At 40.4% G+C, this 104,603-nt stretch overlaps 5 protein-coding genes and 1 long non-coding RNA gene across 11 annotated transcripts; 3 read left to right on the top strand and 3 right to left on the bottom strand.

Moving 5' to 3' along the window:
• Window positions 1-2,015: 2,015 nt before the first annotated feature.
• On the top strand, window positions 2,016-29,277 carry tasora (transcription activation suppressor a). Of its 3 annotated transcripts, none has more exons than XM_085407031.1 (28): window positions 2,016-2,630; window positions 4,713-4,858; window positions 6,497-6,589; window positions 6,912-6,984; window positions 7,506-7,597; window positions 8,574-8,705; window positions 10,030-10,160; window positions 10,439-10,470; window positions 10,633-10,738; window positions 11,863-11,966; window positions 12,185-12,288; window positions 12,940-13,012; window positions 13,747-13,821; window positions 14,125-14,321; window positions 14,405-14,683; window positions 16,152-16,335; window positions 16,657-16,785; window positions 16,944-17,098; window positions 18,481-18,661; window positions 19,016-19,504; window positions 20,534-21,924; window positions 22,295-22,417; window positions 23,923-24,082; window positions 24,273-24,381; window positions 25,449-25,627; window positions 26,031-26,189; window positions 26,389-27,172; window positions 27,478-29,277. In XM_085407031.1, exons 1-28 carry the CDS (start codon window positions 2,363-2,365, stop codon window positions 27,977-27,979), a joined length of 6,450 nt encoding a protein of 2,149 aa, XP_085263157.1. In that variant the 5' UTR covers window positions 2,016-2,362; the 3' UTR covers window positions 27,980-29,277. The 3 variants fall into 3 exon arrangements, with proteins under 3 accessions (XP_085263157.1, XP_085263159.1, XP_085263156.1); XM_085407033.1 differs by having other exon boundaries at window positions 2,018-2,630; window positions 20,531-21,924; window positions 26,031-26,180; XM_085407030.1 differs by having other exon boundaries at window positions 2,018-2,630; window positions 20,531-21,924.
• Window positions 29,278-29,853: 576 nt separating this feature from the next.
• ccdc66 (coiled-coil domain containing 66) lies at window positions 29,854-44,736 on the bottom strand. Of its 2 annotated transcripts, none has more exons than XM_085407035.1 (21): window positions 44,564-44,736; window positions 43,295-43,353; window positions 43,034-43,056; window positions 42,625-42,864; window positions 40,673-40,931; window positions 40,437-40,590; window positions 40,126-40,220; window positions 39,367-39,419; window positions 38,848-38,940; window positions 37,490-37,627; window positions 37,175-37,407; window positions 36,961-37,045; window positions 36,725-36,883; window positions 36,502-36,580; window positions 35,803-35,877; window positions 34,749-34,971; window positions 34,442-34,652; window positions 34,243-34,295; window positions 33,526-33,692; window positions 32,626-32,735; window positions 29,854-32,078 (listed from the first exon to the last, which is right to left on the bottom strand). In XM_085407035.1, the coding sequence occupies exons 1-21, from the start codon at window positions 44,572-44,574 to the stop codon at window positions 31,980-31,982; spliced, it is 2,619 nt and encodes an 872-aa protein (XP_085263161.1). In that variant the 5' UTR covers window positions 44,575-44,736; the 3' UTR covers window positions 29,854-31,979. The 2 variants fall into 2 exon arrangements, with proteins under 2 accessions (XP_085263161.1, XP_085263160.1); XM_085407034.1 differs by having other exon boundaries at window positions 35,803-35,880; window positions 44,564-44,735.
• Window positions 44,737-46,076: 1,340 nt separating this feature from the next.
• On the top strand, window positions 46,077-82,284 carry ip6k1 (inositol hexakisphosphate kinase 1). Its single transcript, XM_085407039.1, has 9 exons — window positions 46,077-46,446; window positions 64,583-64,830; window positions 69,959-70,104; window positions 70,381-70,507; window positions 74,742-74,982; window positions 75,272-75,453; window positions 77,005-77,180; window positions 77,606-77,839; window positions 77,962-82,284. The coding sequence occupies exons 3-9, from the start codon at window positions 69,988-69,990 to the stop codon at window positions 78,433-78,435; spliced, it is 1,551 nt and encodes a 516-aa protein (XP_085263165.1). The 5' UTR covers window positions 46,077-46,446; window positions 64,583-64,830; window positions 69,959-69,987; the 3' UTR covers window positions 78,436-82,284.
• Window positions 82,285-82,695: 411 nt separating this feature from the next.
• Window positions 82,696-94,442, bottom strand: asb14a (ankyrin repeat and SOCS box containing 14a). 3 transcript variants are annotated; one of them, XM_085407037.1, is made up of 14 exons: window positions 94,238-94,441; window positions 94,032-94,092; window positions 92,036-92,214; window positions 91,673-91,719; window positions 90,655-90,789; window positions 90,410-90,568; window positions 90,052-90,297; window positions 89,736-89,907; window positions 88,751-88,856; window positions 88,307-88,486; window positions 87,757-87,885; window positions 87,541-87,669; window positions 85,833-85,986; window positions 82,696-85,746 (listed from the first exon to the last, which is right to left on the bottom strand). In XM_085407037.1, the coding sequence occupies exons 3-14, from the start codon at window positions 92,173-92,175 to the stop codon at window positions 85,568-85,570; spliced, it is 1,776 nt and encodes a 591-aa protein (XP_085263163.1). In that variant the 5' UTR covers window positions 92,176-92,214; window positions 94,032-94,092; window positions 94,238-94,441; the 3' UTR covers window positions 82,696-85,567. The 3 variants fall into 3 exon arrangements, with proteins under 3 accessions (XP_085263163.1, XP_085263162.1, XP_085263164.1); XM_085407036.1 differs by having other exon boundaries at window positions 91,673-91,722; window positions 94,238-94,440; XM_085407038.1 differs by lacking the exon at window positions 82,696-85,746 and having other exon boundaries at window positions 85,905-85,991; window positions 91,673-91,722; window positions 94,238-94,442.
• Window positions 94,443-96,273: 1,831 nt separating this feature from the next.
• Window positions 96,274-98,262, bottom strand: rps23 (ribosomal protein S23). The gene is made up of 4 exons (XM_085407029.1): window positions 98,172-98,262; window positions 96,990-97,149; window positions 96,727-96,847; window positions 96,274-96,462 (listed from the first exon to the last, which is right to left on the bottom strand). Exons 1-4 carry the CDS (start codon window positions 98,173-98,175, stop codon window positions 96,316-96,318), a joined length of 432 nt encoding a protein of 143 aa, XP_085263155.1. The 5' UTR covers window positions 98,176-98,262; the 3' UTR covers window positions 96,274-96,315.
• Window positions 98,263-100,601: 2,339 nt separating this feature from the next.
• On the top strand, window positions 100,602-103,158 carry LOC146670207 (uncharacterized). Its single transcript, XR_014911871.1, has 2 exons — window positions 100,602-100,713; window positions 101,997-103,158. It is a non-coding gene; the product is annotated as an uncharacterized LOC146670207 (long non-coding RNA).
• The last annotated feature ends 1,445 nt before the right edge of the window (window positions 103,159-104,603 follow it).

Raw genomic sequence — 104,603 nt, 5'->3', positions numbered from 1 at the left:
AGTCATGTAAATTTGCATATTAACGATCATGAAACTGAGCTCACAGCCTATTGTTAGTCAATGGCCATTATGCAAAAGTACTTTTCAAAGGTATAGGAAAGCTACAGTCAGCTGAGACTGAAAAAGTCACTTAGACGGGAAATATTTCTCTCACAGATGTTAGAACATTGTGTGATTTCCTTACAGAGCACGCATTAAGACACTCCAGCTTAGTCCACTACTGCGAATTAATGTTAACCGTGCAGTGCTCATTACAACCTCAGAATAGCATGACATCATTTTCGTTCACTTGCTGTAAAGAAATATTCTCAGTATGAAATAATCAGATCATGTACAGATAAACTGACTGCTCAAATAACAATGACGCATTGGAAATATTTCAAAACGAATCTCACGTTTTTCCTCTCAGTTCTTTTTCACTATAAAATACGCATTTTTTGCAGTCCGGAGCTGTAGGAGAAACACAAATTAACTCAGAGACACAGACTTACTATATTTCTTCCATACAGACTGATGCGACAAAACCAGTAAGTAGGTGTACAGCGTACACTATAGTCTATAGCACACAGGAGTATTGGCTTATTACGTACACGTTGGTAAGTTGTCTTGTGGCAACTGACAAACTGAAACAAATGAGCGTGCTGTGTGTGCAACAGCGCGACAAACATTACCTGTCCTTTTATTAACTGCACATGTAGTGCTGGTCATAGCTGCTAGCTCACTGGTTAAGGCTGTCATGGGTCTGTAGCTCTGTCCACCGTTTTAGGGAACATATTTAGTTTTAAAGTAAGTTTCCGGGCTTTTCCTGCCTTTCTGGAGGGCTTATATTTCACTAAAAAACGATCTAATATGCATGTCCACATAATTATGCATTATTATAATATTTAAAAAAAACACACGCTGTATTTTAAAGAACATACATTAAGAAGCAGATTATATTAGATTTATATTTTAAATAAGACAAAATTTGGATTTTACAGCAGTAAAATGATTGTATCTCTACAGTTTAAAAATGTAATAAGCTTTGCCCCTGCACAGAGTGGATAGTGAAACAAATGGAAGCATCATAATGACATTATTTCATATTTATTACTTCCCCCTCCTCATTGCTTTATTATTGTAGCTCTAGTAATAAATAATAATGTAAGGATTCTGGATCAGCACAGTGATGCCCATAGTACAGTATTCTGAAGAAGGTCTAAAATGTCACTGTGTGTGCGTGCATGTGTTTGTTTTATGTATATGGATTTTTTTTTAAATTATTACTCTCATGATATAACATTGTCCAGACATGCCTGGTAAGGACATGAGGAGGAAACAGTAGGAGCTGTGTGAGGCTACTAAAGGCAGTGCTATAACATTTTTCTGTCATTTTATTATAGATTAAGTGCAAGAGTTGTTAGGTGTGGATAATTAGATTATAGTTTATTGCAATAGCAAGTTGTGCCTTGTTCTCAGATAGACAGCAAGTGGAGAGTGATATATGAAATGATGGGATGGAAGGAAGAAGAGAAGCAAAGAGTGATTCACAGGCAGAGCCTAATTTATTTCTCACAGTTTTTTGTTGCCTTATGGTTCCAAGCGCTGTCACCAATCTTTGCATTTTGTTATTATGTCATGATACTTGTTTAATCAGCTACCATCTCTCCTATGGACTTTTTAATGTCTACAGTCTCAGATCAACACAGCCCTGCCCTCCAGCACTATCAGCAGCAGGAGCAGCAGAAACCCCTCAACAGCAACATTGTACCCATCAGGTAAAACATAGGCTACGTTTGCTTTGCATTGTCGCCACCTCACAACAGTGATATAGTATGATGCGATCCCATATTAGATTCTTGATGAATGAATGTGTGTTGTTGTTATTCAGTCTGGTTCAATGTGCCCCTTTTTAACTTTGAGCACCCGCCCCTTTAAACGTCTCTGCACGGCCCTGCTGCTCGGCTTCTTATTTTCCCTTTCAGTGGCCCTTTATACCACCATTTTGTGCTACACCGTGGAAAAACATCGTGGGAACTGTCGCAGTTTTAGGCTCGGGGCTTTGTCCTCCCTGAACCCTGACATGCTTTATTTTACAGTTTATTTACCCATCGCTGTTCTGCGTCCACTGAAACCGTAATGAAACTGTGGGGATGGGGTTCGTTTTCCAGAAGATGGCAGCATTGAGATAACCAGGTGCAGCTAAATCTCAGTGAAGAAGATCTGCGCCCACAGGAAGCATGGTGCGGGTTGAGTGCTGCTCCGACTCCCTCCGCTGCGGGATTAGGAGGTAACAGCGGTGTCATCGCGGGACTGTAGCAGAGACGAGGTGCCGGAGTGACGGTTGAGGAGAGACTATTCCGTTACGTCCAAAATATATACAATGGACGACAGCAGCCTGCCCCGGAGGGAAGCAGGTCGTTCGAGGAGGGTGTCTGCTGCTGCGGAGCTTGGAGCTAATGTTAGCCTGCAAGATGGCGAGGTGATCGACCTAACCCCTTCCAGAGAAAGTCAGCCTGGAGCGGACAGACCGGGCGCTGCTGGCGGGAGGATGGAGAGGAGGAACTCGGCACCTCACATAGTCCATAAGAGGCATATGCCCAAGGAGCCCTACAAGTTCCACATACCGAAGAAAACTGAGGAAAAGAAAGGTGGGCCATTGTGTCTGTATATTAGTAAAATTACACCATAGCATTCAGGACTTCTCTGTGCTAATTTGTTTAGATTTGTTTTTTACACCTGAAACACTGCCCTGAACCTGAGTTAGCAACGGGGAAGTTCCATTATCGGACGTGCGAGTATCAATTCGAAAACGTTGTTTTCTCTTCTTACATCGCACAACATGACGGTTGTGTCCACAAATGTGTATTTCATATGTCCAGCCCTACTGTCACCATCAGTTTTACGTGTATCAAACTCCGTACAAGCTCCAGTGTGTTTGAGTACACGGTTAGGCTTAGTGAGGGATGCTAGGAGTTAGCGTCACCAGCCAGTTAACATTAATTACATGCTTGTAAGTGCAACAGGTGTTTATTTTTCACTTTATAGATGATTTTAGGCTGTTTGTGAGTGAAAGTAAATATCCACGCATTCATGTACGAAATTATAAGCTGCATTTTCCCCTTTATGTTGACATTAGCTTCTGCTAACGAGGGTTAGCTAAAGCGAGGTAACCGCCTCCTTGTTTACATTCCAGTTATAAGTGTCCAAGTGCTCACATGTACTTTGCGCTTTCTGCTCTTGTGTTTATGGCTACTGTCATCGTGTCGACCCTAAAATGGGATCTTGAGGACATTTTTTGGCGCTTTTTACAGAGTCTACTATAAGATTAAGGCTAAAAGTTAAATGAGCTTTGAGATAAGGTTTGGTGTTGTGCTTTTTAGGGATTGTTGGTAGGTCAGAAAGATGTAAGCCTGAGACCATGGTAATTTATTTTTGCCTTGATTAGCACCAAACCAACACAATAATTTTGGCCCGGGAGCCAGTTTTAAAGGATGTCATTGCATATATATCCCCCATGTACTCCATGCAACTCCCTATCCTATCCTATCCTGTCCTACTCAAACTGTTATGTTCCTTGGTACCTTCCAAGCAGTCTTTCCAAGCCTAATAGACCACTCCTACTGAAAAAGCCTCCTTTAGTTCAAGAGAAATCTTAGTTATTTTCTTTTTCCTCCTTTGAATGCATCATTTAACAAACATAGTTAATAACCACCATGCTGATGATTATAGGGTTTTTTGAAGCAGTAAATTCAAAGATAGTCAGGCTATGCTGACATCTTCTTTATGTATTATAGCTGTCTGAGACCACAATTTGAAACTACCACCACATCTTTTTGGCTTGTGTTTGAATATTTTGTCTCAACCCCGGTGTTGTAGCTGTGGAACGGACAAATATGTTGTGGGTTACTGGGGGCATTAGCTCTTTTTGTTAAATCACACATTAGTGTTTGATGCTCCAGCTGAGCCCTCTCCACTCCGAGGGAGGCAGCTGCTACAGGTTTTTCCTGTTCTCCTGAGAATCTGGCTAAAAAAAGAAAAAAAACAGCACCTGTCCTGTTGTAATTAAGCCAGTCTGTCAAATATTTCTGTGGGCCTCCTTATGAGGAGCCTTTGTGCTCAAAGCGACATAAAGGGTGGGGCATATTGGTGGCTTTATTTCAAATTTTACAATTTTGTCTGATATACGTGAACAGCAGGGTTACTGACAAGAGCAGTAATATTCTGTACAAGCTCAAGTTAAAGTCCTGTTATTTGACTTGAGTTTATGGTCCTTCTAGAGGCAAGTGTGTTAAAGTCAGTGATGACCAGGACTGACCAGGGAAACTGAAGATACGGTTGAAAGAGCTCCCCCTCAGCTCGTTATATGCCTGTTACACATACACAAAGCAAGGCATCAAGTTCAGTTACCTGCAAACTAGGGGTGTCATGATATCAGCTTTTCATGGAATTAATATTGTGGCCCATTGCTTACTAAATCTGGCCCCTTATCTCTTCCTCTGTGGACACCCCAAAAGAAGTTACATCATCAATTACTTGTCCAGTGGAAGAAAATGTTATGTTGAACAGAGAACACTGCAAACAGCCAAACACACCTGTTTCTTGCTATGAAATAATGAAGACAGTGTAAAGGTATATATGTAAATTATAAAGGTAAAATGGATTCATCATTCTGAGGGATTATTTGTGAAAGTGGTTTTTATTGGCTCTAATCTCTCCGGTCTTTCTTGCAGCTCTGTTCCAGTATGTCTCCACTGAGTCCAGAGAGTATGAAGACATGATGACTATCCTGACCTCCAGCTACATCGACACTAACTCTGCTGGATGCTTTACGTACTCCATACCTCGGCTTGTCTACAGTGAGCTGCTGGAGAAAGAGGTGAGAGATAAACAAGTCAGAGTCGTGAATTCATTAAACAACTAAATGGGAGGGAGGGGGAAATCAAGATCACCGTGGGTTACGTGCAGGGACTACTTTACTTGCAGGTTGTGACCACACGTCTTTGCTTGGATGGTCTGGTCAAGTGGTTTTGTAACAGTTTACTTTGTGGGCAACACAGATGATAGTACTAAAAACAAAGAAAAAAATTGTCTCACCTTTCTTTCCATATAAAGAAGTTTAACTACGCGTTTAATGCTTGATATATCTTAAGACAAATAACCGCAATGTAAATCTTACTTTTATAATGCAGAAAAACTGCCTGGAATATAAAATAAAAACCAGAAATCTTTTTAGTCAAAGAAAATGTCTTTTTTAATGCAAACCGCCTCTTAAAAAAATCAAATTCTGTAGTAAATATAAAAAAAAAAAAAAAGGGAATTTGTATGTTATTTTAAGGAATGCTGACAGTAGACAGCAGCTCATTTTATGCCCCTTAATGGTTCATCATTTACTTACAGGCTGTAGTTGATGTCTTTGTCAGTAAGAACATTATAAAACAAACACAAGATTTAACATTCTCCAAAGCTGTGCTGTGGGTTGGATTGGACGATTTGGTGTGTTGATTTTGGTTTCAGGGCCTTATGTTGAAACCGCTGGTGTACTCTGACTATTCATTTTCTAGATCAAAGTATCACAAAACCACTCTGCTGTCTTTTTTTTTTTTTAACACCTTGCTTGGGTAGATAACTTCCTTTCCATGAGAGAGTAAAGAGCAGTCATAAGCAAGCTTCAGCTGGTAGTTGGTGACGTAACTTCTTATGGGGCGTCCACACAGGAAGAGAACAGGGGCCAGATTTAGTAAGCAATGCAAATTAATGTGATGCCACAAAAATTATGCCAGTATTACTTAGCTGTAGATCCTGTTAACACATCTGTCAGTTAGGGAGGTGAATGAACAGACATTGTCACAGTACAGTAAGCAGTATAACTGATTCGATTTTAGGAAGAAAAAAAAAGTAATTTTAATCCTGAATTCTGAAATCATATATTTCAATATTAAAGGAAGTAAAAGGAGATGTTAAAGGAGATTTAACCTCGACAAGCTAATATAGTTAGCTTAGTTAAAACAGAATCAGTTCTTATTTAGTGTATTCTGCTCTGTGTATTTGTCTTGCACGATCACGCAAAATAGATTGTTCATCTTTAAAAAAAAAAAAAAAAAATTCCTGGTTAAATAAATAAAAGAAATTAAATAGAAATATCGGGATTGGGGTACCATGGACATGTGCAAGTGTCAGTGCAGTGCTCAGGAAATGAACAAATCAATATTTCACTCAATAAAAACTACTGTTTATTTACACTGAAATGAGCTGAACACATGTGAATGTATTGCCTGTATTTGCATGGTAGAGCAGCTATTTCAGAGGCCATGTTTGTGTTGTGAGAAAATTTAGGTCTTGGAGTAAGAATTATGAATTGGATAGGTTTGTCATTAGGAAAAGCTGTTTAGAGAGATGATATTGTTTGTTTAGTGATCATTGTACTGATCGTTTTTGTGTGTGTTTGTGTTTATGATTGATCACATTATTTGTGTGTGTGTGTGTGTGTGTGTGTGTGTGTGTGTGTGTGTTTAAGTTTGTGGAAAAAAGGAAGGAGATGAAGGCAGAGGGGAGGACCGATAAGGAGCTGGAGGAGTGCTACTGTTTCCTGTTGACAGACACTCAAAAGGTAGGAGTGACACCGAGCTATTGGTTCAGTTAACAGTGGTTTTGTTTGTTTTGGCCTTTATCCAGAGACATAGTCAATTTACATAGTTGATTTACTTAAGGGAAGTATGTATTTCTTAGAAGATTTCTTTTTAAGAAATTAAGTTTACAGGGAAAAGACACTGCTTGTAGTTGTTCCTAGAAAACTGAATGACTGTGTTGTCTCTGTAGAATGACTGTGTTTTCTCTGTAAAATAACTGGGATCACGCCAATAAACCATGTCCTTTAAGACTGAGCTTTCATTATATCTGTGATCTAACTTGTGTTTTGTTTATTGTTTTAGCTTCCCCTGCTCTGTGAGAAGGGACTGTTTGTGGGTCAAAGCTGGATCACAGTGTTGGGAAACCCCAGTAAAGGTAATAGTGCACAAATGATCTACATATTGAGTTATTGTATGCTAAAAGGAGAAGTCACAACAAGCTGATATTGAATTTATTTTTTTGAATCAGCTTTCCAGTAAATATACAGTTGTGCCTTGACTTATGAGTTTAATTCGTTCTGTGACGGAGCTTAAAACTCAAACTACTCGTATGCCAAATCAATTTTCTCCATTGAGATAAATGAAATGCCATTAATCCGTTCCAGGCCCTCAAAAACGCCGCCTCCGGATGGTTGGAAAAGCAAAGTTTTGCAAAATAAATGTAAGAACAACACTGATAACCGCATAAGGTGAACGAGTGAAACACGACATGCTCGGCAGATGTTGCTCTAAATTTCAGCTCTAAACTCAAAATTGTACAAGAGACTGGGCGTATCTCGAAAAACTTGTTAGTTGGGGCACTCTTAAGTCAAGGTACCACTTTAAAAAAAATTCTATAAGTAGTAATTTTATCACTTTGTGTGTGTGTGTGACATATGTGTCTGCATATGTTCTTAGGAGTGTATCTGTCAAGGTACTCAGACCTGCTGCAGATGAGTTCCTTAACACCAGGAACTACGGGGGAGATTGTCATCTTCAAAGTGATGAAGGTAAGTTACAGGGTTCATATGTGCGTGGAAAAGCTGAGAATGGTCAAGGAATTTTACAAACCTCTAAAAATGTTGGAAAGTTCAATAAATCCACAAAGTCTAGGAAAAGTCATGGACTTATGTTTCACAAGTACTTCTGTAATAGAGTATTTGGGATTCAGGTAAAAAAAAATCTGTATTGGTCAAATAATTGTATTTTATGAAAAATCTATCACTTTACTCAGCTCCATGTTATTCTCTGTTTAGACCCCAGCACGAGCTGAAGCCTGCACTTTGAGGACAATTGCACAAATACTAAAATAATGCTTCATTAATGTCTTGCTGCATTTATAAAAGCACAAAGTAAGAGCAGAGAAAAGCAAGGACATGAGACATGCAAATTGTTGATTTTGTAGAAGGGATAGTCATCGTCATTAGTCATCATTTGAATATTCAAAATATTAAAAAAAAAACCCTCAAGCAATTCTAGCTGCTATTTTTAAAGTACATAGTTTTTCTTTCATTGACCAACACTTAGTAGGATATAATAGAAAAGTGCAGTATTGAGTCACTGATGTAAGTCAAGAACAGAGTTTGTGAGGCAAGCTTTCTTGTAATTATCGATTTGATTGCTTATTTTATGTTTCTTTGTGTTTTATTTATTGCTGAGTTGTTGTGACTGTGGATATGTCATTTGTTAGATGGCTCACTCTGTAGATATTTAAATTATATATAGGTTAAACATCACAAAACTATTTTGACAACCACCAAACAGCTAAAACAGCAAATGAAAGCAGGTAAACGGAATCCGCAAAAAGACGTAAATACAAAGCGCAGATCCGACGCATTAGAATCTGTGAGCCCTGACGGCGTGTACGTGTCGTCGGGTGAGAAAGCCGGCAGCACACTGATTCTGATAAATCTTTGTTGTTAAACTCAATACGTAGTGGTAGAAATGATTGTAATCTGCAGTGGAATTCTTTGTTTGGCGTTTTAGGGAAAAGTCAAGAGCATCTATGAAAACATGAAAAACCTTCTAGATCCAACGCCTCGCTTTGACAGCCATATCTCCAAGAACGCCAGCAAAGTCACCTCGCTGAACTCATACCGCGCATTTGAACTCACACAGGTAAATACACTCAAACACAGAGGGGAAAAAAAAAACTGAGAAATGGACAACTTACTCTGGGACAAACATAATGTCCCACACATTTTACACACATTTTATCTGTTCAACACAGAAAATTGTTTCAGTGCTTTGAGATGTTTTATAGTCAACAGGAGTCTTTCAGTTGGTTCTGGCGGTGTTATTGGGGTCCGGTTTGTGTTTGGCAGGAATTGAATGTCTGAATTTAACTTTAAAAACAATATCCAGAGAGGATTGTGTGGAAATGACTCAGCTGTTGAAAAAGCAGACCTAAAATTACACGTCTGTCAATATGTATTTTTTGTTTTAAATTGAACAAAATGACATGAAAAATATCTTTCAGCTTCAGATGGTTTATTCGCTAAAACAGGTTTTCTAGTTAAAATGTTTTTGTTTGATGATCAAATTTTTAGTTTCCATATTTGTACTAGGACTGACCTGAAAAATAAATTTTCCATGGTTGGGTTAGGGCTCATATTTAATGTGTGTGTGAATTTCATTTCATGGGTCAGTGTTGTCTGAAATGGAACAGGCTGGCTGTACACTCACACAAATAACAGTTGCAGCATTTGACTCTGATTGTTGTGATTGCCACCTCATTTTGTCAAAAACTTGTCCCATCCATGCACCCATCCATCTGTTTTGGGTGGATCATTGCCAACATGTCTGCACTACCTCTGGATACCTAAGCCCTTTGCACACTGATATAAATGTGCTACCAAAATCTCACTCAAGACGCTGAAGCCACCTCAACTTGCTCCTTTCATCATGGAGAAGCAGCCACAGTATGCTGAGCAGCTACCGAAGGAGCATAGAGAGGTGCTCCGTTTGGAGAAGGAGGCTCATCTGGTGTGTCTGTGATCCCATTTTGGCCCTCTTTCGAATTTTGTCTTTCTTTGTCTTTGCCTGGAAAATAAAAATCAGTTCTATCTGCTGATGAGGATATGTTGTCAGCGCTAATGGTGACATCGTGATCAGTGCATATGACTTATCCTACTTTTACTAGCTGGAATTAATTTGACAGCACCTCTTTTTCTACTCTGAGCCAAGATGGTGACCACTAATCATTATCATTCAAATTATTTTTCAGGTGTTTGTAGTGAGATTCATTTAGTTTGTTCATACTTGTTGTGAATCTACTTGTAGGCAGTGCAAGTATAGACACAGCATGTGTAAATGTGAAAAAGTACTGACATATGCAATCACGTCTGGTTATTGAAGAGGAAAATAAGCGTTTGGGAACCTTGTGAGTCTTTTAAAGAAGCAATGACTGCTTTAAACAAAACCGTTTTCTTGATTATTCCAGCAATACTTCTACGAGTATTCATTCGACGAGCTGCGACAGCGACCTCGCCAGGTGTGCCCGTACGCTGTGGTCTCCTTCCAGCTTAAAGGAAAAGACTCTCCTCTTCCCAGTGCACCTGTAGCACCCATCAGGTATGTGAAACATGTAAATTGATGCTATTCTAGCGAGATGACACCTAAAGAGAGTGTTCGCAGGTTTCCAGGAAAAAGCAGCCAGAGCAGCTTCAGTAATTAACTTTAGAAATGGAGTCTTTTAATGAATGTGCTCTTGTTTTGTTTTTTTTATATTTTATTCCATAAAAGTCTGATGGACATTTTAGACATGGAGGAATCAACAATGGTTCTGAGTTTTAACCTCTATCTCTGTGCCAAAACTGACATGAAGTTTGTAATTTGTGTTTGGTGGGCAGGTCGAACAGTCAGTCAGCAGAGGGGAGTAAAGGTGAGCACTGGTCCCTGTTTTTTGTCGATGTAATCACACCTGAATGTGAAAGGTCACCTACACTGCTTGGATATAAAATAAAATAGGAAGCTCTGTGTTTTTTGTTTTTTTTTCTTTTCAGTCTTGCTCTGGTGCTGATGAGGTTTTATTTTTCTCCCACAGAGCATGCTCAGTTCACAGTGTGGACTGGAGACCTGGTGAAAGGCGACCGAGTGCTCTTTCAGATCTCGCTCTGTTCCCTGTCTCCTCCCTTCCTACCCCACAAACTGTGAGTACTGAGCTGACCTTTAGGCTGTTTAAAGCAGTGGTTCTCAAACTGTGGGTTATGGAGTTCCTGTAGGTGGGGTGTGGATGACCAGAAAAGACATTAGTTTGCTGACTTACTGACCAACATTTGTGACTCCTCTTTATCTTTAAAGATGGATTGAAATCTAAAGTGGGTTTTAGATAGACTTGAATGATATAATCAGCTACTTGTGATGTGAGTCTTCCATCCTGCACGTGAACTCCACCATCTTGGACCACAGCTAGCGAGAGTTGAGTTTGGTCTAGTGAAACATAAAATGTTAGCGTGGCTATGTCAGTGCGCCCCAGGGTGGCTGAGGCTACATTGTAGCTTGCCATCACCAGTGTGTGAATGTGTGTGTGAATGGGTGGATGACAGGTTGTGTAAAGCGCTTTGGGGTCCTTAGGGACTAGAAAAGCGCTATACAAATACAGGCCATTTATGTTGCAGATAGGCACGCTAACATTTAGGAGTATATTCGATTCCATAGATCCTCTATCTAAGCTGAATGAGAACCACCACATCAGCACCCTGGCTTACAAGCCCGGAGGTAGGGCAAAACAAAAAAGGAAGGGCTGGGAATAGCCGGTTAGTTGTTACTGAATTTAAAAATACGACTGAGGATATTGGCCACTGCTAAAGTGCTTATGACGTTTTTCTCTCAGACAGATGGAAAAAATAAAAAGCGAGTCACTGAAAAATAATTAGTATATCTCAGCATTCTGACTGGGTAAAGTGTAAGCATGGGAAACACTGGATGGGGGTGTTTCTTAGAGTGGGGGAAAAATAAAAAAAATTTGAGAAAAGGTTTCAACTAAAATGAAAACACACACAGACATATTCCATCAACACCTCGAAAGCTTACCTGGCTTAGCTGACTAAATTCCATTGTTGGTGTCCATGTTTTCTGTGATGCATTGCGCTCAACTCTTTAGCTTAGCCTTATAAAATAGCTTACCAGCCTGCCTTTAATGATCTGTAATCCCTCGCAGTATAATTTTTACTTTTACTTACTTCGAAAAAACTGCATGCACATTTAAACAAATGCATCCTTACCATTTTAAAATAATTCGCTCTGTGTCCGTCTCACCATGATCCTCCCTCAGACCAGAGAAGCTGGAAATTGGTCATTTGATGAGGCTCGACCAGGTGACCAACCTCCTCCCTGCCAGCCTGTTCTCCTATAACCTCTACAACAGCAGACAGGAGGGTAAGATCACATTAATCCTCTTAGTGATGCCACGTTACACACCAGAACTACAGTCACTTTAATGTTACATAAGATTCTAGTAATCACCCTTTCTGTAACAGCATTTTCACCCTCAGATATTGCCAAAAATCCTTTCTTAGTTATATTTTCAAAATGCATGTGCATTGAGCTTGAAAGAGGAAGTGGATGGGACTTATTTTATATTTTCTTTTTGGTAGTTGTGAAGAACGGCTATTACTGCAGTCTTCTGGAAGTGATGGACAGAAATCGGTCTAAAACCAGCGTGACGAGACTGCTGCATGAGCTGGAGATAAAGCGAGTGGTGGGTTCTGCTTGCTTTAATATCACAGAGGACTAGCAGATTCTCATGTACAGTGCATGGAAGCTATATATGGAAACTATATATCTGCCAGAGTCTTTATTTACCTACAGAGAAAAGCAGGTTGCCTTTATTTGAAACGGCCTCACATCAAAGGCAGCTATTTCACTTTGATATTGCAGGTGAATAGATTGTGAAGTTCTGAGCCATTATCAGCTGAAACTCTGTGATACAGTGATTTTTACTCTATTTTTGAACCTTTACTTGGTGTAAAATGTATGTTAGACAGCAGTTGAATATTCTTGAGTTATCTTGTTATGCTGGTAGGACAATGGTTTGTAATTAAGTGTCCCAGTAACTCATTTTTGACTTTCATTGTGATAAAACTACAAAAAGATTATAAGCAATGCAAAATGATAAGTGGATTTGTGGAAACATTATTTTATCTTAAGAAGTTGTTTGTTGTTGTGTTTTTTAGTTGTTTGGAGAATTATTTTCATGCTTTGCATCACTATTGGAGTCTCAGAGATACTAAAAATTGTAAATATGTCCCACAGACAGCAGCAGTTTGAACTAAGTGTAGCAAGGAAGACAAAAATAAAATGTGAAGAATGACAGGAAGTGTTGAGTACAAGTTGTCTGCTCTCTTTACAGGTTATAGTGACTCCGCTTATAGATAAAGGCTTTCTGTTCCTGTTGTCCAGTGTTCAGATGGCCACGCCCACAGGTAAGGCATGGGACTATGAGTTATACTGGTAAATTGTATGCAGGATAATATTTGGATAAAAATCAAGAGTAAAAATAAATAAATACGCATTTCTCACTATTCAGCGTTATCTTCTCATTCAAATCCAGGCAGTATCTAGCGCTAGAGAAGTCAGATCACTTCTCTGTCAGTCCCGTATTGACCCATTTCATGTTTGCTTCTGTAAATTGTTTTCTTTGCTAATTTCAAACTTGGGCAGATATCAGTTTTTATGTAAGACCGTTCCAGTCTTCATGTTTAGAGTTATTGCCAGCATGGGGTTTGAAGCACAAGCAGAAACATGCTCATTAATGTGTTTGATCCATCCCTCAGGCTGAGCATTCAACTTACTGTAACATCCTCTGATGGAGAGTGTGAATGAAATGTGTCTTGAGGCCATCTCACCTCTTCTAAATTGATAGTAAAATACTGGAGAATAACTTTGAAGGGGAGGGTGACCAAATATAAATCCTCTTTATTGGTGCTTTCAGCCCATTTCAGTGCCTTAAAGGCAGATTTGGCACAATCCAACCCATAGTAATTTTATTCTTGTTTGAAGTAGTTAACCTTAATTTTATCACTGCTGTGAGTTTTCTCTGCAAAGAAAATATTGGTAGATGTCAGTGAAATGTTCATGTACTATGTTTTTGCTGGTTGTATAATTAATTATGAATTTTCTATAATGAAAGTAATAGAGTGAGCTAATGTGTTTTCAGAGAGAGGAGAGAACTGGAAGAGGTGTCTTCAGGCATTGTTTGTTTTCCCAGAGACCAGAGATGTGTCCAAAACTGGTGAGTATCGCCGTAAATGAGGGGCATTCATTTATTGTAGTTGCCTTTTGGTACAAAGTAAAGTTTTATATTGAAAAGAAAATAACAGGAGCATTAATGGTGTCCCTGAAAACCAATTTTTGATGAGCTAAATTAAATTGAGTCATCATACAAGCATTTTTAGTGTAACCACAGTTCACAGGACACTGAGCCTAAGTGTTAATACTGATCATTGACTCTGCTGACAGGGTTAAACAGCTGAATCAACATTATTTTCAACCTAATGATGTTTTCCTTGTTTGTTTGTTTTTTTTTCCCATGTAGCACCGCACTCTGGCTTCTCTTCCCATGATGCCTCTGAGTCTCAGACATCTGGTGCTGCAGTAATGTCACGGCTAAGTCAGTTTATCCCAGCAATGCATCATGCCCTGCTCAAAGTTCGTGCCAACCCCCCTCCTGAGCTGTCTGCTGGTGTGGAGCGCCAGGCACGGGAATACCTCATTGGCCTGAAAGACGGCAAGGTACGACCCAAATCTCTTGAAACTGGCTCCTTCAAATATCCACTTCCCCTGGGGACTGTAACGTTTCTGTGTTTGCTCCCAAGGTTCGACAGTACCCAATGGGTGAGTACGATTCCCAGATGGATGACAAGGAAAAGTCAGTTGCTGCTCCCATACACCATCGGGTGAACTTGGAGGGTTACCTGCGCTCCTACCTGTACAGCCCCGCCTTCTACCTTCTATCAGCAGCTCGGGCCAGGCTGTTATTAGAGGCGCACTGTGGAATTGAGCAGCCGCATCAGGAAGCAAGAGCCAGGAAAAGAGACGCAACAGAGAAGGAAGCGACAGGAAATACTAGGCACGGGCAGACCAACACACAAAAGGTGAACAGTCACACAAAAAAACATAACGCAGCTTAGTAAGTCCACTTGTACTGGTCATGTCCATAAGTATTTGGACAGTGATACAGCTCTGTGCACCAATATTATTTATCTGAAAATTAAAGACTCAAGATGTTATTTTAATGGTATTGAAATTATTATATTGTAATTCAAGATGTTATTGAATTACGGTCTTTCAGCCTTAATTCAAGGGGTTTAATAGAAATATTATTCAGTTTGCTTAAAAGTAATTCAGTTGTTTTTTGGGTTAAATGGCTACATTTGGTAGCAGTTTATGGGTGCTCTCAATATCCCCCTCCGGGCCAGAAAGCTCTGGGGAGAACTCTGGGTTAGATCAGTGTTGGAGACCTTCAGCAAGAACAACTTAAATGATCACAGTCTTTTATTTTAATGAAATCCTGTTTCAGCCTCTTCATTTTCCCTCTTCATTCTCTCTCTGCTTCCCTTTGTGGTGGATGCCCGGTAACAAGTTGATGGAAAATTATGGCAAATATATTTTTTTAAATATATATTTTTATATACTCATTGGTTTATTTCTCCTTGTTTCGTTCAGTTTCTTGAAGCAAACAAATAGGCATGTTGATTACATTGCGAATATTTACAAATATTACACTTTTCAAAATTCTACATGAAATCTTTAACTGTTTACCCCTTGAAATCCTGGAGTAACCCTTGAAGCTCTTTTCTGAGCTGAGTGGTTTCTGTTTATATTTCAGCCTGCTTATGGAACCAACTGACTGTGTTTGCATCAGAAGTTAGTGAGGGTGGTCTCTGCCTATGCTGCTACCCCTGGAAAAACCCAGAAACTATTCTAATGGTAGTCAAACCAAATCTTTATTGATCTATACTAAGAATACAGGCGAGGCATTGTTGTTAGAATGTATATTCCTAATATGCTCTGGCTATGAGTAGAGGCTCTAATTCACCTGCTGTTCAAATATCATATCAGGTAGCTTCAGATAGCAGCAGGCTCAGAGGGATAGGGAAGAATCAGAAATATGAATGAGGATTATTTAGATTTGTGAGTCATGTAAAGCTACTTCAGTAGAGTCCGGAAATAAAAATGCGGAGATTGAAATGTGCAAAATAATCCTGCGAAGCAAAATAGATTTCCTTGAGTCATTCACCTAAACTTAGACAAACAGAGCATACTTTTCACTTACTAGTGGTGAAACTGAGGGCTGAAAGACCCACAAACAAGCAGCAACTTATAGTAGTAAAGACCTGACAGGAAATCTCAAGGGAGGAAACTCAACTTGGTGGATTCAGATTTAAGGCAGTTAAGTTGAAAGTCTGGTCAACACATTATGATGTCACATTTTCAGTTTCACAGTTGCATCTGAAATGAGAGCGAGAGACCCACAGTGGGTGGTTTACTGAGGTAAAGTGACAGAAATTGTTTTTGTCCTATGGGGTTGATGAACTCATACCAGTGATGCTTGTTGCTCAGATGCAGCAGCTGATCGACCTTGTTTTGACCTGCAAGAGGAATGCAGAAAATGAGGTGAAGAGGGAGGAAGGAGGGGGGCTCCAGGCTCCAGGGAGGAAGAGGAAGATGGAGCAGCAGGCGGCAGAGAGGGCTCTTAAATACCTGAAAGCATCCCAGGAACCCATAAGGCACAGCAAGATCCCAGGTGAGGAGATGGGAAAAGCATGTCTGCGTTTTTTGATATGACCTGATCCCAGGCTTCATGAAAATCAGCTTTCAGGTCCTCAAATGTAACCTCTAAAGTCATGAATGAACTTAGGTTTGACAGCAAATCCTCATGAGTGAGTCATATTTGTATATTCATGCAACATCAGGGGAAGCTCTTTTTCTTTCGATGATTCTTTTTTGTCAAATTTCCCTCTAAATTTTCTTAAGAACACCAAAGATTGTTTGCTTTTTTCATTTTGTTAACAAGCTCACAATCATTGACTGATGACATGTTTTCTCTTTGGATTTGCCTTCTAAGTTGAAGGAAACCAAGTGTCCTTGTCTCCTGTCTCCTTCACGTCTGTGATTGGCTCATTGGGTTTGAAGGATACTGATTTGAGAGAAGACGGATCTGAACTTGCCACCAAACTTCTGAGCCTGCTAACAAGTGAGCGGATACTCGGACAACATGCTGAAACTTTTCATTCTTCCTGCTCTTCTTTTGGCTCCTTTGTTTAACCAGAATCTTTTAACTCTGTTTCCTTCTGTTATGGAGCAGCTTGCTGCTTACATCTTATTTCAGTTGATTTTTCTGCTCATTTCCAGGCCTCGACCAGGCTGCCAGAGGAACGGCTAATCAGAGCCTTTATGAGGCACAAGAAGATGGGCTGAGGGGGTCGTATCCGTTTGATAAGCTGGCTACAAAACTAGGCCTGCCCACCAACTGTGACATTGATCTGAGAAAGCAGGATGAGCTGGAGGTATTTGATGTTTATGGTGTCTGTTCACAAAATTACTGTCTAGATCAGCGATGTCAAACATGCAGTCAGGCAGCCAGAACCTGTCTGCTGAAGGGTTCAATTCAGCCTACTGGACTACTTTGCAAAGTGCAATTCTCATTAAAGTGCACTTGTTAGTTTGTGGGTACCAGTGTTACACACATTTTTTACCTTCTGTTTCCTGGTAAATTTTTAGAGATGCATTGCAAGGGTTTTCTTTTACTTGTTTTGTTGTTGTTTTTTAGTTTACAGTGAATAAAGCGAATACTGGACTGCAGAACAAAAAGCCTATTAAAACCTGAAGCATATCACAGCTGTGATACTGTTGTGGTTTCCTGTCAAGAGCTTTTAAGGGTCGTTTATAAAATGATCTCAGTGGTTTTTAGAGTGTTCTTAGCATCTTAAGACCAACAAGAGATAAGGAAGATGATACCAGTGCAATCACATAGGTTGTTATGTATTATTTCAATGTATTAGTCATCTTCTTGCCTGCTTTCTACCGGGTGTCCTTCAGAACAGCTTAATTCTTCATGGAATCGATTCAACAAGGTGCTGGAAACATTCCTCAGCGATTTTGTCCACATTGACATCCACAAAGTGAATTTCCTATTCCAACACTTTACAAAAATGGTCCATTGAATTTGGTGACTATGGAGGCCATTTGAATAGAGATGTCATGTTCAGGAAAGGAGTTTTAGATGATTTGAGCTTTATGACATGGTGTGTTATCCTGCTGGAACCAGCCATCAGCAGATTGGTTGTCTGAGGTCATACAGGGATGGACATGGTCAGCAGCAATACTCAGGAAGGCGGTTACCAACGTTTAAACAATGCTCAGTCACTCCTGAGAGTCACAAAGTGTGCCAAGAGCTATCCTCCATGCAGTTACACCAGTGATCCTTTCATGTTGTTTACACCAAATGTTGCAGCAGAAATCAAGAATTACTGGTTGGAAAATTGTTGTTATAAGGCTTCTCATCAGCAGCTCCCAACACTGATCTGTTGTTTTAGGCACCCAGGTGGAAAAAGTCTGACTCACCGAACCTAACAGACGGCTTTATCAAAGTTATTTAATGTTTACACTTAAATAATGAAAGTAAGCAGCTGGAAATTAGCATTACCTATCCCTCTTATGAATATTAGTATAATTATCTTTTAATATTTTATCCCCAAACCAATGTTGTATTATTGTCTTATAAATATATAAGTACTTGCATATTTACCTGCTACAAAGCTGCTTCTATTTGTATTACTTCTAAATAAAGCTCCCACTCTGGATAAGCTTCTTCCGGAAAGTGTCATAAAACAAAACCATTTGAAATCGAGCAGGTGAGATTACAAAGTGTGTTTTCCTGTGTTTGTAGGAGCAGACGGCAGGTAGCGTCAGTAGTTTGGAGGGATTCAGTCCCAGCTCGCACAGCGGGGAGATGAATCACCACGGAGCAGCAGCTCGAGGAGGAAGAAGAGAGTTGGGGAAAAAAATGGAGTTTGATGAAGATGACGATGAGGAATATGAGATCCCGTGGGTCCTCATCCCCATAACAGGTGTGTCTGTCTGCTCAGTCAGACATCTGTACTCTAAAACAGACCGTGTGCATTTTACAATAATTTAAAAAAAACAATCAGCAGTCATACCACACATTTAAATACTGTAGATTTTAATATGAAGAGTAAATTAAAGTCAGAATAAAACTCAAAAAACGAAAAAATGTATGAACAATAAAAAGATAAGGGGCCACGTTGTTTACTAACATCCATCATAGGAATAAAGGTTTTTGTGCTAAAACCGTGTCCAGGTACAGTTAGGATGAATACAGCAGCCTGTAGTTTAGATTGCAGATCACAGAGTTGGAGAACTAATCAGACTGAAAACTAAATGTTGGTGTTTTCCGTCTGCAGGTCTGAATTCAGAGAGGTACGCCCTGGGAGACAGGAACATCCCTCACGATCCTCGTTTCCTGCACCTCACCATGGCTACAAGCATCACCACAACAACCAACCCTCCCAGGCAGAGCCCCACCTTGTCTCCTGAGCCCAGATCTCCTCCCTCCCCCTCCCTGTGCCCATCCCCTGAGGCCAGCCTGCCTCCATCCCCCTCCCAGTGCCCCTCACCTGACCCCAGTCCTCCTCCTTCACCCTCGCAATGTCCTTCTCCAGATCCCAGTCCCCCACCTTCCCCGTCTCAGTGCCCATCTCCAGAGCCCAGCCCTCCCCAATCTCCCACACAGTGCCCATCTCCTCAGCCCAGTTCCCCACCTTCTCCTTCCCTGGAGGCCAGCCCTCCGCCCCACACATTCTCCCAGCCTAATGAGCTCAGCCTACTTAATAAGAACCACAAAAGTGCTAACGAGGAGTTGTTAACCTCCATGGCCTCCAGGGAGTTTGCAGGTAACATCACGCAACCTGAGAGCATCTTGCTTAATGTATCAGTGAATTCTGGACTTTAATGCCACCTGCAGTTTTGATCGCCAACTGCAAATTTAAAAATTAATCCAAGTTTATTTTTCCATTTTATGTTGCACCTTTAAATTCTGGGTTATCGGTTGTGTAAATCATTGTGACTGATTTATTTATTTATTTAACAGCTTTAATATATTTGAGGAAGCTATGAAAAATTTACTATTTTTGCAGTATGAAGTACGATTTTATTTTTACCCGTGTTTCTGAGCACTTCTGACATTTAAAATTCCAGATCTGAACAGGAACCTGAGCATTTCAGATGTGTTAAAGGCTTCAGATACCTACTGCAAACTAAAGACAAAGTCCCTCTCACAGTCTGCGATCCATACCGTTCATTTAAAATATGACTATTATAGGCTACTGATGCGCCTGCTCTCAAAAGGTATTAAGACAGAAAAAAGGATATTGTATCTAGAATAGTGTGTAATTACATCCTCCATCAAACTGATGCATTCTTAACTCTAAACTTATATTTAATATATCAGAAATACATAGGAGCGGGCGCCAGTTTGTGGAAGCTGCCATGTTCCCCTGCCCCTGAACTTATGGCTAACTGCGTTTTACATATGTGGCTAAGTGTGCAGGAGATGAGCCTTGTTAGTAGAGACCTATTCCCTGAGTATTTCCATGTATTTATTTATTTATTTTCATTTATTAATTCAAACATTGATATTTAGTGTTCCTGTATTGATTTTAACGACTTGTAACGCAGAAAAATTTCATAGTATGAAGATCACAGTTTGTAAGTGTAAGGTGAGACTTTTTTTTTTTAAACTTTATTATATTTTACATCAGCAGTCGACTGATGTATAGTGCCAGTGCAATCACACGATCCTCATTGGTTCTACTCCTGTAATCCTTCCCTCTTGTAATATATGCTTGTTTTTAAATGGGCTGACCTTCGTGTACAGTTAATAGAATTTGTCTCCAGTCTAACACTGTCTTCTCCTGCAGCAGCATCCAGTGACAAAGGGGAGAAACCTCAGGGTAAAGAAAAGAAGACGGAAGAGCCATGTGTTTCTGCAGCCATCCGTCCATCTATTCCTCCATCTCCAGAGAGAAGGATCTCGTCACCATCCACTGAGCGAGTGAAGGAAGCAACAGAAAGAGGAATGGTTAAAGTGAAAGAAGAAGCGGTAGAAGCTTTGGTGAAGGAAAAAGAAAGTCAGGCAGGTGAAAAGGTGCAGAAACGAGAGATAAAAGCGACTGATGATCATGAACAAGATTTGGAGATCCAAGAGATGGATTGTAAAAAGGGAAATGTGAAGGAGCTGGTAGGTGGTTCTCCCTCCTCAGCCTCTGCTTGCACAGATATTAACAGCATTGTGGACAGACATCTTGGTGACTTCTCCTCTGAGATTCAGCTGCTCCTGCAGGAGGAGAGCACCCACTATAACTTACCTCAGTATCCTCACTCGACTTTAATCACAGCAACACCTACACCTCAACACACAATGTCCTACGCCTCCGTGTCTCAGTTTTCACAGTATGTGTCCTTCTACAACCCCTGCCCTTCCGTGCAGGACTACGTGGACTCACTAAAGGACGGCATTAACAGCATGATAACAGAGTTTGATGATGGCTGGCGAGAGCGCAAGCCCGAACTCAGTGGGACTAACCCTGACTCCACTTTAGCGAATACAGTCAGTGCTTTTGTGGCCAGCGTTCGAGCAGCTAATACTACAGGCAGAGATGACGAGGGGTCTGCTTCCTGTGATGAGTGGACAGCTGCTGACTCTGGCACCACAGTCAGTCAAAGCCTAGCGCTCTCCAGAGGAAATGAAGCGTGGCTGCCAGACAGCACAACCTACAGGAATCCCACAAGTTCTCATGTTTCTTTATCAATTCCTACCCCCTCATCTGGTTTGATCTATGAGCCTGCAAACACTTCTGTCCTCTGCCCTCCACCTAGCACATCACCACATTCCCAGTGGACACCGCAGCAGAATGAAACTGTAGAAATCAGCAGGACAATCACTCAAGATGTCAGCCAAACACAGGAAAACAGCACCACGAGGACTGTGCTATGTACTGCTGCTGCTGACAGTGGGGGTGTTCTTCCAGCTAAAAACATTGTTGTGACTCTGCCGGGGCTAGGCGGCACTTCTGACCCTTTGGGAGAAGCTTCCAATCCCTCTAAACCGGCATCCAGCCCGAGCTCTGTACCTGTCGCCAAGCCCAGTGTGGGGACCGCACCCCCTGCCACAGACCTGAGCTCCCTGATCAGCCAGTTGCAGCCAGATGTGTTCAACAGCCTGGTGGAGATCATCAAAGAAGTCAAGAAAAACTCCCTGCAGTTCTACATCCACTGCACTGAACCAGGAGACAAGGTCACCAAAGATATAAAGGTAGCCTCATGGGCAGCTCAGTTCACACTACACGAAGAGCCAAAGGAAAGTCCCCAGAATGTTTTTTTATTTTTATTTTTTAACTGTTTTTAAATTTGGATTTCCTTTACTTATTTATAAATAAACAGCTTGACTACTTTGACAAGATGATCTCAAGAAAATCGCAAATAGAGACTGTTTAACATGTCAAATATGAAAGAGGTAGTGCCAGTTATATTAATGCTAAAGGAGCTAAACACAAAGCTGTTGCTGCTGCTGCGTACGATGAGTTGACCAATTTTCTTTGTTGGTATAAATGTGTATAATCTCTGGTTAAAGTGAAGAGTTATTTTATTTGTGTTTATGTTTTGTGTGTGACGTTATGTTGTAGGAACTCCTGCTGAAGCAGGGTAACGTGGAGCAGAATCCGATCACCTTTCTGAGCCAAGAAGACCCTGACAACAGGCTCCTGGTCATCATTAAGAACAAGGACATAGCTGGACATGTACACAAGGTAGTTAACAGCTGTAAAGTCTTGACGGACTCTGCTTTAATCCACACGTTTTTTCTGATGATGACTGCGCCAGTTGTGGTTAAGTGGAGCTTACTGTGGTGTACTGTAGACATCAGCTGTTTTCACTCAAGCTCTCCAGGCCTCGTTTTTTTTAAGACACCAGGCACTGCTGCATGTGAGTGAACCTGCAGCTTCTTAGTACAGTGCAAATAAAGGGTCTAGTAGTCCCGTGCAGTAAGAAGTCTCATGTGTCCTACCTCCTACGCAGAATATTTCCAGCAGTGTCAACATGTTTGAAGCGCAAGTGGTTTGGGCTGTGAGTTTACCTTTAAGGGAATGGGATTATATTTTATGTACTGATTTTGTCATCTTTGTTCTTTCTAAATGTACTTTAAGAAGTTTGTAGTGCAGTAAGGGTAACATGACACGACACAAACATTAAAAAAGGGTATTGATTTGTAAATAATTGGACATGAGTAACTTAAGCTTATTATATAATATTATACTACTGTATATTTCAAATGACCTCAGCAGCTCTTTCTCTTTCTCTAAAGATGTAATGCATTCTGGGGTCAGCTTAAAAGAAAGGCATATGTGAAATGTAAACCTGAGGTCAGAGTTCAAATGTGATCTTTGGATGCAAACTATAATCCCAGAGTTTTAAAAATAAGTTTAACGTTATTTGACCTTGCAGAGGTCAAATGTAATGTTGTTGCTCACTAGCTGTATAAAGTTTCTGTGAGATTTGTCCATTTGTGTAGCTCTTCATTATTAACCTTTATTTAACCAGGAGTTAACAGACCTGTACAAGCACCCCTTTGATCACACAGAACCAGAATCAGTTTTTATTGAGCAGGTTGTGTACACATAGAAGGTAGTAGGGCTCCGATTATTTCTTTGCTGTTTGCACAATACTGACAACGTGACATCAACATGACACAATAACGACATGTATACCAGATTTATGTGCAAAAGTGCCGAGTCCAACCCTGTTGGAATAAATTTTGGAATATATATATGTATGTGTACTTTTATACTGCAAAGTAGAAGGAGTAAAACCAATGCAGAGGCTCGTGTGATCACGCTGGCATTATGCATCAATTATGTGCTGACTTGATGGCCTGGACAGGAAAGACCAGCGCACTTAGAGCTTAAATGCTCTAACACAACACTTGTGTGCACTTTTAAATGTAACACTGCAAACAAACAATGTCTGTTGTGATTTCTGCCTTCTCTGTGGCAGGCGCTAACTATAGGACAAAGATTAGTACAAATACCAATGACAGGTTTTCCACATATTTTTGATTTTAATATGTATGTGCAGTATGCTGCAGAGGTTCCTGCAGTACTTAGCTGTCAGCGGCTGCACTTTTTATGTGCCACTGCTGTGAGGAATTGAGTTTTTCATGCTTGACCGATGTTTTGCTGTAGATATTGAGTCATGAGAAGCCCACATTGAAAACACACATACAGCAGCTTTGTTTATGTGTTTGTGTTGCTGTCAGATCCCAGGGCTGGTGTCTCTGAAGCGACACTCCGCTGTGGTGTTTGTGGGAATCGATACGCTGGATGACATCAGGAACAACAGCTACAATGAGCTGTTTGTAGCCGGAGGCTGCATCGTATCAGACGAGCTGGTCCTCAGTCCAGACTGCATCACTCACGGTAGGTCAGAGAATCAGAAAGCAGCCATGTAAATGTATGTATGTAAATGTAGTGGGAAAAAATCACATCTACACATGGAGAAAATTTTGTTTTTCACAAAGATAAAAACAGATTTTATCTTTTCTGTCAATCAAAACAAATGCATTACTTATATAACTGGAGTGTTAATTAATGAAATGCTTTTCTACAGAACGACTGGCGGCACTGCTGATGTTCCTGGAACAGCACAGTTCTCTAGAGAATGTTTGGAGGTGGAAGATTCACTGCAAAACGCACAAAAAATTAAAAGAACAAGCCAGGTAGTAGATCTGCTTCTCACTGTGTAATGAACAGCCTTTAGCCATTTTAGAAACTATAGGTGTCACATTTCAAAACAAGTTTCTTTTAAATTAGTTTAGGCTTTACAGATTAACTGCTATATAATTCTAGCAGGATATATAAACTTTTACTTTAAAAACTTTAAAGGAATTAAAAGAATACATGTGAAACTAACCTTAACTGTAAACAGGTCATTGGTGACCTTGTGGATAAAATGTCACACTATTCAGTATTCCAAGCTGGAATACATTCTGACTGGAGAGGTGTGGTTGAATGGTAACAAAATACATAGTATAACGAGATTAAAACAGCTTTATAAAAGTGCACATGTGCTTTAACACATTATAAGAACTATACAATAATTTAACTATACACTTAATTTAAATATATAAATATAAATACACAGTACAGTACTGGTACAGTATAGTACAGAGACAGACAGGCAGAGAATTGATGAGTTGAGTATGGTGATAGCTTTGGGGAAGAAGCTATTCCTGAGTCTGTTTGTTCTGGCCCGTATGGATCTGAAGCGCCTGCCAGAGGGCAGTAGGTTGAAAAGATGGTAGCCGGGGTGGGTAGTGTCCTTCAAGATGTTTCTGGCCCTGCTGAGACAACGGGAGTGTTAGATGGCAGACGAGGGCAGGGGACAGCCGATGATTTTTTTGTGCTGTATCTACCACCCTCTGCAGTCCCTTCTTGTCTTCCTCCGTGCAGCTGGTGTGCCACACTGTCACTGCATAGGTCAGCAGGCTGTCGATGGTGGATCTGTAGAAGGTCACCAGCAGCAGGGCGTTTAGTTGTTTCTTCCTGAGCACCCTTAGGAAGTGTAGCTACTGTTGGGTCTTCTTGATTAGGGGCGTGGTGTTAGCTGACCAGGAGAGGTCTGCAGAGTTTTGGACGTCAAGGAATTTGAAGGACTCCACTCGCTCTACACGTTCTCCGTTTATGTGCAGGGGGGCAGCTCTGTTCCAACAGTAAGATGTTTGAAGAAGCATCTACATCCTCCTGCTGGCTGAACGTGGATGATTTGTGTATGTTTGATCATCAGATTCAGGAGAGAAGCAGCCAGCCTGCTGGATTTGCTGTCAGCTTATCAGAAGCGGCAGATCGTGGAGTTCCTCCCTTATCATCACTGCGACATGATGAACCGTCAGTCGCCTGACCTGGACTGTCTAATCGAACTGCAGGGACGATACACGCAGTACCGACACACGATCTTCCTCACAGGTACGTATATGTGAGCAGGCGTGACTCTCAGGGCACCTGATTAATACTGGTGACTGGTTACCTGATTGCAAACTAAACCCAACTGAACTGCATAAGCTTTTACTTTTTGCCTTTCCTATTTCACTTGACTTAAAACCATAGGAGCGGTGTGCCTGAAGTGCATTTATAGGATGATAAATTCCACCAATAAACATTTGATCATTTGATTGGTCGGGTGGTTAATCAAATTTTCATGTTGTTCATGATTTTGGCTTCAATTAGTTATGAATGACAAATCTTCATGTTCTGTGCACAGTATGACTGCATGTGCAGCGGCTCAGCTGACTGTTAAGTTAATATGTCATGTGATTAACATGAGAAAATAATCTCATCATTCTTTTTTTTTATTTTTTATTTTATTCAGAGCATCATAATGAGAAGTTCACGGCCTACTCCAGCGGGGGCATCATTGTTGCCAATATCGATGAAATTCTGCACAACTTCTCCCAAATAGTTGGTTGTCATGACATCAAGGCAAAGCAGCCAATCATAGATGACATGTTGTCTCCCAAAGGTGCCAAAGGTTTGAAATGTCTGCTCTACCATCTCTCCATCTTTTCTGTTTCTCCTACTTTACTCCTATACTGACACTCCTTCTCTCCTTCCGTCTCCTTCTCTTCAGAGTCATGTTTTAAAGTCATGTTTTAGAGATAACATGCATTCATTTAACTTTAAATGCAGCCCTGTCATCCATTCTGATGGGAGTACTCCTCTCTCCTCAGGTGTCGGGGGTCAGCTGAGTCATAGTGACTGTGTCTCGGGTCCTGAATGCTCCCTGTCCATCTTTCCAGAGCACAACCACTCGCTCTCCTCTATCACCCAACCACAGCAGCTTCCACAGCCCAGCTCCGGCTTCCCAACCTCTGTCCCTCACCCCTCTGACCAGCTCGTCCCTGACGCCTCCTGTAAGGACGGGGTCCCTCGCCACTCAGACGCTGACTGTGAGGTTCTTCGACAGGCCATCTTACAACTGCGGGCAGAGCGTCAGGCGCAGCTGCAACAGCTTCAGCAGCAGCAGCAGCAGTTGGAGTCCCAGGCAGAGTTGAGCATTAACCCTGTGAAAGGCTTCCTACACAGTCCCTCCTCTCCTTTGGGTCAGGGAGGTCCTCCTGACGCAGTACAGCTTACTCCAGGCAGGAAAGCCGTGGCAGCCACACTGGACTCAATTCACTCGGTACTGCAGCCAGAGCTGAGCAGCAGGAGAGAGGACAAGGTGGAGCCTGGTACAGAGGGATGGAGGAGAGGAGGAAGTGCAGGGAGAGAGGCTGAAGATCAGAGAGGCAGCACTCCAGTGCGAGTGGTGGGCTCACAGGCAGGAAACCAGGCTACTGGCAATAATGGCACGCCAGCCTTTCCGAGCAATCAGAACGCAGCTGTAGTGACAGCGTTGAGCAATCAGACACACAGCGAAGCAGATCAACATGGAGAGCCTGCGTTTTCCAAAGCAGACGAAAGTAGTGCACCGCCCTGCACCACCTGTCCAGCAGAGGGCGAGGACAGAACAAGGTAACATAACACGCTGGTTTGAGTCCTGCTCTTTTTTTACAGGCCAGTTTGTAATATGACTGCAATATTAACACTGTTCGAGTATTCATATAAAATACAAACAGAATTTTTTGACTTACCTTTAGAGCCGCAAGTGGCCCTTAGTGCAACTGCACTTTCTGGCACTTCTGTGTACACTTCATTTTGTGGCCCAGAGGTTTCCATGTGATGCTGACATGCATCCATAAAAGCTGTGCTGATTTCAGTTTTCAACCTCTGACAGTCCGGTTCCTGCTCAGTCTCTTCTTCTGCTTCTCTTTCTGTAGTGAAACAAAAGCCAGCTATGAACAGCCAATAACAGAAGAGGCAGCACCACCGGGCAACAGTGAGGTACCTGGAAACATCACCTCGGTCACAAACCACGAGAGTGTCTCACATCCTGCTCTGCCCCAACTACAAATCCAGCACCCTCAGCAACATGTGAGCGAGCAGCAGCAGGGTGCTACACACCTGCAGTACCAACCGCCCAGCCAGCGGGGCATTGGTCTCCTTCACCCCCACCTACCTCGAGTCCACGGACAGCCTTTTCACCGGGCCCCCATGCTGGGGCCCCTGAATGCCCTGGGAGGAATCAGGGGCCTCCTGGGGCAGCCACCCCTGTGGCCTGGAGGTTTAGGCCCTGTAGGTGCTGTCCCGCTGGTCTGGGGTTTCCAGCAGGCAGCTATGGACTTCACGGGTCCTTCACTGCTGGGAGGGTACCACAGCCCTGCAGGTCCGGGCGGCTTCAGGTACAGAGGGGGGCAGCGAGGAGGCTTTAATGGGACGTAGACAACCAGCAGATTAAACTATGACCCCAGAAAACTAACAGCCTGGAGTCTGAACAGGCCAAACTCTGACAGGTGTCCACGCTCTGTTTCCAACAACAAAACAAAAAAGATCGTTTTAGCCAGGTTATTGCACCACAAAAAAAATTCATGTTGTTTGTGGTTCAAAAGTGGAGTAGAGTAGAGTCTTAAAGTATGCAAGCTTCAGATGGTTTGTATAGTCTGCTTCTGATCCTGAATCATCCCAGGAGGTCAAAGAATCTGCATGTTTCTGTCAGTCAGGGCTCATCACCTCTTTTTATGTGCAAGACCGTGTCTTGAAAATGCCGCACACTAATTTTATATCAGTGCTGCAGGTCTTTGTACAGTATTCAAACTTATAAACACAAACTTTTTCAACCTGTACTCCTGCAGGGCTGTTCTTAAACCCCAGGAGATATGTGAATGTGTGAATCAGCAATAAGTTGTTTTCTTTTAAATCAAGTTTCTGATGTTTTTCATTTAAAACATCAAAAATGTGAAAATGTTATTTCTCACATAAAAATATTGACTGTCAAGCCCTCCTGTAGTTGTTTTATGCACCTAAGAGTGACTGAAATGTCTGAAGACATTTGTCTCTGATGGCTGGCAGTCTGAGATCAGATCAAAAAATGTTGTCCTCAACTATTTTCTGTCTCTTACTGAAGTTCTGCAGCCTCCAAAAACCTCAAAGCACCAAATATGTCTGTCTGTTTGAAAAACACTGAAAGATGAAGCCCTTTCTCAGTTTTTGGACATGATCGAGAGATAAAAACAAGCACAGCAATTGGTGTACCTCAGTCACAGAAGAATTCAGTACTGATGTGGATACAGGGCAGGTTCTGCCTGAATGAAGGGTCTCATTTAAATCAGTATCATCTGGACCTTAAGTGTGACTCTTATTACTCTGAGTGGTAGTCCCATTTTCCCAGATTCCCTGAACGCACCAGTTTCACACTCTGGGAACGTTTAATAAGTAAAGTTTTTGTTTTGTTGTGAAGATGTTTTGTTTTTGTGGAAAATGGCACTGCAGAGTAACCTGTACCGGAGGCTGACAGACTGCCTCATACCTGTGGACGATGTTTATATCCTGTAAAAAAGTTTAGTTTGTACAGAGTGTTTTGGTTGTTACACTCTGAGCTGTTTGTGTTAAATTTTATGTAGGGAGAGACTCTGGAATGGACCGGTTTTAACTTAAAGCATTTTTTATGTTTTCTTTTTTATATCAGATTTTTTTGTATTAAAATAATAAACGTTATATAAAACTTTGTGCTCTGAATGCAGTTCTAACAGTCGGCATTAATGTTGAGGCTTTCCAAAGTTTCTGACTGATATCTTTTTCCCTTTCCTCTTGCACGGTGCTGCTGTGGCGCTCTTTCTGCCTGCGAAAATCACGCAGTAGCTGCTCCGAGTCACTGGTGTCAGTAATTCCAAACATAGTGTAACAGGTGGATGAAGCCACAGTGATGTTGATATTATTTATCATGAAGACATCAAGCTGCCAAAGTCCTGAATGCTTCATGTGTTTACACACTGTTTAAATACGTTAACCAAGACTCACAGACAACTCTTCTGGCGCAGTGTCAGTCAGTTTGGATTCAACTAGAAGAAGGGCTGTGTGTTGGAGATGACCCATATTATTAGAGATATCCCCTCACTGTTACTCCCTGAAACTCTTCACAGTGCTCTCCCTCCTGAGCTTCTGGCTCACAGGGATTACTGTACATACACTTACCTCATGTAAAACTGTCTCAGAACCAGGGAACCAAACCAGAACAAAAATGAATCTGACCAGAATGAACTGGTGTCAGCATGTTTTAACTAACTATGCATAAAAGAAATGAAAGTCAGTATAAACCACAGGTTTCCAAACATTTAATTACATTTAAAATAAATTAAAAAATACATCAGCACAATGAAAATCACACAGAAACACAGCTTCTTAGGCAGCAGAAAATAAAGAAACATTTGTTCCTCACCTCTCTGCAGGAAAAAATGGAAAAACTCAACAGTTGTCAGATACCATGTCATTCTTATAAAAAAAAAAGTGCATTTAAAAATAAAATACGTTCCTCATGTAACGCAATTCACCAAGAAACTCAGCCAGTGAGCAGCAGGAGAAAGACTTCCCGTTTGGAGGAGGCGTTTCAGTGCTGTCTGTTTGAATTAACTTTTGCCTCTCTTAGAGAAAACCTCATATTTGAAGTTTTAGCCACTAAAATTTGATAAATTTTCCCATCAGGCTGTGAACTCTAACAGCCTCCCTCAGAGAAAAGGGACAGATTTTTTACTTGAACTCAGGGACTTGTGAGGAACGAACGAAAAACACAGCAAAAATAAACTGAGGCCACAGGATGATATACGTCACCTCATTCTGCCGTCTTGTTCCAAAAACAGCTCCCAACGTAACCCACAATGAAACTCAACCACCAACCTCAGCAGAGATGAGTTGTATGTAAAAGATGGACATCCAGGTCTGAGAGGTGAAACTAACACAGTTGATCAATACAGAAGCTGGCATTGCTACAGCTCGGGTTTTGATTATTGCAGATAACAGGCTCTGTGGGAAAGACTAGTAAAATTCACTAATTTTACTGTTAAACTCAAAACAGACTACACTACAGTTACATGACTTTAGGGGTGTGGCCACTGAGCTCCTGTGTTTGGCTCGATTAGACTTAATGTTCCCCGACAGCTTCTGTCGTCTTGTTAGCAACCTGTTAATAAAGAATCTTCTTTAGGGCAAGTAAAAGCTTCAAGTATTTTAAGTAGAACTAAATGTAAAAATGTCTAAAAGTCCTGTTGAGCACCAACCATAAGTAATTAAAAACATAATTGAAACTGAAGACTGCATGTTTATGGTCACCAGTCAAAAAAAAAAAAAAAGGATAAAATTTTTTAAGGCGGGTGTGACATGTCACTATCCTACGAGCATTTTAGTTACATCCACACCTCATCTGCAATGCCTAGTTTCAAAAGCATCAACTAACAAATGGGTGATGTCACAGTGGCTATGTCCATCTTTTATATACAGTCTAAGGCCACCCCTTGTTGGTGGTCTGTAGGTGGGGCCTCGATACTACAAAGGATTTCATCTTTAGCTATGATGATTATCATCAGGCTTTCATATCTGCTCAGTGCCCACGTCCACATCACTGGTTCACTGTCACATTCAAGTACACCTGCAGAGCGCTGGACGTTGCGTTCAAGTACACCTGCAGAGCGCTGGATGGTCAGTTTCCCGTCAGAGTCTTTAGCTCTGAGCTTCAGCCACCACGGCGTCCGACTCGTGGACCACTCCCCTCTGCAGCTCTGAGGGATGAGTTTACTCTGACATATTCACACCAGTTCAGCTTTTATGCAGCATGAACCTTTTTTTAAAGGCTTTTTTTTTTTTTTTAAGGACGATTATAAACCAGGAAAAAAAAACAAAAAAAATTCCCTGGTTTAGAATGACCCCCAAGAAAAGGGCAAACTTTGTATGCCTATCCAACCAGAACATTTTCAAGAATCCTGCTAGTAGACAAGCAACATTGCAATTTCAGCTTTCAGCTTTAACAGAATTTAAACTTCGCTGTGTCCCCAATGTTAAATAAATGTAATATTAAGAAAAATAATGATTTAATTTGGGTTTTTTATAAAAGAGCAGCTCATGAGAGCTACAACCATCTCTGGAATATTTACTCTTCCTTTTTGTGCAGTGGGAAGAAGAGTTTATGGAGAATTACACTCAGTGACTCATTCAGGGGTTATTCTGCTTGAACTCATTGTTAGATTGTTACTGTTTCACTGTTAAACTAAACTGTGTATCTCCTGGTTATAGGCGCAGGGGAGTCAACTACTGATTTGTGACATTTTAGTACACTGATCATCTGTCCCCTCAAGGGTTGGACCTCCTGAGGTCATCAAGTCTGAAGGACTCTGTAGTATCAAAATAAATGCACTCACATGAGAGTGCTGAGGTTTTATTTGACACAGGTCGGAGGTCACATGCGGTGTGATGTCGAGGGAATCCGGTGCTTGTCGTGATGCTTCCGGGAAGGATTCAGATCTGACTCTAGCTCCCGCTGCTTCAGTAACAAACCCTGAGAGCACACAAACACAGTTTGTACAGGTGAGGATGCTCATCACTCATCGTCTTCATGTGGATCAACACAGGCGTGACGGGGAAACTATTCTGCTCATTTTGAGGCAACTGAATTTACTGAGAAGAGGAGAGCGGCAGACTGCTGGGTTTGTAATACACTGGCGGAAACGTTGTAACAGACTCTGTAACAAGACTTCAGGAGAATCAGCAGATAAAGACAGCAGACTTTATCTGCTAACCCTGGTTTCAGGGTCATCATACATTATTAGTGAGTAATAATGAATGATGACCCTGACAAAACTAAGTCGGAGAATGATTACTTCCTGGCTCTCTTTCACAGTGTGTCTTTTGTCCCGTCTCCCTCCCCCAACCCCCTACCAGCAGATGGCTGGCCCCTCCCTGAGCTTGGTTCTTTAGGTTTAATCCTGCTAAAAGGGAGTTTTTACTTCCCATTGTTGTCAAGCGCTTGCTCACAGCAGGTTGTTTGATTGTTGGGGTTTTCTCTGTAAGGACACCTTGTGTGTGGGGTTTTTTGAGTGTGTTACCTGGCGGAGCTGAGCCAGGCCTCTGAGGATCTCCTGCTGTCGGTGTATGTGGGTGTTACGAAGCAGCTCTGGGTGGAGGAGGGGGTCTCGATGTGATGGAGGAGGCGCTCCTATAACAGGAGAGAACATTTATTTAGATGCAAACTGATGCACAGTAACATGCTCAGAGGTTTTTCTCTGCATTTATGTGCCGCTGTTTCCAAGTTTGCTACCTGACAAAAGGTTTTAAGTTACTCCCAGAGGAGTGGATTGTTTTATCCAACTAAAGATCAGGCAGTTATCATGATTGTCTAACAAAAAGAAATAAAGATTTATCTGTTTCTGTGCAAAGACTTTCAAAGTGACATTAGATGAAAGTTATGGAAGTTATGGGAATACAAAATGGACCCAGCTTCCAGGGTCAGAATAATCCTGAATATTTTTTTTAATGGCCACCAGAGGTGATACCTTTGGTTATATAAAGATTATGTAGAAGTCTGTGGCGAAATGACCCTCAGTTTTGACCTCAGTAAACACTTTCCTGATGCGTTCACGAGCTCATTCACTATTTTCAGGTCACACTGATAGAAACATTGAGCCTATTTTGTAAAGTCTGGTGATTCTAAGAGTGAGAAAGGAGAATTATGCAAAATATTTCTTTTGTCAGGCAATTAATTGATTGGTTTTCAACGTTTTGGGGACTTGTGGGATAAAACTCTGAACAAGCAGATACAATTATGTTACTCCATCGTGTAACAATACTGTACTTACATGAAGGCTTAAACTTGAATAAGCATCTAGTTTTTGTTGTGACTTTCAAACCCAAATCATTTCCTCTACTGTATCGTAGAATTTGTGTCAATGGCGAGGCTGGAACTTGAAAATTTTGGGGATCATTACATCTAGTTTGGTGTGTCTAACCTGAGTGTGTGAGGGGTGGAGGAGTGTCAGCGGGCTCCAGAGGGTCCAGGTTGAAGACTTCATTAGTCCTGACGTAAGGAATGAACTCCGAGACAAGAGGAAGAGTATTGGAGGCATGCTGACTCTGCGCTCTGTGTTTGACTGCAGGGACAGGAGGAGAGCGCCCTCTGGAGGACAAAAAACAAAACAAAACATGAAAAAGCCCTTTACATTTCTTATGTTTTAGTCTAGAATAAAATGCACAACCAAACTACCTGAAAACTGGCTGAAAATACAATCTTATAACGATTTTAATTGTGGGCTGACCAAATTTAATACAGTTTTCCATTTGTTCTATTAGTTTATTCAATTTAGTTAGTCTTATTTTTCAGTTTATGTTAGTTTAAAGAGTGAGTTTGCAGGTAAGTTTTTATCATTTTGTGTATTAAAATACACAGAACACTGACATCCAAGTCTCAATAAACATCTACAACATTCACCACACAGACTAAAACTAAGCACATAGTTGTAGTGGCACACAGTTTTGAAGAGGGAGTCCCAACCCCGCCATGCACAGCTGCTGGACTAATTACTAAAAATTAGGCTTTCTGGTTACAAACTGCACAAACTTTTTTTTCTGAAATTTTTAATCCTCCTAAAAAAAAATTAAAAAAAAAACTTTCAGAATCTGTTCAAATATTAAAACCTTCTGATTGGAGTCTACTGTCCGCTGCTCACCTTTCAGCGTTTAAGCCTGTGGAAATGATGTGCCCTCTGGAGTTGGCTTCCACCTGAAACAGCAGCAGTCATCAACACACACATCCACCTGCAGCTGGGAGGGTTACAAATGACCTCCAGCCAGCAGAGAAAACTAGAAGTAACAAAAGTCTTTTTAAGAAGCTGGTATTGGGGGGGGGGGGGGGGGGGGGGGGGCTACCTTCCTGGTGGGACTGGTTCTGGTTTGCATGATGTCAGGGCACAGGCAAAGCTCCTGGGGTGGAGGAGGAAGAGGAGGGTCGGTCCTCGGCAGACAGGTCCTCTCCTGCAGAGCGAGGAGCTCAGCTTGCCTCTTTAGTCGACTCTCCTGTCTGTTCCTCTGCAGAGCAGCTGGGTAGCGCTCTGAGGCTGGAACGAATTGACGGTTTGGCCTGAAGCAGAGCATGTGTAGGGAGAGATTTTTAAAATATTATCAATACAATCCCTGTTTCAGATGTACTAGAGTGTGATGGTCTAGGAGTTTCTACCTCTGAGTGTTCCACTCAGGTCTCCTCTTGTCCCTCCTGCTCTTCTCTGTCCTGGCAAACGGCTCATATGGGTCTCCTCCTGCTGGCAGACAAATGTTCTCCTTCCCTGTTCTCAACGCTCTGCTCCTGCTGTTTGGAGGAGGAGCAGCAGTGGGCAGAGATGGAGGAGGCTGCGCTGAGACATCTGGAGTCTGAGCTCTGAGCGGCAGAGAAGGAGCAGCTTCTGCACAGAGACAGGGATAAATAAAAACATACAGATATGAGGCCTTTCAGCAAATATTAAATAGGGCTGAACCAAAAAAATGATTTGTACTGTACAGGAAATAATGAGCAGCTTTCTAGAAATATTGCTCCTTCACACAAGGAAAAAAAAAACCCCAAGAATCATTTAAACAAATTTTGAGTCTGCCTGTTCAAGTTTGTAGGACCTAAGAGGTAAAGATGACACCGCTACAACTTTATCAATATATTGACAGAGAGCCTCTTTACTCATTTATCTTGTAGAAAAACAGAAAATATAAAATACTGCAAAGGTATTAGATACCCATAGAAAGAGAGGGCAAAAGAGCGAGAGAGACAATCGTGGATATTCATATTAAACATGGACACATTTTCCAACAATGACATCACCTCCAGCAGAATTCAGACAGTTCTGTTTTCCTACACTTAGATATGAATGACGTCAGAGTGGATGTCCCTAATACGGTCATATTAGACACACAGCTCCGACTGTGACCACAGAAGCCAAATTTGCTTGCTGTTCATGCAAAGCTTCTTTAAAGAGAAAAATCTGAAAATGGGCAGAATGGGTCAACTTTAATTAAATCTTGCTAATTTAGTCATAAACTAGAAGGTAAACTGGTAGTTACAGTGCATTCTCTGCTCTAATTGAGGACTCAAAGCTCTTTTTACTCCACCTTGATGCTGCACTGAAACATTTCAATCTCACAAACATGGAAACAGATTTTTTTTAGTGGCTCAGTGCAGATAGACGCAGACATACGGTCTCCCACAGCAGCAGTGTAAGTGGGTGTAGTAGCATTAGATGCGTTACCTGTCTGTACAGCAGCGTCTTTGTAAGAGGAACCCGAAGTGCTGGTGTCCTCCAAATCTTCAGCCTGCCTGGTAACTGCTGAAAACAAAAACAGACACACACAGAGCTGATTATTACAAACATGTTTACTTCAACATCTTCTGCACCTCAATTTATTTTAAATCAGCTGTCACCAGTGCTACACAGGAGGGAGCAAATCCTGGAGCAGGTGTGTTTAATAAACAGTTTGGGAGTGAAACGCTCTCTTCTGTCAGAAACCAGAAAACATTAAACATAAATGAGGACAATGAGTTGGTTCCTTGGTAGGATACTAATGAAACTAATTCCTTTGGGTGGAAATCACTTTCATTGCTGTTTATCAGTCTCTCAGCAACAGTTTTGGTTCATGGCAGAAGTGGATTACATTTCAAGTTTTTAGAAAATGACTCCCTCCATAATCCTCACAGTGGTTCGATCTACTGTTTGGCATTGATTAACTCTGCAAACTATTTCTGAGGCCACGTTCTGTACTTCTGCCACTCAGTAGAATAAAAGATATGTATATTTGGACCCAGACTCTATATTTTTAGCAGCATTACCATGTGGTTGAATCCTGTGCTTCAAAGCATTGATTCATTACTGAGCAGGCAGAGTAAAAATATACTTTGGAACTGAAAATATGCACCAAAAGTGCAAAGACACTGCAAAAGTCTTACTGACCGTTGGACTCCAGTTCCTGATGCAATCTGCCATCATGGCTGCTTTTTTTTAGCTGCTCCTCCTGATTGATCGATTGCTCCTAAAGATGAAGAACACAATGAAACAGTTTCAGATAAGTACAGTTAGCTTCATCCTCAGCAGAAAATGTTTAACAGAAAATATGAGAAATAAAGGAGTGCAGAGAGTTTACGTAAATGTTTCTGTATAATAGTCTGTCTCTGACCTTTTCCCTCTCCTTCAGTGTGTCCATCTCATACTGTCTCTGCAGCATTTCCCTTTCCAGCACCACCCTCCTCTCTTCTTCCTCCTCCTCCTGTCTCCTCTTCGCCTCCTCTCGTTCCCTTTGCAGACGACGCTCCTCCACTTGGGCTTCGATAGCTCGCTGGTAGGAAAAGATAAAATTTAGGGAATCTTGGTGAGAAAAACATTCACTGATCTCTTCTCTGTGCCTCCTCCTACCTGCTGTTCAAGCTGTTTTAGCCTCCTCCGCTCTCTCTCCTCTATCTGGGCAGGATCCAACAGGGAGGTCATGGTCCTCAGATAGCTGTACATACCACAGGAAAACAAACAAACTAAATATATACACTTATACATCTGCAGCTCATCACAAATAAGTCACCATGGATCGTGTACAAAGAGTCTTTTAAATATTTGACAAGACGTTCCTTCCCACCTGGCCCTGGTTGGGTACCCACGGGTTGTATCCACACTGTTTCCTGCGACACTGTCTGCTCCACAGCTGCTCGTAGCATCCCAGATGAGGGAAAGGCTTGACAAGGGCTCCCACTCTCCCCGATCAGAGCTGCTGAACTGAGCCGGTGGCAGCGCTGATGGAACTGCAGGCTGGACAGGCGGCCTCCTCTGCAGCGAGTCAAAATGTGTAGCCCAGAGCTCGTGGTCCTCCGCCTGCAGACACAACAACACCAGACTCAGGGGGACAACTTTGACCTCTCAAACCTGCCTGGTCTGTGCCGTGTCCCCGCTGTACCTGACTCTGCAGCACTTTCTCTCGTCTCCTGCGCTCAGTCATCTCCTCTCTCTGACGGTCCAGCTCTTCCAACCAGCACCTCTTCTGCTCTTCTCTCCTCTCCACACTTAGCATCTCCTCCTCCATCGGAGTGACCTCCTACAGAGATGCAAGGACTTAATTTTAATTCATATTTTTTGTTGCCTAAACACATCCTTAAGATCACAGTTAAGTTTTGTTGTGAATAAATCTTAAACGCACACAGACACATACACACAAAAAAATATGCTCGAATTCAGTCAGCAGCAGTTCTGAAATGAATAACCCTGAACTGTATAGATAAACAACACTTGAGAGAAATATCAGATTCAATAAATCTTTTCTCGTTTCACTCTCTCAGTGTCATATAAAAAAAAAAAAACAAAATACAAAAAAAACTGCAATGAAAGCGACATTTTTTTGTACTATAAGTTAGAGAGGGATTAAAAGGCAAATAACAAGTTAGGGAAAGTTATGTTACTGAAAATCTTCAACTGCACTTTACTCTTTTACTTTACTCTTAAACAGTAAGGTATAAGAAAAAAAAGCAGATAAATGCTTCGTTTGATTTAATTAGTATTTAAGGTGAGATGAACATGTTTGGTCTATCCCAAAAGTTCTTGTTCCGGCGTTCAAAACAGGAAACAACCAGTAATGAAATAAAACAGCTATTATTGAAGCAAAATGACAAAAAAAAAAAAAAAAAAAACTGAAGAAGAGCTGAACTAAATACAATAAAATAAGAACCAAAATCTGTGTAATACACATTCACTTACTAAGTAATAAAAAAACTAAATATACAATTAAAAGACTTCAGTAAAATAAACCAACAGAATATATTTTCATTTTCATTTTTAGTGTTTTTTGTAATTGTTTAGTCACCAGGGTCTGATTTAGACTGCAGGTAATCGTATTCACGTTTTAACCTGAAATGGACAAGTACCAGCATAATTACCCGTGTGGTTGTATTCTGGTGTTTTACATCACATTAATATCATCTCCAGAGATAAGATATCTAACTATAAACCACCACATGCAACAAGTACTAAAACACATTTTGTAAGATGCATAGGATGATAAGACAAAGAATCCAATAAGACCAATCAACCCAATCCAATATAAATAAAAAAAATTACTGATAATTGATTAAATATACTTTTTCTGCTTGTTACAAATTTAACTGATGTTTAGTCTTGCTGAGGACAGAATGGAAAGTTGGTGTTCTTACATCAGTTAAAGTGTGATGGTGTGAAGAAATGAAGAAAAAAAAAAGAAAGAAAAAAAAGCATGGCTGCTCCAACCTCAGTGTTGATTTTATCTGTGAAAAGTACTTTTATTACCCCGAGTCTGAGGCTGGATCTGATGGCTGGCGGCTGCTGTTTGTGGCTGATCGAGCTCTGCACTGATAACACACTCTGTGTGTCCTCCTCAGCCTGAAAAACACACACATAGACATACACAAAAGGCTTTTACACATGCTACAAATAAAATAAAATAAAATATATCAACCCAGAGTCCAATCACAAGTCCTGCATAAGCCTGTATTCTTCTTAACTGACAGTAGAGGGCGACAGCTTCATACTGAACAAAGTATGATGCAAATAAGTCAATTTTGCACATTTTGGCTATTCTAAGAGTCGAGCCCACTTTCCTAAATCAATTCATCCATTCCAACTAATTCTTGAGCATTACTTAACACAATTCAGCTTGTAGTTCTAGTTGTAAAAGTTCTAGTTTTAATATTTTTGGAACAGTTGGTAAAATTTTAAATCAGCAGTTTAATTATTCAAACAAAAAAAAAAAAAAAAAGAAGAGAATTAAAAAACAAAATGAGCACAGGAACTCAGAGGTGACTGTACCTGCAGTCTGCTGAGTGCTGAATGTTGCTGCTGCTTTAGGGCCACCTGTTCATCTAACACACACACACACACACACACACACACACACACACACACACACACACACACACACACACACACACACACACACACACACACACACACACACACACACACACACACACACACACACACACACACACACACACACACACGTTTTGACTCTTTGATAACAGGAGTCATTGCCAGTGTTGACCTATCAGTATGTCATTTCAGGTTACCTATACATTAAAATAAACGTCACAAGGTTAAACGCTGATTTTGGAAAACAAAACAAAACCAAAAAAAAAGGGGTTTTCAAAAGTGTTGAAAAGTAGTACTCAGAGTCAAAGTCAACCATCATCATATTAATGGTCATCTCTTAACTTTGGTTTTAAGCTTTGTCAAGACAGCTACCCAAAAGAAATTACAGCTGTGTCTAATTGCTTCGTAGTACGCCTCTCTGCTGTTTCATAAATAGCAAAACCAATGCAAAGTGACTGACATTTTTCCTCATTCTGATTTTTTAACATCAACTGAGGCTTGATTTCAGGCTGAGGTGAGTAAAGACAATATAAGATAAAACAATAATTAAACTCTTACTGTGTTTGCTCTTTGCTGTTCAGCAGGTTTATCAGAGCCATACAATGATGCTCAAACTCTCTGGTATAACTGTCACCATTCTTAATATACATGAGGATTACTGGTTTAAAATGCCTGCGTGTGTGTAACTGTACGTACCGAGTTCTTTCTTCCACTGAGCCTTCTTAGCTTCGATGGCTGCCTTGCTGTCTGACTGTCGCTCTTCCAGCCAGCTGAACATACCTCCAGACAACCTGAGGAACAACAGCATCATCACAACATCTTAAAAACTTGATTTTTTTTTGGATCTGCTGTAACAATGATGTGACATTTGTGTTGTCTAATTATATTCATGCTTGAATTAAAGAGTCAGCTAAATTTCCAGAGTCCTATACACTGACTGCCATCTACAGTAGGTATGCATCAAGAGGAATTTGATTTTGCTACAAGAACTGTGACAAGCTCCTCACTTGTTGTCTTTCTGTTGTGAGGTTCCCATTGAATCTGTTCCTTCTCCATCTCCTTTCTTTATTCCCTCCCCTCCTCCTCCTCTGTCTTCCTCCCTCATATTGCCTCCTCCTCCTTCATTCTGTGAGTAGCCAGATTTTGAGCTTGTTTGATTTCCTGAAAGGGTGAAAAAAAGAAGAAGAACTTTTTAAATTGCTCTTCACTCTGTGCTTCAGTCCTTCTCAGTGCACCACTCTACCATTGCTTCCTTGAGTCTTGTCATCCTCTGGTGGGTGCTGCATATTGTTGGAGGTCTGGACAGTGCTGAGGATGTGCTGCAGCTGCTCACTGGTCAGACACACCATGCTGTCCTTCAGTGCTGCATCCCTACTGGCTGCTGGGTCTTTAAATCCTGCCTTTCCAGCTCCTCGAGTCCTAGTGTTTCCTGCTTGTCCCGTTTTCTCACCGGCTCTCAGGGGCCCAAGAGTAATACTGTGTTTCTGCCTGTCTGACTTTACCTTCAGCAGAAAGACAGAAAATCAATGGTTGAGGGGAGACAGTTACAGAGTTATTTTAAATTTAAGGCAACTTACAATACCCTATTTTATAAATAGTGCACAGTATGGACAGTCTGTTGTGGTGAAGAGAAAGCCAAGTGTTAAGGTTAAACTGTTAAATTACCGGTGTACCTGTAGGTCTTTTGACGATGACCTACAGATAGTGCCTGAATGAAAAAGATCGCAGATACAAGCAGTACAAATTAATTTTTGCACAAATGTGTCTATGTTCAGTCATTCAGGAAGAGCTCAGAGTAGACCTGCTGCTCTTTCACATCAAAAGAACCCATGGTTAAGGAATATAATGGGAACAACACTTGCAACTGGTGTTTTAGGCATTTTCTACTAAGAGATGACCCCACAACATGCTGGGGAGATTGTGGGCCTCAGCAGGCTTATAAAGGCCTTTGTTTCCCCACCCAGAGGAGCTGGATGAAGTAGGTAGGAGACGAATATCTAGGAATCTCTGCTTAGGCTGCTTCCCCCATTGCCTGCATCCAAATAAGTGATAGAATCCAAAGAACCCCAAAATATTTGAACTAGACAGTAATAACTCTAAACCAGTAGTGCATCAACAGAACAAAAATACAAAACATGAAAAACACGTACATACTTCTTATATACATATGTACATGAGAATTTATAAGAAATAGTCCCATTTTCTCTGCTATAATGCATCTCCTCCAGTATGTCAAAGCAATGATCCTTGAAATTTATTTTAATTTTTTTTATGAAGTAAACAAAGTCACAGGAAAATATATGTGGAAAGTGAGACAGTTGGTGAGCAAAGATTGTGTTGGTGTGGCAAAAACCCCTCCCAAAACTGCTGTGTTTTTAATGTGCTGTGTGCCAGCATATGATGGCACCACAGTTCAAACCCTTTCAACCAAATGCTCTCTGTCAGATGCCTCAGGACACCTGACAGAGCATTCAGCGGAAATGTTGACAATCTCACCCTAGGAGACAAATTCAGTGAATCATGGAAAAAAAAAAAAAAAATGTAATGAGCATGCTCCTAGTCTTGCTTTTCACTCGATGGGCTGCCTTCTGGCTTGGAAACTGTGGAGTCTTGTCACCAGCAATGATCCCTCACACGAAATTTGTGCAAGGTTGAAATAGAAGTTGATGTTTGCTCTCTGTGCATGTTTGAGGTCTATGATTAAAGTATAGAAGAAAAGTGGCACAAGTGGTCATAACTGGTCTTCCAGAGAGTTCTGAAAGTGGTCTTTAGATGCACAAGAAGAAAAGAAGGTCGATCACATTTAGATCACAAAAAAGAAGAAAATTATCTTCAGAACAACTGAAGTGAAAAAAGTAAAGCAAGAAATTACAATATTAACAAAAACAAAGGAAAATGTAGTAGGAAACTGAATAAAAAAAGCAATACAAATTGGGAAAAATGTCTATAAATAGAACAGCCAGTTAAGAAAAACAGTAAAAAAATGTGAACAAAAACCATTGAAGAACTTCAGATTCAACAGAAAGCAAGTGAGACTAACAATATCCTGCTCACTCACCTTTGGATTTTATGTGTGAGTGGGACCAAGTCGGAGAGGAACAAATAAAAAATGTTATGTTATCATTTTATTATTTCATAGAAGCTTTTTTGAAAATGTGTCCAAACCTTTACAGGTATGCTAAACCAGATCCTTACCTTGGCCACAGCTTTGACGATGCCAACTTTGTGATGATCATGTGTTTTCATTGAAGTCAAGCTGGCACTCTTCCCTTCAGTATTGGAGGTGACAGATGCACCTGCTCCTCCTGCCTTACTCCTGGCCCCTCTGTGCCTCATTGCCAGCTGTCGGGGTGGACGCTCCTCCCCCTGTACATCTGACACACAGGAGGTCTGCCGGCAGCTGAGGATGTTTGCTGCTCCAGGCCTGAAGGACAGCTGTGAGGAAACACACCAGATCAGACAAAACTATAACAGTCATAAAGCCGACAGACCATCATGCAATTGTTACTGATCATTAGAAACATAAACAATATGTCACCAAAGGTATTTGGATAAACACATTTTCATGAGAATATAATAGCCCAACTTTAAATTGGAGTCCTACCTTTGCTGGATTTTTATCAACACCTGCAGTGGAACAGGCATGGGAGTAGTAAGTATAATTTTGAAAAATAGGAATTTTACATAAAGTAATCTTCACAGTGTCAAAACACAGCTTTACCAGGAAGGTTAACTGACTGTTAACTGTGCGTTTGTTAACAGGATTACTCAAAGAGCTATGGATAGATTTGGATGGAAAACATTATTTTTCTGCACATCCAAAATGAAGATTAAAATGTAGATTATAAAAGCTTAAAGGTCTCACCATGACTTAGCAAAATCAACTTGGGTTTTCCATTTTCAAGTTCAAAAAGCAGGCCGTCCCTGTTCACAAACACAACATCGATTAGGGCACAGAAAAAACACAATAAACACCAAAAATTATACTGTAGCTGTACTGCACCTACAGAACCAACTGTTTCTACTTTCATTTTTCAAAGTGTGTTTTGTCCAAGTCCAAATATGGGATCAGGATCACTGAAACAGCACTCAAATAACAACAGTCCAACCACAGGAGGGTCATGGTTTTTCTTCGCTTAAATGTCCCATTTATGAAACGTCACACAATCACATCTTATGAGTCAGTACAGGGCAAAGATCGATACTGTATTTAAGTCTCATTATCTAGTCTAAGTGGTTGGTGTATGCTCAATTTCCACTCCATATTTTTTATTATTGTACTACAGAAGCTTTACATAGTCACAGTTCAAAATAATCCTTATTTATCTTATAGTGATGATGTGAGAGCTGACAGAAGTAGTAGGATTAATTCTGAAGTGTACCAAGCTTTACTCTGCTGATTCAGACAAATGCTGCAGAACTGATCACACTGTGCTCCACAGTACAAATGAATAATGACCCAAAGCATACCAAAAAAGTATTCCAAGAGTTTATCAAGGCACAGAAATAGGATATTGTACAATGCCCAAGTCAGTCACCTGATCTCACTCCAATAGAGCAAGCTTTTCAGCTACTGAAGACCAGACTGAAGGCTTAGAAATCCACAAACTAGCAGAAACTGAAGGTGGCTGCAGTAAGTCTGCAGAGCATCTCAATTGACGAAAAGGATTGTCATCCAAGTATTTAAAATTGTGTTAGTTTGCCAAATTTATTTTGCGCACATACAAATGTGTCTAAAAACAGCTGCAATTCCCAAACAGTTAATACAAAACCTGGAAAACTCAATTAAACGCTGAAAACTGATGTACAGAACCAAACTTCTAACTGTTCGACTATACTTACGGCTCCAAACCTTGTGCCCGTAAATCAATACAATGTTAAGATGTTTTGATGCACACCAGTCTCACGGTGAAATTTTCTGAGTTGTTTGTAAGAGCTGTAGTCAGGTTCATGGGGACCCTTGCAGGTTGACCTCCCCTCTTTTATTGCTGCAATGTAGTGTTTTTAAAATGGGTCATGTTATGTATTGATTCTCTTCGGTTTTAAGCTAAAATAATCCCCTTCATTTCACTGCGACACATTCGACCCGTGTTAGCCTAAGCTAACTCCCCTTACCGTTATAAGGAAGACTCACCCGAGATTCATGCCGACAGAAGACGGCTACGCGTCTACATAGGGCCGTATAAAACCAGATGTGGAAACTCAGCACATGACGTACAGCTTTATAAAATCGCTTTTGTCAGGCTCTGACTGGCCAAACTGCTGGTTCCTCTATGTACAAACAGTGTATGTTCGTTGCTGGCGACGACCAAGAAAAGTGTCACTGATTGGCTAATTCTTTATCATGTTTAAAATTAACAGCCAATCACATGTCTTCATTAGAAAGATTTAAACGATGTTGCATTTAAAGTAACTCGGAATTAGGCAAACGATTAAGCCTTTTCCCATCAGCTTGCTACCTCTATTAGCTAGGTATAAATGGTCCACCACCTACCAGGAGGCAGTATAAATGTTGTGTGAATGAGGGTCACAGTGATCACCGTGATCGACTTGATTTTTTTTTTAACTTTTCAAAGGGTTTCTGAAGGTAGCCTCCAATTATTAATGCGTTGTTTACAGTGAGACGAATTTATGTAGTCATCCTTTTAAGTCACTCATATTTATATATATTGTGGTTTGTTCTTTATATTGGGACAGCTTTTTTGTTTGCTTTTTTATGTCCCCACCTCGCTTACAGTATCATAACATAACTACTGAACATAACTACTGTAACAAAAATAATTTCCCAAATATGGGATAAACAAAGTATTCATCACATCAAAGAATAATCATCTCATCATAACCACCCCATATCATGATTTATTTTCAAAATCTTAGCTTCTTTTATCCACTTTAATTGCAGTTTTATCAACACTGTTAGTGTAGCATCTGCAGTCAGTTAGTTCTTTAAGTGTTTATGTTTAAATAATATCAGTATTTATGACCTTAATTAATCATTAATGAATTTAAGTCATATTGTATTATTGTACTGTTATTGTTGTTGTTGCTCTTGTTGTTGTTGCCAGAGGCGTTCGAAAGGTTCAGACAACAGTTTACATAACTGTAAAGCAGTCATGTAAACGTCCCAATTTAATAAACAATGTCTACTCATTATTTTTTGTTTTGGAAACTGAAACCAATTGAGATCAAAACTAAAGACATTTCAAGGTTTTTGTAAGAACTCACTATTCGTATTTCTTTTCTTCTTCTTTTTTTAAAGTTTAAGTTATTTCTTGAATGAGATTTCTTGATTAATATGTGTTTTTTACAAGTTGTCTTTAACCTTGTGTATACCAAATATATTCAAATAACAGTTACATAACACAAAAATGTAAAGTACAAAAAACAGGAAACAAAGATAATTTGTCATGATTCTCAAGATCACCCCAGTAAAATCCCAAATATTAAAATATAAATAAATGTACTTATGATTAAATAATATAATGCATATGATTTGCATATTAAGTAAGTAAGGTAAGAACGCGAATGCCATCTAAACAAGTTCCACATCAATTATCTGCACTGTATTTATTTCTGAATAACTATTCATATATGCCTCCCTAACCCACCTCCTGTATGCCACTCCATTTGAAAATTCATGTAACTTCAGACTAGTGGTGACGTTTGGCTTGCAGCAGTTATAAAATGATTATTCCTCATGTTTCTTCCCCAGATAAAGCTTTAAGTTTATTTTTGGTTAACAATCCTGGTAAACGAAAAAAAGTCTGCAGCTTGCGAGTAGGGTCGTAAGAAACTGTAATTCCTGTTGTGACCTGAAGATGGCACTAAGCCGCCATTGTCACGCAGATGAACCGTAAAATCCAAACAGGCTGACGTTAGCCTCCTCCTGGATGTTTTTCTTCGCCGTTAAAGAGTTTGGCTACAGTAGAGCGACATTAATCAACCTCTCCAGTCTCTGAAGCACCTCCAGCGACATCTCTGCGGAGTCTGCTCCCCGTCCACTCGATGCTCCTGAAGGTGAGTAGCTATCGTGACAGCTCGGTGCCTCTCTAACCGGAGAGACTGCGTAATGTTAGCCGCTAGTGTTAGCATGCACCGCTGCTCAAACGGCAGAGTCAGACCAGTGTTTACCGTCAGAGTCCGACACTCGGAGCATTAGTTGAAGAAGAGAGGTTTTCCACTGACATGAAAATGAAACAACGGGAAGATTTATTTTAACTCTAAGCCGTTTGAAAACGAGTCTGGCTGACTTAGCTAGCTAGCATGTTGTCAGGCTAAGGTCAAGAAGCTGTCCAATCTGACAGCTAACGCTAACTAACATGGTACCGATTCTACAAACGGGATATGTAGGAGACAGCCACGCCAATAGCAGGTAACATCAGCTCCGGTTCTGACCGCTGGAAACGGGGCTGTGTCGCTCACAAGATTTCCAACAAGAGGTGGGTTCCTGAAAGTTTGGCTGGGGTAAATATGGTTTTAAGGGAGGCTGATGGAGTCAGATGGGCTGCCCAGTGTGGCATACTGGGATGGGTTGGTGGTGGTATTGCTACCTGGCATTTTATGAAGGTTTGCCCGGGTTTAATCGTAGCTTTTCTGGGTGTGATGCTGCTTCTCCACAAATGGCGACAGTGTTAGTAAATAAACCGACTCATCCGCTTTACTTCTGCTCTTTCTATATAACCAGCAGCTAACAGCCTCTTCTCAGGCATCAGTCAGCTAAGCTCAGTGATGACTGACGAGGTTTCCAGGTCTTAATATAAATTTCTGATCATTACATTTCTGGTATGTAACAGTGCTGTGCAAAAGGTTTGAATGTGTCCTCATTTCTTTATATTTTGGCTTCCAAGGAGCCAGACTTTCTTGTAAATTTTTTGAAGTGATCTTGAGCAATAATAGTTCTGCTCGCTTTCTGGATTTTTTCCCCCCACTCGTTTTCAGTCCTTGTACCTGATCATTTTCAGAATATTCTTTTTGTTTCTTCAGCAACTTAAGATTGACCTATGAATCATTCAAGCATAAAAAGGCTTCTAACTCAAAGGATGAATCAGTGTTGTGTCTACGCAAAACTGTCAGCTTGGTAAAAAACCAGCAACAAAGTATATCCTTAGACAAGTGGTTAGTGGCAGCCTGTTGCATAACACATAATTTGCTCCCATTCATTTAGTCAAATCTGTGAAAATATCTAAAGATAACACAGTTTGATAGACATAAAATTGTATTTTTGCACCAACAAGGTGATTCTCGAAGCGCTATTGGCCCAAAACTATAAGACTAGTTTGTGTGAGTTTGAGTGTGTGGGTAAGCTAGAAAAATGCCCTTTTTGGAATTATTAAAGTTTCCCAATCGGAATCTGAAAAAATAACTATATTTTGGCGTGGAGAAACAATCCTACAAAGACCTGACACAAGACCTGAGAGTTCCATCTGGCGCTTCAGTTGATTCAGCTACTGTTCACTGAAGCCATGTCACAAATGGCTTTAGTGGAAGGGTGGCTGTATAAAGTATCTTAAAGCATTTTGGAGATCTTGTCAAAACTGGTATAACTGTAAATGCAGGAAAGTACCATGAAATTTTTAAACACCATGCAGCACCAACCGGAAAGCATTTGATTGGGAACAGTTTCATTTTTAAAAATTTTTTTTTTTAGCATAACAATGATCTCAAACACACACACCATTGCAGTAAAAGCATACCTGGATAGAAAAACACACAAAGGAACACTATCAATCATGGACTGGGGTCCGTTCTTCGTACCTCGCTTACTACATCCAAGATCAAATCATCGCGCTAACTTTGAGCTCGCTATTCCGGTTCTCCGAACGCAGCTGTTGTTGACGATTAGTATAGCTGGATGAAGTAATGTGAGATCACTGGGTGGCTTAACAGGGGCTACGCATCGATAGTAGAAACATTGATCGGCAACCCTTTGATTGGTCGACGAAAATGTCGAAGGAGCGCGCTCGGTATTTTTCGGCAGCAGAGCAAGAACTCTTGATTGAGGGATTTCAGGAGTTTCAGAGTTTAATTAAAACGCAAGGGAACACTGCAAAGGCTGCAAAAGCAAGGAGAGAGGGCTGGCAGAAAGTTGCTGACAAATTATACTCGTAAGTAATTTAATAATAATAATAATAATGGATTGGATTTATATAGCGCTTTTCAAGGCACCCAAAGCGCTTTACAATGCCACTATTCATTCACTCTCACATTCACACACTGGTGGAGGCAAGCTACGGTTGTAGCCACAGCTGTCCTGGGGCAGACTGACAGAAGCGAGGCTGCCATATCGCGCCATCGGCCCCTCTGGCCAACACCAGTAGGCGGTAGGGTAAATTTATTATATTATATTGCATTATATCATATTATATTATATTACATTATATCCTCTTTCACATTAGAGCCACAACAGGACCCACTAGAACATGGGAACAAGTAAAAGTGAAATATAAGAATATTCTACAGAATGGTAATATTTATCACTTATATTGCTTTTAGTCTCTTGAAAAGAGACCCTGAAATAATCTGTTTGTGTGTTTATAACAGCAACCAAGAAAAGGGCAGAGCAAAAAAAGACAGGTGGTGGTCCTGCACCCCCTCGTCAACAAGTTGGTTAAGTAAATAATACCCTCACGGGAAAATCGATATCTCTCTATGAGCACACTGTCGCGCTGAGCTAAAGGATCCTGTCTATCCCGCAATATACGCTGAATTCTGAACCCCCTCCAGCCATTGGGCGCTCCCCGGGCGCCCAATGGCTGCCCACTGCTTCACTGAGTGAATGGGTTAAATGCAGAGAGGAATTTCCCCACGGGGCCACGGGGATCAATAAAGTACACTTTCTTTCTTCTTAAAGGACCAGGAATTCATAAAATCTTAAGGTATTTAAATTTAAGAAATAATGCATAAAATATGACAATACAAAAAAAGAACAACTCAAAATAAATAATCTACACTTTGACACAGGGAGTTAGTCCTTAACAGGACGCTTATGTTATGTTTCAGTTTGATTTAATGTAGCAGTGAGTGCTAAAATGATAATTGTCAAAAATAACTTTCTTCAATAAAAAATGTTCAATATTAATTTGATAGAACTCATTCCATCAATAGCTTGATAGACAGCAAAGAAAGTCTAATTATGATGAGAATACCGCTAAGTTGAACTATTCATGTGACTGGAAGAGAGTTAAAACTACAGCATGTTAGGTTGACGCACCCGCAGCACTTAATCTATGGGTCTCTGCAGCCATACAAACTGAAAGACTGATCGATGGTCTGTATGGCTTATGTAGTGAGTCATAAACACAGAACAGTGGCAGTACAGATGAAATGTTTTACAGTTGTTTAGAACCAAACTATTGTCATCTTGGGTTGTTAAGTCAGGGTAAGTGATTTGGTGGAGGTTGTCAAAGTAGCTCCTTTTCTAAATCCATGCACTGCTCTCGCTCTCTGACATGCCCTTGTTTCATCTTTTGTCATCATTGTGCACTAGGAATGTAAAAGCAACCTGTTGCCTTAGCAATGATATCCCAATATTAAACATCTAGATCACAAAAACAATTATACAGGTGTTTTTGCTAATTCTATGCTATTGCACAACCCTAGTTACTAACGCCATGGCCTTAAACATTTCTATTAGACCGCACTTCCCCAGCTATGTGTAGAAAGTTGAACATTTCTGTCTTCCTTCACTGTTACATCAAGTGTGGTCAAATTGGGCATCTGATCCAAATCTGAAATTGTCAGAATTAAGGTTTTAGTTTATAATAGATGCTTATGTTACTTCATTGAAATACATGTCGTACATGTGTCATGTTCAGTTCCTGACAGAAAATGAATAATAAACAAACCAAAATTAACCATTGTATGTTCACATCTCACTTTTAACCTTTAACAGAAGTACTGATTTGGTTTATATCATGATGAATATCAATATCAACTGATGACATAGTAATTAATTGTGGCACCAAACAGATTTGGTGTACCACCAGTCACTATCCAGGCTCATTAGGTTTTCTTGAGATGTTTAAATTTAATCAAACATCAATGCCAGATGCAGACCTTTCATATAATGTACAGTCCAAATTAAGATAATTACAAAAGACCAGTCAACAAAGAGTCAAGAAAAAGGCTTCATTGACTTCAGGATGTCAGCTCAATATGTGCAGAAAGTTTCATAATGAGAGAGTGACAGATCTTTGATCTTGTGGTACAGCTGTAACATATAACCCAGCCTTCTGCCATAAAATTCATAACACATCAAAATGAAACTTCCTTTTACAGCCTTCTGAGATTTGTCTTAGAAACATAATTTGCTGTAGCTGAATGGCTTTTTAGTTCAATGACTTTCTGAACCCTCAGTTCTCTGTGACTTCATGTGACTACTTATTTGTGGAATAAATTCTTTGTATTTATTACACGGCGTGCTGCGGGGAAAAGTCTGTTCTAACGTTTGAGTCTAAGGTTTATTTTTTAGCACCTGGCGGCTCTTTTTTACTTCTCATTCGTAAATAATCTGCTCTTTCACGTGATTCAGTTTATTTTGAAAAGTCTCAACAGGATCTTGAGCTTTATTGTGAATGGTTTATGTGGTACATAAACAAGCGGACATGCGATGGTGTTACCGTCGTTGTTGCTAACCACAACGCATAAAAACAGGCGCTTGTCCTTCCGTAGTGTGGTTATATTAAATATAAGAGAAAGAGAGAACTTTAAGAAATTAATATAGCCACCACAGTGACCATCAAAACGGTGAAAAAATATTGCCTTAAACAGTTTATTTTCTGACACCACGAAACAAACGATAGCGTAAAATGAAACGATAGACGTTTTTATATCGTCATCCAATATATATCGTTATATCGAACAGCCCTATGTTGAATGGAGTCCCAGGTGTCTCTTAATAGGCAGTAAACAAGCATTCATTCTCTGACCTCAGTTGTCTGCCTTCAGTATCAATTTTGTTTTGTCTGCATCCAGTTAAACTGTGCGGGCCTAAATTTCATTTAAATAAAAATACTAAATAATTTAAGAAATTTGAGCGCTGCATTAAAATACTGAATATAAAAGCTCCAGAGTAGAAACTTAGTTCAACAAAAGTGATTACTGACACACTAATTGGATAACTAAGGATAATTGGAACAAAATGGACTACACCTGTGATTTCTGATGAGCCTAATTGCGTGCATATGGATATGAAATTACCCGTGAACAAGGACAACATCCAAGAAAATAAACCATTCCTTCTTTTTCAGCGTGAATAAACTTTGGTAACAAACATGAAAAGATGCCTGATGAGTACTGGGGGCACATCTTTAGTCTGATGAGACCAGAATACAATAGTTTGGTTCTAACCTCACCAGGACCACCTCGGTGAAGTGCAAAGTAAAGAATGAAGGAGGGACTATAATGATATCGAGCTGCAAAAGGTGATGGGGAGATGACATTTCTAAATGGCACCATGAATATTTCTGGACCAAAATACAAGCTGACAAGGTGGCTTCCAGTCACCTGATGCCCTGTAGAAGATGCCAGAGAGAAGAGTCAAAGCAACATTGCCAAAAGAATCTGAAAGAATAAATGAATTTTTGCAACTCTGTAAGCATCTAAGAGGAGATTATCAGGGGGAAAAGTAAATAAAAGTGAAAATAAGAAGAGGGAGGAGGCAAATGGATGCAGAAAGATTCAAATCTTTGTAATAAAAGATGGACTATTTGTTTGTTGCATTGAATTCCAACTATAGGGTCTGTATTCTTAATGAAAATAAATTCTGATAAGTTTAATACATTCTTTTGTGAACTTTTTATAAAGATAGTTTTAATATCTCAATAATAAAAATAAACATTTTTAATAGATTTTTAATGCTATCAAAAAATTTTTTGACATACCCAGGCAAATAATTTTAACTAACTCTGCATTCACACAGGAAGTGACTAGAATTGATCATAGAAAGTCAATGACATTTAGCAACTTTATGCAAAAACAAGTGAGAGCGACCACCAATAACTGTAAAGAAGAAGTCATTTGACATTTCAGGTGGGGTGGGTAGGCAACTGGAGCCTGGAATGTTCATTAGTGACCAATCACTGATGAGTGAAATGCTTCATATGAGGATAAAATTAAAGGTTTAACTCATAGATGTTATGAGTAGTTTAGTTAAACTCATAGAGTTAAACCTATGAGTTTAACTAAAGAGTTAAACCTTTAGTACAAATCATGTGAATTATACCCTGGATTTTAGATACACTTTAACTCTTTGAACCTGATACTGTCTTTGGCTCTTCCAAAGATAATTTAGATGCACTCCCTCCAAAACCAACCCCCCCAAAACCTTTAGGTATTTATACTTAAGATATGTCTAGTTACCCTTAAAAGATTGTCCAGATGAACAGAATCAACTTTTGTGGGATACCCTTAAAAGCCTTTAAACACTGTTCAACACTTATACCTGTTAACTGTCTGCACCTGGCTCACAGAATTTTCCAGGAATGGTGACGCTATTTTCCAGAGAATCACTTGGTGATGATTTTGCACAATTTGATCTTTTATCTCAAAACACAATGTGTTCGAGAGCATTTTGGACATGCAAAATAAGTTATTGTTGTGGTGCTAAGAAGTAACCCTGAAAAGTTAATCCTGAAGTAACTTCGCAAATCCTGCTAAACCTGCTAAACCTGCTTCATAAATTTCAGTCCTCTGCTCTGTTTTACACAGAACTAGTTCACAAACATCAGAGTATGAGAAACCAATTTTTACCAATGCCACAAGTTTAACCATGAACTTGACATGACAGGCGTTTCAGCTGACAGACTGACATGTTGAGTTTTGGTTGCCATGTTGACACTACCATCTTGAGTTTGTGGTGAAAAAGGAGCCCATATGGTAGACGTGTGTGGTCTTGGTGGTTGTTTTGACCGATGCAAACTGACATTTCTCTGACGTCATACCCAGCCCATTGTGTGTGTGTGTGTGTGTGTGTGTGTGTGTGTGTGTGTGTGTGTGTGTGTGTGTGTGTGTGTGTGTGTGTGTGTGTGTGTGTTTGTTTCTCAGCAGCTGTTTGGTTGTGTTAGGGGACCCTGGAAGCAGCTGTGTGTGTATTTGTGTTTCTTCCATGTTGTAGTTTGTGATTTTTGACAATGACAGATGTGTTTTGGTTTTTTTTGGGTGGGGGAGGGTTCTTCCCATGGGACTGCATGATACTGCAAAACAGCTGGATCTACTTCCTCTGTTCTTTCCGAGCCTCCTCGTGGCATCATTATTATATCATGAACCGTTGTTCATCCTTGCCTTCTCCTTTTTTCTGGGATTGCTATTGAGAACATAGTTATGTATATGGATTGATTAATTATCTGTTACACTTAAACTGGCGTCTCTCATTTAGAAACCTGAACACTACTGGAAACCTTTTCCTGTTTGTGTGTCAGCAGTACCAGCCTCCAGCCTTTATTTAGCATCGTTTAACCTAGTCATGCTACACTGCACTGATACAACCATTCAGCAGTGAAACACAAGCTGCTGACATATGCTGAGGATGTTGATGGTGTCTTTTGGGGATTTTTCTAGAATGTTTCTCCTCATGGAACTGCACTAAAGAGGTAAGGGGTGAGAGATGGGATCCTGACAGTTGTAAATGGTATAGTTAATTGTTTGTGGTGGTAAAAAAGACAACAAAACGTTTTAAAATGTTTTTATGGTTTTATATTATCCAGTGTGATGTCATCAAACGTCTTTCTGGAACACACAACTAATGATGACATACGGGGGGAGATCTCCCTGTCATCTCCCTGTGTGAAACTGCCTGATTCAGTTTAAGCGTTGTTTTCAATAGATTGCATAGTCAAAAAACTCACTCCCATTTTTTCTTGTTGCATGTTGAAGCTGTACTTGGAATCTTGTTAAGATCCAACCATGCAAAATCAGATTTTTTTTTTTTTTGCCGTTTTTAAGTGGTCTTAAACCTTTGCTTGGGACTCTTGTAGAGGACATAAAGTCAGAGATAGAAACAACAAGGAGCAGGTGCATCTAGTACAGGTAGAGCTGCTGCAAAAACCCACAGAGCTCAGCAGCCTGTTCTCTGATTGGATAGTTAAATTTGTGATTGACATGACATTGGCCAATCAGATGAAAGGAAGAATAACAGGGTCAAAATTCGTACTTGTAACTTGAAGCTTGAGTGCAGAGTTTCACACGTATTTTTTAAGTAAAAGATTTGTGTGTGGACGTAAGTCCACACACAAATCTTTTTTACGCACACACAAATTCTTTTTACACATACAAATCTGTTTTACACACACAAATTCTTTTTACACATACAAAACTGATTTACAAGTACAAAATATTTATGACCACAATTTGAGCCCATACAGGGGCCCTTACAGTGTTTTAATCAAAGACTAATTGTTGATTTTGTTGCATAAAGCTACTTCAAAGAGTCAGCTACTGTTCTGCCTGCATCATGGGAAGCTTACTTGTGTAAACAAGGGCAAAGAGAGGCGTGCGCTGTCACAAACTGGACCAAAGAAAGGAGCCAGGAGGCAGCTATAGGCAATTCACTGCCATTTAACGTATGATTTTATTGTCAAATTATGTTATTATTATTATTATTATTATTTTAAATTTTGTTAAATGTCTCTTAAGCATTTATTTTAGTTTTCAATTTTGGGGTGTAGGTTATCCTTTATTGTGATAGGACCGTGGAGAGAAGACGGGAAGGATGGAAGAGATACACCTTGGTGAAGACACACAACATAGGGCCTGGTGGATTCAAACTTAGGCCCTATAATAGTCTTACAGCATATGGGTCACCTGCTCAAACCAGTGAGTTATATTGGCGACCTAGTTTTCAAGTTTGACTGTTGCTTGAGTGGTCTCATTTTCAACTCCTGCCGTTTAATAATTGGACCAATAGGTAAAGGAGCTTACAAAGAAAAGCGTCTGGACTTCTTTGCAAGCTCCTTTGACTACGATGACCTGGATGACTAAGAACCTTCACAGACAATTGGACCAATAATTGAGTTGCCAACAACATGCCTAGTACATGCTACAGGACATACTGTGTGGAAATAGCTGCGTGACCTGTGTGGATAGTGTGTAGCAGGGAGCATCCATCTTTGTAGTTGTAAAAACAGTCTGCACATTGGCACAGTCTTTAGATAGAAGTCCTTCCTGTATTGTGTCAGAAGTGTGTATTCTCATGTTCATGTCCGTTGGATAAAATGTAGAAAGTTCAGAGATGCAGCACGTGTGTCCTTATAGCTAAACAGTAAGAAGTCCACTGACAGGAAACACTTGTTGGTTTTCTCCTCTTGGTTGGCCATTAATCTGTTTTTTGTTGTGAGGTGATTGCTTTGTAGTGGGTTATGAATTGTGAATAATTGTTTTTCTCACATTGTATTTATTAAAATTGTGGAATGATATTTCTTTAATGATATATTATTTTTATTATCAATGGGAAAGTGGGCAAAAATGTCAGTTGGCATGTTTTGGCCTTTGAAACAGACAGGGTATAAGGTAGGGCTGCACGATTCATCGTTAGAAAATCGCGATCTCAATTCATACTTATGTGCGATCTCATTTCCAAATGACAACGATTTATAAAATTTTTTAAAAAAAAGACGACGACGACGATTGTACTGCATTTTGATCCGGGACATAATCTGCATGAAAACAAGCGCTCACTCTTCCTGCTCAACAAATGACAAGGGCGGAGCCTTGTACCACGTGATACAGAAGCTGTGCCGTGTGATGCTAAAATTAGCAGGGAAAAAACAACGGAGAGCACGTCAGGGATGACGAGAAAGTGACAGGAGAAAATCCGTCCCGGTCAACCACCCAAACATCAATAACGGGAACCTTATACAGCGCTTTCCCATACCCGTCGAACTTCCGCAGGCACAAAGAAATTACGGAGGCCATCACTTATCACCTGACCAAAGATATGGCTCCCATCAACACTGCAAAACGAGGGATTTAGGAAAATGATCAACACCCTAGACAAACGCTACACAGTGCCGTCCCGCAACTATTTTTCTATTGTTGCACTACCTGCTCTATATACGCAGCGTCGAGCAACGGTGGAGACGGAATTTCAAGCAGTACAACATTTTGCGGCAACAACAAAACGTGAGACATTTGTTGTTTTTATGTTCAGTCTCAACTGTTACGAAGTTGATGTGCAGTTAATAAGTGCAATAAATATTTATATTGGAAAAGAAAATCGTGAGAGAATCGTGATCTAAATTCTAAGCAAAAAAAATCGTGATTCTCATTTTATGCAAAATCGTGCAGCCCTAGTATAAGGCTTTGCTTGAAACTTTGATTCCCACTTGTGTTTGTGCAAATGAGTCATTAAAAGCAGTTAATTTTACTAATAAAAAAAGCAGATAGTAGTCAAATAGCTTTTAAAAAAAGACCTTTCGATTTAGGTTCGACTAAAGCCACAGATTTGCATACATACTGGTAAGCCATCAGCACTGGCAAAGGAACCAGATTTGTTCATGCATGGTTAATTCTGTATTTTCCACAGTGACTTTTACTTTTTCGATTTGGAGTATAGCTAGGGGGCCTCGTGGCTGTTTTGTTTTTTGTTTTGTTTTTTCATTGGAGGTGTCTGTGTGTGTGGTTTTTTTTTTTTTTATGAATATAATGGTTAAATCGTGTAGTGGATCAGACAAAATCAACCTCCTGATAAAGGAAATGATGAGGACATCTGACGAGCTGACTTTCTGTTCTGACATTTTGACTTTGTTGGTTTCCTTCTTCAGTGTCAGAGAAGCTGCAGCAGTGATCGGTAGGTGTACTTAGTGTTTGTCATGTCAGCTGTACAAATATGTTGAGTTAAAGAGCCAATTTAGCAGCAGCCTCTACATCTACATTTACATTTGTCAGTGTTCTTGGCTGTTTGTCTGTCGCCATTAGCCTCGTTCCAGATGAATGGCGCCTTGCCTGGAACGCAGACAAGTGCAGGCAGCGGCTGTAATCAAGATGTACAGTTCACAAGGAAGTCGAAGAAACTTACTTCTGGTTCTGCTCCAGATTTAAATGAAGTTATCGGCTTGGTCGTTTCAGCTTGTATTCAGCCTCCAGTAGCGCCATACTTTAGTAAAATGGCATACAGGCTGTGTTCATGGTTAGACATCCCCATTACTCAACTATTTCAAATTAGATTTGCCAGAACTAATATAAGGCAGCCCCATATGGAACAGAAATATATGTATAAAGGAAATCTATTATACCCTGCAGTGTCATGCTAAGACTTACTGCTGAAAGTAGCCACTTTTTTCAGTGTTCTTACTATATATCTAACATTTGGAATTAAAAGACAGATCTCACATTTCTTTTAGGTTAGATGGTTATCAGTTTGTTGCTGTCCTTCTCAAATCATAAAGTTTTAAAGTAATTCAAAAATCTACCAGTACAGTGTAGAATCTCTAAAATTAAATTAGTACTATACAGCTTCTCTTAACTCTCATTATGCTGCGATCTAACTGAACTATCTAAACCAATCAGGTCCTCATTTACATTAGAGGCCAGGCATTTTTTTTATCATGCACTTGGTAAAGAACAAGTAGCAACATCTGCAATTTCTCTAGAAGCCACTTGAGGTTATTTCCAAAAATGAGTCATAGACCCCCATGTTAAAATGCCCAAATTTAGAGCATCAAAAAATTTGTTTACAGCCTGTTTAAAAACAGTGTTTTAGGTCTTCAAAATGTGGTGTCCAGAATATTTGACTGAATGATAAAATGTTTTTCAGCAACAGAAATGACAATAAATATGCCAGTAAACTGTTGGTTGCAAGATGTTAAGCCACCCACCACAAACCGGCACTGCATTGCTTACAGGCGGCATGGTCTCTTCATCTCTATCTGTGATGTCAACAAACAAGGCAGAGAGAAGTTAAATGCCGCATAAATTACATTACTGGGCAGGAACATCCCAAGTCTAGAAACCAATGGGTGATATCACAATGTCCTTTTTATACACAGTGTTTGGTAGAGTAGCTGCAGTGCCTGGCTCCAAATACTCCAGGTGGCTTGATCTCCTTTAAGTTGTTGTTTTGTGTAAGTTTGAATGACATCAGACATGCGTCTAACTAAAATAACCTTTTTGTCATGTGACCACTATTAATCCCACCGGTAAAGCTCTGACTGGCTGGCTTCCTAGAACATGGTTGTGAATATGTGGTTGAATTTCCAATATGTGGTGGCGATGATAGATTAATGACTCCCTGACCTTTGCTGCGTCTTGGGAATGTTTCCACCAGTATGATTATAATCTGATTGCCTCAGGCAGTTTAATGTAGGTACAATAGATATGTTTGCTTTCTAAACTTTTTCAGTCAACTCTGCTGAAATAAAGGGTTTTATAAGGTGAGAGAGACCTTGGAAAACCTGAATAGGATTAAAGCTAGTTGTGGAATTGACTACATTTATTTAGGTGGGTATTGATTAATCTTCCCAATAAGGATTAGCTGGTTACCCCTTGTCTCTCTTCTTTTTGGTGCTTTTTGAATCAGCAAATGCAGTTTCAGGAGATAACATGTTTTAAACGTCTCTGAGTAGATTAGATCGAGAAGTTCCTTCGTTATGTAATTTGCGTCTCAGACAGTTTAGCTGTGTCTCCTATTATTCTTTCTGGGTGTTTTTACAGCACCGTGCCAAACTTTTCTGTGTCCAGGCTGAAGACGGGTCCAGGAAAAATAATTCTTCCCTTTAACCCTGCTGGATGTGCTGTGTGTCCAAACCACAGCAAGCACCCACCGCTCTTTGCTGAACCACGTCACAGCATTAAACTGACTAAAATAGAGGACGGCAGCAGTAAATGCAGCAGTTTTAAGAACTGATCTATGTTCAAGAAAAGATTGGTTAAAGAAATCTCTTTAAATAATCTCTTCTTTCTATGTTATAATCATAGATCCTTTGGTTATAACCTGGAAGATGCAGATGCAGATCCTAAGTTGATGCTAAAATGCTTGTTTAATAAGCTGCATCTATAAAAAATTTTTGGACAAACCTGCTAATTAGTGCTACATAACAAATTAATTAAATCCTTATACTTCAATAACCAAAACAGAAGCATCAAAATCTTTTGGAGGTTTTTACCACAAGGCAGGCCATATTATTTCAGATAATTATATGAAAAATGATTCAGAAGCAACCAGCGGCACAGAAGGGGTCTAGTCCAACAGATGTCCCATTCAGATTGATGAAAGTGAAGCATATCAGACACCTTCCAGCTCAAACAAAACTACTCTCCTAACTCCAGTATCCATATTTTCGAAGAATAGAAAAATAAATAATGAAATCCCCTGTACAGTTGTTATGAAGGGTGAAACTATCCACAGAAGCCTAAACTGTTTTTTGTACCACTCTATAAACATGTTTACTTCAGTTGTTTTAACATGGCAGTCTGTAGAGAATCGTTCTCTTTTGAAGCCAGCCTCAAATGGTCATTATAGGAATTGCACTTTTTGGTTACCCAGTGGTAACCAGTAACACACCTGTGTAGACCAGAGCTCATCTTTTTAAACAAACTTACACCTATTATCTAAAAAATAACACAGCTAGAGTTGAAAGCCGATTAAGTAAAAATATCAGCGAGTCCAGTTCTGATCACAAATGTTGGTGGTTTAGCTCATTTACCATTATTGATTAGTGCTAGAAACTCTTTTAACTCTTTGTTAAAGCTTGAGTTAAATTAATTGTTGATCTAAATTTAAAAAAAGTTCATTCATGATGTGCTCAGCCTTTTATTGGATCACCAGTGTTTGTATTTATTTATATAACTAGAATAATTCACTTAAAAAGACAAAACCTTCTAATCTATGCATAAAAACAGACAAAAAAAAGAACTAAAAATGTAAACAGCAAAGTTGTTGTTGTTGTTGTTGTTGTTTTTTCTTTTTAAAATTGGTTTTGATTCTGCATGAGCAGTTTTATGTCAAGGTAAATGACTAAATAAAGTTCATTCAGATAAATTTTCAAAACTAACTGCCCAAATATGTGCTGAGTTTGGTACAGCTGTCTTTTCACTGGACTTGCACAACCGTTTAAATCCAACAACAAGGTGCCGAGTTGTGTCCATCTACTCTTAGGTATTCCTGGAAGTCCTTAATTGGCTCTCTCATCTCTAACTTCATGAAGGACATGAGGATTCCCACACACACAAACACACCGTCACTCAGTCAGAAATAGCAGTTTAATCAGCGTTCGAAATAGCAGCTTAACCAATCAACGTTGCTGAGTCGTAGTGAGCCTGCAGCGTTGTCACATTAATGGCTGGTGATGTAGGCTATACTCACAGAGATCCTCTAAGCTGATTGGCTGTCTGCTGGAGTTATTCACCACACCTGGCATGACACAGGGGGCTGATTAGAGATGGAGTTATTTGTTTGGACTGTGGAAAAAATTCAGCACCTCCTCCTGGAGTTTGCTACAGTGACAGATGATAGACAGAGCACCAACGACACACAGCAGACAATTATTTCTGAAAATCCTCCAGACTGTCACATATCTTTTCTGTCTAATCAGAGCCACATGTAGAAAGTATACATAGATACACAAAACCATATGAAAACAACACACAGCCTTGATACGTCCATCAGAGCATTCGCCCTCTTTCCTCCTGTCTTGGATTCCCACCCAACCTCTCTTCCTCCAAGCTAACATCCCTCCCTCCCCGACTTTCTACCCACACCTCTTCCTTCCCAATCTCCTTCATTCCTTCGTGCATTCCCTACCGTTGCGCCCTTCCTTTTCACAGAATGACACAGCAAATCACTAATCCAAGTTGTACTAAAGCTGTAGAAACTTCTGCATTATATTTTACTGTGCAGATCTCAGACAGATGAGGGCTGAAATAGGGAATGAGACAAAAATGGGGGATTTGAAGGGAAGGAGAATGATAAGAAAGAGGAGTGGGAGTTGACCTTGATTTTGTCCCCCACCCAGCTCAAACTGCTTACAAGACACTGCTCGGTGGACGTACACCTATTGTTTTTCTGCTGGGGATTCACCTTGGATGCATATAGAGCTACTAACAGAGAGCAGACCACCAACCAGAAGGGTCAACAAACAAGGGGTATAGCGACACTGTCTTTCATTGTTGATATAACAGTCTCCTTTTAATCAATTCAAGAGTTTAAATTACATGATAAGACATTTGTTAGAGGTGTGTTTGCAGCTGTATTTTGAATGGATCCATCTGTTTCAGCGTATTCATCACTCTAAAGTACAAAGATGCACAGTTGAAATGGTGTAAAGCTGCCAAAAATACAGCAGCACTAGTCCTATTAATAATAAAATTACAATATTATAATTATAAGAACATTTTTCAAAAAAAAAACCATTTTTCATTTTTCAAAAGTCATCCAGTCTTGGTTAAAAAAATGACACTGCAATTTCTGGTTCAAAGGGATAGGTTTTAACAGTAATTAACATTCAGGATGTACGTTACTTTTGCATGCTAAAGTAATGTAGCAATTTAGTTATGATATTAAAAAAGTAGTCACATTTTTTGGACCAAATAAATCTAACGCATCTTGAATGACAATTTTGGAAAATTCAAAGTTAGGATTATTTAATGTTTTCTTTTCAAACTGTTGGATTGTAGCAGTGGAAAGTTAGATTTGAATCATCAGGACGAGTTCACCAATCCCAGGACAGAACAGATGTGGCCTGATGTTTGTGTTTTGCTTCTAATGTTAGAATTCATTGCTCATGGGGAATACTGTTTACACTCTGTGTGTGTAAGGTTTTGTGTGAGGGTTTCTGTGTGTGTGGCTGTGCACTCCAGCCTGTATCTGAAGCTCACGCTTGGTCGAGGTTGGATCGTGACTTGAGAACAGGCTGTCCCATCGTGGTTAAATTTGTGCGCTGTGTGGTGAGCAGTTGTGATCCACTCCTGTGATGTGGGCCCAATGCGAGTGCGTTTTAAGCTGAAGGTATTTCTTACCTTGATGACATGTTAGATGTTTGAGGTTTTCAGGATTTTTGGTAATCGCCGGGTGTCTGTAGCTTCTTACTCAAACATCTCGCTTGTAGGTTTTCCCTCTTCTGTTTTGTTAAATTACAGAAGAATTGAAGTTATGATAAAGTCACAATAAATGCCTCTCAGACTGACGCTGGATCCTGAACAGTAGTTTAACCTCTGACATGTTTATGAACAGGACTTTTATCATGGTGGTTAAAAACAAAGTCTGGTTTTGTACTGTTAAAGCTGTGTTTATGCTGTAATTGCATAAATCCAAACTGGTGTTTATCGTTACTGGCAGCATCCACATTTCTCTCACAGGCTCTCATGTATTGAGCTGAATGTCTGCACAGGGCTGCAAGCGGCAGTTTAAAATTTTTTTTTTAAATTGATTATTCTGCTGATTTTATTATAGACACCATCATTATGTGCAATGACTATACACCGCGTTTTCAGTCTCCTGGTGCTATAGAACATGTGGTATAGCGCAAAAAAAGTCTGAGGGGCAGAACTGGCCTGCAGATCATCCCAATCTGGCCTCTAACATCCTAAGAATAAAATTAAACCGTATCAGCATTAATCATTTAAATCTGAAACAAAAGTTCCCCCTGATTCCGCTACCCTCAGAATCAACTGGGTTGTTTTGTTTTTTGTTTTGTTTTAAATGGCCTTAACAGGAAAATGTATTGATCTCTGTTAAAACTAGATAACACAGACTATTTTACTGTAATTTTTTTGAGCCAGGACAGACATTTGGTTTTGTTTGTTTGTTTGTTTGTTTTTGTTTTTTGGTCTTTTTGCTTTGCTTCACATAACAGAAAAAAAATGAGAGCTACATTTTAAAGTACTAACTGTCACATCTTGTCACGTCATGGATTTAACAGTCTTTGTTTAGAAAAACAAGCCTTTGATTTTATTTTATTCTACTGAGCAATGTTTTTGTGAATGAGAAAATAATCCTCAATCATAATGTACATAATGTATTAGTGTGGAGCACTTAAGGAAAATCAGTACGGTATCTTTAAACAGAGATGTTCTTTTTGGGGATGATCCTTCAGTAAATGGACTTCATCGTGTCAATACTTAAACTTCCTGACAGAAAAGGTTCAGAAGTGAAGAAATAATTATGGAAAATGCCACAGGAGTTGCCCATTATATATTTGTATTTATTATACTTTAAAAAAAATTATGAGAGAGACATCAAAGCATTCACACTGACCAAAAGAGCTAGTCTCTTGTTCTCCTGTAAAATTGACTTAATCTCCCCCCATCATAACCAATTCTGATAATTTCATCTGCTTTTGTAGATTATTTCAGGATTATTCCGTTGTGACTCTGGAGACAAACATTCATATAACAATATGAGAGTGTAGGCTATACTAGTTGTTGTGGTGTTTACACATATAGAAACAGATAAGAAATAACCCAGCCAAGCAGAGATTTATAGATTAAAACACAACAAAAAACAACTGACTGGAAGGTCTCCAGATATATGAGATGACCACTTAGCAGTATGATGTACACGGTTTCTATAGCCAGTAATAAAACTTAAAGTACAATGTTATTAACAGGATTTTTCTTATCCCACTCATTGAGACATAAAACGCGTGCGTGCATGTGTGTGACAGTTTGGTGGAAGCTGATGTGCTGAAGCATTTGATGTCAACTGTTTGTGGCAGCTTGTCCAGGAAATGCTGTTTTATAAGGCGAGTTCAGATTCACTTGATTGGAGTTGTTGTAAATGAGAACATTGGGGGGGTTTTTTTCCTCAAGAACAATCTAATACATTGTTTATGGGATTTTTTTTTTCTTTTTTCGTCTTCCTAGAAGGATACTCCCAGTCCTCCACTTCCAATGAACTCCACGTTTAAAGATATAAAAGCTATTCATAGGGTGTGACAAAAGCTGATGAGCCGAGGCCAGTGAAAAAGTATATTGTGCAAGTTGACAGCCCAGCTTCTGACCCATTAGAGCTGATGTCATGTTTTTATCAGTCACAGAAATGATGTGAAGAAGTGAAATATTTGAAGAGAACTGTCACTAACAATAGTCGTTGTTTTTTTTTTTTGTTTGTTTTTGAGTCATCACATTAAAGAAAGCCAATTCTCCCCACACAAAATAACACTGTACACCTTAAATGAATGCTTAACTATTACAACTGACATTGTGTCATTTCCTATCTTTTCAGGAAGTGGTGACCCTGCCTAACTGACACCCTGCTTTCCCTGCCGTCCCCCCATCTCTGCCCCCCAGCCCCGTGTCCTGATTGGATCTCCGTGGTGCCGGCGGTGGATTGGAGCACTCTGATTGGGGGCTTTGCGAGGTGGTTTTTCGGTCTGGCGCCGCCTCCCCCCGGGGCCGGCGTGCGCTCCCAGCAGCCCGTGGTGCCCTGCGCCCCCCCGTCCCCGTCACTGCACACCCGAGCCCATGCCCAGGGTACGATCAAAGGATGAGTTTTTAGCATTCACACCTGTAGTTCAGTTTCCTCTCTGTGCATCAAAGCAGACATCTCATCAAAACCACTTCCTTGTTTTTGCCCCTATTAGCCTGAGAGTTGTGAAGATGAATTCACCAGTGTAGACTGAAAAATTCACAACGAAGAAAATGTGAACCATTTAAAAATACAAAGCACAAACGTATACCGCAGTAGAAATGACTAAAACGTTTTAGCCCATTCAGACGGTTTCAGTATAAATGTGGCCCCTGATGTTCATGTAAACAGCAAGGACAAGAGGTGGGTGTCTCTCTTGGCTATTTGCCACGGCTGTCTGAGTTAATGAAGGTTGATTAAACCTTTTTTCCAGTGTTATGGTTCACTGTGTTACCCTAGCAACCAGTTAAACCACACCAATGTAATCACCGAAGGATCTAATTACTGAATTATCCGCCTATTACTCGGCTCTTTCTGCAAAAACTCCCTCTATTAGGAGCTCATCAGTCTCAAAGTTTGATATCAGAGCCGATGTATTACCCAATATTTTAACCAAACCTGCTGCTTATATGTTGTCATGTTCTTAACATTTTATATTTAACTTTGTTACATGTTTATAATAAATTTATGGAGACTGGGTCCTTCTCTAGATTGATTTGAGGTAGCTGTTGCTCAGACAGTAGACCATCTCCTTCAGTCCTCTTGGCAAAGTTATACACACACACACACACACACACACACACACACACACACACACACACACGCCATCAAGTGCGGGATCTACCAAGGAGATGCTCCATCCCCACTGCTGTTCTGCATAGGCCTGAACCCCCTCAGTGAGATCATTGACAAGACTGGCTACGGATACCGACTACGGAACGGAGCAGTTGTCAGCCACCTCCTGTACATGGATGACATCAAGCTGTATGCCAAGAGTGAACGAGACATCGATTCACTGATCCACACTACCAGGATATACAGCAATGACATCGGGATGTCATTCGGGCTGGAGAAGTGTAGTCAGATGATAACAAAGAGAGGGAAGGTAGTCAGAACTGAGGGGATCAAGCTACCAGAAGGCAACATTGCAGACATAGAGGACAGTTACAAGTACCTGGGGATCCCGCAGGCGAATGGGAACCATGAAGAGGCAGCTAGGAAAGCTGCAACCACCAAGTACCTGCAGAGGGTTAGGCAAGTCCTGAGGAGTCAGCTGAATGGTAAGAACAAGATCTGGGCTATCAACACCTACGCCCTGCCCGTGATCAGGTAGCCAGCTGGTATAATAAGTTGGCCAAAAGAGGAGATAGAAGCCACTGACATCAATACAAGAAAGCTCCTTACCATGCATGGAGGGTTTCACCCCAAGTCCAGCACCCTGAGGCTGTACGCTAAGCAGAAGGAAGGGGGGCCGGGGACTGGTGAGTGTCAGCACCACAGTCCAGGATGAGACAACGAACATCCAAGAATACATCACGAAGATGGCCCCAACTGACCGAGTGCTCAGTGAATACCTCAGGCAGCAGAAACCCAAGAAAGAGGAGGGAGACGAGGAACCATCATGGAAGGACAGGCCCCTGCACGGTATGTACCACCGGCAGATAGAGGAGGTGGCTGATATCCAGAAATCCTACCAGTGGCTGGACAAAGCTGGACTGAAAGACAGCACAGAGGCACTAATCATGGCAGCACAAGAACAAGCTCTGAGTACAAGATCCATAGAGGCTGGGGTCTATCACACCAGGCAAGACCCCAGGTGCAGGCTGTGTAAAGATGCCCCTGAGACAATCCAGCACATAACAGCATGGTGCAAGATGCTAGCAGGCAGGGCATACATGGAACGCCATAACCAAGTGGCCAATACCATAGGTCCATTTACTACAAATCTCGGACATGCAAATCTCAGAGACCTTGGCCTCAAGGTCAGAGGAAACGAGGAAGGTGTTCTTAAAATCTTGTGACTGCAATAACTGGAGAATAAAGGTGGCTTAGGATTTTCAAATTGATACCATAGGTGTATCTACTAGAACGCTGAGGGGTAGCACTGGCAAAGATGTAAAGGAATGTGAATTTGTTGCTTATCTTTATTTGAGTATTGGAGTTATGGGCTCTTCCCAATAAATCTTAACACTTTTAAACAATAACTGCAGCACAAGCCCAACTCCAACTCTAGTCAGTCCTCTCCACCCTTTTCCTAACTGCTGAAGAAAAATACAGCAGCAAGCTTTGGGATATCCTCATCTTTCTCCAACTCGTCAGCGTGTGTAGCTTTTTTTTTTTTTTTTTTTTTTTTATAAATGGTGTAAGAGGGACGTATTAGAAAAATTTGCTCATTCATTCAGGTCATTACAATGACATTTCTAAACTCCTCCCACCTGTCTTAAATCTCGTCTTGTTTCTTGTTCTTTGCCCTTTATTATCAGTTCTTTAATATTTATGGACTGTTTTTACATTTTGGCACCCTTCAAATCAATTTAAATACTACTACTACTGCTGCTACTGATGATGATAATTTAACCCCCCCCCCCCCCCCCCTCCCCCCAAGGGAAAAAAAAAAAAAAAAAACTTCAGCCACTCCACAGATGTTTTCTAGCTTCTAGCAGCCAGCTCTCCTCCCATCCACAGCCAGTGTGTTTTGCACAGGTGCTGGATCAGCTGCAGTGTTCTGGTATTTGACTTTTATTCTGATTACAATTTTTTTTTTTTGTTCTTTTTTACTTGTAGTTTTAATGCATAGTTGTCAACATTCTCTTGTGTGTGACACATCTTTATATTTCAGGATCAGTGCCGGTCTATATCGTGCACACTTTAATTTCCAATAACAGTGTCCCCATAACAATGAGGAAACTGGTTTGTGTTTAGTTTATGAGTGGTATGTAGCAAACATTAAATAGGTTTGTGTCTGTCCTGCTTTATGCCCTCTATTCGATGGTGTTTTAATGCAGCCAAATTGACAATAAATCTAAAGTAAATCAGTTTTTACCTTCAAGTCATTTTGACCCCCTATGAGCAAGCACTTTGGCGACAGTGGGAAGGAAAAACTCCCTTTTAACAGGAAGAAACCTCCGGCAGAACCAGGCTCAGGGAGGGGCGGCCATCTGCTGCGACCGGTTGGGGTGAGAGAAGGAAGACAGGATAAAGGACATGCTGTGGAAGAGAGGCAGAGATTAATAACAGATATGATTCAATGCAGAGAGGTCTGTTAACACATAGTGAATGAGAAAGGTGACTGGAAAGGAAAAACTCAATGCATCATGGGAATCCCCCGGCAGCCTACGTCTATTGCAGCATAACTAAGGGAGGATTCAGGGTCACCTGGTCCAGCCCTAATAATATGCTTTAGCAAAAAGGAAAGTTTTAAGCCTAATCTTGAAAGTAGAGATAGTGTCTGTCTCCTGAATCCAAACTGGAAGCTGGTTCCACAGAAGAGGGGCCTGAAAACTGAAGGCTCTCCCTCCCATTCTACTTTTAAATACTCTGGGAACAGCAAGTAGGCCTGCAGAGTGAGAGCGAAGTGCTCTAATAGGGTGATATGGTACTACAAGGTCATTAAGGTAAGATGGGGCCTGATTATTTAAGACCTTGTATGTGAGGAGCAGGATTTTGAATTCAATTCTGGATTTAACAGGAAGCCAATGAAGGGAAGCCAAAACAGGAGAAATATGCTCTCTCTTTCTAGTCCCTGTCAGGACTCTTGCTGCAGCATTTTGGATTAGCTGAAGGCTTTTCAGTGAGTTTTTTGGACATCCTGATAATAATGAATTACAGTAGTCCAGCCTGGAAGTAATAAATGCATGAACTACTTTTTCAGCGTCACTCTGAGACAGGATATTTCTAATTTTAGAGATGTTGCGCAAATGGAAGAACGCAGTCTTACATATTTGTTTAATATGTGCGTTGAAGGACATGTCCTGGTCAAAAATGACTCCAAGGTTCCTCACAGCGTTACTGGAGGCCAAGGTAATGCCATCCAGAGTAAGAATCTGGTTAGATACCATATTTCTAGGCTTTTCAGGGCCGAGTACAATAACCTCAGTTTTATCTGAATTAAGAAGCAGAAAGTTAGCGGCCATCCAGGTCTTTATGTCTTTAAGACATTCCTTCAGTTTAACTAATTGGTGTGTGTTATCTGGCTTCATGGACAGATAACACACAGATTTTATAACAAAGAGGTTGTCTGACTGAAATTTCCTGTCACTTCAAGTCTTGGCTATATTCACGTGTAAACTCACAGCCCAGAGACAGCTGAGGCTAAAGTGTGTTGTTCAGAGTTAAACTAATGGTTCATAGTCAGCTCTTTAGAGGTTTGCGCTTGTTATGTAATTAACTAATGTTACCTCACTTTCGATCTGTCAGCTTTCTAAGAGGGGAGACAGGCTTCCCACAGAGGGTGAAAGGACATGCTGTAACAATGCACACTATAAGAGAATGTTTTTGTTTGTTTTTTTGTTGATGTTGTTCTGGTCACCCCACAAAATAAAATTAATAAGCTCATAAACGGCCAGTTTGCCAGATGCCAGATATTAAAAGGCCCATCCAGGTGAGAAAATTATGAAAGGTTTTGGCTGACAAGAATGACTCTAAAACTTAACTTTGTAATTTTAAATGCAACTATGCAGATGTATATTTTTACCCTATTACTTGTGTAAAATACTGGTAGTGAAACATCTTCCCTGCCAAAGAAAACTGCATGAGTTTTATCATGTAGGATGTTTGTTTTGTAAGTCACCAATTACAAAGCTTCTATCAAATAACACAGTTGCATTTACTGTTATGTGGAGTCACCTCTGAAGGCTAATTCTGAGTCAGGAATTCCTCGGTATACCAAAAGCAGTAGACTTAATGGAACATGTAAAAACTTGTACAAACTGATGGACATGAAGTACAGATTTTCCACAAAGCAGTTTCATTTTAGGTTTTACTGAGACAGTACTGAAAAAATCACAAGGAACTCATTTTTATATGCAAAATATGACGTTTTTTAAAATGTGGAGTTCAGTATTCAATATAGTGCAATATTGAACTTTATTACTCCAAAGATAAATTAATTCGCTTTATCAGTATTGAAACTACAGCAGGAGTTCAGGACTTTTCGGCTGTTTCCTCATGGTTAAATCTCCCTCTTATCTACAGGAGGAGGCGCGGTGCGTCCGCCAGGAGCCATGTGCCTCCCTCACACCAACAACATGGACAGCAAGCTGCAGGGGGCGGGCACAGGGGGAGGGGCTTCACTACGACCACGAGCAGGAGGCGTTCCACTGGAGCCTTTTATACACCAGGTGAGTGCTAACAGTGGGTGAAAAGTCTTTATCTAAAAAAGGAATGTTTGCATTAGGAAAACTGCCAAACATTCAGAAACAAAAATATTAAGAGGTTGTTCATACTACATGTAAATTTAAAGCACTTACTGGTATAATTGTGGTGTAATATTTTTTTTAATATTCTTGTAAAGAGGCAGCAGTTGTAAATATCGTCTCTTTGTTAAGACATTTAGCTTTTTGTTTTGCCTGTTAGCTCTTTTTATGTATGTGTTCTGCATGTGTTTGTGTTTTCAGGTGGGCGGTCACACCAGTATGATGCGTTATGATGACCACACGGTGTGTAAGCCTCTCATCAGCAGAGAGCAGCGCTTCTACGAGTCCCTGCCTCCTGAGATGAAAGAGTTCACTCCAGAGTATAAAGGTCGGTGACTGCTCACTGATATCAGGTACCAGAGCAGCAGGCGGGAGATAGCTGTTGGTTTATAGTCAGATGTACTTCTACAGCTCCATTATGGGATGTGCTTAAATGCAGGCAATAACTGACATAAACAATGGCCAGTTTAAAAAAAATAAATAAATAAAATGAGTAAATTAATTGTCTGGCTGTTTGCCTATTCAGCGAGCAATCAGTTTTGTTAAGCAAACTGACTCAAGAGAGTGCTTATGTGCAAATAACTGGTTGATAACATAGCAGCTGTCGTATCTCATTTCTCTTTGGGTCTTAGTCCTCTCCTGTCGGAGATGGCGAGGACTTTATGATATCAGACAGTGTGCCTGACATGTTTATATTTAGGGCCACATTTAATTAAATTCATAACAATTTCCAATGTAACACAATAATAAACCTCACACAGAAACAGTGAAGGGCAGATCATCTGTGTCTTTTCAATTTTTTTTTGTTCCTCCAACCGGCCTCCCCTGCTTTTAGGAATTAGGACATCCGTCATCATGGTGTATTGTGTTCTGGTTGTAGGCTGTAGGTTGGAGCACATGAGGAGGAACAATTTACAGAAATGAGAAAAGCCTGTAGTTTATGGGAATGGTGGAGCCTCTTTTCTCTGACACACCCAGCAAATTCAAGGCTGCTACCTCACAACCCGGGGTAAAAAAACAAAACAAAAAAAAACCATTTTTCTCGGAGCAACAATAACAGTGCTTGCTGCTGTAAATGTTATTATCGCTTTACCTCTTGACAGTAATGAAGAGTAACCTTTGAACCTCTTTTATGAAGTGGGAGGTTTTTGTCATATTTCAGGCCTGCTTATAAAACAAAATGACTGGGTGTGCATCAAACGTTAGTGAGGTTAGTCTGTGCCTTTGTACCTTTGGAAAAACCCAGAAACTGTTCCCATGGTCGGCACATCTTTATTGATATATACTGATGTGTCAAAACTCATCATCAAAGGTAAAGTGATGTTGTCATGGAAGAAAGAGTTAAAAACTTAAAGGATTAAAAGCTGGTTAGAGGCCTCTCTCCAGTAACCTGATCAGCAAGTATAAATATAAAAACTCTTTTTCCAGCTGCTCTGATCCACAGCAACAAAGCTATAAAGAAAAAACTTAAACTAGTTGTGTTCAGTTACACTGCTCTCTCTTGCTCTCTCTCTGTTATAGTGATACCTGCACAACACAAAAGCAAATTTAGAAGGGGGACTTATAGTGTTCTCCACTACATTTATTTTACAGCTTTAGTTTCGACTAATTTAAATTAGTTTGCCTATCTTTTGTGGGCCAATAAAACTCTAATCTTGAAAACATCTTAGAACGTTATTGGATTGTTTTTAGCTGTTCAGCACTTTGGCCTACATACATTGGTTTTTTTGTGTCATATCTATAAACGAATCATGGAAAACCTGCTTGATATTCGATCCCAAAGGCAAGCAGGCGTAGCCACATCCCACCGAATGCTAATTGTACAGGATCCAAAATACAGTGGACCTGAACATAGAGAGAGAAGCGAACAATGACAGCAGCATATCAGTTAATGAGATCAGTTAACAAGCTGCTGTGGTGAAAGAAAATGAAAGCACTGTATTATTAAATGGAGTGAATGTAAAGTCACATTAACTATGGCAGATTGTTTATAGGTTTCAAAGACAAGCGTGTAGAAACACAAAATCTCGTTGAAAGTTCCTGCACCACTACACCACTAGCTGTAAGGTTTTGGGTAAGGCACTGCTGTTTGTAGTTGGGAAATCTAAAATAAGTCCCTGTATTAGCAGTCAGTACCCTGCAAAACTGTGTGCACTCTTAAAACTCATCAAAGAGGTCTGAAAAGGTCTTTTAATGTCTTTGTGACATTTCCCGAACCTCCTGTTAGCCTGAATAAGCCAGTAGTAAAAGACAGTTGAATTTTATTGATTTCACAGCAGTGAGGTCTCTTTTAAGGGAGCTAAACCCTCAATGGTTCAGCATCAAACACTCATGCTCTATATTCCTTATTTTCTAATGTTTGGTGGTGAATGGAGAGGCAGACTGACAGGAAAGAAGGAAGGAAGTACGGATGTTTAATGGAAGAGGAGAGCTTTAGCTGCTCTGCTCATCGTCACCCGGCATAGAGTCTGACTGTTTCTACTTGATTTTGCTGTAGTAACAGACCCAAGCAAATGTCAAAGACCACTAAAACGCAAATGAAACGCAGGCTTCATTATGAAGCATTAGTTTCATTTCTGTGATATCAAAATGTCTGCCAAAAGGAAGGCAGACGAGACTAAACAGCAGCGTCTCAGTTGAGCACTGCTTACTGACTCTTAGCAGGTTTGAGCTCATAGTCAGGTCAGATTATATACTATTCTCTTATTAATTGAGACATCATCCAAGCATTTCCTGCTTTGGAAAAGGTGTTCTTTTAAACTGCAGTGATTTGTCTTTTTTTGTTTTAACAGACATAAGCCCCTAAAACTATTAAGTTGCATCTGTAGCCTTTGGTTTTTTTTGTGTGTGTTTTGTGTTTTTTGGCACTAGTTGCGTGCAGTTTTTAGAAACTTTTTAGACTGCAGGCCATGCACTCACACTCTCTTAGACACCAAATATTTGAATGCCTTAGAAAAGACTTACTCTCAGGCCAACACTAAGGCACCAACATTATAAAGAGAATGTTCCACTCTTCACTCCTGTGGCATTTAGTCTTTTTAAATTGAGCTCAGGTTTGTTCTCCCTCTTGATGTGGTCTGCTTGTGCAGGTGTGAACATGGTAGTCGGACTCATGTACAGACCAGAACGGGCCTTTGGAGAAGGTGGTCACTGTCCAGTGTCAAACAATCTTCATAGACATTTGTTTATGGTGTGAACGTAATCCGGTCAGTTGGCTTGTGACTTGTGATTGACTACTCATTAGCCACTGAGCATGTGGTTTCACATTCAGACTCGCCCCTCACTTGTCACATCTGGTTTGAAAACACTAAAACGGCATCAGTGAAAATGCTTATCTCAATGCTTGAAAATGAGATTTACCAAACCAGTGTGTGATTTCATGATGGCTCTGACGGTGTTTGTCTCTGGCCATCATGGACTGAACACATTCCTGCTTCATCTGCTGCTGATTGGCTCTGTGGGCGGAGTGGCAGGACAACCATGCCACAGATTTCTGCAAAGTTTTCTTGTTGCGGTTATCCACGTCTCTGCCACACTCGGCTCCTTTACAAGAGATACGATGGCCGTATTCCAAGGGTTCTGTACTGCAGTTGATCGGAGGCTTGTACTCCCACTAGTCCACCCTGCTGGTGTTCTGGCTCCCAGTGCCATGACAAGTGTGCTCCATAAGGAGTCTAAATTTATCTCTGGATGTCTGCCCACTACCCATTGTCCTGCTGATTAAATAACAGCAGACAGACGGACAGCTGCCCAGGCACGACTTTCTGTATCTGTCAAGGATGTTTCATCCGCCGCAGCTTGGCACCGTCAAATCAAATTACTTCTTATGATGCGGGTAAGGAGGAGGTGAAGTTTTCTGAGGATGGAGAACTCGCTCTGTGCTGTTGAGGGAAGTTTGAAATTCATATTTGGGGTTTGCTTCTCCACTGATGAGCAAACTGACAGGTAAATTAAATTAGGACTAAGATGGATGATGTTGAGTGTCTGGCTTGGCAGGGATGACATGCTCTGGTCTGTTTATAAAGCTAAATATAACAGATGTTCAAACGTACATCTGTTATACAAAAAAACATTACTGTCTGCTTATTTTATCCATAAATCGTTGTTTAATCAAATTTTAGAAGCACTCTGTACATCTTGATGCATATGGTTTTTTTTGATAGATGGATAGATAGATATTGACATTAAACTTTACCAATGTTTCAAATACTGACATTAGTGTATGTACAATAAATCCCTGTGAGCCAAAAGTTCAGGTTTTAGACTGCTCTAAATGCTCCTGAGGACGTTTTCTACTCCTGGGTTTTTATGACATCATGGAGAGGGTATACCTCTGACAGATTAATAAAAACAAAAATACATACAAAATAATAAAACTGGATCTGTGTTGGACTCGCCTGACTCTTCTGTGGGTCGCTGGTACGAAAAATACTGACCTTTAAAAATGCAATGTTTCTGCTTTGGCATTTCAGAGTATTTCAGTAGTCTGTTTTTTCTCTTCTGCTCTGAAATGTTTTTAATAATTCCCAACATCCTTTCTGTGTTTGGCTCCGTCCTCTCAGGTGTGGTGCTGGTGTGCTTTGAAGGTGACTCTGACGGTTACATCAACCTGGTGGCCTACCCCTATGTGGAGAGCAACATGGAGGGAGGAGCCGGCGAGCATGAGGAGCGTGACCCCCCAGAGAGGGAGCAGCCGAGGAGGAAACACTCCCGCCGCAGCCTGCATCGCTCCTCATCCACCTCTGAACACAAGGAGGAGCGGCCCGATCGGAGGGAGGCGCACGACACAGAGACCTCGGATAAGTAAGATATACTCGAGGAGACAATGAACTCGTGGACTGATTTCACTTGATGTAGGACGGTTCGTGTGAAAATATTTTATTGATCTATGTCATAAATTTGACGACAAAGGAGAGAAGCTGAAGGCAGATAACAAGAGAACTTGTAGTTTATATTTATATTGGGTCATTTGGCATCAAACAGTCCAGTGGTCACATTTATAACATACCCTTGAAACCCACAGTAGATGCAGCAGTCAGAGCAGAGGGTCACCTGCAGTGCTTTTAACGATCCCCTCTCCTCCTCTCTGCAGTCTGGCAGAGCTGAAGAGCCCGAGACTCGACCCAAAGGTCCTCTCAGATGTTCCCTTTCAGATGCTGGACTGGAACAGCGGTTTGACGTCAGAGAAGATCAGCCACAATCCCTGGAGCCTTCGCTGCCACAAACAGCAGCTCAGCCGCATGAGATCTGAGTCCAAGGACAGAAAGCTCTTCAGTATCCTTCCCCAAAAATGTTGACGTCCATTTACACCATGTAACCAAGGGTCCTGCTGTTTATCCTGCTGATCTGTGTATTAAGACATTATATTAAATTGTAATTGGCCCTAGTTTTCAAAGATGATCATAGGAAATAGGAATAAACCAGTGTACAAAAATTACAAAAAATTATATTAAGATAAAATACCGTATGTTCGTTTTTCATATGATCGATGCCTGCATAGTTTATTTTTAAGTTGGATGTATGAAATGTCTCATTCTACATCTCATCATTACTAACTCAAACATACTCTTTGGATATGATAGCTTTTGCAGTTTTATCAGTTATTTGTGATCCACAATAGGTTTTATTGAAGCAGAGGTCAGGTATGAAAACTGAAAACTGATGTTCATGTTCATTCAACTTCATTCAAGTTTCATTTCATGTCGTATTTTCTCCCAGTGACCCAAACTCTTCTAGTGTTGTTTTTTCTGGCCATCCAGGGTGGTCAAACCAACAGGTGGGAAGCACTACTTGACATTTAAGTGGTGATAAAAAAGCTAATGAATGTACCTTAAGGTACATTTAACCAATCACAGCATATTAAAAACACTGATTGGTGAAGTGAATAACATTGTCACGCTTTTAAAGGCACCTTTCTCGTGATTTAGAGATCTGCCAGAGGAAGTACTTCCTAGCATCCCTGAAAATTACCCAGATAGGTCTTGATGGTGATTGGTTAAACATGGAGAACGTGACCTATTCATTCTACACAAATACCTTTTTTGCCTGTTACCTATTGTTTTGTTTTTATTTTTAAAATGCTGATTTACTTTTGTTTTTTTACATCTTCATGTATCAGAGACATTGTAGAAAAGAAGAAAAGGGACAATGACACACAACAAATGACCAGCTGTGGGCCATCAGATAATGGGAAGCGCCGAATGTAAATGTGAGAGAGAGTCTGTGCAGACCAGAGTGGGAATAAAGAGGAGGGCTGGAGGTTATCAGGTTAGAGGTCATGTTTTGATCTGCAGCTTCAAAGAGAGCAGCCTGCAGCTGTCTGGATATTAGCGCTGAGGGGAGTGAATGAGCAGCACACACTTTGTCCTCAACAAGCTCCATCTGTCTTCTGTCAAAGCAGATTCAGCACGCTGCTGTCACCTCAGAGGTTCTCCATATTTACTGTACAGACACAAACAGCACTCGCATAACCAAAATGATCAGCGCCCAGGCCTGTCATCTTTGAGTGTGACAGGCTTTTCTTTTGTTAAGAGTGAGGTTTTCAGAAGGCCTTTGTTTTAGTTTTAATCATTAATGGCGCTGTTGGGGAGAAGAAAAATCAAGATTGAAAGGAGAGGAAATCTCTCCCTTCCTGGGTGGGTTCTTAATGTCAGTCATATCCCACTGACGTTAACTTTCAGTTGAGTTTGTGCACAGTATTTTGTTTGCATACATTTAGGTTTTTTTAGATTTAGTAGTTGTTTGATCTTTTTGCACAAGAGATCAAACATAAAAAAGGGTGGAGGTCAAGGACAGTTGGCTCCTTAACTGCAGCTTTTTAACCAGAGTTCCTGTTGTTAGAGAACGTGGTGCACCACTTCTCTTACCCCTGCATCCTGGACCTGAAGATGGGCACCCGGCAGCACGGAGATGACGCCTCGGAGGAGAAGGCAGCCAGGCAGATAAGGAAATGCGAACAAAGCACCTCAGCGACGCTGGGAGTCAGAGTATGTGGCATGCAGGTACAAAGGACGACTTGCACCGCTGAACACATGAGAACAGTGGTCCATCAGGGGCCTGAACAAAAAGATAAACACACACTAGTTTATTGTTTGATCCCGCAACAAACCGAATGCTGCAGGAGAAGCGGGTGCAATATCATTGCAATCTGCTACCACCTCTGCAAGATAAGCTCACGTGTCTGCTGTTATTAGGACAACAAAGAGCACTAGTTCTCATTGTCCTACTAATAATAATCATGATATTAACAATTTCACGAATTAGTGGAAATATTTAGAGGGAAAGGAATAAATATGTAAATAAACATTATAAATGGTTGTATGCATATTTTTCCAGCTATAATGATTAAATTGAATCAGAGGGAACATCTGTTAATATCTAATCCAGACTCACGTTGTACTGAGCTGTTGCCCACCTGTCCCTGCAGGTGTACCAGCTGAACACCGGTCACTACCTGTGCAGGAACAAGTACTACGGCCGCGGCCTGTCGATCGAAGGCTTCCGCCAGGCTCTCTACCAGTACCTGCACAACGGAAAGGGCTTGAGGCGGGACCTCTTTGAGCCAATCCTGGATAAGCTTCGCACCCTGAAAGCGGTGCTGGAGAGGCAGGCATCCTATCGCTTCTACTCTTCCTCGCTGCTCATCATCTATGAGGGAAAGGTGCGCCTGATGTTGAAATAACTATTTTTATACTTCTAAATTTTTTTTGATTTTGGAAGTGTTCTGATTCCAACTGATTCCCTTTGTTTGACCTGATTTTTTTTTTTTTTTTTCGTCTGTAGGAACCCGAGAGCCCCTCTGTCTGGCAACCGAAGACCTCCGTGTCACCCGCAGAGTCCCACTGTGGCCCGGCCCCCGATGCACCCTGTGAAACGGACATGAGCCAGAAGCCAGACACAGGATCCCTGCCCTCTCAGGGGTCTGGACTGATGGCTCCGGCCTCCCCATCACCTTCCCCTCATCCTCCCACACAAGCCCCGCCCCCTAAGTCAGACTGCCACTCCTTCCTCCCACGCCCCCCATCGCCTCATCCAGAATCCACCTCCTCGGCTCCCAGTTTAGGTTCCTTCCCCTCTCCCGCTCCCCTGCCCCAGCAGCCCCCCTTGGTGGACGTTCGCATGATCGACTTCGCCCACTCCACCTTCAAGGGTTTCCGCGGCGACACAGCCGTACATGATGGGCCAGACAGGGGCTACATGTTTGGACTGGAGAGCCTTGTCCAGATCCTGGAAAGCCTGCGGGACGACAACCTGTAGCTCCATCACTCACTTCTGTATCTTTGTGAGGACCTGAGAAGGTTTGTCTCACAGTGCGGACCAGCCTCACACCCAAAGTATAACTGGTCCTCACAAAGATAGACAGACACGCACGCACGCACACACACACATATACGCACACACACAGCTGGTTGTGAGATAGTTCAGGTTGTGCTGTCAGTGCAGTTTGTCTAGCCGTGTTTCCAGCAACAATCGGCTGTAAATATGGAACATGATTCTCCAGGACATTGCCGTGCAACTGCAGGGAAGTGGGACATTGGAGCCAAAATGGCTGCCAATTAAAGATGATACGGAGAACCAACAGATACACTCACAGCTTGTGCTTCTATTCTTGTGAGGACCTTTGACATAATGCATTCCCTGAACGTAACCACAGCTAAATGACAACCCTGTAGTCGCCATGCTCATCTTTAAAGTAACTTTTGTCTTTCTGGGCACCATTTTAATCATTCTGAAATTACAGGATGTGGTCGAGCACCTCCTGAGCTTTCTCCTGATGGAGAGATTTAAGACATTCACAAGTTTCTGTCAGCAGGAACATGTCTCTCATTTCAGTCATTCAGGAGGCTAAAAATAAGTTAAAAGGAATGAAGTTGTGGATGAGATCCACTTTAAAATACAGGAACGTCTTTCTGGGAAAGATTCAAATTACAGAACAGTCCAGTCTGAATAGAGCTTTGTTTATTTTACCATCACTTTCAGAATGATGAGTGTGCATAGTTGGAAGAGGACGGTTTCTCTGTGTTCGCCTAAAATCTGTAAGTGAACTAGTTTGAAAAACAAAAAAGGGGCAACAGGTAAAACCAGATCAGAGCGGAGTACTTAATGTCCTTTGGTACAAATCTGGAAACTAGAGCAGGGGCGTCAAACTCATTTTAGTTCGCACAACCCAGTTTGATCTCACATTTTTCAAAGCGTGCATTTACAGCTAAACAATAAGTCCAATTTAAACAGTGTGTATCAGTTTTTCGTCTTTCTTGACATTACATTTCCATTACAGTTTAACAGTATTTTTTTAAACACACAACCTTCATATGTAGAGGATTTTGGAGCTAAACGGCAGTCCATCCTCTGTGCGGAACAGATGTTTGACACCCCTGAACACGAGAAACGTTCCTCTTTCCTCCTTTCAGTTTTGAAACTGCCTTCTCACACGTTCTGCACAGTGAAATAATAAACCAAAGTTGCTCTTTAACCATAACAAAATGTGAAGGATGTCCTCACAAAGATAGAGGGACACACACGCTCACAGACACACATCCTGGGAACAGTTGTCTTTGGAGCTGTTTGACAGCGTCCCAGGACACAGCGTCCTGTCTGATTGGTCAATCAGCTGAATCCCACAGACCTCCCACTGAACACATTTTTCCCTCACTCCCTGACCTCCCATCACCTTTTTGTCCTCACTCTTTCTCTACAGAAACCAAATCTAGACAGGTGAACAGAACTCATGCTCAGAAAAACACCCAAGAATCTGTGAAAGCAATAGATGGCAAACTCCCCCCCCAAATAAAAGAGACATAGAAGTAGGCTTCAGGGAGAGAGCATAGATGCATTTCAAAATGTTGTATGGCCATTTTTTTGTTTTTCTTTTAATTTTTGTTTTGTTTTTGTATTATTTTTTTGTTTCGTTTTTGTTTTTTTGGAGATTGAATCAGGAAAAACACGAGTAGTCGGTGTCCTGTGAAATCATCCTCGGGGTTATTGGAAGCATAAGTGTCACTTTTCCAAATCTGGTGTTGGTGATGCTTGAGCCCCTTTCAGACACGTGTCGCTTTAACATGAGTGTTCCTCACGGTTTCTTTACAACACTCCCACTAGAATGATGGCGAGAGCTAAAAGTACAACACAATGTTTACTGCATCATAGAAAAACCCAGTATTGTGAGCAGTGTAATCGCACTTTGAACTGCCGTCTTCCATAAGAGCAGCGTCTCTGTGCATCTGTGAGCACTGCTGAGAAAGCTGTTCCTGGCCCTCTTTAACCTTACTACATTATATAAACTGAGACCTCTACATGTCAGAGCTGTTTAAGTTATTCTGTTGAGCGATAAGAAAGTCACATACAGGACTTTCGCTCCGTCTGTGAGTGTCTGAAAGGGTGCTTCAGATCTGTATTCTTAATTTATTATTGTCAACAAATGTCATGAAAAAAATACCCAAAACACTGAGACATACCTTCCTTATCCTGTAGATACTCACAACAGCAGGTGTGTCAAACTCATTTTAGTTCATGGGTCACAAAATGCCCAGTTTGATCTCAACTGGGGCCAGACTGTTTAGACCATACATCTAAGACACTTCTGCAGCCCCCCCCCCCCCCCCCCTTTTTTTTTTAAGTGCAAAAGAAGTCAATTCTGACAACAGATGAGATGTTTTAGTGATTTTTGGTTTTAAAATTTGATTTCTTTACACAAAAAAGTTTTAGAGATTTTATTTTTTTGTAAACAAAACAACAACATATTTTTCACTTTCCAGACATCATGTCATCAGAACTCCAGGAGTAGATGATTTATTTATCGTTTCAATGGAAAAACAGTAAAATCGGGGTAGATTGCGCCTTCTGGCGGGCTTGTTCTGGCCTCTGGGCTGCATGTTTGACACCCTTGCAGCTACAGCTAGAAATGAGTCGTCCCCAGCAAGAGCGCTGTTTACACCAGTTACATTAATAACATTTAGAAGAAACTCAAGTGTCTGCACGCTTCCCCTTAAAAACATAGTAAATGTGGGAATAGTAGTAGTTTAGTGGCTATTCTTGAGCTTCCTCAGATGATGGGGTTGCTGATTCCTTATTTTAAGAACTTTTCATTGATGTTTTAAATACGAACCTACGACCTTTTGATTGCCTAAAATGATGTCCCCACAGGGTCAAGTCTTGTGTGTAAGGGGTCAAGACTTGGACTTCTACTCATAACACATAACACTTAAGATGGCCTGAACATGCTAAAGCAAAATAAAAAACTAATGCTCATGGGCTTGGTTGCTCTAAAAAGAGAAACTTCACAAATCTCGCTAATTTGTTGACAATAATGAAAAATAAAGAAGAACAACAGCCTAATTCTTTAAGGCTGGGTGATGTGGCTGAATAACCATATTCAGCATATATTATACACAGATGAGTGACAGATAAAAGGAAAAATATGCACACCTACAAGATCTGGTGAGTGAGATTTGGTGAGGTTGTCCTTTAATTTGTCACCCTTCTGTATTTCATAACACAGAAAACAGGCAAAATCACACAGAAGTATTAAATTCATGTTCATTGAGCTCTTTTTTTTTTTTCAACTTTTATTTTTGAAGCTTTTATTCTATAAAAAATATTTTTATAGATGAAAACACTGAATTATCACCCAGCTCTGTCTCAAAAATAATATTAAATATATATATATATATATTTATTCCCTCTGATTGGGCTACCGATAGCCAATTGTATTTGTCCATTTATGTCTCTCCAACTGGTACCTGAGGCTGGGCTTGATGCAGCACTGCCCCCTGCTGGACAGCCACAGGAACTTAACCCCAGGAGCTGGAAAGAGAGAGAGAGAGAGAGAGAGCAAATATGAATATTGTATTTTTGGTTTATGAAGGTGATAATTTATTTTTTTATCCTGCCTTTACCTAAAATCTGTGGGTACATGTTCTTGTCTTTTACATGGCTCCCCCACCCCCTCTCAATGTATAAAAGTTTAAAGAAATTTAGTGACTCTGAGACATGGTGTGTGTGTGTGTGTGTGTGTGTGTGTGTGTGTGTGTGTGTGTGTGTGTGTGTGTGTGTGTGTGTGTGTGTGTGTGTGTGTGTGTGTGTGTGTGAGAGAGTGAGAGAGAGAGAGAGACGTTGGGAGCATTGTTAACAGTGTTTTTGGAGCCAGCTGAAGTCTGATTTATTTACCAGATTTCAGACTTGAGTCGGCTCGCTGAGCTCCTGAGCTGTTTGTGGGACACTCAGGTGTGTGTGTGTGTGTGTGTGTGTGTGTGTGTGTGTGTGTGAGCGTCAGAGCCATCTTCCGTTTCTTTCACTTCATGTTAAGGGAGCTGGTGAAGAACTGCATGCACATTAACGCCCTCCTGTTTGAGTCTGTTTTCACCACCACATCAGACCGCCCTCGTTCCAGTCGTCTCTGAGTCTCAAGGGGCGATGGGTCCACGCGTCCTCTCAGATCATGAGATTTCATCATGGATATTAGCCTCAGTGATTGATCGGACTTGTTTAGCAGCATTCTCTGCCTCTGCCATCGTCCTGACTGTTTGTTTAGAACAGTGAAACTAAGTGAGATTAAATCTTTCCAGAAGCTTTTGGGCTTGTGTTGTGATTCTTGAAAGCACAGTCGGGGAGGGGTGGGGGGCGGTGTGACAGAATTAAAAGACTCAGTAAAGTAAAGACTCACTCATGTCATCCAGTGTCTGAGTTCAGAGTGAACAATCAAGGAAAAAATTCACCTCTGGGCATTTGGGACCAGGATCCAACTAAACAAACACACTTTAATGCCCTCCAGTCACATTTTATCCACAATTCATCCTCTCAAATCTTATTTCCTCCGCCTGGACTTGAAAGCAGGGGAGGAAGAGTAAAAAGAAAACAGGGGTTGAGGCAACAGGTGCTTTAAATAAATGAGACCCAAAAAAGAAAAACAATCAAAAGTGGGGATTTAATGAAAAGCTTTAGTGGCTGAGTCTGTTGATAGTCATGGAAAATAGAGAATTGGGCAGGCTGACGTGGCTGAAAAGCAATATTCTGTCTGTCTTACACACAAAATTGACAAATTAAAGGAAAAATCTCCACAACTACAGTAAGGCCTAACACCTTGCTACAACACTTGGAGTTTCCTTTAATTGTCCTAGTGAAGCGAATTCCTTACTTTGAAGCTCTTTTTAAAATTATGTCAAATAATGGTGTTTAGTGCAGCCCAACTACAGTGTGTGAGTGCAACAATGTTCCTATATAACTCTTATATTTAGCCCTGCTTTTAATTAAATTTGTAAGTAGAATAAAATGCAGGGTAAGAGTCCTCCTTTCATCATGCTTTGTACATTCCAACTGTGCCACTGCTCTTGTAAACATGGAGGGTAAAAACACTCCAGCAAAAGATGCACCTGTGCGTCTTCTGTTGGTGCACTTTAGAAGCTAAAACTTGCTTTAAAATCATGTACTTGAGATAGATTTTCAGGTCACAGGCAGAAGGGCAGAGCGGGTAAGAAGGCATGAAATGGAGAAACGACAGAAACCTTCAAATTCTCTGCAAACATCAGAGACCCTCTCCCCGAAAAAACAAATGTACCACAACTGAAAGCAAGATTTCTACATTTACATACTTAATTAGGTACACCTGTTTAGCCGCTAACCAGCCAGAGGCATGTAGACATGCTCCAGACTACCCACTGAAGGTGATGTAAATGATTTTGAACATGGTATAGTTATTGATGCTAGACAGTATTTCAGAAACTTCTGATCTGCAGGGTTTACAGAGAATGGGCCAAAAAAATTTATCCCGCTTTAAGGCAATTTTACTCCGGATGATACCATTATTTATTCAATAAACATCATTTTGTGTTAATCAAGTTTTAAACTTGAAACTTACACTGATTGCTGGAAAGTCTGCTGGCCATTAAACATAATACAGCTTTAGTTTTAGGGTACTTTGTCTTCACTTCTCAGGTCCAGAAGCTGTGCAGCCAAACTTCTACAGTTAAACCTGTGTTGATGCTTCAAACTCAGGAGCAGTCTTTAGATGAGACTTTTTTTCTTTTTTTTCCTGGTGTGACATAGAATTTCCAAAAAAAGCGGGGAAAAAAATCTCTTAACTGAAGTGAGAGACTTTTTTCACCAAAGCACCCCAGCAGGGGTTATCCCAGGTGCTGGTCTCTGTGACCTCTGAGACATCCTGTCACCTCTACTCCACATCTGCTGTTACATAAGGTCCTTCAGCCGACCTCAGACCGCTTATGGAAAGTTTTTATCAAGTCGTTTTCTCAAACCTTTCAAAATATAATCTCTGACTCAGTTTATTTCACCAGATTTTCAAATTACAGCATTATTATGTTTATTTTTGCTGTCATTGTCATAAATCACCATGTTAAATACTGACATCAATTTTATACTCTTACATCACATTTTATACATTTACACTTAGCAATTTAAAGCAATATGTGTATAAAACATGTAATCTTATATTGACGGGCTATTATAACGTAAATATCCAGGACATGTGGTAATGTGTTTGTACAGTCCCGCACATTATTTGGACATGCAAAAATATTAAAACTAATTAAAAACACTGTGGAAACTGCTGTTTTATCAATACAATAGCCTACAGATCTCTAACCTTACTGTACACCTGTGTAGCATCAGTAAAGACAATGGGGACCTGCATCACACCTTTCTTTAGCAGATACCACGTGTTGTTTTCCAAAATAAATAACCTTACAAAAACCAGATGGTGCTTGATTTTTTTCTAACGTAAACTTAAATACAATAATTATAAAATGACTTAATAATACATTATAGTTTCTTTGATGTAGAAAACATTAATTTTTTTATTTGTATTTTTAAACCTGCAAATGTTTTGTTTTATTTTAAAAATGTGCATGTGTACAATAACATATTCGCACAGTTGGCTCTCGGGGCAGTATTTACTTTTAAGGGAATAGTATAGTATGTTCTACATCTTCAGTTTGTTTGTTGTTTTTAAATGTAAATGATTAAACAAAACATGCATCAGTTGGTAATGGATGATTGTATTGATTTGTAAATGACTTGTCATGAACAACTCGAGCTTATTATATAATATTATTCTGCATTATATTTGTAACTAACTAGACTCACTTTTTCTCTTAAAACACATTTTAGAGTCAAGGTGAAAAAAAGGCAGATGTGAAATGTAAGAGTGAGGTCAGAGGTCAAAGGTGACACGTCATATTAAGAATACACCAGCATCATTTCCTAATTGTTGCCTTTGACCTTCAATCAATCCATCTTTTCGAGCTGTCGTGTTTGCGAACGCTACCAAAAACACATGTTTTGCATGCTCCTTAATTTCCCCCCATTTTCTTTGTGAAATAAAAATATGCACATTTGTATGTCAGCCTAACACGCTCCTCTTTTAGCCTCTAAATTATCAGCCCGGATTGCCGCCCCACCGGCCCCGCAGCAGGTTGTACTCCCGGTACAGGATGTAGTCCTTCAGCCGCTCCGGCAGCGGCACGAAGCTCATGAAGACCTGGGACCGGAGACGGAGGCGGCCGAGGCTCCGGCGGATTCGCAGGCGGCAGAGATGCTGCAGGCAGCGGGTGTTTTCTGAGAGAGCAGCGGAGGAAGTGAAGGCCATCGGTGAGTTCAGGATTTTCCCTCTGAGCTAAGAGACAACATCTAATTTCAGTCACCTTGCAGTCTGCAGATGTCCGGCCACTGCTTCTGCTCCATCAGAACCGCCTTCAGTTTGGAGCACATGGTCACGTGATCCACGTAGTCCAGCAGGACACGAACCACGTGGCCCGACAGGTGTTTCAGCCAGGAAACTGTGATCACCTCGCAGAACTGCGCTGACGGACAAATGGAAGAGCTTTTATTTTATCACTGAAAACAAACAGAGAAGGTTTAATAATAATAATAATAATAATAATAATAATGGATACTTTATTGATCCCCATGGGGAAATTACTTGTTTTTCTCTGCATTTGACCCATTCACTCTGTGAAGCAGTGGGCAGCCCACTAAGCAGGCGCCCGGGGTCTGAGTCATGATTACCTTAAACCTGTGATCTGGAGAAAGGAAAATTTGGCTTTTTGTGGAAAGTACCATGTTCCTGATCGTTTTATGTGTCCTTGGAGAACAATTAAACAAAAAAAAAAAAGAAAAAATCTACATATAGACCTAGTAGTTGCTTGGGTTGGAGTTTTCACTGATGATAAAGAGGCTGAAGTTCCAGCAGCTTGTAGTATAAAGAACAACTTTATTGATTGACATGCGTTTTAGCCTATTGCCTTAGGTCATCAGCAATATATTGCAGACAGCACTTAAAAACGACATGTGTGGGGTATACTTTAAAATATACCTTAAAATGTCTGTCCTTTTAGAGAAAAGTGTCACATCTCTTTTATTTAGTCTAGAGCTCATTTAACAAAACTTGACCAAAGTAGCTTAGAGACAGGCACATTTACATTCCAGGTCTCTTAAAAAAAACAGTTTTAAAATACATGAAAAGCTCAAAGACTTGTTTTATTGTGTTAACTAACTACTGTAGATTGTAAAAATCATGGTCATTTAAATAGTCATCATTAAATGTGTTCATGATTTTCAAATTGATGATTCATCTCATAAGTCATGGTACACTGCTCTCCCCTACGCAAACTGCCCACCTGGGCTCAAGACTGCCATGAACTGAAAACTGCTAGAACATTAGCGTGACTGACCACAGTGAAGTGAGTTTTAAATAATTATGGGCTGACAGGTTGTCAACCAAGAAAGAAACCCCTGCGCCAAAATTGACACTTTCAAGCTCAACTGAAATTTGTATCTACCCACATGGACAAGCTAAATACCTTGTGGAGAAAAGTTTTATGGTTTGGGACTGTTGGACAGAATAATAAAGAGGGAAAAATACTTTCACACTCTTCAACTCCATCTCTAATACAGAGCTAGATGGTTGAAACTTGGACATAATTGAGTCTTCCAAAAGGACAGTAATGGTTTTGGGATGGATGAAGTGGGTTAACATTAAGTTTCAAATCTGTATGTGCACTTCGACCCTGTGTGGATAAGAGAAAATCCAAAATGAATTCAAACTTGTGCAAGTCATTAAAGACTTATGCCGTACAATCATTCCACCCTGGAAAAACAACAGTTCAAAGAAATCATGAAAAGCTTGAAATTACCATGGCATTCATTCCCATGATGTGTGCATAAACTTCTCACAACTAGTAGGTGAAGTTGTGTCAGAAACCTTTATCTCATTTAACACTGGTGATGACTTCGACTGATCATAGGACTATTTTGGTGGTGAGATTTTTAAATATCTTGGCTCACCTAGAGAAACATGCAGGTTTTACTTCCATCTTTTATGTACAGCCTACATGTCACCTTTTATATTACCATGGTGTCTTTGATCACACTGTCACTCCATCCCTCATAGTCTTCAGGGATGTGGGGTTTGTTTCCATAGGGACAGTCAAAGCAGCGCTCCACATTGTAACCATAGTTACACAGCATCCTGAGAATCACCTGACACACATGACATGAAAACACGATAACATGAGTGAAGCTGTTGAATCTGCAGTAGAGATGTACTGAATAAAGACGGCGGCTCACCTCGTCTTTGAAAGCGTACTGCAGCGCTGACGGGAAGTGAGTCGTGTTTATCCTGGCGTAATAGTTGACGTTGGCTCCGAACCGCAGCAACAGGTCCATCAACTCATAGTTGCCCATGCGCAGTGCAACCTAAAAAAAACAGAACGCTGAATCATAAACAGTGGTATTATTTTCTTTCCTGATGAACAGACCCAGATTCAACCACCCAGCTCAGGACATTGTACCAAACCTTTAAGGAAGCCACGCCCACATCCACAAATTGAGGTTTTGCTTGCATATTAGGGAAGAACATTAGGTGAGATATCTGGGTGTCATCCCAGGAGGAAATTTTAATCCTCAGATAGTCAGTGTCATAAATTTCTGGCAAATTTGTTCATTTTCTGCATACATTTATGATGAAAATGCCTTTTCTAATGTAAAGAAACCACATGATAAACACACGCTGGTATTCTGCTGCTTCTTTGATGTTTTAATTTGAGAAAAAAAGCATGTGGAGGGCACATGCCCCCCACCCCACCCCTGAGATCAGCACCTGTGCTTGCATTTGTACCTGCAGACATTTGACCGGGTCCTGGTTGGTCATGGCTCCGGCCTCCAGCAGCAATTTTGCTGACGGCATATCATTATTAGAGACGGCAAAGAAGAGAGCTGACTTCCTCTCATCATCGTAGCTGCGGCGAACCCAGGGGTGGAGCATGTAGTTGGGGTCGTACCCTGCGTCCAGCAATACCTGATAGGAGTTTGAAGATGAGGGAACATCCAAACTGGGAACTTTTGCACGAGTAATAAAAAGAAGTCATTCTAACATGATGATTTAGCCCCAACAGACCCAGACATTTCACACTATGAAATGAAGTTGCTTTGTTATATTGTCACCAACAATCCCTCATTTAGGAGAAATCTCTCTATATAAATGGTAGAGCAACAAACACATGCTGTTTACACCTACTTTTATTGATTATAGAAACACCCATAAACACACACACACACACACCTTGATGCAGTTTGTGTGTCCTCCTGCAGCAGCTGAGTGAAGGGGACTCATCCCACTGTCATTTATGTCCCTCATAGAGGTGACAGGAAGCAGTAGTTGCAGAGCTCTGACAGCAAACACACAAAGATACACATTTTTCATGCTTTTTGATTTATTTGCCGAGTTCAAATAGTGTGCAAAAGACTTGAGCCACCGCTCACTTCTTTACCATAACCTGCTAAAATGGGAAACAGGTGCAGCGATTTACTGAAACATGTCTAAACACACATGCAAATATGGTAAAACACTCTGTTCGTACAACTCCAATGAGCTTGAAAGTCAGAATTTGATATGAAGAAGAGTTCTTCTTTAGATGTTGGATGCCTTTTGTTCTGTTCTCTGACCGTTGCTGATGACTGCATTAACCTTCAGTCTGAGTAAAATAAGACTACCACCTTGGGTCTTGGACCCATGGTTTATGAGTTTTGGGGATGTTTATGGATTGTCTTGTTTTGTATTTTTCATAATCTTGTATTTTGGTTCTGTATCCTGTGTTATTTAGTCTTCTGTTTATGGTGTTCTGTTTACATTCCTGGGGTTTGTGTTGATCCCGTTTCTGTTCCTTTAGCTGCCTGATTGCTTCAGTTGATAATATGTTTTTGATAACCCCCTTAGGTGTTCCCATTCTGTCCCTCCAGTCTTGTCTCTGTGTTATTTCCTGTCTTATTTTGATAGTCTTTTGTCTCATGTGAGTTTGGTTCTACTTTCCTGTGTTTCTTGTTTTTGTTTTTCTGTGAATTAATAATTATTTTAGTTTTTTCAATTATGAGACAATGAGGTGACAGTGCTTTTTCTATAGTTTTAAGGATTTATATCTTAGGTGTGGTTTCTATGATAATTTATAGCAGCATTTCTTTGTAATGTGGAAACCCTGAGATGTTTTTTGCTTACATAATCATAAATGCATGCTTTATTAAATGTTTTCAGAAGACATTTGAACACTTACTCCAGGTGTCCTCGGTGAGCGACACGGTGGATTGGCATGTGTCCCGTGTGTTTGGCAACGTTGGCATCGGCACCATATTCCAGCAGGAGGCTGATGACGGCTGGATTACCAGACGCTGATGCTTCATACATGATGGATGCCTCGTCCTGTGCCTGAGAGAAGACGTCAGCACCTGCAGGACAAGCAACATGCTTTTAAAGCCATGGTGTGTTTTCTTCTCATTAACCCAAGATTAGTTTCTTTCTCAGCTGAATCTAACTCTGACAGTGACTTTCCAGCATCTAATGGACCATTATCTAGTTGAAGCTTCTATCACCTTTCTTCAGCAGAATCTGCACCACCTCTAGGTGACCTTCCTGAGCTGCTAGAGCCAGCGGCGTGAGGCCATAGTGGCTGCGGGGGTCGGGCCTCGCTCCGGCCTCCAGCAGCACCTTTACCATCTCCATTCTGCCCAACCGTGAGGCCTCGTGGAGGGGCCGACGGCCATGGCAACCCTCCTGGTGCACGTTGGAGCCACGCAGGAGCAGCAGCTTCACCAAGTCAAGGCGGTCTAAGCGGATCGCTGCAGACAGGCAGAATCGGACAACAACAAACATCACAGAAAAAGCTGTGAGTTAGTGTCTGAATCGGTGTTAGATCTTAGTATTGAAGTCTGGAAATGCCATGCATCTTACCCACAAATAGCGGCGAGTCCTGGTTGTCATCCTGGATGTCTGGGCTGGCTCCATGTTTGAGGAGGAAGGAGGCATTTTCTATAAGACCATGTTCTACTGCGAGGAAGAGTGGAGTCTGACCTCGCAGCGTGCAACACTTCACTGAGTCTGGGCCTGAAGCTGGAAAACAGGTGACAGATTAGTTTAAATAAAGGCCATCATCACTTACCACACATCTGCACAGATACACTGAAGCCGACACAAACCTTTGTACGTGAGCTCCAGGATGCTCTGGTTGCTCTGAGATGCTGCTTCGTGAAGAGGCGTCCAGCCTCTGCTGTCTGCCAGTGAAAAGCTCTCTTTCTGTCTGACACACAGATCCTTCAGGAGCTTCTCATTACCTGCAAGGATGGACATTCATACAGAGTCTCAGTCTGCAGCATGTAAACATCAGAACCACTTTTTGTTGTTTTATGTGAAGTATACTGTGGTTCAACAAATATATGTCCTCATAGAAAGAAAAATGAAGAAGAAGAACAAAACAACAATGCTGGTGCCTTTAAAGCACTCAAAGTCATCTGCAGCACCAAATTAACAACAAGGACAGTATTAAAACAGGTTTAAAATACAGGAGAAATGATTAAAAACAGATGGTAAGTGGTAATAAGTAATAAGTGGTAATAAGTCCTAAAGACAATGTGCAGAAGGTTGTGTTGGGTCTGAAGCAAGAAGGAGGAGTCAGGAGAAGAGCTCAAGCTGAGCGTAAGAAACAGAAAGATGAAGATATGCAGGAACCAAATCACTGAAAGGTGGATACTTGGTATGTTGGGGAATGGGGAGTCCATGAAGCTGGATAGGATGGTTAGGTGTAAAATGATCAGCAGACAAGATGATTCAGAGACTTTTAACATTATGGGAAATATGGACCTGACAACAATCCATACAGACAACAAAAGGGTGTATGTTGGAAAGTGAAACCTCAGAGCTAATGAGAATTACTTGACTTTTATTGTGACTGGGCTGATTGAGCGTCATCCAAGTGGTGATGGCCTGTAGGCAGGAGGTGAGGAGAGGAGGTGGCACATGTTTTTTTTATGTGCCAGGGAAGAAGATGCAAATTCTTAGCATAAGAACTAAGCTCACTGATGTTGTTCAAGCAGTCACATGCTAGACTGCATTATGTCAAAGTCTTTTTCTTATTCCAGTTCTGAAAAAGAAAACAAAGCTTTAGCTTATTTTTTTTATTATTTAACAATAAAATCAGAAGTGTTCATCTTGTCTCACCTTGTCTAATAGCAGTGAAGATCTTACTGATGTCTGCAGATTCTGAGCTGCTGGAAAGAAAAAACAGAACAAAACAAAACAAAAACCCCACCACACTCAGTTTCCATCTGTTTTTTCTTTTACTGGCGCTATGTGATGTCAAAGAGAGCAGATCTTGAATATGGCCACATATCAATCACAAGAAAGCTGCTTAAACAAATTTGTTTCAAACAGAAAGCAAACTGAGTGGTTCAGTATTATTTTAAAGAGTGAATCATGCATATTAAGGATTCCAAAAATAAAAAACTGAAGCTGAATATGAGCACAACAAGTTCCTTAAAACATGGCAAACATCTGATTTTTCCAGGTATCTGCTGGACTGACCTCCTGTCCTCCCGCGTTGTGGCGTTTCTGTGCATCTCCTTCTGCTTGTTGCTCTCCAGCAGACTCTGTTCAATCATGTACTGAGTGGCTGCATCATCTTCATCATCCTCATCGTGAATGCCGAACCGATCAAGCTCCATGATGCCAGAATAAATGATCGCGGTCAGACCAGGTGAATCCTGCGTATTTAAATCGGGTCAGAATTTAGTCAATTTCTACTTCCTGATGTTGAAACCGGGCTGCTGAATTAAAGAGGTCATATGTTCATATTAATGGAAAGAAACCTACACAGGTCATTCCAGACACCAAAGACGAGCCTTTGGCCATGGCTCTAAGGAGACCTTGGATCTAGCTTACTTTTCTGAGAACTTAATCAGATTACTTAATCTGTGAAACCAGTGCAAGAAATTTAGAAGCAAACACTTTGCTCTTTGATTTTGTAAAATAATAAAAAAAAATAATCATCATTTACATTTAAAACATGCAAGATTCGACTCAAGCTGTGGACCTTTTATTGAAGGTCATCCATCTGTCTACTGTCAAACTAAAGCTTTTTCACAGTGTTAACCTTTCACATACACTCACCTTTCTGTTTATTAGCAACAGCTGTATGCTTGCTTATTCATGCAGCATGTGGCAGCACAAGGAGAAACTGATAAATCTCAGTGATTTTATGGTACGACTGCTGTGGCTGATCTGGAGTTTTTCTCCACAAAAAGTTGTTTTAACTCAGCTTTCCCTTACATTTTTCTTGTTTTGTTTGGCCTCAATGTTCAGTTTAATTATTGATTTTGTCTTCTGAGAATCCTGCTTTTGTCTGTCTGTGAGCTAAATGGAATTTATGGTATTTATATAGTACCTTTCTACTCAGCGGAGCACTCAATGCACTTTTTACTGGAGCGCTCATTCATCCGATCATACAGCACTTTTATCTATGCCTGAGTGCTTTCTAATTGTCTGATTAATGCATCAGGGCAACTTAGGGTTCAGCATCTTATACAGGGACACTTTGGTACACAGCTGGAGGAACCACTGAACCACTGACCTTCCAATTGGTAGATGACCCACTCTACCACCTGAGGCACAGCTAAATGTCTTATATTTTATTATTGTCTTCACCCTGCATTAGTCCCAGTTTTTTGTTTTTTGTTTGTAAAAGGCAAAAATATGCCTGAGCCCAGGAGCACTGACATTCAATGACGTTATACAATGGAATCTTTTGGAGGTCATTGCAAAAGAAAATAATATTGGAGCTGTGGAGGCTAATATTCCAAGAAAAAATATTCAGAGTTTCAGTGACTAAAGTGTTAAAATATGGGAGAAAAAACATTATAGTCATAAACTGATGTGGTCTAAAATTAAAGGTTCTTATCTAAGAAAAATACTCAGAACAAAAAGCAGCAGGAAGTGCTGTGGAGTGATTGTTCCAGGTCTGTGTTTTTATTCCTGGAAGTTCTTGAAAGTTCAAAATAATCTTCTGTGTCCTCAGGAACACAGATTTCCTTCCTTTTTATTTGTTTGTTTCTGAGTCACCTGAGAGCTGAAAATTGGTGCTACTCAACACATTATGCTCATTTTCAGACACATTGTTATTTCTGGACTCCACTCACAGATCAAAATAATCTTTGTTTAGCCTTTTCTTGGCCTTAGTGCATCCCCTCCAGTCATCACCTGACCGAAACAAGTTGTTTTAGCTCTTCCCACTTTTAAGCCAAGTTTCTACTGATTGGCTGCCCCTCATTAATGTTACGTTTAAAAGCCACAGCAGGTGAAGTGTCTGCGATGAGCATATTAAGGATGCCCGCTCTTTGTGACATCATAGAGAGCCAAGAGTTGAAACAACAGCCTGGAACTGAGTGTGTACTACAGCGTGAAGCAAGATGCTCAGGAGACAGGAGGCCTGAGTTCACCAGACCAGTTTAAAACTTTAAAGTAAAACCATCATCTCATTGTAGGTTTGTGAGCTGACAGATCAGATGTCACCTGTTTCCTTTACCTTGTGGTTTGGTGTTGGGTTGGCTGAGTCCCTGCAGATTCAAAGTTGTTGTTGCTGAAAGCTGGCAGAAGGAGAAGGAGGAGGTCTGTGAAACCAGAGCTTTATGTCCACACGGGTTCTCTCGATAAAGCTCCACAGCTTCTGTGTCCTTCAACAATATATGTTCATACAGCATGACTCCAAATACACACATGCGATTTACTCACCAGATTAACACATCTGCATCAGAGGCGTCTCACGTGTGTGACAATCCTGCAAAGCTCAGGCTCAGGGCCTGTCATGTTTCCTCTGTGCAGCTACAACACTCTGGCTGAGAGGACGGGGATCTGACACCAGTTACTATATTTACCTGCTGTAGACAGACAGCGTGACACTGCAGGGTGGTTAGAGCTGTTTACCCTGACACACCTCCACCCTCCAGTCTGTTTGGTGTCTGCTTCTCATTGTCAGCTCGTCTGCCTGATTTTGTTGACAATTTAGAATTAAAAAAGAAACTGTTGACACAATCATCAGAGTTTGCCTGAATTTTGTTATCAAATTATCCCAGTTTAAAAAAGCCCAACACACACCTCAGATTTGCCTTTTTTATTTTTTTTAAAGAAAACGTTCTAAGCTGTGTTCTTCAAATTGTTTAGAGCAAATATCTGGTACTGTGGCAGGACTCCAGCTGTGGACCTGCCTGGCGAGCTTCACGACGCTGAGCTGTGAGCACAGACCTCACTAAAGGTTGTCAGCTGGAGGTCAGTTTGTAGGGCTCTGGCAGTGCTCCTGCTTTCGGACCTGGCACAAAGGAGCAGATACCGGTCCCACTGCTGGGCTGATGACCTCCTATGGCCCTGTCCGGCTCTCCTTGTAACTCCTCCACACTCTTAAAACTCAGCTGGAAGACAGAGTAAACCTTCTGATGGCACTGGAGGAGCTGGACTAGCCTGCAGGCACCACCTCACACTATTAGTGCCAAGGACGCAAGCATAAAGCAAAACTAGACAAAGCAGTCAGGAGGGACAAGGAGAGAGCGGTGGTCATGGATTCAAAATGGTTTCTGGATCCAACTTGTTATCCATGAAGTTTAAACGACTTGGTGTCATGATGTGACTTTTATTTATTTTAATCAGTGCAAAATGTAATTCAAACTTTTTCCACCAGAGGGCAGCGTTTCACCGTGTTTACTGAGACGTTATGAGCTGTTACCGTTAGGCATTTCTTTTCAAAAAAATTTGTTTTAGCTTGAAGCTCGTTCTCTCAAGAGGTATTTCATTTCTCCAGGGCACCACCATCAATGAACGTGTTTTTAATGACCTCCTTAAATAAAAATGACAGACTCACTGCAGCATCTGCTGTTACAAAGTGGTATCAGACTAAAACCACAGACAGCACAGATACAGCTTTAGTTTATCTCCTTGGAAATTAAGTCATAGAAACAGCTTTTATACCATTTTTAAAAGAATAAGTACCTTTAAGTGTAGTTTTTATTTTTAAATTCACTTCTTAAAATATCTTTGATTTGTTTGTATTAATTGTGTAACACTCGTAGTACCAAAGTAACTGGAAACCTGTTTTTTTAAAACTTAAAAATAATAATAACACAGGTTGGGCCACAAAATGCCATCATTTTGTGAAACGTGCAGCACTTTTAGATTTTTTCTTCTTCTGCTGAACTCAAAAGCTCCTTTTGGGGGATAAACCACTGGAAGACTTTGCTCAGTATAACCCAAAAACATGTTCTTTTTACATTAAGGGGAGGTCTGTATGTCTTCACTTATTTTTGATCCACAGTATTATGACCCAGCTTTCTGATCTGAGATCAGGTATAACTGTGTCTACATTCAAAATCAGTGTCAGAACCTTTATATTATCCCAGCCCTGTATTTAATGACTGTATGTGTGTTGAGTCGCCCACATATTTTAAATTATTTACGTCACATGAAAGGGTGAGTGCAAAATGACGACCAAACCGCAAAAATATGTTCATGTGAAACTTGTTTTTGCTACTGTTCACATTAATGAGATCTTACAAAATTACTTGAAGTCCTTATTTTGAGGATATATACAGAAAAGACTGACATTATTGGCCTGAATTAAATGTTAAACGTAAGCCAGTTTCTGGTAATATTGATGTAGTTTAACCTGAAATTCAAGCAAAAACTGTTTGCATGATTCACTGCTTAACAGTAACAAAAACATCAGTTTAACTCACTGTGCCTTAAAAACACAGTGAAATGAAAACACAAAGCAAACAGGCTGTAATTGAAAATGTGTTTATTTTATTTTATTCGTTGACTGTTTATGATCTTGGTCTCTCCTTCTTGCCTTTGTAGAGTGCCAGCAGAGACACGTTGGCCACTTTGACCACCTTGAAACGAACTCCGGGAATGTCACCGACGGCGTGACCCTTACGTCCGAAACCTGCCACCAGAACCTCGTCGTTCTCCTGCAGGTCAAGAAATAGAAACAAAAGAGGTTAGAAGAGCGAAAATTGAGAACCGAGCTAAATTATACATTTAAGAACTTTTAAGGGCCCAAAAGAAAATTACAATGAGTTAAAATCCGTAGTTTACTGCAACTTAGACATTTCATAGACACAGACACTTAAGTCCACATAAACTGGACTATTGCGGACACGGTGGCTCGATGTTTCTGTTGTAGAATCTACATAAACAATCCTCTAAAGAATAAACTCGCCACTGCCGTTTACCTCGATGAAGTTGAGGCAACCGTCATTGGGGACGAAGGCGGTGATCTTCTTGCCGTTCTTGATGAGCTGAACTCTCACACACTTCCTAATGGCAGAGTTGGGCTGCTTGGCCTCCACACCACTACAGAGAGGAAAAGTACAAAGCTCTTTAACTTAAACCCAAACACCCTTGATTATGGATTTAATAAAGAGGAACTCAAAAGACCAAAAACTACTTTATATCTTCCTAAATTACAAGTGTTAGCTGCTGTTGTGATACTTACACTTTCTCAAGTACGATCCCCTTGGCGTGAGAGGCTCCTCCGAAGGGGTTAGCCTTCAGGGCAGTGCCCAGGTGGGCCTTCTTGTACTGTTTGTCGTGCCATTTCTGCTCACGCCGGTGATTGCGGAGCTTTCTGGCAGTACGCAGACCACGACACTTTCCTGAAAGAGGGCAAAAAAAGAAGAAAAAAGCCAAAGTCAGCACACTCGGGTACGACCATTAAGATGGTACTTCAGACCTTCCCGAGTCATGCTTAACTCTTTCCCCCTTGGACACCTACTAGGGGTAACTTAAGAATATCCCCATTTGTGCATCAGTTAATGAGGATGAGCCTATACAGCAGGCACGTCCAAAGTCTGGCCCAGGGACAGATTGCAGCCAAAGTCTAGACACCCCTTCATCACAACTTACTAGGGCCACCGTTGTAAACCCAGAAAGCTGTTCTAATAAACATCAAACCACCTCTTTAATATACAACAAGTGTCTTTGTGGGGAAAAAAGAGAAACATCAAACACAGTGATGCTGTAGATCAATTAAACGGACTCCTTAACGAGAAAGACAAAAAGGAACACGGATGCTTCTCTTCGGTGGGTACATAAAAAACTGTTCAGCCCGCTGTTCGCAGGGCAGAAACATTTCACTATCAGTCCCTATTCAACAGAAATCTGATTTGTCAGGCATCCTTCCCATGAGTGTGAGGACAGGGCTTCAGTTAAGTTTTACTTAACAGAATTTTGCCAACATATCAAAATTAGTGAGAGCTGGATAAGCGCTGGGCTAAAACTGCAGAGAACGGCTAAAGCTCGGTGCTCTCACAAAGACAACCTCCGGCTTTCAAAATGACACTTAACCCCCACCGGGTATCACTTTAACGGCATTTGCAAATCTTCGATTCAAGTACAAAACAAAAATAAGGGACAGGTAGCTTAAACTGTAACGGGAACCTTTGGTGTGCTGAGCTAATGCCGCTAACACGCCGCTAGCAGCTCAGACATGTTATGGCCGCTCCACGTTGCGGTTTCAAAGCAGCATAAAAACTGATTTTTTTAAAATAATCTGCAGAGTTTTACCGACACAAACGAGTTTAAATCTGTTCGTAAGACCTTTATACGCGGCACTGTTGTGAAAACCCCCCACAGAAGTCACATTTTTGGGGTATTTGAGATTAACTTTCAGACGTACCCATGATTGCTGAGCGAGCCTGGGATGGAAAGGAAGGAACCAGGATGCACCGCGGCGATGTCTACACCGAGGCCCCCGGTTGGGCGTTGCCACGATATATGCCTGATTAAAATTATGCCATTTCACGCCAATGTTTTCACATTTAATTGTTGCAAAACAAAGAATTTGGACTCATTTTAGAATTTGGTAATTATACGTAAAACCAGTGTAGTTTTATTATTGAGAGCTGCTAATTTCCTTCTCTTATTTTTGTCTTCACTTTTTTTTTTATCTCCCTTTCAGTCAGTCGCACTATTATTATTCATCATATTCATCACTCCCGACCCTCCCGTTTTCTCAGTTTCTGAGTAATTTACTATATTGTTTTTATTTAAAAACTGAAATTAGAGCGAAACCAAATAATTGGATATCTAAACCTGCAATTAACGGCTAATGGGTGTCTTGTTAGTGCCCTCTAGCGGACAGAGCATGTACACTGTAAAAAAAATCCGTAAAAATACAGTACAATCTACTGTATAAACGTGAAGGAATTTTCCGTATTAGTCATTTACAGGTATTTTTCTGTATTTCTCAACTACTGCAATGCATTGTGGGAAAAAGAACCTGAAAAGGAGGGAAAAGTAAGCGCAAGAGCAGCCATTAGGCTTCTTTCAGGCTTCATCTGGATTTTGGATTCTGAAGTTGGAGAAACTGCCTTCAAATTTCTGTGGTAAGTATTAAAACTCATGTTTCGTTTTATTAAAATAATGTTTTTCAAAAGACTCCGTGTTTTTATTTAGAAAGAATTGTTAATTTATTTGTTAACTGGTTTCGGCTGTCTCCAGACAAGTCAGGAATATTTTGCTGACTCATTTTTTAAAAATAATTGTTATTTAGGTTTAACATGACTTAAGCTTTATTTTAGTTAATGTTAAAATAATTTTTACTGTGATACCACCAGTTTTGCCCTTCAGTGGCTGAACCAGTTTTCATAAATATTATAGTTAGCTGTCTGTGTCTCTCTGGGTATTACACAGCTGTGACTGCTAACTAGCTAATTAGCGAAAGTCAGCGATGTGGATAACTGGGAAAGTGAGAACTCCATGGTTCTAGAAATTATTCTAGGACTCTAATAAGTACTGTATCAATACCTGTGTTTTACAGTTGGCTCTACTGTACACTTTAAAGGGTTTCAGGCAAAGTTACACTAACCCTAGTTTAAGCCTCAGACCTTCCTGGCTGACGCTAGCAAATGCTAATGTTAGCCTCTGATTTGGGCTGCTAAAGTAAAGACTTTTAGCTAGCTGACCAGCATAGATTATTTCGGTGGTTAACAGACTGTAGTGGTAAAATTATTGAAAGTATAGTTTCATTTCAGCACATTTACAATTACAGTATGTCTATTTTGTAGCACATAGAAATGTTTAGTTAATATTTACAGACAGACACATTTTCCCTGTAACTGTGTTTTTACTCCAACATTTGTTGAAAATGTAATTTATGAAATGCTGAGCAGCATTTCTTGTATGTGGAATATTTTTGTCACCCCACTGTGCTAATGTGATTAAATACTAAAAATTATTACTAAAAAAATTCAATAATAAATCAATAATAACTATTTCTTGATTGAACTATAATGTTTTTTTTTTTTTTTTTGTTTTTGTTTTTGCCTGTCCCATTTGGTTCTTTAGCCATCAGAATTGTTGTCTGAAGACCAACAAGGATACCCAATGGATTTACTTTGCCAAATGGATCATCGTGGCATTGCCGTATTGGTCCATTTGGTCGATCTTTGTTTTTATTATTTATTATATTTTATTTTCAGATGTTACAGACGGGACAGACATGAGTGAGGGATAGGAAAGGGAGAAAGAAAGAGGAAGGAAAGGAAAAACAGAAGGGGAGAGGGACAGTGAGAAAGGGGGGGAGAAAAAAAAATAAAAATCTCCTGGATCACCTGTTGAGAGAAGAATAGAAAACAAGCAGAAAAAAAACAAAGCAACATACTAAACACAACACCATCGCATTAATCTAGCTAAGTGTAAACAGCAGTAAATACTAAATATTCAATGTTGTTGTGCAGCACGCAGGACAGATGTGCTTCGAAGTAGCTGCCAAGAAAGGTGTAATTTGGGTCTACGAGCAGTGAACACCCGTGTGCATACCTGTGTGGATCAGCGCGCTTGTATTCCAAAGGTTGAACTATAATGTAAGCGCAGTGCTGGTGTGCAGGGGCTCTATATGCCTTGTCTATATCAAGCTTTTAGCCAAATATAAGCAGAGATATTTGTATCTTTCTTAAAAATCCAGATCCTTACAGATTATTTGAGAAATGGATCAACAGCTATCACTACTTGAAGCACTTTAAGTCCTGCAGTGGAAAAATATCCCTTATTTCACCTTTGATCACACACTTTGGTTTTCCAGTGCAGAGCAACGGCCAAGAAAAGGAAAGACTTCCCCGAGTGGAAAAAAAAGATGAAGATACAAGCTGGTGATGATCCAGAGCAGCTGGTCTCAGGAAATGAAGAAAAACCCTGATCACCTTCTCTACAAACACAAGGTGAGTTTAATGTTGTGGTTGATTTAGTTTTTCAAGGTATGTATGTTACTTTAATTATAAACTGCTTTTGTTGCAACAGAATGGTGTTATGTGTATGCAACTCTACGTGAATTATAATCCTTTGTAGGGCTGCGTGATATGACCAAAATCTCATATCCCAATATAAGACGTATCTCTCCTGATAACGATATATATCACAAAATAGTGCATTTTCTGTAAATTCTGTGATTCTCGGGCAACTCAACTTATGTGAAATGTTTTCAGTTGGGCATCGTGTACCTGGAGTCGAGTGTTTTGACCGATGCATGAAACTATACATTTTTAGACATGAGTTTAAATGGCCGCCATTTTCTTTCTGAGTATTTATTACACGGCGTGCTGCAAGGAAAAGCCTGTTCTAACGTTTGAGTCTAAGGATTATTTTGAGCACCTGACGACTCTTTTTTGCTTTTCATTCGTAAACTCTCTCGAAACTCTTTCATGTGATTCTTGTGTAGGTGGTTAAAGAGGTTTGTCGTGTTCGAGTGGTGGTGGGGACCAGTTTGTGGCATAATTTGCATAGTACAGTTTTCTGGGGCGTGTCAGACTTTTCATAACCAAACCATGTCCATGCTACAGAGGTAGCCCCTCATTTAACAATAAGGTCCTCGATTTCTTTTGACTGGTCCTTCTGGTTCTGCCTCATCCTTGCTGGCCATGCTGGTATTCTCTGTGCCTTCATCTGCGTGGTGACTGTAAGCGCCATTTATAGTTACTTGATGTTTTTATTTGAGGTCATTTGTTTGATGCATATTCTGAAATTTTATGTTTGAGAATAATGTATATCATTTCAGTTTAGTTTGAAAAGTCTCAACAGAAACTTGAGCTTTATTGTGAAAGGTTTATGTGGAAAATAAACAAGCGGACGGCGGAGCCACACGATGGTTTTATCCTCATTGTTGGTAACGAAAGTACGCGTAAAAACAGTCACTTGTCCGTCCATAGTGTGGTTATTTTAAGTATAAGAGAAGGAGAGAACTTTAAGAAATAATATAGCCACTACAGTGACCATCAAAACCATGAAAAAAATATTGCCGTAAACAGTTTATTTTGCAACACCACAAAACAAAGAATAGTGTATAATATGAAACGATAGACATTTTTATATCGTAATCTGATATATATCGTCATATCGCACAGCCCTAATCCTTTTTTTGTTTATGTTGTTTATGCTCTAGGTAAAAAAAAATTATAAAAATACAAACTTTTTAAAAATGTCTTGTTGTTTCTCTTTTTTTCCTCAGAATAAATTGCGACTAGTCTAAATGGCTGACACGGAGGAGCAACACAGCGACACGTTAACTCCGACTGCTGCAGTTCCTGTATGAACTGAGCAACTCTTAAAATCCAAGGAAAAGCTGTGTGTATTTTACTTAAAGCTCAGATGGACCTTGATGTACTAACATGCAGGCTGCATTCAGGACTTTGTCACACTGTTATATGAAGAGCGGTAACAAGACTTTGTAGTAATTTGTCTTACTATTGTCTTATTTGTTGTGATTTAGGGTCTGTGCGCACAAGCAGAGGTTTTTGTTTGTAACTGTAACCTCGTTTTCAGAGCCTTGTCTAACATTTAATGGTCATGAAATATGTCAGACTTTTTCCTCTACTTAACCAGCTTAGAGAATTTGAACACCGTGGAGAAAAAGGTGTGCATTAAGGATTTTGAACTATGATGTTTAAGTGTTGTCACTGCTGAGGATTCGTGGACACAGATCCTTATTCACGCTATATACAGTTTAACTTTTCATCAGAACAAGCACTTCTAATTATACTTTGCTCCTCACTGACAAAACAAGTCCCGTAAATACACTTTTATCTTTAAGTTTGGGACAGTAATCTGTCTTAATTTATTATGTGTTGTAGTTATCATATGGGGAAAAGTCCTGTGGTTATCCATCAGTCCTGTTCGAATAAACCCAAAGTTCAGGAACATCTTCTTTAGATCTGTTCAGTTGTATTCATGTGGCACCACTTAAACAGTCAACAAATTTTGACTCAAGTATGTTATATTGTAAGGTAAAGAGCCCAAAGAGTTAATCTCAGACAAATGTTCACACAAATGTGAATGACATTCACTTCATTAATGAAGTGAATGCAATTCAGTAATCAAAGGTGTTTGGCTATAACTGACTACATGTGTATACTGTATCATAAGTGGACAGAGATGGATGTAAACCACACCTTAACCATTTGGCTGAGGCAAAACTACCACAAGGCAGTGATTCTAACTCAAAGGTACTCTGGATATTATTAAATGTGAACATGTCGTTAAATATGACATTTTTTGTTTGTCAGGTGTCCTGTTTGAAGAAAACACTTGGTAGCCACTTGAATGAATGTAAATAAACACATTTACATGAGGGCAACCTGATTTCAAGGAAATAAAAATGCTCAAATTTGAAAGCTTGTGAGTTATTTTGTTCATGTATCAGCTGTTTAGTAGTTTTATGACAAGATGGATGCTGTCATTATATTTTAGTATAGTGTTTGAGTTAAGGAGAATAAAAGAATATTTAACATTAATTGTACCAATGTTGTTGTGTACGAAGCACAAATTAATTTAAGTTTTAATTTATGAATTTTTGAGTACATGGTGTACTAGGTTGTAATTGCATAGAAATGTACGTTTAAGGATATAAAGAACTATATTTAATGAGTTACAGTGAAAAGAAGTGCTTGGAAATAGTAATATAAACAGAAATTTCAATTTTTCTATTAACGGAAAATATCAGTTAATGATACAGAAAATATACTGTGAATAAACGGAATTTTCTGTTTTATAGCTGAAGGAAATGTCCGTAAATAGTACAGAGAGTATACTGTAAATCTACAGAATTTTCCGTTTTATCATTTACAGAAAGGTCCGTCAAACCTCCGTAAAAAAACAGAAAATGTACTGGCAGAAAATTACCAGGACATTTTCTGTTTTTCTACGGAATATTTTTTTACAGTGTAGTTCACACATGTGACAAATTAAAGCAAAACCTGAATCTTCACTGTGGTCTTTCTTTTCCCACTTTTGTCCAATATACCCACTACCCCTCCTCTAAATGTCCATCTGAGGTATCCCTCTGATAAACTTATTTCTAATCCGGATTATTCAAGTAACTTGCAGCAAAAATCTTAGCACCTTCACCTTCAAAGCATACATAATATCAGGCCTCTTATCATCCTATAAACCTCCCCTTTCAATCTTTCTGTCGCACTCTCTTCTTCCACTCTTTTCTGCACAGTTCATTGCTTTGGATGGTTGACACCAGGTATTTAAACTCTTCTACTGTCACTACCTCTGATCCTTGCATCTCTGGTGCACTGATGACAAGACCTTCACTCACAATGTCTGCTCAGCAGCAAAATTTAGCTCTATGTGAACAGTTAGGACAATGATGTGTCTGTATTACTGAGATAAGCAGGTGACCGAGAAGGTCAGTGCAGGACACGATCAGGCTGTTGATTAAAACCAAGAATGCTGTGTGTGAGATTTACCAGGAAAAGCTGGAAATGTCCTTAGAGAGGTTAGTCTGATTTAAAAAACGATGCATGAAGATAATCACCAGGCAATAACACAAAAGTATGAACATCTTGACCTTGTTAGTCCCGTTTGGGGGATTATATGCCGTTATCTGACAAATAAAATCACTTGCTGTGAGGTAAAGATTTTGGTGAGTGAAATTCTAGCATTTTATTAGCACCAATTCACTGATATCCGATTTTTTCTGATTCCTTCATAGAATGTGTGAATATTCTTGTATCAGCTGCCCCATTTAGTCATCACCACCACACATCGTCTTCCTGCATCTCTTCCTATCTCTTGCATCCTCTTCTGCCACACAAACCCTGTGCATGTA

The sequence above is a fragment of the Rhamphochromis longiceps genome, linkage group LG5, assembly GCF_057381845.1.
Source record: "Rhamphochromis longiceps isolate RC_006_pf linkage group LG5, R_longiceps_female_GT1.1, whole genome shotgun sequence".
NCBI classification, from domain to species: Eukaryota; Metazoa; Chordata; class Actinopteri; order Cichliformes; family Cichlidae; genus Rhamphochromis; species Rhamphochromis longiceps.
The sequence above is the reverse complement of the archived record's forward strand: the minus strand, read 5'-3'. Positions and strand labels throughout refer to the sequence as shown.

What these genes read in the sequence shown, in the direction of transcription:
- asb14a (XM_085407036.1), bottom strand. Translation starts at nt 92,175, where the DNA reads ATGGAGCTTGATCGGTTCGGCATTCACGATGAGGATGATGAAGATGAT. An exon ending in ACAACGCGGGAGGACAGGAG is followed by an intron (nt 91,723 to 92,035) that starts GTCAGTCCAGCA and finishes TTTTCTTTCCAG; the next exon opens with CAGCTCAGAATCTGCAGACA. An exon ending in GCTCACCGAGGACACCTGGA is followed by an intron (nt 88,857 to 89,735) that starts GTAAGTGTTCAA and finishes GTTTGCTGTCAG; the next exon opens with AGCTCTGCAACTACTGCTTC.
- rps23 (XM_085407029.1), bottom strand. An exon ending in GGGATCGTACTTGAGAAAGT is followed by an intron (nt 96,848 to 96,989) that starts GTAAGTATCACA and finishes TCCTCTCTGTAG; the next exon opens with TGGTGTGGAGGCCAAGCAGC. An exon ending in GTTGCCTCAACTTCATCGAG is followed by an intron (nt 96,463 to 96,726) that starts GTAAACGGCAGT and finishes CTTGACCTGCAG; the next exon opens with GAGAACGACGAGGTTCTGGT.
- ccdc66 (XM_085407034.1), bottom strand. An exon ending in CACTGAAGGAGAGGGAAAAG is followed by an intron (nt 36,581 to 36,724) that starts GTCAGAGACAGA and finishes CTTCATCTTTAG; the next exon opens with GAGCAATCGATCAATCAGGA. An exon ending in CCTGAGTGGAACACTCAGAG is followed by an intron (nt 34,653 to 34,748) that starts GTAGAAACTCCT and finishes GCTCTGCTTCAG; the next exon opens with GCCAAACCGTCAATTCGTTC.
- ip6k1 (XM_085407039.1), top strand. Translation starts at nt 69,988, where the DNA reads ATGTGCCTCCCTCACACCAACAACATGGACAGCAAGCTGCAGGGGGCG. An exon ending in GTTCACTCCAGAGTATAAAG is followed by an intron (nt 70,508 to 74,741) that starts GTCGGTGACTGC and finishes CCGTCCTCTCAG; the next exon opens with GTGTGGTGCTGGTGTGCTTT. An exon ending in CAAGGACAGAAAGCTCTTCA is followed by an intron (nt 75,454 to 77,004) that starts GTATCCTTCCCC and finishes CTTTTTAACCAG; the next exon opens with AGTTCCTGTTGTTAGAGAAC.
- tasora (XM_085407030.1), top strand. Translation starts at nt 2,363, where the DNA reads ATGGACGACAGCAGCCTGCCCCGGAGGGAAGCAGGTCGTTCGAGGAGG. An exon ending in TTGGCCTGAAAGACGGCAAG is followed by an intron (nt 14,322 to 14,404) that starts GTACGACCCAAA and finishes TTTGCTCCCAAG; the next exon opens with GTTCGACAGTACCCAATGGG. An exon ending in TAGCTGGACATGTACACAAG is followed by an intron (nt 22,418 to 23,922) that starts GTAGTTAACAGC and finishes TGTTGCTGTCAG; the next exon opens with ATCCCAGGGCTGGTGTCTCT.